The sequence below is a fragment of the Sus scrofa genome, chromosome 3 (assembly GCF_000003025.6).
Source record: "Sus scrofa isolate TJ Tabasco breed Duroc chromosome 3, Sscrofa11.1, whole genome shotgun sequence".
NCBI classification, from domain to species: domain Eukaryota; kingdom Metazoa; phylum Chordata; class Mammalia; order Artiodactyla; family Suidae; genus Sus; species Sus scrofa.
Window position 1 is genome coordinate 51,798,797 of NC_010445.4, and position 144,179 is coordinate 51,942,975.

At 39.2% G+C, this 144,179-nt stretch overlaps 2 protein-coding genes across 6 annotated transcripts; both read right to left on the reverse strand.

Annotated features, from left to right (window-relative positions):
- On the reverse strand, nucleotides 4,587-45,962 carry IL18R1 (interleukin 18 receptor 1). Of its 5 annotated transcripts, none has more exons than XM_021085849.1 (12): nucleotides 45,872-45,962; nucleotides 45,254-45,423; nucleotides 38,784-38,869; nucleotides 35,223-35,466; nucleotides 32,373-32,538; nucleotides 29,692-29,842; nucleotides 28,399-28,461; nucleotides 22,782-22,902; nucleotides 18,534-18,673; nucleotides 17,053-17,214; nucleotides 10,193-10,351; nucleotides 4,587-7,210 (listed from the first exon to the last, which is right to left on the reverse strand). In XM_021085849.1, the coding sequence occupies exons 3-12, from the start codon at nucleotides 38,839-38,841 to the stop codon at nucleotides 6,855-6,857; spliced, it is 1,620 nt and encodes a 539-aa protein (XP_020941508.1). In that variant the 5' UTR covers nucleotides 38,842-38,869; nucleotides 45,254-45,423; nucleotides 45,872-45,962; the 3' UTR covers nucleotides 4,587-6,854.
- On the reverse strand, nucleotides 69,753-103,658 carry IL1RL1 (interleukin 1 receptor like 1). The gene is made up of 8 exons (XM_013995915.2): nucleotides 103,100-103,658; nucleotides 78,956-79,162; nucleotides 77,922-78,129; nucleotides 76,555-76,729; nucleotides 76,296-76,458; nucleotides 72,539-72,610; nucleotides 71,033-71,174; nucleotides 69,753-70,941 (listed from the first exon to the last, which is right to left on the reverse strand). Exons 2-8 carry the CDS (start codon nucleotides 79,014-79,016, stop codon nucleotides 70,779-70,781), a joined length of 984 nt encoding a protein of 327 aa, XP_013851369.1. The 5' UTR covers nucleotides 79,017-79,162; nucleotides 103,100-103,658; the 3' UTR covers nucleotides 69,753-70,778.

A 144,179-nucleotide genomic window follows, 5' to 3' on the forward strand; every position in this document is an offset into this window, starting at 1 on the left:
ACATTAGGAATCCATCCTCCCAAATGTGAAAAGATGCATGTATAAGGCAATTCTTTACACCGTAATTTATAATAGCAAAAGACTGGATTTGAGATTGGTCAAATAAACTATGGTATAATCAAGCCACGCAGTGGTATACCACGTAACTGTAAGAATGAGAAATAGCTCCATAGGCAATTTTAGAGCGATCTCTGGAATCTATTATTAAGTGGGAAATGCAAGGTGGGAAAATTGCGGTAAATACACTGCCATTTATCTGTAAGAGGTGGGGGATTAAATATGTATGCATGTTTCTACTAAAAATATACAGGCAGATCAACATGACTGTTCTAAGTTTTGCCTGTGGGGGAGGAGTGAACAAGCAGCAGAGAGATGGGGAGGAGATGGACCTCTCTCTACATACCTCATTTTGCAAGTTTTCTTTTAGAAGACTGTAAATATTCTGCATTATTATAAAACAAAATAATAAGCAGCAACACCTAAAAATCATGATAAAAGAAAACAATCTCATTGTGTATGGAGTTAATAAAACTATATCAAGAGGAATCATTTCACATGACTTTGGAACACAACCAACTTGACTTTATGTTTTTTTTTTTTTCTTTCGTCTTTTTAGGGCTGCACCCACAGCATATGGAGGTTCAACCCATATAAGGGTTGCATCAGAGCTGTAGCTGCCGGTCTATGCCACAGCCACAGCAACTTGAGATCTGAGCTGTCTGTGACCTACACCACGGCTCATGGCAACGCCGGATCCTTAACCCACTGATCAAGGCCAGGGATCGAACCCGCATCCTCATGAATACTAGTTGGGTTTGTTAACCACTGAGCCATGACAGGAACTCCTTGACTTTACATTATAAAGTGATGTTCTCAAGGGATAAAACAGTCCAAAAAATCTTGAACTGCTTTCAGTAAACTACATATTGATGGTGGTGTTAGTACTATAATCATTCAGAGGCTATTGCATATATTGTAGGATTAAATCAAGGCCGTAGAAACATCCTAAATGTCTAGTGACAGAGGACTGGATAAAGAAGATGACATATATATATACAATGGAATATTATTCAGCCATTAGAAAGAACAAAATAATGCCATTTGCAATAACATGAATGGACCTAGAGATTATCATATTAAGTGAAGAAAGCCAGACAGAGAAAGGCAAATATGTGATATCACTTATATGTGGAATCTAATAAAAATTATTCAAAAGAACATATTTATAAAACGGAAAAAAAAAGATTTCAAAATCAACCTTAGGGTTACCAAAGGGGAGACGGTGGTTGGGGGTGGGGTAAATTGGGAGGATGGGATTAACATATACATACTTAGTGTATGTAAAATAGATAACAAACAAGGACCTACTGTATAGCAACAGAGTTAGTAATATCCCTACTCACGGTTCTGTAATAACCTATATGGGAAAAAAAAGAATGGATATATGTAAATGTATAAAGGATTCACTTTGCTGTAAACCTGAAGCTAATACAATATTGTAAATCAACTATACTCCACTAAAATACAATTTTAAACAATTATAAGTTGCTCCTGGTAGACTCAGTGTGCCGAAACATTCGGCCTTTCCAGCCGTCAACAGCTCCACAGTTTTCCTGCAGAATGGTTCTGAGATGGCATTGGAGCAGAACTTTTACAATGCCACAGATTTTTGCCTGTCTGTGGTGAGATCTGTAGCTCTTGGGCAGACCAGTTTTTGTGCATCTTTGGATGATATCCTTGGGAGATTAGCCTAGAGCGATTTCTTCCTCTTTCTAAACAATTCTGTAACCATTTCTCTTGACCCTAACTTCAGAGGATTAGCTTCATTACATCTAAACCATGGCCTATTCAGAGAATGTTTGATTTTGCCAAATAAAATTGTGTGGAATCTCAACATAAAAATAGGTAAAGGGAGTGCTGCTCTGGTTGAACTATTTAGAAGGAGTGGGAGGTGGGGAGTGGCCCAGGGCCACGTCTTTCTGTTCACTGTCCTGGATGGCCTCCAAGGCATCTCTGAGGAGCTCTGGGACCCCTGAAACACAACTTGAAGGTTGATTTTGACATGTTCGCCATTGATTCTTTTTTTTTTTTTTTTTTTTTGTCTTTTTGCCTTTTCTCGAGTTGCTCCCATGGCACATGGAGGTTCCCAGGCTGGGGTTCTAATTAGAGCCGTAGCCACCAGCCTACACCAGAGCCACAGCAACTCGGGATCCGAGCTGCATCTGTAACCCACACCACAGCTCATGGCAACACCAGATCCTTAACCCACTGAGCAAGGCCAGGGATCGAACCCACAACCTCATGGTTCCTAGTCGGATTCATTAACCACTGGGCCACGACGGGAACTCCTTGCCATTGATTCTTAAACTGGCACATCAAGCTGCAGCAACAGTATAAATGGGGTATTGGGTTCCCTGGATGCTATGTGCAACCACAAGGTAGGCTGTAAAGAGATAAAAGCTGGTTTTCACAAGCCTCTCAGAAATGTAGGTGTTGGCTTCAGTGCTTCCAGCCTGCACTGTGATCAATATCAGTGTGGCATGTCGGTGGGGCAGGAAGGGCCTCAGTGTCCTGCTTCCTGTTAGAGCTGTGGCTTGGCCACTCTTTGAAGAGCCCTTCGTGGCTCATGAGCCCCTTTCTCTGTGTAGCTTCTGTTTAGAATGATGGCTTCCCCCAAAGCCAGGGTGTCCTCCTTCAGAGCTGTATTCATGCCAGAGTAAGGAACTATTTCCTCTGAGAATTGATGTTTTTGTTTTTGCTTTTTAGGGCCACACCCGGGGCATATGGAAGTTGCCAGGCTAGGTGTCAAATCGGAGCTGCAGCTGCCGGCCTACACCACAACCAGAGCAACACCAGATCTGAGCCGCGTTTGCAACTTAAACCACAGCTCAGAGCACTGCTGGATCCTTAACCCACTGAACGAGGCCAGGGATCGAATCAGCATCCTCATGGATACTAGTGGGTTCATTACTGCTGAGCCACAATGGGAACTCCAATTTCCTCTGCGTATTTATAGCTGTGATTCAATTTGCCTTGGGCACTGGTTTTGACAGTATGTCTGGTTCAGAGAAGCATGCTGATGGTTGCAGGGAGGTTCATCCTCTCTGTGCCTTGCTGACCATCCTCCTAAGCCAGCTGGTTACCCACTCAGCATCAGCATAGGATAAGCTCCTAGGACCTGTCAGGCGTCTAACCCTCCATGTCTCAGCAGATGTCACAGTCAAGTTCACACTTACACCCAGTGGAGAACTGAAACACTATTCCCCTTCCATCCTTACTCTAGTAGTTTAGAAGTTTCCTCATACTCTTTTATCCTCCTCTGAGCCAGTCCCAAGGAGCACAGCCTCCTCTCTGCAGGCTGGTTCTAGACCCTCCCAGCATAAAGCACCTCACCAGAAAAGTGCCTGCAGCCTTCAAAAACTTACCTCAAGTCTCACAGTGCAACACGCAGTTTCAAAGAAAGGAGACAGTACCCTCTCTCCTCAGCCTTGTCACCCTAACTAATTGTGTGACTGGGTCAAGTCCTTGGACTTATAGTATTTCAGGTTTGGAATACGTGGGCAATAAGATCTTTCTCTGCTTTGTGGGAGTATAACTTTAAATTAATAAATGCTTCCAGTATATAATAGACATACATAGGGGGTCTCTTTAAAAATCTTGTAAAATTAGGAATTCCCCTCACGGCGCAGCAGAAACGAATCCGACTAGGAACCATGAGGTTGCAGGTTTGATCCCTGGCCTCGCTCAGTGGGTTAAGGATCTGGCGTTGCTGCGAACTATGGTGTAGGTCGCAGACTCGGCTCGGACCTGGCATTGCTGTGGCTGTTGTGTAGACTGGCGGCTACAGCTCCGATTAGACCCCTAGCCTGGGAACCTTCATATGCTGAGAGTGTGGCCTTAAAAAGAAAAAAAAAAAAAAAAAAAAAAAATCTTGGAGAATTAGGAGTTCACTGATTCTTTGAAATGGACTCCACAGTTTAAGGACAAAGGAAGTCATGGAAGAGAAGGATGTTATTCTATCAATAAAAGTTACTTATCAGTCCTTGTTGGAAATGTTGGCACTGAGATTTTAAAATATGCACATGAATTAATGTATGTGAAGACCTAATGCTTGTGCCTGGCATTGGGTGGCCTTGTGAGAAGGAAGGGGATTGTTTTGCTCTTAGATGGAAGGTAAAACTAAGAAGGGGGATACAAAGTAATTTGATATAAACAAATAGATATAAGCATACATTTTGCATGGCTCATGTCTTATTAAAACAGCTGGGAACCTATGTTGAAACTGAAGGATTGAAAACTTATAAAGTAAGTGAAAAAAATGCCAAGGGACATTTCAAAAATAAACACACTAGACCAATGGCTCACTAATGTATTTTATCTCATATATTTAATGGACACATTTAACACACTTAATATACAATACATTTAATGTTTTTTAAAGCATAGACAATAAAACAGAAAAGCAAATCATTCTATGTATTAGAGACTATGACAGCAATAAAATTTCTCTTGATCATATATTTTGCACATATAAAACTTCTTAGTAATTAATTCTTTTTTCTTTTCTTTCTTTTCTTCCTTCCTTCCTTTCTTTCTTTCCTTCTTTCTTCCTTCCTTCCTTCCTTTCTCTTTCTCTTTTCCTTCCTTCCTTTCTTCCTTTCCTTATTGCTTTTTAGGGCCGGAGTTGCAGCATATGGAAGTTACCAGGCTAGGGGTCCACTTGGAGTTGCATCTTCGACCTACACCCCAGCTCATGGCAATACCAGCCTCAACACACTGAGCAAGGCCAGGGATCGAACCCACATCCTCATGGATACTAATTGGGTTCATAACCTGCTGAGCCACAATGGGAACTTTCAGTAATTAAATTCTTTTACATTTTGTAGCCATCCAACTAGCCCTCAACATTGTAAGCTCTACAAAAATTAGATCATTTTCTTATACTGAAACTCTAATGAAAATCTCATTTTTCTTTGAGTAATATCTAGTAAGATCCACCATGGCTGTCCTAAACAGATCCTGCTTTACATTTTTTTCTGGACCATTCTTTTAACCAGCTTTCCAAACTTACCCAACTTTTTCCTTTCTCTATAAGGCTGATATGTATCACTTATTCAGTGATTTTTGTGGACAGCCATCAGGCTGAGGCTGTTAAGAAAACCCAGCGTGCTGGAATCACCATAAGGAGACAGATATGTGTCTTCCAACATCAAAAGTGGCACAAATCCACTGAAAAAATATCCTTTGACCAACCGACATGCTTCTCTCTGCTTCTCCATATGAATGAATTTCCTCAAGTCAACACTGCCGTCCTCTCCAGACCTTCTCCTCTTTTCCGCCCTCTGGCCTCCATTTTGGTCCATTACTAAACAACTGACCTAAGAAATAATTAATAACAACAAAAATAGAAATACCAACACTTACAGAGTGTGAAGTCTGTGCCAAGAGCTGTTGTAAGTGCTTCATTTATATTTGTTTAGTCCTCTTGTACAATTCTTATAAATTCTCATTTTACAGATGAGGAAATTGAGACACAGAGGAATTAGGAAAGTTTATGGAGGTCACAGAAGTAAGTTCTAAACTTGGGATTTCAGCTCAAGCCTTTCATCTGTATACCACCATGGCATGTTGCTTCCATCTGAAGAGCATTTTAAAACTGTAATCTTTTAAAATTCAGGCAAGTAACCATCATTGTTGGCTGTTTAATAGCTAATATGATCTAGCACCCATCCTGTATATAAACATTTGTGTAAAATCAACAGATGTTTTAGGCCAGTTTTGAAAGACCCGGAAAAATATTTGAATTAAAATTTGTGACTCGAATTTATTTAAATTAAAATCTGTGCCATGAAAGATAACAAGTTGTTCTGAGTTTCTTTTAAGAAGTTTTCACAAATAGGCCCAATGTAATAAGCCCTCTGCAGTGTCTTCATGGGGTTCCAAGAACTGTGGGCCTGCAACTGCAGGTGGAATACACTAAAAACATCCTGAGGCTGAAGCCCAGTTACGGCAGCTCACACCTCACTCCCCACACTGCACGCAGCTCTGCCAGCTCTCAACCACATAGCAGGCACTGTCTGTGGTGTTGAGACATAGGTAGCTACTGTGGGAAACTGAAGGCAATATTCTGTTTCCTATGTTACCTACTGGCTCACAGAAAATGCTACTTTGTGCTCTTAAAGTCCTCTAGTTCAATTGTTAGCATTAAAAACTTTTAAAGAGGAGTTCCCGTCGTGGCGCAGTGGTTAACGAATCCGACCAGGAACCATGAGGTTGCGGGTTCAGTCCCTGGCCTTGCTCAGTGGGTTAATGATCCAGCATTTCCGTGAGCTGTGGTGTAGGTTGCAGACACGGCTCGGATCCCGCGTTGCTGTGGCTCTGGCGTAGGCTGGCGGCTACAACTGTGATTGGACCCCTAGCCTAGGAACCTCCATATGCCGCAGGAGCGGCCCAAAGAAATAGCAAAAAGACAAAAAAAAAAAAAAAAAAAAAAAAAAAGACAAAAAAAACCTCTTAAAGATGTACCCTTATTATAAGGCATAAATTATCCTACATAGTGTCTAGCCTCACAGTTGCTTGGATGTGGGGTTGAGTAGACCACCTGCATCCAGTTAGGGAAGAGAGAGAAAGAAGGGATCCATTTCTGTTGAATTCCAGGGCCTTCTGGGAGTCCATGACCACAGCTCAGTGTTTAGTCTTATCCTCAGCAACCTAATGATATTTTCATCTTCAAGCTGTGAGTAAAATGTTCATAGAGTTAAATATTTGAATAATGCCCTTTGTTATAAACAGGTTCATACACTCAATCCCCAGAGTGTCAGGAGTTCTTTCTTCTGCTCAGATTTTTCTGAAGATCAGGCCTGTGAAAGAACAGGCAAGACTTCTGATTCATCTCCACATGGCTTGACTGTTTTTGCAGGCATAAGATAACGAAGATTCTTCCAGAACCTTGAATTATAAGACAGAGATTTCTCTGCTTTCCATTTCAGAACTCTGTGGGATTTCAAAAGCTTCAGTGATTGAGGCAAGAATGTGAAGTCACCCACAGGTGTAAATTCAATTAAGATGATTTTAATTTTCCTTTCCACTAGTGCTTCATGGAGTCCACTCTCAAGTTCATATCTGACTTCATTAGACATATAACTTTTACTGAGGACAATGATTAGTCTTCGGCTTTTCTCTATCAATGAATGGATTTCATCAACAACAGCTGAAAATACAAGAGGTGGCAGGTTAAGAAAACTGAAAGGGTGGGTGTGAGATAAAAGTCATGCTGCACAGTACTCTTTTAGATTATTATTATTATTATTATTAGTAGTAGTAGTAGTCTTTTGTCATTTTAGGGCCGCACCTGTGGCATATGGAGGTTCCCAGGCTAGGGGTCCAATCAGAGCTGTAGCCACTGGCCTATGCGAGAGTCACGGCAATGCCGGATCTGAGCCGCATCTGCAACCTACACCATAGCTCATGGCAATGCCAGATCCTTAACCTGCTGAGTGAGGTCAGGGATGGAACCCACAACCTAGTTGGATTCATTTCTGCTGTGCCACAATGGGAACTCCCTATTTTGGATTAAACTCAGCTTCACTAACAAGTTTTTCTTTAAGACAGATAATTAAATTTCAATTTTATATACCTATGAAAAGAAGCAACCTAATGTACATCAACAAAGGAATGGACAAAGAAGATGGGATACATGTATACAACGGAATACTACTCAGCCATGAAAAGAATGAAATAATGCCATTTGCAGCAGCATGGATGGACTTAGAAATTATCATACTACGTGAAGTAAGTCAGACAAAGACAAATATCATATGATATTACTTCTATGTGGAATCTAAAAAAATGACACTACAGAAACAGATTCAGAGACTTTGAAAACAAACTTATGGTTACCAAGAGGAAAGATGGAGAGGAAGGACAGACTGGGAGTCTGGGATGGGTGTATGCACACTATTGTATATGGAATGGATGGTCAATGGAGACTTTCTGTTTAGCACAGGGAACTTTACTCAACATGCTGTGATAATTTATATGGGAAAAGAATCTGAAAAAGAATAGATATGTGTATACATGTAACTAAGGCACTTTACTGCACAGCAGAAAATTAGCATAATGTTGTAAATCAACTCTACATCAATAAAATTTTTAAAAAATGAAAAAAGAAGCAATCATCTACACAATAATAATAAATACCTACTTAGTACTCACTCTGTGCCATGCCTTCTAAATATTTTGTAAATATTAACTCATTCAATCATCATAATGACCCTGTGAAAGTATTGTGATCACCCCCATTATACGGATGAGAAAGCCAAAACACAGAGTGGTGGAACAACTTGCCCAGAGTAATGGGGCTGGTAGACGGCAGGCCCAGAATCTGAACCCAAGTGGTCTGGTTCCAGAGTGTACACTATAATAATTATTATTAATAATTATAATTATTAATAATAACCATTATTATTATTATTATTATTATTAATAGTTCCTAACCATTACACTGTCTTGCCTCTTTACATACATGGTGGAATGTGCTAGAATTCAAATTTAAAGATTTTTTTTCTAAAATCCTGTCATTATTCTAGACCGTAGGTGGATAAACTTTTTCTGTAAAGAGTCAGAGGATAAATACTTTAGCTTTTACAGGTCATCCTGTCTTTGTCACAGATACTCAACTCTGCTGTTTTAGCTTAAAAACAGCCCAGACAACACAAGGACCTATGTGTGTGCCTGTTTCAATAGGCTGGCAGGTTGGACCTGACCCCTGAGTGGTAGACTGCTAACTTTTCTTCTAGACTTCTAGCTCTTCTCAAATAGAGTTTTTGACCAAAACTAATTACAATTGATTATACAAACATTCTTTTTTAATTTAAGAACTAAGGAAAACTCTATTTTTTAAACAACTCCTAGAAAATAATGGAAGTATAATAAAATTGACATAAAGCCAAGCAGAAATGCTTTCTAGGTGACAACACGTCTTATTAGATATGCAGAAGTGACATACAAATATACCACAATGGTGAATGCATTTGACAGTTTAGCATATTATTCCTTTTGAAAAGTTAGTTATTATTAAAAAAATAATGTACTTTCTCTTCCTAATTTGAAATATTTTCCCCTCCTAATTTGTAACCTAGGAGGGAAAAACACAACTGTTTCTTATTTACTGTGCTACTCTTAAGCCCAGCTCAGAATTTGGCACAAGGATGGTGCTCAGTAAATGTTGGATGGATGAATGAATGATGGTAATAACGAAAACATGTGTGTTGCATTATTTGTGATGCACCAGCATCCAAAATAATTTGATACCAGATTCTGGATCTCTGGAAAACTTCAAACCTCTGGAAGACTCTAGAGAAAGCATGGAAATGTTACTAAATTTCTTTGATTTTAACTGTCCTATACTTCAATATATGTGTTGCGGCCTTTTATGTTCATATATTAATTAAAAAATGAATTTCACAAAGAAAATACAGTATGAGCCACCAATCTCCTTTATTTATCCTTTGAAAATGCTCCTAATCTCTACTTTAATTTTCTCACTAGTGTCAACACAATAAATAAGATGTATTTTCTGGTAAGAATTTGGATAAGCAATGAGATCCTGCTGTATAGCACAGGGAACTATATCTAATCACTTGTGATGGAACATGATGGAGGATAATGTGAGAAAAAGAATGCATGTGTGTGTGTGTGTGTGTGTGTGTATGTATGACTGGGTCACTTTGCTATAGAGCAGAAATTGACAGAACATTGTAAATCAGCTATAATAAAAAATTTTAAAAAAGAATTAACCTGTGCATATAGTTCAAAGGACCAGGTATTAAATTAGGAACAAGTTCTGCTGTACAAAATATCATCGAAAGAGGTATTCTTACTGTGGGAGGCATTTCCAGATAAATGCCTCTTGGTAATAATTCTGGACTTGGTTCTGAAAATGGGATGCCCACCCTGTTTTCCCAGAGATTTGGAGATCTGTGAAGCCAGATGAAGAGACCCCAAAGGCCATTATAGGAAGCAGTGTAGTTTGCTTATCTCACTATTGATCGTGTTGATTTAGCCAGTCATTTCTGTTTTAAAGGACGACTTCATGTGCTTTTAAACAGGATAGCATTTTGTAAGCCTAAGCAATCCATGTTCTAAAAGAAAGTATCTCTACTAGTTTTCTATTTGCCATTTCTTTTCTCACCTCTTCCAGGCACCACATCCCTTTCAAATATGCATAACTTATACCCAAAATGTTTCTCCAACACCCTGGGCAGAATCTCCACAGCAAAGGTATACTCCTCTCCATTCTCTGGCCGACATTCTTTTAGGTAGGACACAAAAGCGTCATATGTTTTTCCATCTAGGAGATAAGATTGTCTCTTTTAAGTATGTAAATATGTGCAAATATGAGTGAAAGTCATGAAAAATGGGAATGGAATCACTGAAAAACAAAAGTTAAATATAGCATCCTCAAGTCAAGCTCATCAAACAGTACACATTACATATGTGTAGTTCTTTAGATTTTGATGACACCCCAATGAAGCTGTTAAATAAAATAATAAAATATTTTTGATAGAAAAAAATTAAAAGATAAAACAAGAATGGTTAACTAGGCAATTTCTAAAGTCCCTCAAATATTCTTTGGTTCCATATTTTTTAATGCATTATTCTTTATCTCTGACTTTATAAGTTGTCAAAAACAAGGAATAATTCAATTATTATTATAGATCAACAAAAAGAGCATCCTCAAACCTCATATTCTAATCAAACAACAAATGAGCACATTTTTTTAATGTACATGAAGAGTTCCACTGCTTGATACCAAAAATGGACAAAGAGAAATACAAGATATATTGCGTTTTGGGCTTTTGGCTAAGATGAAGTGTAGTATTTATTCTTATCAGAAATACAAGTATATAGATCAGGGGACTAAGAATTTAAAGACAATGGTAGGCCAAGGAGCCTGAATGTGCCCTCATTCCAGGATTGGAAAGCAAATATTACCTTGGTTTACTTTACCAGTATCATTTAATTCTTCCAAGAACCCAATGCTACCCTCAAAAACACCCCCTGGAAAGTGAGGATAGAAACAGAACTGAGTGTTTACACTGGACAGTGGGAAGCAATGATGGAAGTGATGGAAACTGTATGCTATGGGAACACATGCTATGATGTTTATAAATATTACATGATGTTTCAGTAAAGTAAGTATCATGTGAAGTAATGTAAGCAAAGTATTATGTAATACCTTCTTTACCAATAAGAAAACAGGTCTATTGAAAGGTTTTCATTGATCATAACATCTGCTCCAATTTAATTCCTGATAAAGAAGCAGTATTCAAGGGGATGGTGTTACCTAAATAGCAAAGGCCAGTCTACTAACTGGATAACTGAAAAATTATATAAATTTTTCTCTTCAACTTGCATCCAATCTATTTGAGAAGACAGAGCAAACTAATGCAACAACTTGAAAACATGTATAAATAACACAGTTCCAGAAGCAAGGCAGTGTAAACAAGACAGAAAAACTACCAAACACAAGAACTTGGTTGGAGAAGAAGGAGTGATCTCAATGGGATCTGATGCTACCTGGGGCTGGTGGAGGAAGGAGGGCAAGTGTTAAGGAAATAGTCTATCTTTATCCCATGACAACTGGTGAGATGGAAGAGGAGTTAGATTATGCTTGAGTATATTATTGGGATTAATGAATTTGCTACTGAGTTGAAGGCTAAACATAATCTGATCATTTGTTAATTGAATAGGATGAAACCACTCTCAGTACATGTTCTCTATGGTGTCATATCGTGTATGCTTGACAGCACAGCCCAATATCTTCAACAGCATCCAGGCTCACAAAATAACTCTTTCTAGGAAAAGCTTCTTCTGTTCTACCTATAGCATCCTGGTTCAGCAGTGCAAACTCTTGATGGTTTAAAGCAACTGCTTTGTAGAAGTGGATGCACATGAATAACGGAATATTTGGGTAAAAATTGCAGAATTAGGCATATCAAAGGTAAGAAATGTTGGCAAAAATAGAGCCATTCTTTTTAAAAATTTTTATTGGAATATAGTTGACTTACGATGTTGTATTAGTTTCAGGTGTAGAGCAAAGCAAATCAGTAATACATACAACTGTCCTGAGTTTAATCAGTAAGTGGATCCCCTGGATAATTCTTATGTTGTTATGAAATATAGCTATTTATTAGTATAAATAAGAGTCAGTGACTCTATTATCAGACACACCATGTCAGTGATTAAGACAGACACCAAGATGTAAGAAATAAATAAGTATACTTTTTAAGAAGATACATTTTTCTTATTATCAGGATGTAACTAATTGCAATAAACTGGGAAGACAATTCAGCCAAATTTATATTGTTCTATAAGCAGGACTTCAAGGCCTCTTCAAGGAGATAGAATGCAAAGGCTCTGGCCAAGACAGCAATTACCAGACCTGTGTCATCACCCCACCAATCTCATTGTAATGTCCTCTCCTCTGCTTTGAGCAATGTGTCCTACTCCTTCCTACCCCTGCTAGGAAAGATATGTGGCCCACGCCTCACACTGCCTCTATAGGGGCCTTATATGCCCCCAACCAACCAGAAAATGTATCTTAACACCCCTCTTTCCCCAACCAATCAGCATGTCAGCAGGTATATTGCAAGACCTCTCCTTTCCCTGGGCTATAAAAACAGACTTTTCCATGTGCTTGGAGTTGGTGCTCCCTAATTATCAGGAAGTTGTCCCACTGTGCTAACAGCATCTGTTATCTCAATAAACTCTTCTTTCCCTTTACCTCACTATGCTGGAAAAGTCTTTTTCCAACCCACATGCAGGAACAGGACAATATACATGTGATTTAGCTTTCCTCTTACCCATGAAAAATTAGTTTTTCAACTATTAATTAGCTTTGAATTTCTTATTTCAAGAAGTTCTCTTCTTGGTTTAGGAAATCTGCTAATTTATATTATAATTTATTTTAAACCCAGGTTATAAGAGATTTAGTGGCTTTGATAACTGACAAAATGAAGTGTTCAAATAAAGAATTTGAAAGCTAAAATAAAATTTTTGGCACTGCATAAAGGAAACCATCATGTGAATGGACATTTGAGATTACAGGGAGTCAGTTCTACTTGCATTTTTCAAATTCTGTGTGGGAAATTACAATGTTTTAATTTAATTTTAATTTCTTGGTTGGTTGGTTTCTTTCATTTCTAATCCTTCATAAACCCATACTGAGCACATTCTTGGATATTGCAGAAATACCAAATTGCTCTAAAAGTTTTTGTATTTATATTTTTATTTCTGCCTGTTTCAGGACTGATCTGTGTCCATGGGCCACACATGAGGCAGGGCTGGTTTTGAGCACATCTCTAAATGTCTCTATGTACTGACCGCAATGTTGACAGCTAAGAAATGTAAATGGAAAAACTTATCTGTGACTAGGGTCAAATGCAACTGGAGAAGAAAAAAGTCTTAATTGAAAATCAGAAAGAAATTGTACAGAGTATCCATTCTGAGATGCATACAGGTCTGCACAAGTAGAGATTAGTTCATAAAATATCAAAAAGAGTCTTCCCAATTTGTTGCAATATCTCTCTCCATAGCAAAAGTGCACACACATGCAGGCTCAAAGCTAATTAATTACCCTTGCTACTTTTATGTTAGTAAGAGTTGCAAATGTAAATAATGAATCTATAAAAACTCAAAGGAAATATGTGAAAATTATTTTATAATTTGAGGTTAGTAAAGCCTTTCCACTTATGACCACAAATCTAGAAACCGTGAAAAAAATAAGGTGAATTTAAGTTCAAGTCTATTTCATTTTATTATACTTAATTACACTTCAAAGATACTGATTTTTTTTGTTTTTTAATGAACTGAAGGTTTGTGGCAACCCTGTGTTGAACAAGTCTATCAGTGCTATTTTTCCAACATTTGCTCACTTTGTGTCTCTGTGGCACATTTTGGTAATTCTTGTAATACCCCAAACTCTATCATCATTATTATATTTGTTATGGTGATTTGTGATAGGTGATATTTGGTGTTGCCATTGTAACTATTTTGTGGTGCCATGAACCATGCCCAAGTCAGATTAACCAAGTTAGTACAGCAAATTTAATTGATAAAACTTGGACATGTTTTCACTGCTCCACTAACTGGTCACCCCATCTGTCTCCTTCTCCTTAGGCCTCCCTATTCTTAAAACACAGTGCTAAAATTAGGGCAATTAATGGCCTCTAACTGTTCAAATGAGAGGAAGAGTCAAACATCTCTCACTTTAGATATAAAAAAAACTAGAAATGATTAGTTTAGCGAAGAAGGCAGTTTGAAAGTCAAGATAGCCTGAAAGATAGGCTTCTTGCACCAACAGTTAATCAAGTTATAAATGCAAAGGGAACCTTCTTGAGGGAAATTAAAAGTGCTATTTCAGTGAACGTATAAATGGTAAGAAAGCAAAATAGCCTAATTGCTGATATGGACAAAGTTTTAATGGTCTGGATAGAAGATCAAACCAGCCAAAATATTCCCTTAAGCCAAAACCTCATCCAGAGCAAGGTCCTAACTCTTCAATTCTAAAATGCCGAGAGAGGCAAGTGAGCTGCAGAAGAAAAATCTGAAGCTCGCAGAAGTTGGTTCATGAGGTTTAAGGAAAGAAGTCATCTTTATAACATATAAATCCAAGCAAAAGCAGCGAGTGCTGATGTAGAAGCTGAACAAATTATCCAGAAAACCTAGTTAAGATCATACACAAGGGTAGTTACACTAAAAAATAGATTTTAGATGTACACAAAATACCCTTGTATTAGCAGGAGATGCCATCAAGGATTTTCAGAGTTAGAGAGAGAAGTCAGCACCTGGCTTCAAAGTTTCAAAGGAAAAAACAAATCTCTTGTTAGGGGCTAATGCTGCTGGTGACTTTAAGTTGAATCCATTGATCATTTACCATTTCAAAAATCCTAAGGCCCTTAAAATTGATGCTAAATCTATTCTGTCTGTACTCTATAAATGGAACAACAAAATCTAAATGATAGCACATCAGTTTACAACATGGTTTACTGAATATTTTTAAGCCCACTGTTGAGACCTACTGCTCAGAATAAAATTCCTTGCAAAATATTATTGCTCATCGGCACTGCACCTGGCCACCCAAGAGCTGTGGTGGAGATGGATATGGAGATTATATTGCTTTCATGTCTGCTTACACAATATCTATTCTGCAGCCCATTGCTCAGGAGTAATTTTGACTTTCAAGTCTCATTATTGAAGAAATACATTTCCTAAGACTAGAGCTGCCAGATAGAATGATTCCCTTGATGGAGCTGGGCAAAGTCTATTGAAAACCTTCTGGAAAGGATGAATCATTCTGGATAGCTTTTCAAAAGCCAAAAACCCAATAGAAAAATGAACAAAGGATATGAATGAGTAATTTGAGAAAAGAAATATAAATGTCTTTGAAATCTATAAGTTGCTTATATTCTTGCCTAGTAACTAAATGCATATGAAAATTACACTGCAATCATTCTCATATTTTATCTATCAGATTGGCAAACATCCAAAAGGTTGTGGGTAAGGCCGTGAGAAAAAAAATTTACTCTTGTCCTTTGAGGGTGGGAGGTAGTATAGGAATATGAAGGACAAATTTGTAATTTTTATTACAATAACAATTGTATCCACCTCTGCATTCCTAGTAAGTCCACTTTGGTGAATTTTTCCTTCAGTTACACTGCACACATATGAAGCAATAACTGTACAGAAACTATCCATAACATCCTTTCTGCAATAACAAAAGGTTGTAACTCAAACAGTGATGAAATAAGCAGTGACACATCCACAAAAATAAAACACTGTGAAAACCTAAAAATCCAGACAGTTTATAAACTACTACAGAAACATATTAGTGTGCATAACATGGAAACTTTTTATTTTGTTTTTTTTTAGGGATGTACCCACTGTAAATGGAGGTTCTCAGGCTAGGGGTTGAATTGGAGCTACAGCTGCCGGCCTACACCACAGCCACAGCAATGTGGGATCTGAGCTGCGTCTGCGACCTACACCACAGCTCATGGCAACACTGAATCTTTAACCCACTGAGTGAGGCTAGGGATGGAATCTGCAACCTCATGGATACTAGTCAGGTTCATTACTGCTGGGTCACGATGGGAACTCCAAGGTATGTTTTTAAAACAGGAGTGAAATACGATTATTCACATTTGTCTGGATACACTATCAATGGGGGATGAGGTAGGAAACACAGGCAGAAGACAAGTAGGCATGATTTCTAAGACTTTTGGTGTTTTGAGCCATATATGTCTCTCTCTCTCACACACACAGAGCAAGAGAGCAAGACCAATGGATGAGACTGGGTTTTTTAGTTTTTTAATTTTTAATTAAAGTATAGTTGATTTATATGAGATTTTTTTTTCAATTTGAATCTTGAGGATTTCTAGCCATCTTCAAAAATAGGGAGACTGAGACAAAGAGTCAGAAGATAGAAGTAGGAGCACACGACAAGTGGCAGATCTAAGGGACTGGGACTCAAGACATTTGGTAAGTAGTCCACTGTTCTTGCAAGTGCATCATGTAGCCTCTTTTTCCAGTTAAAATAATGAAACATCATTCAATTCAAGTCGATGTAAACGACCTTTATTGTCTTGCAAGTGCATCATGTAGCCTCTTTTTCCAGTTAAAATAATGAAACATCATTCAATTCAAACGAACTTTATTGAGTTTGCCCACTCTATAAGGTGCCAGATGGCATGCGAGCATCACACTCAGATACACAGTCCCTGCGCTCAAGCATCCCACAGGGCCTTTAGGAGGTTGTGGCACACATTCACGAAACAGTGAGAGAACAATTTTTGGCAACAAATAAGGAAGCACAAGAACGAGGGGCACAGACAACATTCATCATGGATGATTGGTTCAGATTAGTTTTTCTTATGGAAAACCCTTGACCCAACAATGTAACCCAAATGAGGTGAAGGATAATGTTTATATTTATATGGCTTTGTAATTAAAGCATAAAATAAGAGGCCCCAGCATGACGACATCTGTTACCTGTTAAGGTTTCATCTCGTCCTGTGAAATGTCTATAAAACAGAGCCAAGTCAACTCTGTAAATGACACCCATAATCACCAGGCACACAATGCTCACTGAGATCAAAGCAGCTACGATCATTCCTCTAGTGAAGACGTGGCCTGGGATGTCAGCCATGTCTTCTAGAAAGAAAAGGAAAATGGGAAAAATTAGAGAAATGTCACCAGGGTCTTCCACCATCACTCCGTGGTGGTCAGACTTTACATTTAACATGATCCCATCTGTCCACTCAACATACTCCATTGAGCTACTCTACCTTCCTGCCTTTCATCTCCAGTAGTGAACTTTCTGCTCTAGTTTTTTGGTTTTTTTTTTTTTTGCCTTTCTCTGGGGCCGCTCCCAGGGCATATGGAGGTTCCCAGGCTAGGGAGTTGTAGCTGCTGGCCTACGCCAGAGCCACAGCAACGCGGGATCCAAGCCGCATCTGCAACCTACACCACAGCTCACGGCAACGCCGGATCCTTAACCCACTGAGCGAGGCCAGAGACCGAATCGGCAACCTCATGGTTCCTAGTCAGATTCGTTAACCACTGAGCCACGACGGGAACTCCTCTCCTCTAATTTTTAAAGAATTAAAATGGGGGAGGGAGTGGGGAGGACTAGGAATCTGGGGTTAATCGATGCAAACTATTGCCTTTGGAATGGATAAGCAATGAAATCCTGCTATATAGCCCTGGGAACTATATGTAGTCCCTTATAATGGAACATGATGGAGGATAATGTGAGCAAAAGAATGTCTATATGTATGTGTGACTGGGTCACTTTGCTGTACAGTAGAAAATTGACAGAACACTGTAAACCAGCTAGAATGAAAAAATAAACATCATTAAAAAATTTAAAAAAATAAAATGTGTACAAGGATATTCAGAGACCTGAATTGAAAGCACTGCAACCAAGTCTATCTCTACCTGTGGAAGTCAATTCTCTAGGATGATAAGATAACAGGATGAAACTCAGAGAGACATAAATCTCAACTATGGGAGGGAACATAGATGGTGGCACAAGGGAGGGAAGCCTAAGTTAATCTTTATTGAGCAAATGACCATACCCAAGGGCCTCTGTGCCCAGTGCCCAGCTATGGTGGGGTGGAGGCAGTAATTACTCCCTGGACCACTGGCCTCATCCTACAGTACACTGGACACTCTCCTGCTATCGTTCAGGGTGGACCAGAGCCTCCCAACTGCCTCCCAATGATCTTCACCCACCAGCATCTTCCTCCCTGATTCCACTTACTTCCCTGCTCTGGGCCCGTGGTTTTTACATAGGACTGGAATACAATTGAAAGCAAAAGAATAAACCTGACATTTTAACACAGGGCAAATCCTTCACCTCTCAGGAGCTTGGCTCTTGGTGTAAAATGAGGAAGTGATTGTCTTTTATGGGTTTCCCAGCTGGGACATTCTAAGTGTCCATGACCTCCCAATAATACAATTTCTCACACCTTTTCTCAGCAAAATGAAGCTTTTGGTGTCTGTGCCTCCCTTGCTGGCTACAGTGCAATTATACAAAAAGTTAAGGTTTTTTTCATTAACGTTCTCAATTCTCAGTGTTTTTGAAGCGAGCCATTTGCCATCTGGAGTCCTGTAAGAGAGGAAAATGGTTTAGCAACAGGCTTTGTGTCACTGCCAATAGCATTACCCATGAGACAGGAATTCCTATGAACAAATCCATTGGAACAAAGTCAGTGCTCTATGGACTCCAGGGGAAAACGTCCATTTCTGGCAGGTTCTCTTCAAGTGTGGGCCTTGACGAACTGCCTGCTCCCTGGGGGTCTCAGCCCTCCTGAGACCATTTGGGGATGCCACTGTGAACCACCTAGAATTAAAATGCCTCAAAAGCAATGGTGCTAAGTGAAAACACAGGGAAACATTCTCTTAATTACAGGCATACCTCATTTTATTACGCTTTGAAGATAATGCACTTTTTTATTTTTGGCTGTACCTGTAGGATAGGGAAGTTGCCCAGCCAGAGATCCAACCCCCACCGCAGTTGCAACTTGTGCCGCAGCTGCAGCCATGCCAGATCCTTTAACTCGCTGAGCCACATGGGAATGTCCATGTACTTTGTTACAAACTGAAGGACTGTAGCAACCATGCACCAAGTAAGTCTTTCAGCACTATTTTTCCAACCGCACTTGCTCCCTTCATGTCTCTGTGTCACATTCTGGTAATACCCCAAATTTCAAATTTTTTTCATTATTATTATATTTGTGATGGGGATCTGTGATCAGTGATCTCTGATGTGACTATTGTAATTGTTTTGGTATTTCGTTAACAATAAAGTGTTTTAAACAAAGCTATGTACATTATTTTCGTCTTTTTATGGCGGCATCTGTGGCACGTGGAAGCTCCTGGGCTAGGGGTTGAATCAGAGCTATAGCTGCTGGCCTACACCACAGCCACAGCGACGAGGGATCTGAGTCGTGTCTGCGATTTACACCACAGCCACAGCAATGCTGGATCCTTAACCCACTGAGCAAGGCCAGAGATGGAACCCGCATCCTCATGGATACTAATCGGGCTCGTTACCACTGAGACACATGGGAACTCTTTCAGTTTGTACATTTTTAAGACATCATGTTCTTGCACACTTAATAGACTGCTGTATAGTGTAAACATAACATTCATATGCACTGGGAAAACAAACAAAAAATTGTATGACTTGCTTTATTGCAATGTTTGCTATATTGTGGTGTTCTGGAACTGAATCCACAATATCTCTGAGGTGTGCCTGTATTTTCCCTGATTCCTCCTGTCCTAGCTACTCAGCGTTCCTTTCATCCTGAAGTTTCTACCTTGGTGATAAGACTGCAAATTGTTCAGCACAGATGCAGATTCATGTCAAGTTTGCCCTTGCAATCTTAAAGATCACTCTGACCTTGCTCAGTATCTAAAATACATTAAAAAAACCCCATTATTCTCAGACATCCCCAAGCATATGAGAAATACCAATTAAGCTGTGAGGGAGTGTCAGAAAATGATGGGAGCCAGCCAGGAGCAACCAGCTCTCTTTCTCTTCTAAAAGGATTTCAGCTATCCTGTCCTGGATCAAAGGCAAATGCTTTTGATATCTGCCTCCTTCCAGTGACAAGCCCTGAAGGCACTGGGTCAGCTGGTACTCTCAGGTGTAGGCACTCACCTGCCAGGCCCCAGTTGCTGAGACACGGCATCCACTGTAGCCTCTAACTAGCTCAAATGCATTTTGGAACATACATATATTTTTTTTTTTGGCCACACTTATTGCATATAGAAGTTCCCAGGCTAGGGGTCAAATCAGAGCTACAGCTGCCAGCCTACACCACAGCCACAGCAATATCAGATTCTTAACCCACTGAACAAGGCCAGTGATTGAACCCATATCCTCATAGTTACTAGTTGGATTTGTTTCCACTGAGCCACCACAGGAACTCCCTAGAACATAATTCTGTACAGAAGTCACAGATTCAGAATTGTCAACCTTCTAACATCACTGAAAAATCCAGAAGTAAAGCACAAAAAACCACTGAGAAGCCAAAACAGATGACATGAGGACTTCATGCATCCATTATAAAGAAAGATTTAGCTTAGTTTAAGCTCCCTTTCTAATAAGTATGGGGAGTCAGTCTTCTATGCCTCCAGAGATTAACAACAGATGAAGATAAGGGGGAGGTGCAGAAATCTAGCCAGGGCCAGACACTGGGGATAAGATACAATGGCAGGATAGCCTCACAATCCAGCTGAAGCAACATTCCCTGAGTCCTAAGCACAAGGGCACAGACCCTGCACTGTGAGGAGCTTGTAGACAAGTGTTAAGTGAGAACTGAAAGCCAGTATGATGCCAAAGAATGTGTGTGTGTGTGTGTGTGTGTGTGTGTGTAAAACAGAAAAAAGCTCAAAAGCACAGTGAAGGTGATAGACACCTTAGGAATACTGCTCACTAGAACCTGAGTGACAGCAATTAATAATGACAGCAATGACCCAAAGCCAGTTAGAAACACTGAAATGTCCATAGGCTTAGCCTGTTTTGTTTTAATAAGCATAGCAATTCCTTAATAGAGGCTATTTAAGTAGTAATATACATGTCATTGGAATTTACTGCATTCATGTTGCTGCCTCTCAGGTATTTTATCTAACCATCGCTCTCTTTGTCTTTTCTACCTGTTCTAATTGTGTTTCTAATTTCCATTAATGGACTCGGAAAGAAAAAGGCTGCCATGAATTACTATCATCAGTGTCAATCTACTAACAACAAATGTCAAGGGACGGGCAACCAGTAATTTAAATTAGTATTTACTTGAGATGTCACTTACATCTGGCAATCTCTGAACTTGATAAAATTCCTCACCTCTCACCTTTAAGAGAAATAATTACTCTAAGGAATGTTTGGAGAAGAAGTCTGAACTATCTCTAAAGAGCAGGAGGCATTATCCATGTCAGCATGCCTCATACCCACTGAAGAAACCCCCAAACATACACCAATCTGTCTTCAAATGGCTATTTCCCTTTTCATGATCTGTAGTCATTCGCAAGTTTTTTTTTTTTTTTTTTTTTTTTTTTTTTTTTTTTTTTTGTCTTTCTGCTATTTCTTGGGCCGCTCCCGTGGCATATGGAGGTTCCCAGGCTAGGGGTCAAATCAGAGCTGCAGCCACCAGCCTACACCAGAGCCACAGCAACGCTGGATCCGAGCCACATCTGCAACCTACACCACAGCTCACGGCAATGCCGGATGCTTAACCCTCTGAGCAAGGGCAGGGACTGAACACGCAACCTCATGGTTCCTAGTCAGATGCGTTAACCACTGCACCATGACGGGAACTCCTAATGAATTATTTTCAACAACCAGAAAAAAGGAGAATGTGAGTGTAAGCAAAGTACAGGGTGGAGATCTGGAGAGGTGGCAGTAGATGGCCTGCCTGTGGCCAGGGCTATGCCAGGGCCCAGCAGGAAAAGGTATGGATGATGTGCTTTGCAGCCTATAGCCACCCAGCCGGCCCCACAGTGATGTGCAGGCAACATACCTAGCCACTCCTACCTATTGCACATGAGGGGCACAGAGTAGCCTGTGCATGTCCCAGTCTCCTAACCTCATCTTTTCTGTGGCATATTAGTGAGACAAAGCATTTAACATGATTTTCCAAGTTCGAATGACTATGGCCTAGGTGATCCTTTTTTTTTTTTTTTTTTTTTTTTTTTTTTTTGCTTTTTAGGGCTTCACCTGTGGCATATGGAGGTTCCCAGGCTAGCGGTCAAATCAGAGCTGCAGCTGCCAGCCTACACCACAGCTCACAGCAATACTGGATCCTTAACCCACTGAGTGAGGCCAGGGATTGAATCTGCATCCTTGAGGATACTAGTTGGGTTCATTTCCACAGCACCACAAGGGGAACTCCTGGTAATCACTCTTTTATAAGATGCTTAATCCTCATGCCTATCAGATCCTGGCTGACCAAAAGTGACTTCCGTAAGGTGATGCTAAAAACTCTCATTGACCTTCTTTTTCTAGTTTAGATCTTGGTGATAAATTTCTACATAATTTAACTTAGAAGTACGGAAATTATAACTATAAAATATGTAAATTATAATTACAAGTTAAATTCATCTCCAGAATCCTATCAGCCATTCATGAGTCTAGTGTTTTTATCTCAAGTGTATGTGATACAATGTGATTTTTATATATCATGATATGTATGATATATATCACATACTCGTACCTAATTCTCGTCCCTTCTTCTTCATGTACATTAGGATCACTTCCGTTTTCTCTCCAGGTGTTCCAATAAACCACATCCTTTTCATTCAGCAAAGCAGAACAGTTGAGTTGTGTGTCTTTTCCTAGGTAGAAGTTGACAACCAAGTTTTAGAATCTCAGGTTTTTCAAAGGTTAAAATTTATATAGTCAAAATATGTTAACCTATTATATATCTCTAACATAGTGACCCATTTCAGAAAAAAAAATGCCTTGTTTTTAAGCTTAAAAAAATTTATAAAGCAGCGAAATTAGGTTGTCATTACTAGTCATCACCAAACTATGACCTGGCTTCTCTTCAAATGTTTAGGTCTAAATCATTTATTAAGACTTAGGGTGGCCAGCAGACTCCCTTTTCAATGTATAGTTTGATAGGTAGTGTCAGGTCAACATACCTGCTGTAAATAATAAAAAAACAAAATGGACAAAAACCAAACAATTAGATGAGCTAAAAATTAAAGATACGTAGAAACAGCTGAACTGAAAATACAGTCAAGACAAAAGTCCTTCCAGGTTGAGCTGAAATAGTCACTATTTTATTACTTGGAGGAATTTGCTTTGGTTTTTACAACATAGAGGGACGCTCACAGAGAAAAGAGAGTACAGTGGAGATGTTGATGGCCACACAGGCTGGCAGGTTATTGCCAAGGGGTTGGGTAGCATAAGAGGCTGGAAAGGCTTTATGATTTCCCCTGCAGTCTCATGGTACTTAGCAAAGTCCCAGTGGAGAAAAAGGCCTGCAAAAAAACACATGACTGGGGTCTCCCCAAGATATCAGGATGAAATACAGGTTAAACCTAAAAAACTTGAATCCAGTGATGGAGAGGGCATGGAGAAAAGGGAACCTTCCTACAGTATTGGTGGGAATGTAAATTGGTACAACCACTGTGGAGCACAGTAAGGAGGTTCCTCAGAAAACTAAGTTATAGAACTACCACCTGACTCAGCAATTACACTTCTGGGCATATATGCAGACAAAACTTTCATTGAAAAAGATACATGCACCCCTATATTCATTGCAGCACTATTCACATAGCCACGACATGGAAACAACCTAAATGTCCATCGACAGATGAATGAATTAAGAAGTTGTGAGATATATATATAAACTTTATATTACTCAGCCATAAAAAAGAACAAAATAATGTCATTTGCAGCAACATGGATGGAATTAGAGACTCTCATACTAAGTGAAGTAAATCAGAAAGAGAAAGACAAATACCATATGATATTACTTATATCTAGAAACTGATAAATGGCACAAATGAAACTTTCTACAGAAAAGAAACAAACTTAGACTTGGAGAACAGTCCCGTGGTTGCTGAGGAGCGGGGGTGGGACAGATGGGGAGTTTGTGGTTAGTAGATGCCAACTATTGCCTATGGAGTAGATAAGCAATGAGATCCTGCTGTATAGCACAGGGAACTATATCTAGTCACTTGTGATTGAATGTGATGGAGGATAATATGAGAAAAAGAATGTGTGTGTGTATATATATGCGTGTGTGTATACACACACACACACACACACACACACACATGACTGGGTCACTTTGTTGTACAGTAGAAATGGACAGAACAATGTAAATCAACTATAATAGAAAAAGTATAAACCTAAAAAATTTTTTAAAAAACCACCTGAATCCTAATTCTGCTCAGGTCCATTCCTGACTGAATTGAGACTATCAAACCCTCACATCATCTGCCTAAGAGAGACAAGGCAAACAGTCTTAGGAGAAAGTAATACAAACTTCATTCATTTTGGTTGTTTTAGATATACAAAGATCAATAGCAATGAAAACAAGAGAGACAAAGGGCCAAAAATGGGGAAAATAATCAATAGAAAAAAATTAGATAATAGAAATAGACCCAAAGATGATCCAGATGCTTGACTTGGCAGATAAAGAGTTGGAAATAACTAATATAAATAAGCTAAAGGAAATAGAGGAAAAGATGGACGAGTAGATGTAAAGATGGACATTTGTAACAGAGAGTGTTCTATTCAAAGATAATCAAATGAGCATTAAAATAATCAAAAAAGCTCCATGAATTTAAGAACTCAAGGGTTTTAATAGTAGATAGGGCATAACAGAAGGCAGGATTGTTAAGCTTAAATACAGGCCAAGACCTAAACCAAAGCACATACGGAAAAAGGAGAACAATAGGACAGAGCATAAGAAACATGTGGAACAGCTAATACATGTAACTGGAGCTTTAGAAGGACAGGAGTGAAGAAAGGGGCAGAAGAAATACTCAGACATGAATGGCATCAGATTGCAGACAAATTAATTAAATGCATTCACTTGCAGCCTCAAGAAGCTCAGTGGAACCCAAAGCAGGATAAATGCCAAGAAAACCACACTGAGGTGCATCAAAATCAAAGAGAAAAGGACAATTTTGAAAGCTGCCAGATGAAGAAGATACATCAAAATAGCCACAATAAGACTAAAGGCAATAAGATTTTTCAGCAGAAACTGTGGAACCCAGTGAATAAGAGAAGAGCATCTTTTTTTCTTTTTAATATAATGATTTTTATTTTTTTCCATTTTAGCTGGTTTATAGTGATCTGTCAATTTTCTACTATATAGCATGGTGACCCAGTTTCACATACATGTATACATTCTTTTTTTTCACATTATCATGTTCCATCATAAGTGACTAGACATAGTTCCCTGTGCTACAAAGCAGGATCTCATTGCTTATCCATTCCAAAGGCAATAGCCTGAGAGAAGGGCATCTTTAAAGTGCATGGAAAAACCTGCCAACCTATAATGATTGATGTTATTGAAAAAAAATTTCAAAATTGAAGATAAAGATATTTTTAAGCAAACAAGAGTGGAGAGACTATACTGCCAACATAACCACACTACAAGAAACACCAAAGATTTTCACACTCAAGAAAAAGAATGCCAGATGAAAGTAGGAACATACATCAAGAAATGAATGGTGCAAAGAACAGACATTTAGGTAAATACAAAATGATTTTTGTTGTTTAAAGCCATAATAATGCCAAATTATTGTGAGTTTTATGACATAGGTAGGAGAGAAATACATCAAATAATAGAATAAAATGAAGGAAGAGGATGAATGAGGTTCTCATGCATCTATAAAATTGTCGAGTGTACTAATATGTGCATTTGTCTTAACTGTAGTAAGAGGAGGATAAAGATTGTAATCTCTAGGAGAATTGCTAATGAAGAATACAAAATGGTGTAACTAAGAGGGAAACAAAGCAGATTAAAAAAAAGAAAATATTTATCTAAAAGGAAAGGAGAATAAAAAGAACAAATCAAACATGAGACAACTGGAAAACAGCAAGATGAGAGGCTTCAAACCAACTGTGTCATAAATCATTAAGTGTAAATGGACTAAACACCATATCAAAAAACAATCCAGGAGTTCCCGTTGCAGCGCAGTGGTTAACGAGTCTGACTAGGAACCCTGAGGTTGCAGGTTCAGTCCCTGCCCTTGCTCAGTGCGTTAAGGATCTGGCGTTGCCGTGAGCTGTGGTGTAGGTTGCAGACGAGGCTCAGATCTGGCATTGCTGTGGCTCTGGCGTAGGCCAGTGGCTACAGCTCCGATTTGACCCCTAGCCTGGGAACCTCCATATGCCGTGGGAGTGGCCCAAAGAAATAGCAAAAAAAAAAAAAAAAAAAAAAAAACCAATCCAAATATATTCACTTTCTGTGAGACATATTTTATGTATGAAGACAAAAAAATGTTAAAAGTACAAAGATGTGAAAAATACAAAATGTGCCAATCCTAAACAAAAGAAAACTGGTGTGTCTAACATTAGAGCAAGTAGGTACTAGGGAAAGATGCAATAAATAAAGAGAGAAATGTCATAATATTTAAGTGTCACTTTAAGAGGCATCAATTAGTATATGCCCATAAGATAAACTTAACATATATAAAGCAAAAATAGAACCAAAAGATATATAGACAAATTGACCATCATAGCTGGAGATATTAACATCATTTGGCAGCACCCAGAGAAAGCATAAAAAGATTTTGATAATTTGAACAGAGCCATTAACCAACCTCACCTAACTGACATTTATAGAATGATGAAGCCCAAATCTGCAAAGTAAATATTTGTTTCAAATGCCCTTGGAACATTTATCAAGGTATGCAATTACCTGGTCCTTAAGCAAGTAACTACAAATTTCAAAAGATTAAAATGATACAGATTATAATGGGACTAAACTGGACATCAATAAGAGAGAAATTACTAGAGAACCCTTTAAATATCTGGATAATAAGACATATAAATAATTCATAGATGAAAGAATAAATCACAAGGGAATTTTTTGAATACTTTGAACTGAATAGTTCCAAAATAAGACATGCTAACATTGTTGGAAACAGCTAAAGTAAGTGATTAGAGAGAAATTCAGAGCTTAAAATACACATGCTACAAAAGCGGATAACTGAAATTATTCCACCTAAACAGAAGAAAAATGAGGTGCAAATTAAGCCCAAAATGAGAAGAAAAAAATAATAAAGTTCAGAAATCAATAAAAATAGAAAGCAGGCAAACCACAGATATAAATGGCAAAGTAATTTGAGCTACATTGGGCCTACGTGGTCATGTACGTGACTGTGACCAGCTATAGTTAAAAGGTGTGGGCTCTGGAAACAATCAAGAAGAACCACCACAACGAAAAAACAATGCAAGAAACTTGAATCCCAACTCTACCTCTTTCCAATGGTTTTTAAGCTCAGACAAATGACTTAAGCTTTCGAAACCTCAGCCACTTCATCCATACAATGGGAGCGATATCCCTCAGTATTGCTTGGAGGATTTAATTTAGTGACACCTTTTAGCCACCTAACATGATACTTGGCATAGCACAAGTGAATTTATTCTTTTCCTTCTTTCCTTTCTCTTTGGAAAGACATTACTCAACTGGATATACTGATTCATTAAGTCCTGCCTAGAAATAGCCTAAATGTGCAGTCAATTCAGCTCATTGATTCAAAGTGACACCATTAATCAAATATTCAAACCACATGATAAGTTTGAATCATTTATGGAGTTCTCATTGTGGCTCAGCAGTAACAAACCCAACTAGTGTCTATGAGGACGTGGATTTGATCCCTGGCCTTGCTCAGTGGGTTAAGGATCCAGTGTTGCTATGAGCTGTGGTGTACACCAGCAGCTGCAGCTCTGATTCAACCCCTAGCCTGGGAATTTCCATATGTCACAGGAGTAGTCCTGAAAAGCGAAAAAAAAAAAAAAGTTTGAATTATTTCTCCAGAGTAGTCTCACTGAGTTTTCATATTTAAAATGACCACAGGTAAATAGTATTAGAGAAAAGCCAGATAGGAAGTGACTTAAACTACAGGTCTGCAAATCATAGGTACTTCCATAATCTTCTGAACAGACTGCTAATTTTGATTATTGATAAAATGGCAATATTCAAACAATGACAAGGTTTTACTGCTTTTGCTATTCTTCAGTAAATATGGAATGTGTTAGGAATACAGAGTTGATCAAATAAAGATCGAGATTTAGCCTTGGAAGTCTCAATTATGCACCCCCCATTCATGAATGCAAAATATATGTATGTCAAAATATACCTAATTCCACTTTAACTTGAGTAAGCTTTGGTCCAAGAAGAGCTGGAATTATACTACTATGGTCTGCAAACAAAAAAAGAAAAAAACATTAGTGTTGCATTGAGCTTTGCTAAGGCAAATATTGTGGTAATAAATTTTTTCTTCCATGTAACCGAGATTCTAACAGTTGTTACATTTATTTATCATACTTTCATTAAATAATGGTTGCAGCAAATACTATTTGCTGTTTCAATTCACCTAGCTGGAAAAAGTGCATTGAATTTGGTCTCCTCTCCAACTATAGTCTGTGGCATCTGCTCACCACAGCTAAAAGCCAGAAGATGCTCATCCAGGGAGACAAACAAACTTGATGCAAAGTCACTGGGAAGCCCCCTTCTACTCTGCCTTTCTTCCTTCCACCTGCCCTCATGGGTGCAAGGTTAAGGTGCCCTCAATTCCTTATCATCAGGTGCAAGGTTAAGGAATGCAGGCACTTCTAGAAGCTGGAAAAGGCAAGGAATCTTTTCTCCTCCCGAACCTCTGGAAGGAAAGCAGCCTGACTGCAACCTTGATTTTAGCCCAGTGAACCCATCTCAGATTTCTGACCTCCAGAATGGTAACATAATACACTGTGCAAATAGGAACTTTGTGGTTCCTTAGCAATACATGGCTGTATAGCTAGAGAAGGAGATGCTTGGACGGAAGCGGGTCTCTACATAAAAGGCTCTAGTAACTGTAAGCCCACAGTCTTGTGGAATGAGTCACCCAGGAGTTTACGGCTTCCTGGATGATGGTAAATCACGTGAAGGGTGGATAAGCCATGTCTTCAGATATTCAAAAGAGCTGTTTTCAGAAAGGACCAGATTTAATCTGTGGAGTTACTGAAGACAAATACAAACCAGTGAGTGGAAGCTACAATCAAATTCCTGGAGAATAGGCATTATTCACTTCATTTCCTATTTCTCTGCTTCCCTTACCTCCCAATGCTCAGTACAGTTGATTCAACATAGACACCATGAATAAATATTTGTTGAGTGCAAACACATGCTTAAGAACAAAAGATGTCATGGTTTGCTCAAATAGCGAACTGATTCATGGGAGTTTCACCTACATAAGCTTTCATTACTCTGCCCTCCCCTTCAAAATGTTCAATGTGATGGATGATGCTAGAATGATTTTGACCCTTATACTTGAACTAGGGCTGTGGTCACAACAGCAAGTTGCTTCTGACTTCCCATACTGCTTTAGAAGAAATAAAACATTCCATTTTACTGAGATAAATTTGTTCCTTCCTGATTCTAAAATTTGTCTTACCTCCAATGATTGTAATATTGAAGGTTTTGGTGACGTTAAATAGTTTTCCAGCATGATGCAGGAAAAACACGCAGGTGTAATATCCCCCATCTTTAAACTCTGCAATCTTCTTTAAATTTAAATTAAAATTGAAATCTATCTTTTCACAGTCCTGTTTTTAAAAAAGCAAGTTAAAAATGTTTTAAGTAAAAGCAGTATCATGTCACAAGAATTCAGATTTCAAAGATGTTTAGAGAAAGAGGGAAGGAGAATGAAAACCAGTTATTTCTGAGTAAATGCCCCTGTGATTTGGCACCACCTCTATGGAACAATGAAATACAGTTCCATTCCTGGTATTATTCTTGTCATTATTAATGTATGCTTGGAAATAAGAGTATATCAGGCTCTTTAGCTCCTTTCATCATTTTCTTTTAGTCTCTCTCTTAAACACGCAAAGAAAGGGAAGAGGAGGAAAGAGGGGAGAGAGAGAACAACACCGCCAGTGCCATCACCACCACAACAAAAAATCCCTGCTCAGGTCAGAACTTTCCATGCAGATGTATTTCTTAACAAATCTAGCCTAATTCCATGTATTCGGGACTAACCATCCCAGCCATGGCTAGTGAGGGTGAAAGCAGAAGCACTCAGAGAACCAAGCACCTCGCTGACCACCCTGGATGTTCTCCACCAGAAGACACTGGATTGGTTAGATATGCAGCAACAATATTCAAAGGTGTAGGCACACACAAACATGGCTATCACAAATTTCCATATGCTCTAGGAATTAATAATAACAAAAAAGCTGCCTTCTTCCATTTAGCCCTCAGCCACCGACAGTTCAGTTCTGAGTTCAAAGGATGAGATGGGGAAAATGGGAATGATATTGCTGACCTTGACCATGTGACTTTGTTCCTGCAAATGCCAGTCAAGGAGCACTGATTGCCCAGAGACTCCTATCAAAGTTGCCAAAGCTGGTGCAACGGGGGCTTATCCCTGAGGGCACTTAGGATGGGCCTGTGAGGCACCCATATGTATGCCTCACATCAGTAAACTGTTTGTGTACACACCACATTTCTATGAACCCAAACTCATGTTTTCCAAGGCATATGAAATATTTCCAATCGTTTACGGATTTAGCTTCTTTGCCCTCTTCCTCTCAATTTTCTAACCAGAAATATTTCCAATCATTTACAGATTTAGCTTCTTTGCCTTATTCCTCTCAATATTCTAACTAAAAACATTGTCAATATATCTATGGTCTAAATTTAAATACCCACATCTAGGGATTTCTTAAAACCCAGTTTGATCCTCACAAATTTATACATACTGTAAAACATCAGTACATTTGACAGGAAGCAGAGTCAACTCAGGGTTTTGACACAGATGTTTGGAAAACATTTTGAATAAGAGCTCTCCTTAAAAAATCACAAATAAACAGTACAAAAGCAAAAAAAAAAAATAATCAAAAGGTATAAACAAAAGGTTTGAGGAAATTGTCATCAGAAGCTTGAACTTTCCCAAGGTCTTCTGTTCAGAACACCTTCCTTCAAAGTTTCCATGACAGAGTTACTATTTTCAGGTTTGTTCTTCTGCAGAAATAATACAATTTGTGTTATGTATGGGTATGTATATTATGTATGTACGTGTGACTGTATATACACTGTGTATATACCTTCCACAGTATTTTCTACATGAGCTCTGACAACTCAGCGAAAGTACATCACTGAAAAACATCGTTCACATGAGAAGTAATACTAAGATGCCATCAATACATCAAAATATTTAACAAGAAGAAAATAAATGGGAGAAATATACTAAGAGTTATGGAAATTTTGCATGTCAGATTTTTAAATGTTTTTAAAATATTTGTCCCCATGTTGCAGTGGTAAAAAAAAAAAAAAAAAGGTTTACACTGGTATAGCTCCTTAATATAGCAGATTGATAATGTCAGTAAAAGCTATAAACATGCTCATAGCCTTTGATCCAATAATTCTACTTTTGGGGATTTGGTTACAGGATAAAATCGTAATACACCCTATGACTGATGGCTGTGCTACTTCTTTTAGCTTTATAAATAATAGTGAAAAGTAGGAAACTAACAAATGTCCAATAACAGGGGATTAGTTAGATACAAATGTATACACAATGGAATGCCATGTTTGGGGTGATGTTTAAAGATGTGGGGTAACAATAAGAAAACCATTTTTTAGTGGAGAAAGGAAACAATACCACTTTGTCAAAGTAGATAGATGTTTACACAGAAAAAAACGGTCTCTGCTATCTTTACTACTCACTTTTCCAAATGCAAATTTTAATTGACAGAACACTGCAAATCAATCATAATAAAAATGTAAATCAAAAAAATAAAAATGAACTCATATTCAGAAAAGACATATACAACAGATTTTAAAATTTTAAGTAAATGTGACAGAAAAAAAATGAACTAGCATTCCTAAAATTTAAATTTTTTTGAAAGAGAAGGAAAATGAAGGAAAGAAAGCTATTATCATTTATCAAACGCTTACTGTGGGGCAGGAACTGTGCCACATGCAATATGTGGGAGCTCAAACAGGCCACCCAAGGTATGTGGGCTCACAGTCTCTATGTTCCCAGACCAAGACGGTCCACAGCCATTCAGACCCTCGTTTTGGAATTTTGCCTTTTCTATCAGGTCTTAAGTTAAAATATTTAAAAAGTGTTACCTTGTACAATGACGTTCTGTTGGCCAGGTTTTGAAAGTAATTATTTTCACAGGGCACCTGCAAAGTTTTTTTAACTTCCACAACTTTACTAATTACTTGTTTCTCAGTAAAACAACTATTTTTACTTCTTCTGATGACATTTAATTTCCAGGCTTGAGTATCATTTCTAGGAAATAAAGGTTTAGAGATATTTTATAATTAGTATGAAGACTTGGCAAATACCACTTTTTAGTAAAAAAATCCAGTGAAAAATTTCCCTTATTTTTGTGTAAAGAGACTCACTCATTGATGCCCAAATCCTGCTCTCTTTTCAGTTCAGCACAGTGAGAAATTTCACAACAGTCATGGGATGTGCGAAGGGGACAGTAAATGAGAAAAATTGGATGTCCTGAACACACACACACAAAAACCCCTACATACACCACACTATGTATATCACTGATGTTAGGACAGAAATGTTTAAAACTGTAAAGATCTTTGAAGATGGACAGGTTCAAAGATTCTTAACCCAGGATGGAAGAGTAGAGGTGGATTCATGAGGGTTTCCACATTTTCTGATGGTTTGTATATACACACTGGGCTTTATATTTCTCAGGGCATCTTGTTCTAGTCCTCCTCTCACTGTTGGGTAAACCAAGGCTGGAGTGGCTGCCCTCTCTGCAGCTGTATTATCATTTAAAGTGACTTATTGAGCAGTTTCTTTGGATTAGAAATTAGGAATCTAGGATTTCCCATTGTGGCTCAGCAGATCACGAGCCCAACTAAGATCCATGAGGATGTGGGTTTGATCCCTGGCCCTGCTCAGTGGTTTAAGGATCCAGCGTTGCCATGAGCTGTGGTGTAGGTCCCAGACATGGCTTGGGTCCCACGTGGCTGTGGCTGTAGTGCAGGCTGGCAGTTACAGCTCTGATTCGAACCCTAGCCTGGGAACTTCCATCTGCCTCAGGTATGGCCCAAAAAGACAACAAACCCACACCCTTTTTCAATCAGGATTAGGTAGCCATTGTTCTTTCTCTAACCCAACTCAAGTACACTTTCTACCTTAGTGTGAAAAGATCCAGTTGTGACCCATTTCTGGAATCGTCCCTCTTAAAAGGTCACATAAAATTCATCGCTTAAAAAAAAGTTAAAATTTTTTTTTTCTGACACCTGGGAGTTCCTACATATGAAAACAAACCCAAATGACCTCATTTTTTGCAAAACCACAGGAGGGATATCAAGGTTTCACTGTGGTATCTCACTCTGCACTCAACAGCGCTATTGATAATGATCAGGTCTCACTCCACAGGTGCTCAGGAAAGACACCCACTACATCTCACAGCACACTGTCACCACCCATCTGGCCCTGAACTAGTTTATACAGGTCAGTCTCAGATATCTATAAAAATACACACACGTGCGTGAGCATACACGTACCTACACAACATCGCAAAGGTACCTGATAAACACTAGGTCACCCATGTTCTCACTAACAGTCCATCACATAGGGGTCTTTTGGTCCCGTTATTCCTTCCCCATCTCACTGAATAAAGTATAAAGAGAACCAGATTCTGTAATGATCGCTGACACATTCAGTGCATTGCCATCATTTTCACAGAATTTAGGTCCCTTGACTATGAAAATCCTGAAAGACTCTAGGGTTAAACCCTGAGAAGGCTGTGTGTGCAAAGCCCTTTCTGTGCCCCCCCCCCCCGCCACTGCTCCTGGCTGTAGGTTTGTGACAGGCTGATACCCACATCTGTCACCAGCACTGCCACGTTGCTCTCAACAAACCTCTGAAAACTGGACTAGGATGTGTCTATACCAACTTCAACCTGTATCCCTAGCCAGAGGTTATCACCCAGGAAGCTGATGCTGCCCCCTTCACTACCTGCTTAAAGCATTGTGAAGTCCTAACCTTTTATTTCTTTCAACCAGTGGCTCTAGATAACAGAAACAGTTGGATTTTAAAATGAATGTCATTCAGTCCTCACTTATCTTTGGCAAGAATTTCCTGAAAGTAAATCATATTTTTCATTTATTTTTAAATTTTATTGGAGTTTTTTTTTTTTTTTTCATAGATAGGTATGGAGAACAGACCTGTGCTTGCCAAGGTAGGGGGGAAGTGGGATGGACCAGGAGTTTGGGGTTAGTAGATGCAAACTACTTCATTTGGAGTGGATAAGCAATGAGATCCTGCTGTGTAGCACAGGGAACTATATCTAGTCACTTGTGATGGAACATGATGGAGGATAATGTGAAAAAAAGAATATGTGTGTGTGTGTATATATGTGTATGTATATGAATGGGTCACTTTGCTATACAGCAGAAATTGATAGAATATTATAAATCAACTATAATAGAAATTAAAAAATAAAAAATGAAAAAATTTTGGAGTATAGTTGATTTACAATGTTGTATTAGTTTCAGGTGTACAGTAAAGTGAATCAGTCATATACATACTGATAGCCATTTTCTTCCATATAGGTTATCATAGAACACTGATAGATTTTATATGCAGTAGTGTGTACATGTTAATCCCATCCTCCCAATTTATCCCTCCCCCTACAGTTTCCCCTTTGGTAACAAGTTCAATTTCTAAATCTGTGAGTTTGTTTCTGTTTTATAAATAAGTTCTGAATGTCAATCATATCAAGGTAATCTCTTTTCATTAAGATCATTAAGATAAGAAACCCAAGGGCAGTCTTTAATTTTTAAACAGTATAATGTCAGTTCTTTCATGTTGTAGGAAGAGTAGGGAGAAGACAATGCATGGATTATCTGACCTTCCCAACGACTGTCTATCTGACTTGCTGAACAAAGTCCAAGAGTGCTATGAAGTATACCAGCACAAGGAGAAGGTGTACTCACCCCATTCGGCAAGAGTAAGATCCACTATCATCCATTTCAACAGGCCAAAACTCCAAAACATAATCATGCAAAATAATCCTGGGTGAACCACCAGAGCGCAGCTCAGTGGGTCCATGTGATTCATTTTTGTACCATTTTATGGTGGTGGTTTTGTTCTTATGCTCAGATGAAGATGGGCAACATTTCAGATAGAAAGGTTCCCCTTCAACTGCAGTAATGTGATGACGTGAGATGCAAATTTCTTCTAAAAATTAGTAAAGTAAAAGGAAAAAACCCAGAATGATAAAGGTAATTTTTTTCCCCTAATGCATTAGGTGGAAAAGTCTGGCTTTGTAAGAACATCCTGAAAAATCTCAACATCTCCATTCTGTGCGTTCTTTTATTTTAGGGTCCATCTTTCCAACCCTAAGCAACAGGAGGTTGATCTTTCTAGAGGGAAGGCACTTCTGAACATAAACAAAGACAGACCTTCCAACAGCTTCTTCCAAACAGGAAGATACCAGAACATAACCAACCAAAGCTAGAAGACAGATATATGCATTGTAATCTTTTTTTAAAAAAAATGTTATATAGTACAACTTCCTCTTAAGGAAAGCCACCAAAGTCACTGTTGCCACATCCACGCCCAAACACCCCTACCTAGCTGAGGAGTCTCTATGGAAAAAAAAAAAAAAAAAAAAAAGAGGAACCTAAAGACATCAGTTTTTTTTTTACCTGCATCTCCAGAAACCTCACAGGTCTTGTTCTTAATCAGTCTACCTAGCTAACCATTCCCCAGGGAGGTGAATGGTTAGGTAGCTAATATGTGTAAATCCATTACCTCTCTAGGTTACCATGTGGATAATCAAGACTTGATTCATATAATTCATATTGATAATTATTTCATGATTTATTCCAGATCTGGGTATTTGTCGCTTCCCCTTTCTGAGATCCATCTCTCTCTCTCTCTCTCTCTCTCTCTCTCTCTCTTGCCTTCTTGCCTTTTCTCTTTCTCAACTACCCCAGATACTCTGGCTTTAGAATCTGTCTGATTCTTCGGGCTACACAGGGTCATCTCTCTCCTTCATCTTTACTTCCAACAGTTCTTCTGGTGGCTCGCTTTGGCTGCATTTTGAAAATGAGAAGCCTTAAATTGATCGAGGGCACATGCCTTCTCTGAGGTTAGGGTTTATTTCTCAAAGTGACTGTCTGTTTTTAATTCAGTGTTGTTAACCACAAGGTATGGAAGAGGTGGCTCCAGCAGTAAAAGCAGTCTTTGAAAACATGGCTGTCAAATTTCCCTCGAAGAACAACACATAAGGAACATCAACTTTGTGACTGGTGGTGGTTACAGAGTCTTTATCTTAACAATTCAGGACTTCAACTTCAGAGGTGCGATGCATGTGTATGTATGGGTGTGAGATTTAATTGACACCTAAAAGGATGGTAGGTCATTAACAGCTTAATTTATTTTCCAGTTTTAGAGATGTAATAGGCATATAATGAAGAGCAAAAATCTTATATTTTGGGGAGTTCCCATTGTGGCTCAGCGGGTTACGAACCCAACGAGTATCCATGAAGATGTGGGTTCGACTTCTGCCTTTGCTCATGAGTTAAGGATCGGGCCTTGCCGTGAGCTGTGGTGTAGGTCACAGACACAGCTTGGATCTGGCATTGCTGTGGCTGTGGTGTAAGCCGGCAGCTGTAGTTCCAATTCAATCCCTAGCCTGGGAACCTCCATATGCCGCAGGAGCAACCTTAAAAAGCAAAAGAGAGAAAGAGGGAAAGAGAGAGAGAGAAGACAGAGAGAGGGGAAAGAAAGAACGAACAAAAGAATCATATATTTCCTGCTCTTTTGCATCTAGATACACCATCATGTCTGTGATAGGCATTCATACTGCTGCATGTAATGGTGGTTTGTTCTTTTTTTCATAGTTCTGTAGTATCTAATTGTGTTAATATTTGACAATTTATTTATGCATTCTATTGGTGTTGGACATTTGGGTGATTTCCAGGTTTTGGCCAATCTTAGAAAAGCTTTGATGAAGACCTGTGCCTATGTTTGTACAGATAGAGGCACCAGTTATCAGTTAGGGGCAGTTATCACCTAAAGAAATGCAGCCTAGAACACAGACTCTCCAGGGTGCATGGTTGGCAGTTGAAAGGTCACACTGCCCAGGCAGCGAATGGCTTCAGAAATCCAATCTGACATTTAACAGTGCATAAGAAATGCTTTTTATTGGAGAAATGAGTGGAGCAAGGCACCCTTTCATATGATGCACACTTTCCTGCACCTTAGTTTCACTCACTGATAGGTCCTTCCATATCAAGAAGAGAAGGTCTGTCTCCTCCCTTTAACCTCTGGGCACTAGTGCATTGTATGAATCTCCACATTATAAAGATTCAATGAAGTAAATGCACCCCAATATTGGAACTGACGTATCTGAAAGTATCAGTAACCTAACTACAATCCCTTCCTCAGTAATTCTCAAAGCAGGGGTATAGGCTCATGTCTTCCCACTCCTAAATAATTGATGTAAATCAGTAATTGTGCCCCTTCTTTCTTCTCCAAAGCCAATGGAGAGCCTTGTTAATCAATCATGGAACTCTTCTTTTGAGAACCCTGCTGAGGTCTCAGAACCCTTCTCAATGCAAGTCTCCAAGCTGTGACTGCTAATGAATTAAAATTGGTACCTGATGCCTGATACAAAGGCCACTTGCCTTCCTGGCCCAAGTAGTCTCCTTCTCCTGTATTCCAACCTCTAATAATTCTCTTTAAGATCTGTAAGGTACTCACTCACTTTCTTCATTTCCTAAACAATGGGCAAATCTTTGCCTTCATTTCTGGGAGGAGAGAATGCTTGTAAAATTTTCTAAAAATCAGTAATATGGATGGCTGTGATCTCTTTAGTTTCAAATAACACGAAAAAAATTTTCACGTCAGACAAATGTATTTCAGGATATAAGTTTTCACATCCCATTCTCTCTACATAAACTCATAGGGCTGAAACTTTTCTTTTGCAGTAACTCCATATGAGTCTTTATTTGATCCCATTCCTATGAATCTTTTATTTTCTATGCCAGGGACACCAGATGGTTGGCACCTTTCTAAAGTAAGATTTATTTGTGCCACATTTTCTATTCCACACATATGTGATATCATGTGGCATTTGTCTTTCTTTTTCTGACTTACTTCATTCAGTATGATAATTTCTAGTTGTATCCACATTGCTGCAAATGATATTCTTTCTTTCTTTTTTATGGCTGAGTAGTATTCCATTGGATTATTATATAGAACTACCTTATGACCCAGAAATACCATTCCTGGGCATATATCCAGACAAAATTATAATTAAATAATATATGCAGCCCTATGTTCAATTGCAGCGCTATTCACAATAGCCAAGACATGGAAACAACCTAAATGGCCATCAACAGATGAATGGATTAAAGTAGATTTTAAACCACAAATTTTCATAAACTCAACATTTTTGGTAGCCACCTCCACATAAGAAAGGAAAAATTTGATATTCCCTCTAGACTTTCAATTCATTGTGCTTTTGACTGATTATAATTACTTACCTGAGGTGCTTATAAACATAAGTATCAAAAGTGTCAAGGGTATTTCTCTATGATGCATGGTTAGGATTCTGCTTCAAATGGTTTCTCTGGAAAACAGAATAAGACAGGTTCAGCCAAGACTTTTAAACAAAAGTGGATCTGCCTTATGAAGATTTTAAAAAGTCTTCTGGCATACAGACTTTTAAAAATCAGCCCAGCAAACTTTCATATCCTTAATATAGTCACAACTTTCCCTCAGACCTTTCAGCCATGTAGAATTAATAAAACGTAAAGGCAATAAATTTGGGCATCCAGAGGAAATCCCTAATAATGCAATTTTCTAAGACAAGAGAATCTGCTATATTTTAGGCCAAGTCCATTAAATCTTTCCCCAAAGCTGAAGGTGAGAACAACAGTATTTCCAGAAAATCTACTATCCTTTGAATGGGCAGGGTGGGATATGCTGAGATATGTATGGCAGTTCTGCCCATGTAGAACTCATGTGTGTGTGTGTGTGTGTGTGTGTGTGTCGGTCTCAGCTGCTTTTTATTTTTCTTTCATCACACCAAAATATTCACCATGATTTTCACTTACGGGTTGGATTTTTAAATACTGATCTTCTTTCTTTAGAGTCAAGTGTTTCATAAGTTAGGAACGAAGTCTGTTTTGTTCACCGCCATATCACTAAAGCCAAGGCCTCACACATAGTAAGCGCTCATTAACACACTTGCAAAAGAGGAATGGTGTGGGCGTGCGGGCAGGTGTCTACACTCCCATACCCGTGGTGTTTGTTTTAGGAAATGTAGACACAAATCGGGCATTTTCTACAATCCAGATCCCTAACTGACATCGACTCAGTGAACTCAAATCTGCATTGAATTTCAATGTTACTCCAATTTGCCTTTTACTCTAATGACAAATTGAGAGAGACGTGAGGACGGGTGCACTGGTGCTCATACACCAAGGCTGAATCTTTCATGACCAAACTCATGTTCCTTGTATGCAGTCTAGGCCCACTGGGTGGAGAAAAGCACAGGATGACGAAAAGAGCTTGATTTCCAGGGCACACAAAACTGGGCTGGCATTCTTGCTGAAGTCTTAACAAGCTGTGCAACCTTAACCAAGTGATGTAGGAGTGGCAGAGCCTGTGTGCTCACTCCTCAAGTGAGGTGGATAAGAAAGGCCTATCTCCCACAAGTACTGAGTGATCCAATGAGCAAGTATTTATGTAGGCTTCCCAGGTGCACGGTAGCCTCTGAGCCCCCAATAATTCTCTCACCAACTGTCACTCACCCCTCCTACTAAAAATAGAGGACTGTTAATGACCAAATCCTTGATGAAGTTTAATGGCTAAACCGCCAAACCATTCACATAAATCCTTATGAGTAACATCACCAAGCATTTGCTGTAATTTCTGAGAGATAAGCATCAGTAATGTAAAGACAGAGGGATAGTATGTATGGAAAGTACCAATTGTTCATAACCAAATTAGGATATGCTTATGGTTTGAAATCAATCCCCCACCCACGCATGCACACACACATGCGCGCGTGTGCACACACACACACACGCACACTTATTAACTCTATCTAGCCTCTTAGAATGAAAAATGTTATTTCCTCTGGTCAACATAGCCTTGTGAAGGCCACTCTGGGTTTTGTTTGTTTGTTTTAATTTTCAAGGTCTACTCAGAGGTAAAATTATCATGAGATCATTCGGCATTCTGATTAGTAAACTCTGAGTTTCAATATGAAACATGTCAACATCCCAGTATACAAATTAGCTGATATTTGCACCACTCTATGTATATATGTATATATATATATATAGAATTGTGAATGTGCTTATGGATTTAAAAGATTGAGGTATTAAATAATGGTACTCCTTCCTGAGAGAAAAGCTATTCTGAGAAATGTCAAAGATTTTTCCTAGTAGGTACTAATAAAATGCATGTTTGATAATATAAACATTACATTTATTGCATGTAGGGATTTTTTTTTTTTAGTTTTACATTCGATGTTGATTTTTTTTGCTTTTTTATAATTTTAAAATTTCTTCTCCTGTTTCTTTTTTCTTTCTTTTTAAAAACACTTTTCTGATTTCTGAAGTTATATATGCCAATTATAGTAACATTTATAAGACAAAGATTGAAAAGAAGAAAATAATCTCAACATACATTAGACTTAGCATTTTTTGTACCTTTTCTATGTATTTGCAATTAAAGATGTTTAAATAATCTTATATCCTGCAGCTCCTACTTAACAAAATAGCATTTTCCTGCGTCAAAAAATTCTTTGTTAACGTCATTTTAATTGCCACACAAGATTCCTTCATAAGGATATATCATAATGCACAAGATACAGTTTTACTATGAAATAAACTCCTGACCAACTTCTCCTTCAAGGCAGAGTGGATGAGTTTTTGGCACACTGTGGCAAAAACTGGCTGGATCTGCATCCTCATTCTACTCTTCACTAGCTGAATAACACTGAGCCAGTCTCTCACCATCTCTGTTCCTCAATTTCTTTATCCATAAAAGGAAACGACACCACCACTTCCTTTAGCTGATGAGAAGTTTACCTGCATTGCAGCGGCAAAGAGTCTGGAGAATAATAAATGTCGCTGAGCTACTATTATGTATCTACATTTCTTATTATTTTCTTGGTGCTACTACCTGGCAGTAGAGACTCTGAGTCAAAGAATACATTTTCCATATGATAAATGCATACCGCCAAGCTGCACCCAGAAATATAATAAGGAACATCCCTCAGTAGTGCAGACAGCACTCCTCCACTACACTCACGTAAGCACTAAGCATCCTCATTCTTTAAATCGAATTAGCTACTCAAACGGGGAAAATGGTACCTCATAGATTATTAACCTGCATTTCTAATGGTACAAATGAAGCAAAATAGTAATCATTTTAAAGCTATTTTATTTCCATGCTGTTATGCTTTTTATCTAGTTCTTAAATTTTTAGTGCTTTTTTTTCCGTGTTGCTCAGTTTTCCCTTTCAATTCCTCTTTCGAAGTTTCAGCATACCGACGATTTTACATTGATGCAATCGAACCTATCATTATTTTGCTTTGTGATTTTTTTCCATAACTTTTTTTTTCTTTTTCAGCCACAGCATATGGAAGTTCAGGGGTCAGGGATCGAATATGAAATGCCACAAAGACAATGCTGGATCCTTAACCTGCTGTGATTTTTACCCAACTTTTACATTTAGAACATTCTTTTGCCCTCAGTAGTCAGATAGATACTTATCTATATTTTCTTACATTTTAATGGCTTAGTGGTATTTTTTTGCATTTAATTTTTATCCATTAACAATTAATTTTGTTGATTAGTATGAAGACAGGGTCTAACTTAACTTACTTTTCCCAAATGGCTACTAATTACTTTCCTATCATAGATTAAACAACCCTATCTTTCCTTTATAGTTGATTGACACCATTCATTATAATGTATAGGGCCTCCCTGAGTAATCTAGAAAAATCTAATGCCAAAAATCTAATGTTTGCTTAGGGCCGAATACACGCAAGTATGTGCACACACCACACACACACACACACACACACACACACACACACCACTCTCTGTCTCTCCTCTCCCACCTTGCTTTGTTTATCTATTCAGAGCACTTATCACTAACTGACATATAATCATTTTATGTTTGTTTGCTTATCTGTTATTTGCTGAATTAATGAATGCATTAAATTCACAAAATATAGAGAGTTTGGAGTTTTAGGTGATTATCTGATCCATTGTTAAAAGATTAAGATAATCTTCTACCTGTGACATGCTTCTTGAATAATAACATCTTGAAAAGTATGTTTTAACAACTGACGTTAATCTAGTCTAGGGTAGTCTTTCTTATGTGGAGCTTGAAAAAAAAACAGGAGTCCCCACTGTTGCACAACAGGTTAAGGATTTGGCATTGTGTCTGCAGTGGCTTGGGTTTAATCACCGGCCTGGCACGGCAGGTTAAGAATCTGGTGTTTCGGGTGTTCCCGTTGTGGTGCCGAGGAAACAAATCCAACTAACATCCACGAAGATTTGGGTTTGATCCCTGGCCTCCTCGGTGGGTTAGCAATACAGTGTTGCTGTGAGCTGTGGTGTAGGTCACAGACATGACTCAGATACTGAGTTGCTGTCGCTGTGGTGTAGGCTGTCAGCTGTAGCTCCGATTTGACCCCTAGCATGGGAATTTCCATATGCCACAGATGCAGCCTTAAAGAAAAAAAAAAAAAAAAAAAAGGAATCTGGTGTTGCCACAGCTGTGGCATAGGTTGCAGCTGTGGCTCAAATTTGATTCCACCCCCTACCCCAAAAAAGATAATGCCTAAGTTTCACCTACACGTCTGGAGGACCATGTGGGTATACTGAAATGTAAAAATCCTCCAGGTGATTCTAATACGTAGCTAAGGCAGGGAGATACTGATCTAGGGGAACTTATCTGTATACTTAAAAGTAAATTTAAAATACCTTATATATTTAATAATAATATCTAATAATTAAGATATAAATATTTGTGCATGTATATGTATGAATATATGCATGTGTATATATGAAGGTATGTATGTGTGTACACAACACACACAAAAAAAAAATACTCACAAACCTTCCCTAAATCACTAAGTGGCATGAAAGATTCTCTTGCAAAAATTGTGTGACCTTGGATGAAGGTCTGATATAAGCTGACGACTCCCTCTGCCCCCAAGGCAACACAGTCCAAGGCCCCTCAAGAGTGTCCAAAGGCCATCTCCCAAGCCCCCTCCATCTACCCAATTGCTCTGTTTATAGACCCCATCCTGAGCAAAGTGATAGTTATCTTGAAAAAAATAATTCACAGAAACTCAGAGATGTTAGGCCACTTCAAAGTTCTTTCTGGAGTTCCCACTGTGGTGCAGCAGAAACAAATCCAACTAGGAACTATGAGGTTGCAGGTTCAATCTCTGGCCTTGCTCAGTGGGTTGACTGGTGTTGCCGCGAGCCATGGCTTGGAACTTGCAGACATGGCTTGGAACTTGCGTTGCTGTGGCTGTGGTGTAGGCCGTCGGCTGTAGCTCTGATTCAACCCCTAGCCTGGGAACCTCCATATGCTGCAGGTGCGGCTCTAAAAAGCAAAAAAAAAAAAAAAAGTTCTGAGCCTCAACCAGAAGAAATGATCAAATCCAAATGACTGAGAGATACAAGGATAAAGTCATTGTGATAAGTTACATAAACAGATGGAGAGTGGCTCACGGTAAATCACTCTTATTAGCCAAACCTGTGACTGAGCGCCTCCCAAGAGAACCTACCCTGATGAGAATCACAACATCCGGCGATTGTAAACGTGGTTCTTTCTTTACATTCTTTGAGACAGAAGTGTTTCGCTCATTCTTTGAGATGACAAAACAATCAAATGCAAAGAGGCAAAAATGATCTTGGATATCACACACACAAACAAGCATGCACACGTGCACACACACTTCCACTCTAAAAAAGAATGTTTGTCCACTTAGGTTTCTCATCTGCCAGGCCAGGAGACTCACTCTTGTCTCCCAGTCTTTGTCACACAAACATCTGCTGTTAGAATTCTTAGGTTCCCCCTACCCCCACCTATGTCTGTACCAGTCCTACTGCCTGGACCACCCTCCTCAATTCTAGCAGCCCGGCCCTGCAATCCTTACAACTTGGTCCAAGGGTTGTCTGCTCACAGAAGCACTCCCCCCGTCCCAGAACCTGTACAAGCCCAGTTTCCCCCCCAATTTCCCGCATTCCCAGCCCATCCAAAGCTCCCAGATTGAGAAGTGGGCCCCAGATCCCAGTACTGCACAACACCAAATGGCTCTTGTGTACGCAGTCACCTCAGGGGCTGGTATCTCACTGGACTGCCCGGTTATCTGTTTGTCTGATAGCTGCCATGCAGCCTGCTGGCCTTCTGGACGTACCTCTGACAAAGACAAAGGTTTTGAAATCAGGAGCACTTGGGTGTGAAGCTGGGATCTGTTGCTTAGAAGCTCGAGGCCCTGGATATACTTCTGAACCTCTCTGCTTGGGTTCCCCTCCTTTTAAGAAACACACTTGGCCTGTAGGAGGCTTAAGCAAAAATAATGCAGCTAAAAGTTTTCTACAGTGTCAGACGCAAGTGCGTGCTTAATAAATGAAAAGTATCATTTATTTTAGCTGTTCTCACCTTTCCAGAAAAAAACAAAACAAAACACAAAAAACCCCAGCCTGTTTTAACCTCTAAAACTCTTCTATCAGGGAAAATTGATGATGCTGAATCACCAATTAAAAGTATATTATATATCATATACTTTTTAAATAATAAGAAAATTTATTTGACACTTTATATTTAAAGTTATATGTATCTAAAATGGCTATATGCATATTTAATTGACCTTTCGGGATCCCTGTTCCTGAGGCTGGGTTGCTCCTTGCCCCCTGCCTGCCGCAGAGGGCAGCGGGCCGGGTGCAGGTGGCAGAGGCAGGTCTGTCCTTACCTTCAGACGACGTCCCTGAGGCCGAGGCGGGGAGCCTGTCCCTCCTGGATGGCGGAGGCAGGTGAGAAAGCAGGTGAGAAACAGCAACTTCTGCCTCCCTAGCACCTCAAGACGAGAAGAAAGCAGAGGAGCCGCAAGTGTGATTAAACTGATAAGGTAACTAGAGAAGGCTGAAAAACAAAAAAGAGAAAGAGAAAAAGGAACAGAAAATACGAAGAAAGATAAAGCATCTGGCGAAACTCGGCTGGCGGAGGCTGCGGATGGGGCGCTGCTCCGGATCTAGGTGCTCTGAGCGGGGCGCTGCTCCCGGCCCGGCGGCCTGGGAGGGTTCTGGGTCTGAGATGCTCTTCCTTGGGGACGCTTCGATCGGGGATGCTCCTCCTGGAGGTTAGCGCCGGGTCAGGGGACGCTCCTCGGTGAGGGCGCTCCGGTTTGGGGCTCCCTGAGTTAAGGGCTCTCCCGGGCGGGGGTGTTCGCGCCTCACTGCGTGCTGGGTACCTACTCCTCTCGCCCAGAACCCCGCCCGTGGGGTCCGAGCGCGGCTCGAGAGCGGGGGCGAAGTCGCGTAGCTGGAAACTTAGGCACCTCTCCTGGGAGCCTGGGGCCGGGGCGGCGCACCTTGGTTCCGGAAGCTGCAAGGCGGAGGGCAGTGTAGGGCCCGGCGACCTGCTGGGCCGGGAGGGGGCGCGCGGGGCAACTCCTACGAACCCTGCCGGCCGCAGGCGGCCTGGACCAGAGCCAGGTGAAGAGTCAACATCTGCACTTGGCTGGGGCTGAGGCGGGCTGGGGTCAGGACCAAGGCGGAGGAGGAGTCCCAGCTCCACGGGGCGGCTCCCTGAGATAAAGCAAAGGTGCAGAGGTCGCCTTCGTTCAAGGATTCAGGTTCCAGGTCGCTCCTAAGGCTTTCTGCTTAGTTTGCAGGGTCGAGGTTCGCTCTTGGGAAGTAAGAGAGCGGTGCAGAGGTGTTGAATTGAGATTTTAAATAGTTTAGAAGAAAAGGAGGCCCTAGGAGATGTGTTTCTAAGTTTTTATGGTATGGTGGAACTCAGGAGAGACTACTGGTCTGTAGTTGGATCTTTCAAACAAAAATGAAAAGCAAAACCCACAGCTGACAGGGGAAATGTATAATGAGAGTGATTTTCATTCTTTTTATCCGATCAAAATGATTCACCATATAACAAAAGAGATAATCATACAATTATCTCAATAATTACAATTAAAAAGCATTTTGGAGTTCCTGTCATGGCTCAGCGGTTAACTGAACCTGACTAGGATCCATGAGGTTGTGGGTTCGATCCCTGGCCTTGCTCAGTGGGTTAAGGATCCAGCCTTACCCTGAGCTGTGGTGTAGGTTGCAGGCGCGGCTCAGATCCTACATTCCTGTGGCTGTGGTGTAGGCTGGCAGCTGTAGCTCTGATTAGACCCCTAGCCTGGGAACCTCCATATGCTGCCAGTGCAGTCCTAAAAAGCAACAAAAACAAAAAACAAAAAGCAATTAAAAACATCTAGCAATATTCAACATCCTTTGTTGATTAACGTTAGGGAAACTGTGAATAGAAGGGACCATTCTTAATCTGACAAGAACACCTACAAGAAAGGTATAGGTAACTTCATAATTAATAGTGAGATGCTTGGCATTTTCCTAAGATGGGGAACAAGATAAGGATGTCAGCTCTCACCTAGGACAATCATTTTTTTTTTTTTTTTTTGTCTTTTTGCTATTTCTTGGGCCGCTCCTGCGGCATATGGAGGTTCCCAGGCTAGGGGTCCAATCGGAGCTGTAGCCACTGGCCTACGCCAGAGCCACAGCAACACGGGATCCGAGCCGCGTCTACAACCTACACCACAGCTCACGGCAACGCCGGATCATTAACCCACTGAGCAAGGGCAGGGACCGAACCCGCAACTTCATGGTTCCTAGTCGGATTCGTTAACCACTGCGCCACGACGGGAACGCCAGGACAATCATTTTTATTTTCTTTTATTTTTTCCTGTGCTATCATGGGTTTACTAGTTACTTTAAAATGTTCTCTGATTTCATGGGATTTGGGATTGATGTTAGCTGATGTGCACTCAGTCTGTTCTCTCCTTAATTTATTTGGCTTTTTAAAAAATTTAAATTGTTATCTACTTTTTGGTGGTTCTTTAAAAAAAAATAATCCTACCATTTTCCCTCTTACATGTTTTTACACCTCTGCTATTATTTCTGAGATGGATTACTAGAAGTAGGATGGCTGATGTGGTGTATACATTAGAAATATGGGGGTAGTTCCCTGGGGGCCTAGTGGTCAAGAATCCTGCCTTGTCACTGCTGTGGCTCAGGTCCCTGCTGCTGCGTCTAATGTTCAGTCCTGGCCCAGGACCTTCCATATGCTGTGGGCAAGGCCAAAAAAAAAAAAAAAGATTTTTTGAGAATCTGGAAAATTTCCCTTTAAGAAAAGGCTGTAACAATTTATACTTTCCAGAACAGCAACTGAGACTAACAAGATCCACTGAAAGTTGTGGAAGTGTGGGGAAATGCACAATCTGTTAAATCTGAGACTAATGATTTCTCAGTTTTATTTGTGATGATGTTATTGAAGAATAACATACATAGAGTAAAGTGAACATATCTTTCTCTCTCTCTTTTTTTTTTTTTTTTGGCCGCACCCATAGGGGGACAATTGTTTTTACTAATTAGTAAAGAAATAAAAATAAAAGGCATAAAGATGGGAAAGGAAGAAATAAAACTATTGGTTTTGACAGAGGGCATGATTTTATGTAGATCACCCTTTGCAATCTTGCAAAAAAGCCTCCTGGAAACAATAAGTGAGTCTAGCAAGATCATGGAATACAAGGTGAATATACAAAAATCAATTGTAGTTCTAGCCACTAGTAAAGGAAATTTGTTTAAAGATATGACTTGTAATAGCATAAAAAATAAAATTCCAAAGTATAAATTTTTTGAAAGATGTACAAGATATCTAATATGAAATCTACAAAATACTACTGAGAAATCAAAGTCCTCAATGAATGGAAGGCTATAACATGTTCATGGATTGGGAGGCTCACTGTTTAAATAGCTCTTCTGCACAAACTGGAGACTCTATAGAGTCTGTACATTTTTAGGCTCTATGGGTTACAGAGTTTGTATATTCATGCAATCCCAATCCAAATCACAGAATGGCTTTTCAAAGGAATTGAGAAATAGTTTCTAAAGTTTACATGAAAATAAAAACTATCTAGAGTAATTAGAACCATCTTGAAAAGCAAAATATAAAATTAGAGGGATTACAACAACTTAAAGGTTTATAATAGGGCAATGGTAATATTGACAATGTGATATTTGCATGAACATATAAGTGTAAAATAATTAAGAGAATAATAATAGACCCACACGTATATAGCCTATAGATTTTTGACCAAGACACCACATCAGTTCAGCAGGGAATGTAAAATCTTTCACAAATGTTGCTAAAACAACTGGGTATCTCTCTGGGGAAAAAAAAGAGCCTTGACTTTTACCTCATTCTGAGTACAAATATTAATTCACAGTGGATCATAGACTTAAAAACTTGGAACCATAGACAGTTCATAAAAATACCTAAAAGAATATCCCAATGACCTTGGGACAAGTAAAACAATTAGGACACAGAAAGCACACATGTAAGGAAAATTGATACATTGAATGTTATCAAAAATTTAAATGTCTGCTAATCAATGATTAGCAAATTGAATAGGTAAGCCTGGAAAAATTCTCACTCTACATCTTTCTGAAAAGGAACTTACATTGAGACGATAGAAATAATTTCTACACATCAATAATGAAAGGAAACAGCACCAATTTTAAAATGTACAAAAGATTTACAATAACTGAGTGAGATATAAATGTTGTATTGTGTGGAAATAATGTCATGATTGATATGAATTTATTGATATGACTTCCAAGATCTGAAAAGACTAATCCTTTGAGAAATGAGAGGGATTGACTGAGAAATGGCAGGAGGAGTCTTTCCAGGGTGAAGGAAATATTTCTTTCTTGTTGGGGGTGGGTGATAACTACACAGGTATGATAACTACACAACTCATCACTCAGGCTCTGAGTTTTATCATAGGCAAGTTTGATTTGATTAAAAATAATTCTTGGTGATCTTATAATTCAGGGGAATTTTCACCATGATCATAAGTAGACACCCAACAAGTTTTAGCTGAAGTCATTTCATTCACTCGACTTGTGTGGAAGATGGAGCATCTCTTACTTTCACTGTACAGAGAAGAAACAGTGAGGAAGGTGGCCTCGCAACCACAAGAAGCTAGGTCTCCTGGCAGTTCCCCCACCTCTCTGTGAGGGTGCATCTTGGAAACACGGGCTGTCGGAGCTGAGAAAGCCCTCACAGCTCTTCTTCTCCATCCTCCCATTTCTCAGTTATAGAAACTGAGGTCCAGGGAGCTCAGGTGACTTGGGAGGTTGTGTGTAAGTTTGGAAAAAGAAACGATGGAGAAAAGAGCTGAGCAGTGTCAGAGTTCTTCCTGACACCAATCCTGTTTGTATTCTCTGAAGTGTTTCCTCTTCCAAGTTCCCACAAGGGGACTCCAAATTCCATAAAGTAAATAAGTATATGCCTTGCTCAACTGTATCCTTCCTCTCCCTACCCCTCCCAAAGAAATACTCAGCACAAGTTCAGAAAATGTAGATGTTTGTTGAATACTTGCAAAAGGAACTAATACCATAGACCAAAAAAAAAAAAAAAAATGAACCAACTTCAAAACAGAAACAGACTCACAGACAGAGAGAACAGACTTGGTTTTCCAGGGTAGGGGAGATGGAGTGGGATGGGGTTAGTAGATGCAAACTATTACATTTACAATGGATAAGCAATGAGGTCCTACTGTATAGCACAGAGAACTACATCCATTCTCTTGAGATAGACCTTGATGGAAGATAATGCAAGAAAGGGAATATATGTATGTGTATGATGAGGTCACTTTGCTGTTCAGCCAAAATTGACACAACATTGTAAATTAAATATACTCTAATAAAATTTTTAAATAAATTGGAGTTCCCATCATGGCACAGTGGGAACAAATCCAACTAGGAACCATGAGGTTGAAGGTTTGACCCCTGGCCTTGTTCAGTGGGTTAGGGATCCGGCGTTGCCATGAGCTGTGGTATAGGTTGCAGACACAGCTCAGATCTGGCTTTGCTGTGGCTGTGGTGTAGGCTGGTGGCTGCAGCTCCAATTCGACCCCTAACCTGGGAACCTCCATATGCCGCAGGTGCAGCCCAAGAAAAGACCAAAAGACAAATTTTTTTTTAATAAAATACATTTAAAAAAGAAATATGGGAGGGGCAAATTGAAGACAAAATTATTATGAGCTAGAGAAAAGATTATTATAAAACCCTTGTTTTGATAGCCTATATAGTTGCTGTAGAAAGATCTCAAATTTGGCTCTGTGCTTTTGAGTAGCTAATGTAAATAAGGAAATAAAATCAGTTCCAACATTTCTTATGTTCATAAGTCAAAAACACCTCTTTTAGGTGAGTGGAGAAGCAGGAATAAAGGCACATCTCTTCCTGATAGTAAGTCTGGACAGAATTTATTCTTGAGAGGTCCTCACTGAGAGAGAACATAGAATATAATCCATATTACAAGAAGCACAGTGAAATGTTTTAACAACTGTTGTCATTTATTGAATTCTCACATGGTTTAAATACTTTGTTTTTCCATTTGATTAGCATAGAAGTACAAAGTATTTGGAATTATTATTCTTATTTTGCCTAAGTTAACTCAGTTTTGGAGTAGATAAATAATTTTCTGTGGTCACACAGCTGGTTGATAGTAGAGAATGATATGTTTGTTTGTTTATTTTTAAATTTTATGGCTGCACCCTGGGCATATGGAAGTTCCCAGGGCAGGGACTGAATTTGAGCTGTGACTGCAACCTACAGTACCTCTGTGGCAAAGCCAGATCCTTTAATCCACTGCGCCTGGCCGGGGATCTAACTTGCACCTCTTCAGTGAACAGAGCTGCTGCAGTCAAGTTCTTAACCCACTATGCCACAGTGAGAACTCCATGACTTCTTGATTCCAAGTTCTATCATTTTAATCAATCAACTACATAGCATCATTTTCATTGGATAAATTTTTAGTATTTCAGTAAAATCAGATGTCACCACATAAAAGCACAATAAGACTAGGGAAGGTTAACTAGAAGTAGCCAAGAAAGATCTAAGACCCTCAGCCAAATTTGAATTTCGGATCCATTTCAGATGAAATTTCATCCTCTGAGTTCAACTTTAACTGATGTCTTATATTTTATCTGGCAATGCCAATCCTGGGTGTATAGATTTAGATTATAGTGTATCTAGAGGCATGGGTAACTATAGATCCTTCAGGCAACCTTCCAGAAATATGACTTCTTTTCAGGTGAGATTCTGCAAGGTGTTAAAAGACAGAGAGTTCAAGGTTATACTTCCTGCCAAGGGTCTGGAGCACAGTTTTCTTTCGCAGTTAAATACAAAAGCATACAATTTACTAGCAGCTCTGTTGAGGGTAAGATCTCCAGCCATGTGCAAAATCTGAGTTCCGACAGGACTCCCAGCCTGAGGCAGCTCTGTCTTAGCTATGGTGTGTTCTAAAGCCCCTGAAGGCCTGTGAACACTAAGGAATTGATGGTAGTGGCCTTGACTGTGCAAATTAACTTCCGTTTTACCAAAGCTGTTCTGCCAAAATGTGCTACTCATTTCATATAAAGGTTACAACAAACCAAGCTTCTCAAATTAAAAAAAAAAAGATGCTTTAATTGGGAGATAGAAGATGTACTGGTATGGTCATTAGAGAATGATTTATAAAGATGGCTATTTAAATTGGACATAACTTAGCTATCCAACAATAAATAATTAGGCATGTCATCAGTAGCATAACCATGAGATGGAATACTATGAATATTGTAAAATGTTAAACTTAAATGATAGGTCAAATGCTTTTATCATGAAAGCAGAAAAAAATGTGAAAACTACACACTGTGTAATCACAACAGTATAAATGATAAATTTAAATATGAATTAAAAAATTTTAAATGCAAATTTACCAAAATTTTAAATTAATAATCTTAAGGCAAGGCATTTATGAATATTCTATTACTTTTTCTTTCATATTTTCTGGTCCTTCTATAACTTTTATGGTGAGAAAATTTTTTTAAAGAGAATAAAAATATGTGAAAGAAATTCTAGAACTGAAAAAAAATTTTGATTATAATGTCAATTGGGTAATTGAGTAAGGTACTCCAACAAAACTGGCAATATTGGGATGATAAAGCTTAAGCCTCTGACCAAATAAAATCTAATACATTCTGGCATGTTGTGAACAAGGTTTAGTACCAATGTGGAGCTTGAGGGAATCTGAATGTTATTCAAGATTCCATGAAAATTGAAAACTTTCAGTGTGGTCAAAATGTAGAATATCAATGAGGGAAAACGAGCAGGAGAGAGAGAAGGAAGCAGTGAGAAGATGCTGGGCCACAATGGAGAAGGACTAGCCAAGGAAATGGGAAGGAGTGTGAGATGGGCAGAGGGGACTTCAGGATGAATGAGGATGCTTTTTGCATCCACCCAGAATCAGAGAAAGGGAAGTAAAGTTAGTACATGGAACCTGAGGTCTCAATACCCTCCACATTCCTATTTCTGGAGCCTCAGCTCCCAGTGTTTGGTATAGCAGCGAGACCCAGCTGGGAGGAGGTTGAAGCCACAAAACAGGGTGTGTTAGCTGTCAAAGCAAGCGGGGCTACTCCTGGGCACTCAGGGCCTTGGAGCTGGGAGTTTTTCTTGGAAGTCTGCTTGGCACAGGCATGTGGTACCGCACCTGCTTCCAGAACTTGGAATTCAGGGAGTGTTTGTTGGCCACATGGTCTTCCCTCCACTTGATGGTCCCCTGCACTTTGATGAGGTGCTGGAGGGACTCTTGGAGCTCCCCAAACTGTAGTCCACCAGGTGGGCACAGGGCCTCCATTTCGATGAGGATGGCCTTGGAGTCATTCTGGATGAGGGTGCTGTGCAAGGCAATCTCCTGCTCATAGGCTAGCTCCTTGCTGTGTATGATCTCAGGAGTCAGGACGAAAATGTGCCGCCTGCTCTTCTGGATGCTGGTTTCCACTGCAGTGACTGTATCTGGTAATAAAAGACATGATGAAAGGGCTAAGACAACACACACCCCTCTCACTAGGAGAATATCAGCCCCAAGCTCTCTCCGCTCCCAGGCAGGGCAGGCCTAACTGAATAGAGTCCATCAGTTCAATGGGCACATAGAGATATAGAACAGGGGACTTGGAATTCAGGGTCACTGGCTACACACTATATTCTTAGAAAATGTGCTAACATGTTGTAAATGGACTTAGAGTTTTAAATCTCTTATCAAGGAGTGCAAGCTCGGGACCTCTCTGAACTGATTAAAGCCTCTAGGCAGCCCTGGATCCACTTATAGTTCTATTTTAGAAGCCAATAGTTCTATTTTAGAAGCCTACTTGATCCAGACTGAAAAAAACCTTAAAGAAGATTGGATTCCTTTATCAAATCAGTGTTTATGGAGCATCAACTCCACTGTGATTTCACTGAACTTCTGGGTGGACATAGAACATGCAAAACACCTATTTCTCCCAGCAAGGGGGGAACGGCATGATTAAGGAAGTACAACCCCAAACATAACAACTCAAGATGTTCTTAGAGAGTGGGGGCTAAAGACCGCTAGTCCTCGTGGTCTGAAACAGGAAATAGATGTGAAATAGTGCCAGACAGAGACCTTGTGTCATCCGGAATCCTAACAGAAAGCTCGGTACACTCAAAGGCAATAACTAAAGAGAATTTAATGAAAAGACAGTTTATAGAGGATGTGAGCAGAACCATAAGAAATCAATGGGAGATTTTCAGGACCCCACAGCTGGAGATGAGACCACCCTCCAGGTATGAAGGGGAGAGAGAGATTGTGGAACCCAAGTTCGTGTACCAGGCTGAGGAGGGCCAGATGCCAGGATCTGGTGCTCCAGCAGAGGAGCACAGCTACCCAGGTGACCCCACCCAATGGGGACAGGGAGGTGCCCTGCCCTCTGAGTGTCTGCCAGTGCTTCCCATTGGCCAAGCCCAGTGTGGAACAGAGGGCAAGGCGGTGATGGCTTCCATAAGGACCAGCCACCTGGGCCACTGGATGGAGGGGGTGCAGAATGGATTTGAAGGAGCAAATGGAAGGTAACTTATGGGAAGAAATACCCTGCATGGGCCAGTCATAAACTTTTTCCAAGGGAAGAGTAAAGTTTGGTGTTGTTTTGTTGGATTTTATTTTACAGTTGAGGTAAGATCAGGGATACAGTTGCAAGACAGGAGGTTGGACATCTTTCCAAGTGAAAAACAGCAGAATAAAAACAACACAGGTTTGGGCACTCACGCTTGTCTGGGGAGAGTTGTAACTAGACACAGGATTGGAGGATCTAAGAAAGGACAGATGGAGAGCTTGCGGCCCAATGTAGCACCTGGTGTGACATCACAAAAAATTAGAATCTCCACAGACTCTTGAGCCAATCTGTAACATGCAAAGAGCATCTGAGTACCATGACATCACTCTCTACTCGCATGGGTACCCAGTGGGGAGAGCTGGAGGGAGAAGAGAGCCTCAGGAGAGATGTGAGTTACATTTTCCTGAACTGTGCACTTTGCCTGTCTCTCAAGCCAGTACTAGACCATTAACATTACCCAGATATTCCAGGAAAAACCAGATTCACCAGTCTTGTGTACTTTTAATTCCATAGGCAATTTAACCCCTCTTTTCTGTAGGCATGCCACTTTAAACTCACTGCCAGTTCAAACTCACATTATCTTCAGAGGACTTCACCTTCATCATGGCCCTGCCTCACACACACTCTGAATGCTTTCTGTTCCCTGAGAAATTCCAGAAAAGTCAGAAGGAGGGTTCATAGGTACTTATACATATGGAGGGAAAGAAGGAGGATGACTGAAATGCTGAAATTGTGACCCAACTCTCAAAAGCACATGATGTCAGTTACAGATATTAAGAAAAAGAAAAAATGCTCAACATCACTGATTATTAGAGAAATGCAAATCAAAACTACCATGAGATACCGTCGTACACCAGTCAGAATAGCCATCATTAATAAGTCCACAAATAACAATTGCTGGAGGGGTGCGGAGAAAAGGGAACCCTCCTGCACTGTTGGTGGGAATGTAAGCTGGTATGACCACTATAGAGAACAGTATGGAGGTACCTTAGAAAACTATACATAGAACTACCTTATGACCCTGCAATCCCACTCTTGGGCATATATCCAGACAAAACTCTCCTTAAAAAAGACACATGCACCTCTATTCACAATAGCCAAGACCTGGAAACAACCAAAATGTCTATTGCATGTTCACTGCAGCTCTATTCACAATAGCCAAGACATGGAAACAACCAAAATGTCTATTGACAGATGATTGCATTAGGAAGATGTGGTACATATACACAATGGAATACTACTCAGCCATAAAAAAGAATGAAATAATGCCATTTGCAGCAACATGGATGGAACTAGAGACTCTCATTCTGAGTGAAGTAAGTCAGAAAGAGAAAGACAAATACCATATGATACCACTTACATCTGGAATCTAATATAAGGCACAAATGAACCTTTCCAAAGAAAAGAAACTCATGGACTTGGAGAATAGACTTGTGGTTGCCAAGGGGGAGGGGGAGGGAGTGGGATGGATTTGGAGCTTGGGGTTAGTGGAAGCAAACTATTGCTTTTGGAATGGATTAGCAATGAGATCCTGCTGTGTAGCACTGAGAACTATGTCTAATAACTTATGATAGAGCATGATAATGTGTGAAAATAGAATGTATACATGTTATGTATAACTGGGTCATTATGCTGTACAGTAGAAAAAAAATTGTATTGGGGAAATAACAATAAAAAAATAAAACTCCAGGAACAGTGAAAAAAATTAAACAGAAGACACACTGCTATTTGTCCTCATGAGAATAGAAATTCATAAGGAAAATCATAAAGACTTTCTGAGTCCTCTCACATATTTTTGCCAATGCCTCTGAAGAGTAGAACAAAATTCTTTTTTGAAGTCCTCCTTCAAATTTTCTAGAGAGAATAGAGATGTCAGTTGTCCTAGTGGTGGATGTAAATTAACGTCAGGGCTCTGCTAAATCCACAAGTAAGGATGCCTCAGCTTGTCTTCACATCACTGACACAACTGTGAGGATCTTAAGATCCAGGTGGTGATGAAGGAAGGTCCAAAGAAGGAGATACCATCTCCTTCTGGAGACATTTTTTTTTTTTAATTTTTAGGGCCACACCCAAGGCATATGGATGTTTCCAGGCTAGGGATCGACTTGGAGCTGTAACTACTGGCCTACACCACAGCCACAGTAACGCAGGATCTGAACCACATCATCTGCAACCTTCACCACAGCTCACAGCAATGCCAGATCCTTAACCCACTGAGCGAGGCCAAGGATCGAACCTGCAACCTCATGGATGCTAGTCAGATTCAGTTTCGCTGAGTCACGATGGGAACTCCAGGAGAAATATTTAAAAGCTCTAGTCTTAAGATCTGAATAATGATTGAAGCTCCTGATCCAAAGTAGAGATAAGGCCACCTATCACTTAGCCTTCTGATGAATGTGAATTTCTGTTCCCTATGTATGTTGAGAGTTTTACCTTCTCCAGGGAGTAGATCTCTCCCATAAATGCATAAGTTGTAGCCACATTTATTTTCAAGAACGTCAGGCAGAATCTGGTGAACAAAGGACTCCACAGGGCTAACCCCCTCCTGACTGTTTCTGCAGTTCCGTGGATAGATTACATAAGCATCGTAGATCTTTCCATCTGAACATGAGAAAAAGAAACACAACTTTATTGCTTGGTCCTAAAATTTGGGCTCTCGGTAAACATTTTTTAGGGAGTTTTTTGGTTATTGGTGAATGCATCTCATTCCCCCAAATATCCTAGAATCCAGAAATGGTGACAACAATCTACTGCCACAAAATGTCATCAGAAACAAGTCTTAGTTCCAAAGGTCTCCTTTCTATTATCTCAGAGTGAATGATAGACAACAGGCAAGACCCTGACTAGTTTAGCTTATTGTCAAGTTTGACTAATAATCTATTAATAAGTATGGATTGCCATGGATAAGGGGCTCTCTGCTGTGCCAGGCAGATGTCAATATTATCATTTGTTTTCCGCATGGGGAAGTACAAATGCTAAAGGCTAATGTGATGAAAGAGTAGAAGTTTTTAACGGATCTGAATTTCCCACAGATCAAGCAATCAGCTCTAGCTGAATGACCCAGATGGAAGATCAAAAGTATGTCTGCCTTCAAATGAAAGAATGGCATCTACCGTCATGTGTGTACATATGTGCACAATTCTAGGTAAGGCGCTTTATGGAACAGGGTTTCTGGTAAAATGCACCTGCATTTTGATGGACCTTTCTAACCTGTTCATTTCTGGAGAACAGAAACAACTTTGTTAATGTTTTGACTTCCACAAAATTTTACCAATACACATTTCCCAAAATGCCTTTTCTGGGCTTGGAGAAGATTCTGTTATTGGGGATTCAGTATGAATAGCAATCTACTGGGAAGAAAATTAGGCTGTTGAGGTGAATCTCAGAATCCTGAGGAGCGACAAGGGTGGATGGAAAGCGTCCTGTGAGTGGGCTCAGAAAGATTTATTGATGATGTTCTAGCCAGTAAGAGAGAATCTGGGTTTAGTAGCATAACTGTTAAGAGATTATTCGAAAAGCAACCAACAGCCATTAGAGAAAATTCTTTGGAAGAAAACTTGAAACTTACCATTCCTAGTTTTGTAAGGTCTAGCTATGTCTCTCCAGAGCAGAATAATCTCAATCCAGAACACTTTCAGAATTATCATGAAGACATTGATTAGCAATAATAGTGTGCTAAATCCTGCAAGCATGTAGTAGGTGTTTTGCTTATCAGCTATTAAAAAGAGATGGGGAGAAGAAAAATGATCATTATTATTACTAAAACAAGGGGAAATAAACAAATACACAGATGCTGGCTTCCCTTGGGTGTACAAGAGATTCATATAGGGGATGTCTATGTGGAATTTTCATCACCATTTGGAGAGTCTGTAAATTAAAGTTTACTGAGCCCCTACTTTGGGTGAGGCACTGGATTAGGCATTATAAAGAATTTTCAGGGGGGAGGTGGAGCAAGATGGCAGAGGAGTAACAGGTCACACACACCTTCTCCCACAAACACATCAACAAAACACACCTACATGTAAAAAACTACTCGCACTGAACATCAACTGAATGCTGGCAGAAGAACTTAAACCTCCAAAAAGGGCAAGAAACTCTTGACATAACTGGGTAGAACAAAAGAGAAAAAGAGAGAGAAAAGGAATCAGGATGGGACTAGCATTCTCGAGAGGGAGCTGTGAAGGAGAAAAGGAACCCACCTCCTTGGAAGCGGCCTAACTGACGAAAGATTGGCTGAGTCAGCAGGACCTCAGAGTCACCAAGTAAAGCATACTAGCTGGACTGAGAACAGCAAAGCAGAGCGAGAGCCACACAGACCATCTGAACCACCTCCCAGATACCACAGCCTGATGCTTGGGCTGGGGCTGGGCTTTGAGACTCATGCTCGGGAGGTCAGTCCCAGGGAGAGAACTGGGGATGGTATGAGGGGCTAAGGAGCAGTGTTCCATGGGCTAAGGAGGGTAATGCCATGGCAGAGGGCACGGGAGAAGGTTTGGACCCGCAGGAGAGGCTAGGATCCATTGTTGGGGAGGGGAGAGGAGGAGGGGTGGGCCGACATAGGAAACTCCCTTTGTTGGAGCATGTGCATGCCTGTGGGCTTAGAGGGCAGGGCCACTCTGCAGAGGCTACAGGCTTCGAGAAGCCTCTTGCTCTTTTAAGGGAGATTAGGCACTTCTTGTGCAGGCTACCAGTGGCCCACCTATTGTGTGGGCTAAGGGCATAAGGGGGCTAAGCATGACGTGGTGCCTCTTGCATGATCCACAAGTGGCAGGGGCAAACTGCAGTGGTTGTCTCAGAGGCCAGAAGGAGGCGTGGCTTGCCACCACTGGGAGCCTGTGAATGGGATCCACCAGCGACCCCAGTCACCTCAGGGGTTGCCAAAAAAGAAAAAAAGAGGGCATTGCAACCAAGCACCATACACTGTTGCTCTCACTCCCCTGGGAACACACCCATCCTGCAGCTGTCACTGCCAAATGCTCTGGGTGACCCACAGACACTTGGTCACTGTCCTTTCCCAAGACCCTACAACTAGGAGCAACTGGTGCAGCACCCCCTGTGTGGCCTAAATGGGACAGGGTGCTTCTTGCATGGTCTGCAGGAGGCGGCAGGGGCAAACCACCTCAGCTATCCCTGATTCCAGAGGTGGGCATGGCCCACTGGCATTGGAGATACTTGAACAAAATCACTTGCAGCCCCATTCACCCAAAGGGAACCACAGAGGAGGGCATTGTGACCAAAAACCACCTGTTGGTGCTTTTGCACCTCTGAGAACATGCCTGCCCTGCTGTTGCCACTGCCAAATGTTCCAGGCAGTACCCACATGTCTGATCTCTGTCAATTCCCAGGATCCTGCACACTTTATAACACCTCATATGTGGGCTAAGTGTGATGGGTTTCTTCATGCATGGTCTACAGATGGTGGGGGCAAACCACTGCAGTTATCACTGACTATAGAGATGGTCATGGCCTGCTCCCAATAGGGGTCCCTGAACAGGCACCACCTGCTGTTCCAATCACCTCAGAGGAGGGCATTGCAATCAATATAAGCTGCTGTTGCTCTCACTTCTCTGGGCACTCAAGCACCATCCTGTTGCTATTGCCAAATGCTCTGGTGAACTTGAAGATCTGCTTAGAGCTTATTACCACTTCCCAGGGCCCTGCAACTGGGAGTAGCCTGTGCCACCTTCCTGCAGGTCCTTTCTTCTATTGAGAGCCCAACACAGGCACTGACTGCTGATCCTACCCATTGCCTCCTTTTCCCTGAAAACTCACTGAGCATCTTGGGAAAAACAGCCTTCCCACACAAAAGAAAGAGACAGCAAATATTCAAACTCCCACACCAAAAATAAATAGTAACCACCCCAAAATACAAAGGAACATTTTTGCATAGAAGTAGCCTTACAAGACTACAGTTTGGCTTCCCCAAACTCACAGAAAAAGAAAAACACAAGCAAGATGAATTAGGACAGAAACCATTCCCAGTTAAAGAAACAGGAGAATTCACCTAAAGCAGACAACAATAAAACAGACCTTTGTAGTCTGACAGACATTGAGTTCAAAAGGGAGGTACTGAAAATACTAATGGAATTAAGAGAGGATATTAACAGAAATGCACATTCCTTTAGAAATGAACTAGAAAATATAAGGAGGAGCCATAGAAAATTCATTTGCAGAGATACAAACTGAGCTTAAGGCAATAAAGACCAGAATGAATAATACAGAGGAATGAATTAGTGACATGGAAGATAGAATAATGGAAATCACCCAATCAGGACAGCAGACAGAAAACTAAATGATCAAAACATGAAAGCAATATAAGAGACATATGGGATAATATAAAGCAGGCCAATCTACACATAATAGGAATTCCAGAAGGAAAAGAAGAAGAAAAGGGGATTGAAAATATATTTGAAGAAATTATGGCTGAAAACTATCCAAATCTAAAGCATACTGATATCAAGATACAGGAAGCACAAAGGGTCCCAAGCAAGCTGAACCCAAACAGGCCCACACCAAGATATATTATAATAAAAATGGCAAAAGTTAAAGATAAAGAGAGGACTCTAAAGGCAGCAAAATAAAAACAAAGCATTAATTATAAGGGAACCCCCATAAGGCTATCAGCTTATTTCTTTACAGAAACACTACAGGCCAGAAGGGAGTGGCAAGATATATTTAAAGAGCTGAAAGGGGAGTTCCCGTCGTGGCGCAGTGGTTAACGAATCCGACTAGGAACCATGAGGTTGCGGGTTCGATCCCTGCCCTTGCTCAGTGGGTTAACGATCCGGCGTTGCCGTGAGCTGTGGTGTAGGTTGCAGACGTGGCTCGGATCCCGCGTTGCTGTGGCTCTGGCGTAGGCCGGTGGCTACAGCTCCGATTCAACCCCTAGCCTGGGAACCTCCATATGCCGCAGGAGCGGCCCAAGAAATAGCAACAACAACAACAACAAAGACAAAAAGACAAAAAAAAAAAAAAAAAAAAATAAAGAGCTGAAAGGAAAAAAATTTGCAACCTAGAATGCTGTATCCAGCAAGAATATCATTTAAATTAGAAAGGGAAATAAAGAATTTCTCCAATAAACAAAAGCTAAAAGAGTACAGCAATACTAAACCCATTCTAAAAGAAATACTTAAAGGGCTTCTCTAAATTAAAAAAGAGAGAGAGAGAAAAAAAGAAAAGAAGAATTAGGATGGAGGAGACCACAATTGGAAAGCAATCACTCTAATAAGCCAGCATATAGATCTAAACATGAAGATGTGTATATATAAAAAAAGATATCAAAATCATACAATGTGGGGAAGGAAAGTAAGAAAATATAGATTCTTTTTTTTTTATTTTAATGATGTATCTGAGCCTATATGACTATCAGGCAAAAGCAAGCAGATATAGGAAGGGCTTTACTTGCTTGAAAAACAGGGCAACCACAAATCAAAACCAAACATTACACTCACAAAAACTGGAAAAAAAAGTACTCAAGCATAAAATAAATGGAAACCATCCAACCCAAAAAAGAAAAGAAGAAAAGAGAAACATATAATCAACTGGAAAAAAAAAGGTTTAAAATGGCAACAAATACGTATCTATCAATAATCACCTCAAATGTCAATGGAATAAATATTCCAATCAAAAGACATAGAGTGGCATATTGGATAAAAAAGCAAAAACCGTCAATCTGCTGTCTACAAGAAACTCACTTTACAGCAAAGGACACATATAGATTGAAAGTGAGGGGATGGGAAAAGATATTTCGTGCCAATGGACAGACGGGAAAGCAGGAGTTGCAGTACTCCTATTAGACAAAACAGACTTTAAAACGAAGGCCACAAAGAAAGACAAAGAAGGACACTATTTAATGGTTAAAGGATCCATCTAAGAAGAGGATACTACAATCATCAATATATATGCCCCTAATATAGGATCACCTAGATACCTACAACAAATATAACAGACATAAAAGGAGAAATCGATGGGAATACAATCATAGGAGGAGACTTTAACACCCCACTCACATCAATGGACAGGTCCTCTAGACAGAAAATCAATAAGGCAACAGAGATCCTAAAGGACACAATAGAGAAGTTAGACTTAATTGACATTTTCAGTACATTCAAAAAAATCATAATACGCATTCTTCTCAAGTACACATGGAACATTCTCAAGAATTGCACATACTGGGGCACAAAGCTAACCTCAGTAAATTTAAGAATATAGAAATTATTTCAAGTATCTTCTCTGACCACAATGGCATGAAACTAGAAATCATCCACAGGAAAAGAAATGAGAAAAAACTTACTACATGGAGACTAAACAACATGCTACTAAAAAAACCAAGGATTCAATGAGGAAATCAAAAAGGAAATTAAAAAATACCTCGAGACAAATGATAATGAAGATACATCCACTCAAAATCTATGGGATGCTACAAAAGCAGTGCTCAGAGGGAAATTCATAGCAATACAGGCCTTCTTCAAAAAAGAAGAAAAATCTCAAATCAGCAACTTTAACCCACACCTAAATGAATTTAAAAAAGGAGAACAAACAAACCTAAATTCAGCAGAAGGAAGGAAATCATAAAATCAAAGAGGAAATCAATGAAACAGAGATTAAAAAAATCAAAGAAATCAATAAAACCAAGAGCTGGTTCTTTGAAAAGGTAAACAAAATTGACAAACGTTTGGCTAGACTCACTAAGAAGAAGAGAGAAAAAACCCAAATAAACAAAATAAGAAATGAGAAAGGAGAAGTCACAACAGATAATACAGAAATACAAAAAATCATGAAAGAATACTATGAACAATTGTATGCCAACAAATCTGACAACCTGGAAGAAATGGACAACTTTCTAGAGACTTATAGCCTGCAAAAACTGAATCAAGAAGAAATAGATCAACTGAACAGACCAATCACTAGAAATGAAATTGAATATGTCATAAAAACACTTCCTACAAATAAAAGTCCAGAACCAGATGGCTTCACAGGTGAATTCTACCAAACATATAAAGAAGAACTTATACCCATTCTCCTTAAACTTTTTCAAAAGACTGAAGAAGAAGGAACACTCCAAAAGACATTCTATGATGCCACCATTACCCTAATTCCAAAACCAGACAAAGATACCACCAAAAAAGAAAACTATAAGCCAATATCTTTTATGAATATAGATGCAAAAATTCTCAACAAAATTTTAGCCATCCAAATCCAAAAACATATAAAAAAGATCATACACTACAGCCAGGTGGGATTCATCCCAGGTGCACAAGAATGGCTCAATATACACGAATCAATCAATATCATACACCACATTAACAAGAGAAAAGTCAAAAACCACATGATCATCTCAATAGATGTAGAAGAAGCATTTGACAAAGTCAAAAACTCTCACCAAAGTGGTTATAGAGGGAACATACCTTAACATAATCAAAGCCATTTATGACAAACCCACAGCAAATATAATACTCAATGGAGAAAAACTGAAAGCCTTTCCACTAAAATCTGGAACAAGACAAAGTTGTCCACTTGCAGCACTATTATTCAACACAGTACTGGAAGTGCTAGCCACGGTGATCCGACATACAAAAGAAATAAAAGGCATCCAAATAGGAAGAGAAGAGGTAAAACTGTCACTGTATGCAGATGACATGATACTATATATAGAAAACCCTAAAGACTCAACCCCAAAACTACTAGAACTGATCAACAAATTCAGCAAAGTAGCAGATATAAGATTCACATTCAGAAATCAGGTGCAGTTCTGTATACTAGCAATGAAATATTAGAAAAGGAATGCAAAAATACAATACCTTTTAAATTTACACCCCCAAAAATCAAATACCTGGGAATACACCTGACCAAGGAGGTAAAGGACTTATATACTGAGAACTATAAAACATTTATCAAGGAAATTAAAGAAGATGTAAAGAAATGGAAAGATATTCCATGGTCCTGGGTTGGGAAAATTAATATTGTAAAAAACGGCCATACCACCCAAAGCAATATACAGATTCAATGCAATTCCTATCAAATGACCCATGACAGTTTTCACAGAGCTAGAACAAACAACCCAAAAATTTATATGGAACCACAAAAGACCCAGAATTGCCAAAGCAATTCTGAGGAACAAAAGCCAAGCAGGAAGCATAACTCTCCCAGACTTCAGACAATATTACAAAGCCACAGTCATCCAGACAATGTGGTACTGGTACCAAAACAAACATATAGACCAAAGGAACAGAATAGAGAACCCAGAAATAAACCCAGACCCCTATGGTCAATTAATCTTCAACAAAGGAGGCAAGAATATAAAATGGGAAAAAGACAGTCTTTCCAGCAAGCATTTCTGGGAAACCTGGACAGTCACATGTAAATCAATGAAACTAAGACACACCCTCACACCATGCATGAAAATAAACTCAAAATGGTTTCAAGACTTAAATATAAGACAAGACACTATCAAACTCTTGGAAGAGAACATAGGGAAAACATTCTCTGACATCAACCTTATGAATATTTTCTCAGGTCAGTATCCCAAAGTAACAGAAATAAAAGCAAAAATAAACCAGTGGGACCTAATCAAACTGAAAAGCTTTTACACAGTGAAGGAAAACAAAAAGAAAACAAAAAGACAACTTATGGAATGGGAGAAAATAGTTTCAAATGATGCAACTGACAAGGGCTTAATCTCTAGAATATGCAAGCAACTTATACAAGTCAACAGCATAAAAGCCAACAACCCAATGGAAAAATGGGCAAAAGACCTGGATAAACCTTTATCCAAGGAAGATATACAGATGGCCAATAAGCACATGAAAAAATGCTCAACATCCCTGATTATTAGAGAAACACAAATCAAAACTACCATGAGATACCACTTCACACCAATCAGAATGGCCATCATTAATAAGTCCACAAACAACAAATGCTGGAGGGGTGAGGAGAAAAGGGAACACTCCCTGTCCTGTTGGTGGGAATGTAAGCTGGTATTACCACTATGGAGATCAGTATGGAGATACCTTAGAAAACCATACATAGAACTACCATACGACCCAGCAATCCCACTCTTGGGCATATATCCAGACAAAACTCTCCTTAAAAAAGACACATGCACCCTCATGTTCATTGCAGCTCTATTCACAATAGCCAAGACATGGAAACAACCCAAATGTCCATCAACAGACGATTGGATTAAGATGTGGTACATATACACAATGGAATACTACTCAGCCATAAAAAAGAATGAAATAATGCCATTTGCAGCAACATGGATGGAACTAGAGACTCTCATCCTGAGTTAAGTAAGTCAGAAAGAGAAAGACAAATACCATATGATACCACTTATATCTGGAATCTAATATAAGGCACAAATGAACCTTTCCACAGAAAAGAAACTCATGGACTTGGAGAATAGACTTGTAGTTGCCAAGGGGAAGGGGGAGGGAGTGGAGTGGTTGGGGAGCTTGGAGTTAATAGATACAAACTATTGCCTTTGGAATGGATTAGCAATGAGATCCTGCTGTGTAACACTGGAAACTATGGCTAGTCACTTATGATGGAACATGATAATGTGTGAAAAGAGAATGTGTACATGTATGTGTAGCTGGTTCACCATGCTGTTCAGTAGAAAAAAAATTGTATTGGGAAATAACTACTAAAAATAATAATAAGTATTAATAAGTACAAAAAAGAATTTTCAAAGCATAAGGGGGTATAGAGACACATCTAAACTAAGATATGAAGTGAAATCATTCATTTTAGCTAGCAGAGGTTTTAGGAAGGAGTGCTCCCTCCATGCTGGGCTGGGCAATGAAGGCTTCCTGCAGGATGAGTTCCCTGGACGATAATTAGAATTCAGATTGCTACCCAAAAAAGAAAAGTATCTTGGTAAGAGAGGATACTGTGCAATGGGGGAGTTTTCTGAGGAAGGGGGATAATCCAATTTGGGGAATTACTGGAACATATCACTGGGGAGGTGGGTCTAAGGCTAGGTTCTGATCAGACTTGAGCCTCCAGCTAAAGAATTTTGTCTCTATTCCAGTCATGGGAGCCACTGAAGGATGTTGAGAGGTTTATTAACAATGAAAGTGGTTCTCAAGCAAGGTTAATCTCATGGTAGTGGAAGTTTCATTTCTGTGGAAAGAGACCACATTTATTCAGAGTAGAACAGGACGGGAAGTTCCCACTGTTTCAGAGTGAAAGATGAGGAGGCTCTAGACTCCTGTATTCCTGGAAAAGAGTGGATGAGCCTGGTGTTGGCAGCATTGAGGAGAAAGAATTATCAAGTCTTGGGGATGTATTTCATCTGGGGTTAGTGGCATAGGAATGCAGGAAAAAAAACCCGAGAGCTAAGTAAGTCTCTAATACATCTTTGGTGAGGTCAAATTACTGGGTTTTAGGTCCTAATCATGCTCTCTATTTTCCTTTTGGTGAACATCATTTAGCCATCACTGAACTTTTATCCTTACTCATTGCTTCACAACTTATGTGTGCAAGAAGTCTCTCATCTTCATGGTATCAGATGTATACAAACTGAATGAAAGAACTGTGCTCATCAGTAGTATTTTTGGCTGTTTTAAGTTTGCTTCCCTCTTTTTTTTAATTTTATGGCTGTACCCATGACATACGGATGTCCTGGACCAGGGGTTGAATTTGAGCCACAGCTAAGGTAACATCGGATCCTTTAACCCACTGTGCCAGGCATGGGATTGAACCTGCACTTCCACAGAGACCCAAGCCGCTGCAGTTGGATTCTTAACTCAGTGTACCACAGTGGGAACTCCACTTCTCTCTTTAAAATCATTACAGATACTATCTTACAAATAGTCCCACTTATGCAGAAACATGAAAAGACTCTCAAATGAGATTTGGCTGAAAAGTTTTCTTTCATTTTCATCTGATCTCAAAGCATGGGCTCCTGGTTTTGCCTTAGAAAATCACTGGCCCATGTTCACACATTCCTCTGTTAGTTCATCAGCTCCCTGAGTACCTAGCACTTGGAAATCAAGAATGACCAAGGTGAAGTGATTCAAAACTGGGGGTGGGGGAGGGACTGAAAATGTTCACTGAGTCTCGTTTCTGCACTGGTTTAAAAGAGAAATACTTTCTACTTAAATTATTTCAACAAGATTCCTCTCAAGTTTCCTCTTTCTCAAATCCTATCTGGAAGCACCCTGGGAATCCACATTTCTCATGGAAGTTGTTGTGAAATAGTTACAAATGTGACTAGCTGCTTTCAACTAGAAGAAAGACATTAATCCAGGACATGAAGGGAAGTCGTTCAATATCTTCCTAAATGTCAGTGACTTTATAAATGTATAAATAATTCTTGTATGTGATGACTAAACACTGAATACTTTCTGTAAGTGCTTATAAAGAGGAACCACTTCTTGCCTTTGGCTATGGGCTCTGTAACTGTGGTACCTGGCCAATTATCCAACTTCTCTTTGCCCCAGTTTTCTCATCTATAAATTATACAATAATAAAAGTCTCTTCATTGTGGTGTTTTTGATAAAACAATTGAAAAATTAAATGGGAAATAATGGCAAGTCCTGGTACATAGGGAACAATGAATGAATGTGTGCTACTCTTATTATGAGTATCAAATGTTTAACGATATTTAATAATATGGGGACATAGGGTTTTATGGTTTTGTTTTTAAAAATTTAAGACAATGCTATAATTTCTTTTATTCTATGATTAGGAATAAAGGAATTAGTTGTGACCATTAAGAGCAGTTATAACCATTTTTAATTTACACAGTTGTCAAAAGAGAGTATAACCATGTTTATTTGAAGAAAAACAGGTGAAAGATAGCAAATCCAGCTGAATTAGAAGGAACGAAATCACCAAGTACATGTAAGATGAAAACAGTTCTGATACACAGGTACCTGAGGGACATTCATAAAGTGACAACAGAAGCCAAGCATGGGGATAAGGACACCATGGCAGTTATGGGGGTGGGGCCTCCCCTTTCCTGCAGGATCTGTGGTGCCCACCAGCCCCACAAACATCACCCAAAGGTAACTTTGCAACATGGCCCACATGTGCTGGTCCTGTGGTGACACAGTTACAACTAGTATTATTCTGACAACCCACAGAACACGACAGCATTGAAAATCATCTATAGTTCTCATGATTCCACTGGTTTTAAAAAAATTACAAATCAGTGGTTAAAGTGTAGTTAAAACAAGAAAAATGCCAAGCACCACGTCAGGCAGAGACAAAATGACCATTATCCCATTGGTGGTCTGTTTTCTCTTTTCTCCCAATCACGCTGTACCTTTGTGGGTTTATCCAAGTTCATCTGGGATACTCCCCACTTGGGGGTATAAAGTGGGATTTTAACTCTCCCTGTTGTGGCTCAGAGTAAGGAACCAACTAGTACCCATGAGGACATAGGTTCAATAAGTGGGTTAAAGATCCTGTGCTGCTGTTACCATGAGCTTTGGTGTAGGTTGCAGATGCTGCTAGGATCTGGCATTGCTGTGGCTATGGCATAGTCTGGCAGCTGCAGCTCCAATTTGACCCCCGGCCTGGAAACTCTCATATGAGAAAGTGCAGCCCCCCCCGCCCCCCAAAAAACCTACATAGTTGTAAAGTACAGGTAAAAAAATACAGATATTTGCCAAAAATTTCTCCCTACTCTTTGTTACACTGGATGAAGTGTTTCATCTAACAAATGGAGTGTCTTTCCCTGGACATGCAAACAAGTAAGGGAACTGACAGATGCCTCGGAAGGAAATATTTGAACAGTTATTTTTGCTTTCATCATTGAGTACAGTAACATATGTGGGGAGTGAGAGGAAGATGTGCTTGCCCCAGAGGGAAGGAGTGTGGCCTCACTGACTTGTTAATGCTGTCTGAGCGTGTGGATGATGAAAAGCACAGTGACTGTTCCATGGCTTCTCTCTGTCTTGAATTCTCTACAGAGGATGTATCCCCTTGTTGCCTACACCCAAGACAGATCATTTCTCCACCTGCCTCCTCCTCTCACGGGAACATTTGTGAAAGAGAATGTTACCTTTTTCAGAGATGATGCATAGTGCCTGAAATCAATCCACTGAAGAGTAGTCAGTTTCACATTTTTATAACTATTTTATTGCATCAGGTTATGATGAAGTCAGTCAAAGCAGGCTAGATCGAGAGTAAACTACAAACTAACAAACTTCTAGGGAAACTGTAAATAATTCGGCCTCTCCAACTTATGAGGAAAGTTATTCAACCTAACCAATGTAAATGTGTTGTGTTTTTATGAGTGTAATTAAGGCTTATAGCAAGAGAAAGAGAAGTGTACAAACATAGTTTTCCTTGATAACTTTAGTGTGTGTTCATTTATTCATTCAACAAATAGTTACTGAGCATGCGCTGGGTGCCAGGCACTTGTACCACAGGATGCCAAGATGGGTAAGATGTCATTCCTGCCTTCATGAAGTTTACAGTCATGTGGGAAGAACCTTCAGACAGATCTCTGTAAGTGTAATGAGTGCAGTGACAGAGACAGAATGCCATAGGAATACAGTGAAGGATGTACTCCAAACTGCTGTTCAAAGAAGGCTCCTTGGAAGAGGTGACAATTGAATTGCGTGTTGAATAACAGATGCAATAAAGAAATTGTCTGAGCTACCAGACTCCCCATGAGTTCCACCTAAATTTAATATCTTATAAAGTTTAATAATTATAAGGCATGTCTTATTACAAAGTAGCAGCTAAATTTTTCCTACTGGACCAGGCAGTAATTAAATGCTTTACCTTTTCTTCCACTTTGCCAACCTCACTAAAAAAACAAATATGTGTTCTTTAGGACAAAAAATTACAAGTTATAAAAGGGAACATATTTGTTACAAAAATTATAAAAGGTAACAAAACAATGTGATCACTGTTTGCTGTTGTGTTTTCTTTCACATACAGTGAGATGGGGTTAATGGACTGGAACCGCCAAGGAAGCATTTGGATTTTGGAGAAGAATCAAGAGGAGGAGGAGAAGGAGGGAAAGGAGAAGAAGGGGGAAGAGGGGGACTGGGAATGGGGGAGGGGGAGGAGAGGAAGAGGAGGTTAAAGAAGTGAAGCAGTGGAGATGTGACCAGACAGCAGGAAATATTCTGAGAAGACCAGATTACAAATGGTCAGCGTTCTCTAGAGAAGGACAAATTATGAGATGGACCACTCTGTTGTCTTGATGGATTCCCCTGGAACCACACTCCAACACTCTGCTGTTCTCTAAGAAAGTGATTTTTGCTTAGAGTTGATACAGCCAATTCCGGTGACCTAAGTCTCAGGGACATGTCTTACTTGAATTTTTCCTCCTTAGTCTCATGGTGCGCTTGCTCAAACCATGCAAATTCAAGGCCGCACAGTTGTACTTCAGAGATAAATCCTCTTCCTTTACCTCCTTTATCATTAAAATGGTGTTTAAGCAAGTCAGCTCACTGCTGAAACTAAGAAGGCAATCTGTTACTTTTGGCGCCTACTTTGCAGTTGCAAACTGTGGGAAGGGAAGGGGGTGATTCAGCTACAGGTCAAAATTACCTTTGATTTTGCTCTTGTACCTCTTGTATCCTTGCTTCACTATTGTTCTCAACATTTTTTCCGTTAACCTGCCACAGCACGTCTGCCATGATCTGAGGGCCTTTCCCAAAGCAAGCAGAGCACGTTATGTTTGCTGGTTTTCCTAGATGAGAAGAAAAGGAATTCACCAATAAAACTAAGTTCTGCAAATAGGGCTTTGTTCAATGTAATGTGAACAAAACCTCACAGAACATCTAGCGTGAGCCATGAATTTCCCTTCCGTGTCTTCCCCACCTTCTCCTTTCTCCCATCTCCCTGACCTCCTCCTCTCCCTCACCATCTTCCTTGCACTCCCAGTTCAGGTTGAAGCTTAGCCCCCACTCCCCTGCAGCAGAAACTGAAGAGACTTCACTGACACCACACTACAATCTAAGATTTCCCTTTACTATATACATTATAATTTATTTTATTTTTTTCATTGTAATTTACTTTTAACTATCCTCTTTCACAACTTTCTCCCCCTACTGAATTCTCTTCAGGTCTCTGTAAACTATCTTTGCAGGTAAGGCAACTCTACCTGACTCAGCTATACTCCTAGTGTTTAATCCTTCAACGAGAGCACCCCCCATTCCCACTCCTGTAACTTGCAACTTCCTCCCTTCAAAACTGAAAGATTAAGGGCTGCTTCCTGCCTTGGGAGGTATATTCAGCCCTCCCTTTCTGCGTCCTTAGTTTCTATGTCAAGAATTAGGCATCTGAAGAGGGATGAGGAGCTCAAAGTCTCTTAGAAGGTGACAGTAGTAAAAACAAATGATCAGAACACAAGATATACTAGTGTCCTAATAGAAGGCTAGACAAAATTTTCTTTGGTGGCCCTGCACTTGATCAGATGGTGGTTCTAACCCTTCCCTCTAGAAGGTAAGGAGGCTGGCATGGAGGATTTCACAGAGAAGGGGATATTTGAGCTTAGCATCTAGGAGTGAGAAGGAGAGCATGGGAAAAAGCAGGGAAGAATGTGGAAATCCTGCAAATCAGTGGAATAACCATGAGGTGGTTAGTCAGTGTGGTCTTGTTTTACATGCTAAGAACTTTGAAGTGGATCCCATATCTAGAAGGGAACCAGGAAAGACAGAGATGGACAGAGGCAGAAAGTCTGGCTCATCCTTCTGCCATTGTTTATCCACACCCTTGGGTGTGTCACTGAGCATATCCAAGTCTAAGTATTCACAGGCATGCAGTGGGGACAATGTCAACTGCCAGATAGAAGTGAAAAGGAAATGAGGGTACATGCATGAAAGTACCATGAATTACAAAATGCAGTAGAAATGGACATGCTGTATATTGTTGTGACCACATGTTTCTAACACTAACAAGTCCCTGAGATTGGTGTTTCCAAATATGGCATCTCTTTTAAATCTTAAGATCCTCTAAGCTAATAACCCAACCTCCACTTGGGAAATTCAGAACAGGAATCATATGGAATGATTTTCCAGGCAACGTGTGCAAGTACTGTTAATGTTTTCTTACCAATTTCCACATCCTTTGTTTCATTTTGTGAAGGAGCTATAATTTCTGGAAACAAAGAAACACTTTGCTCATCTGAAATTAGAGATGAAAAGAGAATGGAAATATTAGGAGGGCATTGGGTGGGCATCAATATAAAGCTTGTATTTTCATACTTCTATCTTATTTCATAGTCACATTTCTCAAATTTTTTGGATAGTGACCAATGGCAACAAATACACATGCATGTACCCACACACAAATGAAACAAAAGCATTCTAGTGATACTTTCTCTTACTATCTACGGTGTTTTTTGACATCTTATATTTTCTTTTTTTATCATTGAGACAAATGCTATTTGATCCATGAAGTTAATTGCATGATTTAGCAATTTTCAGTAAACCACAATTCTATAGAAGAAGCATAATGCTACAGGGGAGATTTAAAAAGACTCACAAAAGTGATAAACCCAAGTCCACACTTCTGCCAACAACTTTCCTCCCAGGGGGCCCACCCTATCAGGAAGTTCTAATTCCTGTGGCACAAATGCCTAGAGACAGTGAAAGAAGGGGTCTTGTGGAACATGGCTGCATTCCTGCACTCCTTGAATCTCAATTATTTCAGGACCCTACAGGTTTTGATGTGAAACACCGAGATGCACTAACCCCAGTGTTGTCTGGTGATGATTATCCTACAGGAATGGAGCATTTGAAAACTCCAAACAAAAATGTCTCTCCACTGTTGCTTTCCCCTAAGAAATCTGCCACATATAAAAGTGCTGCTTCATCTACACCAATAAGTCCAGCTATGCTAAGGAGACCTCAACTCTTTGTAGATTTGATATTTTTGATTATAAAGTCTTGCCCTTGTGGGATTTTATAAAATTTAAAGTAAATTTGAAAAAAAAATAGAATTAAATGACCTCCTGAAGGTCATGGATGATGTTGAGAGCTTTAAAAACCACCCAACAACATCTATGTATCTTTTTATAAAGCTACAAACTAAAGGCTGAGCAATCTCCACCCAAATGGACCAGAAACCTTAAAAAAGATACTCTACTCCAGAAGAAAAAGAGGAGGCCCACATCAAGAGGTAGGAAGGGCGATTTCATGATATAAACAACCCCATACCTCTGGGGTGGGAAGCTCCACAGACTGAAAACTAACTGGTTCACAGAGACTCACCTACAGGAGTGAGAGTTCTGAGCCCCACATCAAACCCTCACCTGCAGGGATCTGGCACTGGGAGAAAGAGCCCCTGGAGCATCTGGCATTGAAGGCCAGTGGGGCTTGTGCACAGGAGCTCCACAGGACTGGAGGAAATGGAGACCCCATTCTTAAAAAGTGCACACGGAATTTCACATGCACTGGATCCCAGGGCAAAGCGAAGTCTCCATAGGAATCTGGGTCAAACCTGACTACAGTTCTTGGAGGACCTCCTGGGAAAATACAGGTGAATGTGGCTTGTTGTGAGGATGGACATTGAAAGCAAAGCTCTGGGGAATATTCAGCAACCGTGCCTTTCTCTGGAGGTGGCCATTTGGGGATAATCCGGCCCCACCCATCAGTCAGCACTGAAAAGCCCCAGGGCAAACAAAAATCTGTGGGATCACAGCCCCACCCCTCAGTAAACAGACTACCTAAAGACCCCTCAGGCACACAACTGCCTTTAATCCCATCCAGACTAAGCTCCATCCACCAGAGGGATTAGAATCAGCTCCACCTACCAGTGGGCAGGCGTCAGCCCCTCCTATCAGGAAGCCTACAGCAAGCCCCCATACTGACTTGAGCCACAAGGGGGGCAGACACCAGAAGAGAGGCTACAACTCTATTATCTGTAAAAAGGTCACCACACCACAAACCTATAAAAATGAAAAGACAGAGAACTATAACTCAGATGAGAGAGAAAGGAAAAACCCCAGAAAATCAGCTAAGGAGAGTCTCAGCCTCCAGGAAAAAGACTTTACGCTGTTGATGCTAAAGATGATGCAAGACGTTGGAAATAAACTGGAGGCAAAGATGGATAACTTACAGGAAACACTGACCAAAGAGATATGAGATATCAAACTTAAACAAGAAGAGATGCGAAATACAATAACTGAAATAAAAAATTCATTAGAAGCAGCTAACAGCAGAATACAGGAGGCAGAAGAACGAATAAGCAAGGTGGATGACAGATTAGTGGAAATTATGGATGCAGAACAGAAAAGAGAAAAAAGATTGAAAACAAATGTAGAGAGTCTCAGAGAACTCCGGGACAATGTGAAATGCACCAACATCTGTATTATAGGGGTGCCAGAAAGAGAAGAGAGAGAGAAGGGGACAGAAAAAATATTCCAAGAGATAATAGCTGAAAACTTCCCTAACATAGGAAAGGAACCACCCACTCAAATCCAGGAAGCATAATGAGTACCATATAAAATAAACCCAAGGAGGAACACACTGAGACACATATTAATCAAACTAACCAAAATTAAAGACAAAGAGAAAATCCTGAAAGCAGCTAGGGAAAAGAAACAAGTAACATACAAGGGAACCCCAATAAGGTTATCAGCAGATTTTTCAGCAGAAACTCTGCAGGCCAGAAGGGAGTGGCATGATATATTTAACGTGATGAAAGGAAAAAACCTCCAACCAAGATTACTCTACCCAGCAAGGCTCTCATTCAGATTTGAAGGAGAAATAAAAACCTTCACAGATAAGCAAAAGTTGAGAGAATTCAGCAACACTAAACCAGCCTTACAACAAATACTAAAGGAACTTCTCTAGGCAGAAAAGAAAACACAGCAACAGGAAACAAAAATTCCACAAATGACAAGGCTCACCAGTAAAGGTACATATACAGTAAAGATATGAAATTATCCGTGCACAAATATACCATCAAAATCAGAAATCATGAGAAGAGGTAGGTACAAATGCATGACACTGGAGATGAATTTGCAATTAAGAGAACAATAACTTAAAACAATCTCATATACATATAGACTCTTATATCAAAACTTCAGAATAACTGCAAACCAAAAATCTACAACTGATACACAAACAAGGAATCTCTGGAGAAGTAAATAAGTGCATAATCCACCATAAATGGGGTCATTTGACATCATTCTTGGAATGCTGAAGTCTTCTTAGATCTGATTCTGATTTCCTCTCCATCAAAGAAGTTATGATAATTATAATTAAATAATGCAACCGTACAATTAAATTAAAAAAAGCTTCTTACAAAACTTCTAATCCAGTTAGTTGTATTAGAGATTAAATAGTTTTTTTTCCTACTCATAGAACCTCTGACAACAAATTGGGAGAGAGTTAATCCTGTTCTCCAGACAGTTGTTTTGCAGTTCAAAGTTAGTTTGGTTAGTGTTCAGATCACATTATCTTGTTGTTGTTATCTTGGGTTTTTTTGGCCATGCTTGGGGCATGTGAGAGTTCCCAGGCCAGGGACTGAATCCAAGCCACAGAAGTGACAACACCAGATCCTTAACCTACTAGGCCAGGAGGGAACTTTAAATGATATTACCTTTGAAAAATTAAGCCATAGGGGAGAGAACATGTGTGGCTTTGGATTAGTGACATAATTTCCTTCTAAAATATCTTAAATCTGATAGTGCATTTAGAAAATCTCTAAATCTGTGTTGTAGTAGAGAATGTGAAAGATAAGATGGGGGAGAAGGAAGTTCCAGGAGGAGGATGAAAGTACAGGCAAGCCAACAAGAAGGGCTCAACTTCACTCACGTTACCTTTTTTTCAAGTATTGCATTATGTTAAACTTAGGTGCTTACCAATAACTGTAAATGACCTGGTTGCTGACACACTATAATTGACTCCATTCTCATTGTGCAGAAATTTACATGTGTAATCACCAGTGTCCTTGCTGGTTGCATTGTCAATCAGCAAAAATGCCCTGTATGCTTGGTACCTTGATCCTTGAAGAACTTCACAGTTCTGAAATGAAAATGTCCAGTCCACTTTCAGTCATTCTTTACTAACGTCTATTTTCATAGTGTAATTTTCACTGACTTCCCACAAGTTTCCTATTACCTTAAACCACTCAACAGGTGCTGTCCAATTGTAGAGGTCAATTGTAGGACAAACTATTTTGGAATTTTTTTCTGATCCAGAAGTTGTTGTGTATACCAGATGATCTGGAATATGGCAACCTGGTTGTTTTTTGTGAATGGTGACATTCACATATCCAGTCTTATTGGAGGTAGGACTATTAAAACAAATCAAACAATTTTTTAAGTCACTGAACACTATGAAATATAACTTTCACTTAATTATGCTTTTCTTCTTAAAACAATTGATATATAGTGGTTCTTATTTTAAAATAATCATTAGACATATACACCCTCCTATATATAGAAGAGATGGGTAATGGGGACCTACTGTATAGCACAGAGAAACTTACTTAGTATCACTTATAGAACTGATTCACTTTGCTGGAAGCCTGAAATCAACACTACTTTGTAAGTCAACTATATTTCAATAAAATTTAAAAACTACATCAATAAAACTCAAAAAAATGAAAAATAAAATTAAAATCATAAAAATCTAGAGTTTTAAATGCTTTTTTTGTTACACTTTAGATAAAACATAAACCCTACAATAGCCCTAAAACTGACTCCTTCACTGTTTCTTTGTGTACTATATGTGCTATAATGCCAAGAACAGATATAATAAAGATAATTAACATGTGTTGAGTTTACTATGTACCACTCACAGTGGTAACATTACCTCATCTTATTCTCACACCACACTTTGAAGTAGGTTCTATTATCACATGTTTTACAGCTGAGGAGACAAGGATGGAGAAGTAACTTGCCAGCCACCCACAGCTACCTAGTGACAGACTGTGAATTTGAGACTGTTTGACCTCAGAACCTGTGCACCTAACTACACACATCTTGCCTTTTGATGTAGTTTATCAGACATCTTGTGTGTACAAAACAGGCACCAAATTATAGCACTTGACAGTTTATAAGTGGAGCAAGTGGTTTTCAGGCACCCAATCTCCCGTAATCCTCCTGGGCTTGCCCTGCAGTTGGAAGGCATAGGTGATCTTTCATATCCATCATAGACCACCGTGATGGCCCACATCTAGGTTACTGTTTTTTATGCTGGTTTGTTCTGATTTGGAGCCCAAAGTGAGCAGTTTCTCTTAGTTCACTGGTCCCTAGAAAAGCTAGGTCTTTTCCTATTTGGGCTACAAATTAACCCCTGAAATTGTATGTCCCAAAGGTCAGTTCACCACTGCCTAAACCCCAACCTGCAGGTGTACCTAGAAGTGCTTTCATTCAAACCATTTAATAAATTCAACCATTCCAGAAAGGTCTGGAAAGCAAAGGGAAGTGAGGGCAGCTCAGGATATCAACACTTAAAGACCAAGGAGCAGGCCTGGATGGTACCTTCTGATGATACAAGTATAAAATCCAGTGTCGCTGACTTTGGCTGGGAGAAACTTAAGGCGCTCGCCTGAGGCAACGATGTGGCTTCTTCCCTGGGTGCTGATACTCTTGTCATTTGAGTAATACCAGTCCACAGGGTATCGAGAGTGGTCTTGTCGGGGACATTTCACAATTAAAGCCTCATTTTCCAGGCCCCAAGATGATTTGACTGCAAATTAAAAAGAAAAAATATATATAATATGATCCTGATATGACCATATAAAAAGATTACAGTTTCTAGCTTCTAAATATCCCCTTCTAAGATTAAATTTAGAAATGGGTCACTCTTTGTGCACTTAAACAGAGAAAGAATAAGTAAATGATCTAAGAGTTTTGCTGAAACATTCTAATGGGTACCACAGATTAGTTGATTTAATTTAATTTAATTAGATGGGGAAACTAATCCCCCCATATCTCTCCAACAGAAAGCAATCACATCCATCTACACAAAGCATGTTGCTGTAGTTTAACAAATGCTGACAATAAATCCTATGTGCAGGCACCCTGTTAAATTATGATGTATGGAGTTACCATTGTGGCTCAGCAGGTTAAGAACCCGACTCATATCCATGAGATGTGGGTTTGATCCCTGGCCTCCTTCAGTGGGTTAAGGATCCATTGTTACGGCAAGCTGCAGCATAGGTTGCAAATATGGCTCAGATTCGGCGTTGCTGTGGCTGTGGTATAGGCCGGCAGCTGCAGCTCTAATGCAGCCCCTAGCCTGGTAACTTCCATATGCCATGGGTGTGCCTCTAAAAAAAAAAAAAGACAAGAAAAAAATTGTGATGTATTTGAATATGTATAATCAAAATGATATGTTGTGAAGAATTTGTCCTGATAGACTGGTGATGAAGATTGACTGTAGAACATAATTGAGTTTTCCAGGTTACCACTGAGCTGGAGCAACTGGCAAAAAGCACAGTAAAACAAGGTAAAGGTTCTTAGAATTACTTAATATAAAATTTAAAAAATTTCAGTTCATAGGAAATACTTACTAAACTTAGCTGATGTGGAAGGTAGAAGCATTGATAGAATTGTCAAGACCCAAAGTCTCATTCTCAGTCTCTCAATCCTGAGCAAGTGTTGGTGCCTGACTCTCAAGATGATTCAGGTTGAATCTGCAACACACGATGGTGATCCTTTTCCCTAGGAGATTGTTGGTGCTCCTTACAATTTCTAGCTAAAAAGCGTTGTCAGTATCTCTGCCAAAAAACAAATCGTACTAAATCACAAGCAAAATATTTATAGCTGTGACTTCTGCCAGCTCAATACTCTCCAGGAGAACTCGTCATTAACAGATCTTTAGTATATATACATATGTGTTTATGTGTAGCAGCAGACTTCAGACATGCATCATTGCATTTATTCCTACTGGACCTTTGGATCATGCAGGCCTTAGGATGACCGTGCTCTTTCACAGTCTCATGAGAAATGTACTGAAAGAAGCTAAAGTAAGAGGAAGGAAAATGAGTTTCTATTTTTGAAAGAAAATAATGCCATAACATTCAACAGACCCTAGAAAATACAATATAAATGCTTATACAAAACCACAGACATCCACACAGGCTGGGAGCTGCACGTACATACACACACACACACAGGACCCACAAGGACACAGGCAAAGTTTCATCTCAAAGCAACTAAGGAATATAGGAAAGTGATGGGTAAAACAGTCATCAAATAATTGCCCTCAACACTATGCCAACACCTCCCATTTGTCCTTGTTCCAATTTGTCCCCAAGATTCAACATAGGCTTTCTAAGAAGAGTTGAAAGTCTGAAAAATAATTACACTCTTTTTTCCTCTCAGAAGAAGAATAACAACTATACATATATATATATTTTTTTTTCTTAAAAAATCAAGGGAGGGATGGAAGTGACAGAGAAATACAGAATGAATACAACAACACTTGATGTATTTTAAGAAAGCACATTTCCCCTAAACATGAATTCTTGGTGCTTTACTTGTTACATGTATGGAAAAGCTTTTACCAGAAATTTTAGATAAGTAATCGATGCTTACCCAAACTGAAGGACAGAGGGAATGAACTCCAGGTCAATGACTGAGCTGCGAATAGTTTCCAGATCTTGTGGCTCCCTCCCTGAAGGCTCCTCACATGCATGCACTCTCTCTTTTATTTTAAAGGGGAGCTCTTCAAAGACATTCTTCAACTTACCACTCCACCCACTCCGAAATTTTTATTTTTAGCCACAAATAATGACTTGTTCAAACATGCTCATGCATCATGTACCAAGAATTCTTGACCTTGGTACATAAATATTTAAACATGAGGGCATTGAATAATCCTTTAGAAGGAGCAGTCAAATCATCTCCCTATTTTAGCTTCAGTCTCTCAAGCTGACTGATGCCTGTTGTTTATTGACCTGAAATTATTGCCCTTTGAGTTCCAAATGCTTTCAAAGTCTTGGGACTTTGAGACTGCTCTTTCAGATACTCATTGACACTTTGTCAGACACCAGTTAGGAAGGCTCAGTCAGTTATGGCTGCTTTGGTGCTGAGAGTTTGGAAAGCAAAGTAGAGGCAAGCAATGATAAGCAAGCAGGACTTTATGGGATCTTGAAAATGTTTGGTTTGGGGTCCAGAATATGACACTGTCTCATCCAAAAACAGATTCCAGCTCCTCAGATTTAAGTGCCCATGGGGCTCTCAAGTTTGGATAGGAAAAGGAAATTTTTCTAAAGAGTTCAGAGAAATAGCTGGGGGTTTGAGTAAGAAGGCTGCCTTAAGAGAAATGACAAGGAAAATTATATCCTTCAACCCTGGGGCTCCATGTGAAACAAATGCAAATTTCAAGATTTCCTTTTAAAAACACATAGCTAGTATGACTCAGTCATGAGTAACTTCAACTTAACTTTTACAACTCACCACATCCCAGAAGAATTCAGGGACCAATTCCAGACATGCACAATAATACAATGACAAAGCCAAGCCTTCTCTAGAACTCACTTTGTGCCAGATACAGTCCTAAACGATTTACGTGTATTAACTGCTTCATTCTCACAACCACCCAGTGAGGTGAACATCATCATCATCATCATTATTATTATTATTATTATTATTATTGCCATTTTACAAACAAGGACACTGAGTCACTGTCACCAAGGGGGTAAGCAAATCATGAAAGTCATATTCCTCTAAGAGGTGGAGCCAGAATTTGAACCCAAATGGGTTGGCTCCAAAGGCTAGATTCCTTGTCACTAAATTATCCTGCCCCCAGGTGAGAAAGGTTAAGAAAGGAGGCACAATCCAAAGAAAGTTCTGGTCTGTTGGGGGCCAGCTGACCACACCATCCACCCCCACAGATGGGGCCCCCCCCATATCTGCAAGGACATCAGTCATGTGCTGTCAGAGGAAGAGAGGCAAAGTGTCATCATTGGGAGATTCACCACAAGATGTTTGGCATACATTCTAGGAAGGAGATATGCTCATTGCTATTCTTGACTTAGTTGTCAAAGTTTTATATTTAAAATCATAGGAGTTTTGACATTAAGATGAGACCACAGAATCAGAATCTTGGAACAATGCCCAGGACACTGTCAGCGATAGATAATATTTTGACAAATAAAATAATACAAACTTGAATGTTATTATTATTTTTTTGTCTTTTTGTCTTTTTAGGGTTGCACAAATAGTATATGGAGGTTTTTAGGCTAGGGGTCTAATTGGAGCTGTTGCTGCAGGCCTACGCCACAGCCACAGCAACACCAGATCCAAGCTGTGTCTGTGACCTACACCATAGCTCATGGCAATGCTGGATCCTTAACCCACTGAGTGAGGCCAGAGATTGAACCCACAACTTCATGGTTCCTAGTCAGATTCGTTTCTGCTGAGCCACAATGGGAACTCCCCAACTTGAATATTCTTATACCTGACTACAATCTTACATTCTGTACCCAAAAACATGTTTTACTAAATCTAGGCATTTATTCATTTAGGCTAGGCCATAGTTACCTTGATTTCTTAGTTTTAATATGGTTTAAGTTAGAGTTTTACTATCATAATCATGGAATGTTGAAGAAACATTTAATAAAGTCTAGCTAGTATGATATGTAAAAGCTATTATTATAAAATAATTTAGGCAATTTTTCAACAACTATGTCCTTTCATTCAAAGTACATTTCTGGAGAATTTGATGGGAATACAACAACAGTAAGAGTTTTTAACACCCCATTCACCTCAATGGACAGATTCTCTAGACAGAAAATCAATAAGGCAATGGAGATCCTAAATGACACAGTAGAAAATTTGGATTTGTAAGGTTGATGTCAGAGAATGTTTTGCTTATGTTATCTTCCAGGAGATTGATGGTGTCTTGTCTTATATTTCAACCTTACAAATGTTTTCTCAGGTCAGTATCCCAAAGCAACAGAAATAAAAGTAAAAATAAACCAATGGGACCTAATCAAACTGAAAAGCTTTTGCACAGCAAAGGAAACCAAAAAGAAAACAAAAAGACAACTTACAGAATGGGAGAAAATAGTTTCTGATGATGCAACTGACAAGGGCTTAATCTCTAGAATATGCAAGCATCTTATACAGCTCAACAGCAGAAAAGCCAACAACCCAATGGAAAAATGGGCAAAAGACCTGAATAGATATTTCTCCAAAGAAAATACACAGATGGCCAACAAGCACATGAAAAAATGCTCAACATCCCTGATTATTAGAGAAACACAAATCAAAACTACCATGAGGTTCCACCTCACACCAGTCAGAATGGCCATCATCAATAAGTCCACAAACAACAAATGCTAGAGGGGCTGTGTAGAAAAGGTAACCCTCCTGCACCAGTGGTGGGAATGTAAGCTGGTATGACCACTATGGAGAACAGTATGGAGGTACCTTAGAAAACCATACATAGAACTACCATATGACCCAGCAATCCCACTCTTTGGCATATATCCAGACAAAACTCTCCTTAAAAAAGGCACATGCACCCACATGTTCATTGCAGCTCTATTCACAATAGCCAAGACATGGAACAACCCAAATGTCCATCAACAGATGATTGGATTAGGGAGATGTGGTATACATACACAAAGAAACACTATTCAGCCATAAAAAAGAATGAAATAATGCCATTTGCAGCAACATGGATGGAACTAGAGACTCTCATCCTGAGTTAAGTAAGTCAGAAAGAGAAAGACAAATACCGTATGATATCACTTATATCTGGAATCTGATATACGGCACAAATGAACCTTTCCACAGAAAAGAAAATCATGGACTTGGAGAATAGACTTGTGGTTGCCTAGGGGGAGGGGGAGGAAGTAGGGTGGATTGGGAGCTTGGGGTTAATAGACGCAAACTATTGCCTTTGGAATGGATTAGCAATGAGATCCTGCTGTGTAGCACTGGGAACTATGTCTAGTCACTTATGACAAAGCATGATAAAGTGAGAAAAAAAATGTATATATACATGTATGTATAACTGGGTCACCATGCTGTACAGTAGAAAAAAAATGTATTGGGGAAATAACAATTTAAAAAATTTGAAAAATAAAATAACTGCAATATAATCCCACTCAAGTTAAAATTTAATAAAAATAAAATCAATTGTACCAAAACCTAAAAAATAAAAGTTAGACTTAATTGACATTTTCAGGACATTACATCCAAAAAAATCATAATATATATTCTCCTCAAGTGCACATGGAATATTCTCAAGGATTGATCACGTACTGGGGCACAAAACTAACCTCAACAAATTTAAGATTATAGAAATTATTTCAAGTATCTTCTCAGACCATAGTGGCGTGAAACTAGAAAACAACCGCAGGAAAAGAAATGAGAAAGACCTAATTGCATGGAGACTCAACAACATTTTACTAAAAAACAAGGGGTCAATGAGAAAATGAAGAAGGAAATTAAGAAATACTTTAGGATGAATGGTAATGAGGACACAACCATTCCAAATCCATGGGATGCTGCAAAAGCATTGCTTAGAGGGAATTTCATAGTGATACAGGCTTTCCTCAAAAGAGAAGAAAAATCTCAAATCAAAAACTTAACCCACAATCTAAATGAATTAGCAAAAGAAGAACTAACAAAACCTAAAGGCAGCAGAAGGAAGGAAATCATAAAGATCAGAGAGGACATCAATAAAATAGAGATTCAAAAAACAATAGAAAAAAATAAGTAAAACCAAGATCTGTTTATTTGAAAAGTTAAACAAAATTGACAAACCTCTGGCCAGACTCACCAAGAAGAGGAGAGAAAAAACCCAAATAAACAAAATAAGAAGTGAAAAAGGAGAAGTCTCAGTGGATACTGTAGAAATACAAAAAATTATAAGAGAATATTATGAACAATTATATGCCAAAAAATTGGACAACCTAGAAAGAAATGGACAACTTTCTGGAGACTTACAACCTGCCAAAACTGAATCAAGAAGAAATAGATCAACTGAACCGACCTATCACTAGAAGTGAAATTGATATGTAATAAAAACACTCCCTACAAACAAAAATTCAAGATCAGATGGCCCACAGGTGAATCAAACATACAAAGAAGAACTTATACCCATTCTCCTTAAACTTTTCCAAAAGTTTGAAGAAGAAGGAACACTCCCAAAGACATTCTATGATGCCGCCATCACCCTAATTCCAAAATCAGAAAAAGGTACTTCCAAAAAATAAAATTATAGGCCAATACATTTGATGAATATAGATGCAGAAATTCTCGATAAAATTATAGCCAACAAAATCCAACAACATGTAAATAAGATCATACACCACAACCAAGTGGGATTCATCCCTGGTTCACAAGAATGGTTCAACATACGCAAATAAATCAACGTCATATATTACATTAACAAAAGAAAAATAAAAATACCACATGATCATCTCAAAAGGTACAGAAAAAGCATTTGATAAAGCCCAACATCCATTCATGATCAAAACTCTTACCAAGACGGTTATAGAGGGAACATAACATAATAAAGCCATTTATGACAAACCCACAGCAAATATAATACTCAGAGAAAAACTGAAAGCCTTTCCACTAAAATTTGGAACAAGGCAAGGATGCCCACCCTCACCACTTTTATTCAACATAGTACTGGAAGTCTTAGCCACAGCAATCAGACAAACAAAAGAAATAAAATGTATCCAGATTGGAAGAGAAGAGGTAAAATTGTCACTCTATGCAGATGGCATGATGCTATATATAGAAAACCTTAAGGACTCAACTTGAAAACTACTCAAACTGATCAACAAATTCAGCAAAGTGGCAGAATATAAGATTAACATTCAGAAATCAGTCGCAGTTCTGTATACTAACAATGAAATATTAGAAAAGGAATACAAAAATACAATACATTTTAAATTTACACCCCCAAAAATCAAATAACTGGGAATAAACCCAACCAAGAGGTGACTTATATGCTGAGAACAATAAAACATTAATCAATGAAATTACAGAGGATTAAAAGAAACGGAAAGATACATCATGCTCCTGGGTTTGAAGAACTAATATTGTAAAAATGGCCATACCACCCAAAACAATATACAGATTCAATGCAATTCCTATCAAATGACCCATGACAGTTTTCACAGAACTAGAGCAAACAACCCAAAAATTTATATGGAACCACAAAAGACCCAGAATTGCCAAAGCAATCCTGAGGAACAAAAGCCAAGCAGGAGGCATAACTCTCCCAGACTTCAGACAATATCACAAAGCCACAGTCATCAAGACAGTGTGGTACTGGTACCAAAGCAGACATAGAGACCAAAGGAACAGAATATAGAACCCTGAAATAAACCCAGACACCTAGGGTCAATTAATCTTTGATAAAGGAGGCAAGAATATAAAATGGGGAAAAGACAGTCTTTTCAGAAAATTGTGCTGGGAAAACTGGACAGTCACATGTAAATCAATGAAACTGGAACATACCCTCACATCACACACAAAAATAAACTCAAAATGGCTTAAAGACTTAAATATAAGACAAGACACCATCGAACTCCTAGAAGAGAACATAGGCAAAACATTCTTTGACATCAACTGTACAAATGTTTTCTCAGGTCAGTCCCCCAGGGAAATAGAAAAAAAAGCAAAAGTAAACCAATGGGACCTAATCAGACTGACAAGCTTTTGCACAGCAAAGGAAACCATTAAAAAACCCAAAAAGGCAACTTACAGAATGGGAGAAAATAGTTTCAAATGATGCAATGGACAAGGGGTTAATCTCTAAAATATATAAACAACTTATACAACTCAACAGCAAAAAAGCCAACAACCCAAGTGAAAAATGTGCAAAAAACCTGAATAAATGTTTCTCCAAAGTAGATACAGAAGGCCAAGAAGCACATGAAAAAATCCACAACATCATTGATTGTTAGAGAAATACAAATCAAGACAACTATGAGGTACCACCTCACACCAGTCAGAATGGCCATAATTAACAAGTCCACAAATAACAGATGCTGGGGAGGGTGTGAAGAAAAGGGAACCCTCTTGCACTGTTGATGGGAATGTAAATTGGTACAACCACTATGGAAAACAGTATGGAGATACCTTGGAAAACTATACATAGAAGTACCATATGACCCAGCAATCCCACTCGTGGATATATATCCGGACAAAACTTTCTTTGAAAAAGACACACGCACCTGCATATTCATTGCAGCACTATTCACAACAGCCAAGACATAGAAACAACCTAAATGTCCACTGACAGATGAATGGATTAAGAAGAGGTCATATATATACACAATGGAATATGACTACTCATCCGTAAAAAAGAACAAAATAATTCCATTTGCAGCAACACGGATGGAACTATAAACTCTCATCCTGAGTTAAGTAAGTCAGAAAGAGAAAGACAAATACCATATGACATCAATTATATCTGGAATCTAATATATAGCACAAATAGACCTTTCCACAAAAAAGAAACTCATGGACTTGGAGAATAGACTTGTGGTTGCCAAAGGGGAGAGGGAGAGAGTGGGATGGACTGGGAATCTGGGGTTAAGAGATGCAAACCATTGCTTTTGGAATGGATAAACAATGAGATCCTGCTGTGTGGCACTGGGAACTATATCTAGTCACTTGCAATGGAGCATGATGGAGGATACCATGAGAAAAATAATGTATATATGTATGTGTGACTGGGTCACATTGCTGTACAGTAGAAAATTGACAGAACACTGTAAACCAGCTATAATGCAAAAAATAAAAATCATTAAAAACAAAATAAAAAAAACCAAACTACATTCCAAAGGCAATAGTCTGCATCTATTAACCTCAAGCTTCCAATCCATCCCACTCCCTCCCTCTCCCCCTTGGCAACCACAAGTCTATTCTCCAAGTCCATGAGTTTCTTTTCTGTGGAAAGGTTCATTTGTGCTGTATATTAGATTCCAGATATAAGTGATAGCATATGGTATTTGTCTTTCTCTTTCTGACTTACTTAACTCAGGATGAGAGTCTCTAGTTCCATCCATGTTGCTGCAAATGGTGTTATATTGTTCTTTTTTTACAGCTGAGTAGTATTCCATTGTGTATATATATCACATCATCCTAATCACCATGCTGTACAGTAGAAAAAAAATGTACTGGGGAAATAACAATTGATTACAATTTAAAAAATAAAAAGAACAAAGTTAGAGGGAAAATACCTACAATTCTGCGTGGTTCTTATTTTCAGCATTATTTAAATTTTACAGATTAAAATAAAACTAAAGGACCAGACTGGCTAAATAATTTAACCAATTTTTAAACCAGACTTGTTGAACCTCAAAGACAAGGCTTTTTTTCCCCCCAACATCAACTAAAAAAAGAAAGAGAAGATAGTGATAAAGCCTTCCTTATGATTGTGACTGGGTGATTAAATAAAGTCACCTAATTTACTTAAGGTTCCTCTCTATAAAGAACTAATCATTTTGGCTTCTAACCACTATGACACTATAAAACTAGAAATGTAGTAGTTTATAATAATTTAGCAAGACAAAATGTGAAAGACAAACCTTCTAATAAATAACTAAACCCAAGGTGTTGAGCAGTCATGAATTCTGCCAAGTTAAGCAGAAATCTTCCAGTGCTTTTTTGTTTCAACCCTCTTTCTAAGAATCCTCAAAACTACTCTTCATTTTAATCTAATTAAAATTAACCTAACCTAATTTGGCCATAAATTTATTCTGCTTTTCAAGTTCCAGTTTTGAAATCTGGCATGCCCCTATTTATAATCTAACTCTTTGACAGTTCCACTAAAAAACCCCAAAGACAAATCTTTTTTTTTTTTTTTTTTGGTCTTTTTGTCTTTGTTGTTGTTGCTATTTCTTGGGCCGCTCCCGCAGCACATGGAGGTTCCCAGGCTAGGGGTCGAATCGGAGCTGTAGCCACCGGCCTACGCCAGAGCCGCAGCAACAGCTCACGGCAACGCCGGATCATTAACCCACTGAGCAAGGGCAGGGACCAAACCCGCAACCTCATGGTTCCTAGTTGGATTCGTTAACCACTGCGCCACAACAGGAACTCCCCACCAAAGACAAATCTTTATCATCAGAATAACACCTAGCTGCTTGCATTTGGAACGTGAAATTCCAATTTTTCATAACTTAGAAGATATTCTGTGAGGTTCATTTGTCTTGGCTAGAGTCATAGCTAATTTGAGATAGAAAGTCATAACTCACTGCAGAGCCACGTGAAAACCGGGAAATATTTGCCTTATTAAACTTACGTCAGGTTCTTACTCAGTAATTCTTACAAGAATGAGCAAGGAGAAAATTTTCCTCATTTCATTAGAGGGCATTTTAGATGCCCCTTTACTTCTATTTTTCCTCATGAAAATGTAGAGCCTGCAATGGATGGGGACAGATTTTTTGTGTGGTACTTGACAGCCTGTCCTTCATCTCTGGAAAAGGCTCTGGGCCCAGTCCATCCACTGCATCTCCTTGGGCTAAACACTAATTTCTGATTCTTCTTTGCTACATTCCAAATTCTGGGGCCACTCAGTGCTCACATCCTCCCCTCCATCCTTCTTCTGTCCTCACCCAATTCTCCTCTTCAAAAACTAGAAGCAACTGGTATATATTCAAGGACAAGCTGGAATTAACAATGACTTCTCAAGAACTAAATGATTGTATCTTCCAACTCTCCTCCCTCTCTCACTCCTAAAACCTTTTGCAGCTTTTCCCACAGTCTTCTTATCTTAATGATGATGACTCCACACTCCCAGCTGCTTACCTGGAATCTGCTCATATCTGATTGACCCCCTTCTTCCTCATGTATCTGACAAGCAATCCATCAGGACATCCTACCAGTTTCATCTTCAAAGTACATCCTTCCTACCTCTTCTGCCACCTCCCTTGTTCAAGCCACCCTTCTCTCTCATCTGGAATTTTAAAAAATGTTATTGGAGTATAGTTGACTTACAACGTTGTGTTAGTTTCAGATGTACAGCAAAGCGAATCAGTTCTACATACAAACTTATCCACTCTTTTTTCCCATGTAAGTTATTACAAACAGAGAAAGACAAATATCATATGATGTCACATATATGTGTAATCTAATAAAAATGATACAAAATGACTTATTTATAAGGGGGGATGGAGGAATTGAGATGGTGGGAATAACATATACACACTGTACAGCACAGGGAACTATATCCAATCTCTTGGTATAGGACCAGATAGAGGATAATATGAGAAAAAGAATGTATACACACACACACACACACACACATGCACACACACACATGACTGGGTCACTTTGCTGTACAGCAGAAATTGACACAACACTGTAAATCGATTATATGCTAATAAAAAACCCAAGCATTTATACACTACTGTATGAAATAGAGGATTAACAAGAACCTAGTATACAGCACAGGAAAATATCTCACCTGGATTTAAGCGATGGCTTCTAATTGTTCTCTCTGCTTCCAGTAGTGTCCATCTTCAGACTATTCCTAAGACAGAGGCTCCAGAGAGCTCGTTAAAACCTAAGTCAAATCATATGGGGCTCCAATGTCTTTCCATTTTACCCATAATAAAAGCCAGCAACCTTACAGCAGCTATAGTGCACACAATTGGAGGCCACCTGGATCCTCCTTTCCAGGCCTGTGTCCTCCTTGATTGTACAACCAGTTCCTATTCTGCACTCGCTCTTCCTTCTATCCAGATATCTCCTTCCAGGTACCCACAAGGTTAATCTCACCTTCTCAAAGTTATTGACCCTACAGCATCTTCTCAATAAGACTTAGCTTTACTACTCAATTTTCTTTCCTTTCTTTTTTTTTTTTTGCTTCTGAATAACTTTTTAAATTGAGGTTAAATGATTACAACAAAAATTAATCATTTTAAAGTGACAATTCAATGTCCTTCAGTACATTGACAGTGTTGTTCAATGAACACCTCTATGTAGTCCTAAAACAGTCTCATCCCCTCAGATAAATAAAACCCTGTACCATTAGTACCACCCACCCCTTCTTTCCTCCCCCCAGCCCATAGCAAACACCAATCTCTTTTCTGTCTCTATGGATTTGTCTATTCTGAATAGTTCATATAAACAGAATCATACAATAAGTGCATTTTGTATCTGGCTTCTTTCATTTGGCATAGTGTATTCAAGGTGCATGCATCTGAAGCATGTATCAGCACTTCACTCCTTTTAATGGTTGAGTAATATTTCACGGTTTGTTTATCTGTCCATCCATTGATGAACATGGGGGCTGCTTCTACCTTTGACTATTGTGAATGGTGCTGCTCTGAATGTTGGTGTCCAAGTGTGTGTTTAATATCTGATCTATTGATTTTAAAGTTCAGTGCCTTCTCCCCCATTCCCTGTCTCCTTTCCCTACTCTGGTCTTTTTCTAGGACTCTTATCAACATCTAACTTTCTACTTACACACTGTGTTTATTGTTTATGTTTTTGTCCCCCTCTAGAATTTGAGTGCCAGAAGGAAAGTTATTTTTGTCAATTTTGTCCACTGATATGTTCACAGGCCTGGGACAGAGCCCAGTACAAAGTAGGTGCTCAAAAATATTTGTTGAACAAACGTGTACCCCCAACTAGGGGCTGGAGTTTTCAGTCTGAAAAAAAAGATGTATTATATATGAATCTGATTAGAAGCAACAAACTTTCTACCATGCTTTTATATTTCTTCCTTGAAACTCTGTCTCTCCTGCCCTATCTCATAGTAAGATGAGTCCCAAATCACCTTGGAAATCTCTGTGGAAACTCCTGGGGTAGGAAGAGAGTGTGCAATTGAGTAAATAAGGAGGAACTCTGCTGATTGAGGACAGAGAGCAGGGGATGGAAGTGTGGGGAGGTGCTGGCTAAAAGAAAACCAGCCAGCTGTCTTAAGTGTTTGCACCTGTGAAGTGACTGAAGTACAACCAGGATACTTGGAAACTAATAATTTATGATCACTGCATAGTCTCTCCTATACTAATTACATAATCCACTGCTATGATCTGCATTTGTCATCCTTTATTTGGTTTGAATACATTTTCTTCTGTCTTGGGGACAGTATGGTCTTTATTTTCCTGGCATTAGAATCATCATCTCTAAATTCTGTGAGAATTCTAAAATTCATATGGAAAATTAGAGTACTTAGAATAGCCAAAATATTGTTTTTTAAAAAAGAAGAATAAAATTGGTGGACTTATATAATTTGATCATAAGATTTAATAGAAATCTACAATAATGAAAACAGTGTAGTATTGGTGTAAAGATAGATATAGAAATAAAAAGATCAGAAGAGTCTAGAAATAGACTCAAACATACAGTATGTTGATTTTTAATAAGAGCACCAACATAAGTCTATGGGGAAATCATAATATTTCCAACAAATGATGATGGATAAACTTGCCGTCTACATGGAAGAAAAATATTTATCTTACATTATACAGGGAAATAAAATAAAAATGGATTATATATATGGAAAACTACATAGCAGAAAATCCTAACTTGGAGTAGGACAAATATTTCTTAGATTAGATAGAAAAACCATCAACCATTAAAGAAAAATCAATGACTTGAACTTCCAAATTAAGAACACCTGTTCTTTAAAAGACATCATTAAAATTAGAATGAACCAAGCCACAAACTCAACCCCAAAAATTCACACTTTATACATCTGATGAAAGATTTGTACCAATTATTCATAAATAAGTTTTACAAATCCATATGAAGACAAAATAGCCCCATTTAAAAAAGATTTGAACTGAGAATTCACAAAAGAAAATGTATCAAAGCCCAAAATGCTCAAAGTTATTAGTTATTAGAGAAATGTAAATTATTAAGATCACAATGAGATTCTACTTCAAGTTACTATTACAAGACTGAAAATATCAAGTGTTGGTGAGGATGTGGTGCAATCAGAGCTTCCACAGATTACTGAGGGAACGTAAGGTGACTTTGGAAAATAGTTTCTGATAAATACCATGTAACTCAGGAATTCTTTCCCTAAGGATTTAAACAAAAGAAAATTTAAAAGATATGCTCACATATAGACTCTTACATGAATGTTCATAGAATCTTGGTGACCATTAACATGTAAATGGACATTTATATGATGGAATATGGAATATTATTCAGCAATAAAAAGGAGATACTGATTTGTGCAATATGAATGAAGGTGTAAAAGAGTGCACATTATGTGATCCCATGTATATAATGTTATAAGACTATAAAGCTAATGAGTGTTAACTGGAATGAGAAATGAAGGGGTTCAATTAACTGTAAAGGAGTATGGCATACTGAAGTGGTTTCTGCAATACTTCCATCAGATAAAATAGACATTAATACATAGATAGTAACAAGAGACCAAGAAGGGCATTGTATAACGATAAAGATATCAACCCAACAAGAGAACATACCAGTTGTAAATATCTAAGCACCCAACACAGGAACACCTAAATATATAAAGTGAATATTAACAGATAAAAAAGGGAGGCATTGATAGTAATAAAATGATAGTAGGGGACTTTAACACCTCACATTGACAGATAGATCATCCAAACAAACTATAAATAAGAAAACATTGACTTTAAGTGACACATTAGACAAGATGAACTTAATAAATATACACAGAATATTATACATCAAAACAACAGAATAAAATTTTTGGATTTTTAGGGCCACACCCACACCCCCAGCAATATGAAAGTTCCCATGCTGGGGTTGAACTGAAACAGCACCTGCCAACCTATGTCACAGCCACAGCAACACCAAATCCAAGCTGTGTCTGCAATTTACACCACAGCTCACAGCAACTCTGGATCTTTAACCCACTGAGTGGGGCCAGGGATTGAACCTGCTTCCTCATGGATACTAGTTGGGTTCATTACCACTGAACCACAATGGGAACTCTGAGAATACACATTTTTAATTGTATATGGAATATTCTTCAGGATAGATTGCATGCCACAAACAAGTCTCAATAAATTTAAGAAGACTGAAAATATATCAAATATCTTTTCTGACCACAAAAGTATGAACCTAGAAATTAATTAGAAGAAGAAAACTGAAAAAAAGAAACATTTGATACCTAAGCAATTTTTTTTCAAAACAACCAATGGGTCAGTGAAGAAATCAAAGAGGAAATCAAAAAATATAAGACAGATGAAAAGAAAAACACAATGATCCAAAATCTATAGGATAAAACAAAAGCAGTTCTGAAAGGGAAGTTTATAGTGAGGCAAACTTTCCTCAGCAAACAATAAAATTACCAAAAAATCCAATTTTACATCTAAGGAATCTAGAAAAAGAATAAACAAAGCCCAAACCTTGTAAAAGGAAGGAAATAATAAAAATCAGAGTGGAAATAAATGAAATAGAAATTAATAAAGAAAAATAAGAAGAAAATGGAAATGAAAATAGGAGTTGGTTCTTTGAAAAGATAAATAAGGTTGATAAGCCTTTATCCATATTTATCAAGAAAAACAGAGGACAAACAAATAAAATCAGAAATTAAAGAAAAGTAACAACTGACACCACAGAAATACAAAGCATCATAAAAGATTACTATGAATAATCATACATCAATAAAATGGACAACCTAGAAAAAATGGGTAAATTCCTAGAAACGTACAATACCCTGAGAACAAATAAGGAAGAAAAGAAATTTTGAACAGAAAAATTACTAGTAATGTAATTTAGTTATTAATCAAAAAGCTCCCCACAAACAAAAGTCCAGAGGGCTTCAACAAGAGAAAAATCTACTCCAAAAAAAAAAAAACCCAAAACAAAACAAAACAAAAAAACAGAAGAGGAAGAAACACTTCCAAACTTATTCTATGAAGCCAGCATTCCCTGATAGAAAAACCAGATAAAGACACTACCAAAAAATAGAATTCAAGGCCAGTTTCTTTGATGAACATCGATACAAAACTCCTCAATAAAATATTAGCAAGTCAAATTCAACAATGCATGAAAAAGACCATACGCATAATTAGAGGAATTTATTCCAGATGTGTAAGGATAGTTCAATATTCACAAATCAATAAATGTGATATACCACATAAATAAAACAAAGGATAAAAATCATATGATTAATTCAATAGATGTAGAAAAAGCTTTTTTATTAAATTCAGTATGCATTTGTGATTAAAAAAAAACTGTCAGCAAAGTGGGCATAGAAGGAATATACCTCAACATAATAAAAGGCATATATGACAAACTCTGTTAACATAATACTCAATGGTGATAACCTGAAAGCTTTCTTAGGATCAAGAACAAGAGAACGATTCCATTCCCACCACTATTATTCAACATTGTATTGGAAGTACTAGCTACAGCAATCAGATAAGAAAAAGAGATAAAACATATACAAATTGGAAAGGATGAAGCAAAATGTCACTATTCCCAGATACCATGGTATTGCATAGAGAAAACCCTAAAGACTCTATTGAAATTATTAGAATTAATAAATGAATTCAGTAAAGTTGCAGGATACAAAAAAATCACAAAATCAATATTTGAAATTTGTTGCATTTTTATGCATTAATAACAAATTATCAGAAAGAGAAATGAAGAAAATAATCCCATTTATGACTATATCAAAAAGAATAAAATACTTAAATAAATTTAACCAAGGAGATGAAAGACACATATGCTGAAAACTAAAAGCCATTGATGAAAGAAAATAAAGACAACACAAATAAATGGAAAGATGCCATGCTCATGGATTGGAAGAATTAATATTGTTAAAATGTTCATATGCCCGAAGCCATCTAAAGATGTAATGCAATCCCTGTCAAACCACCCACAGCATTTGTCACAGAACTGAACAAATAATCCTAAAATTTGTATGGAGTCACAAAAGACCTTGACAAAGCAATCCTAAAAAAAGAAGAACTAATTTGGAGGTATTACACTTCCTCATTTCAAATTATAATACAAAGCTACAGTAACTAAAACTCTAAGGTACTAGTATAAAAACATAGATCAATGGACACATAGATCAATGGGACAGAGTAGACAGTCCAGAAATAGACTACTGGTTATGCAGTCAATTTATGACAAAGGAGGCAAGAATGTACAGTGGGGAAAAGGCACCATAAATGGTGTTGGTAAAACTAGACAGCTACATGCAAAAGGATGAAACTGGACCCATTTTCTTACATATAAATAAAAACAAACTCAAAATGGATTAAAGATTTAAATGTAAGATCTGAAACCATAAAATTCCTAGAAGAAAACATAGGCAGTATGCTCTTTGACATCAGTCTTAGCAATATATATTTTTTTAATCTGTCTCCTCAGGCAAGGGCAACAAAAGAAAAAATAAACAAACATGTCTACATAAAATTAAAAAACTTTTGAATGGTCAAGGAAATTATGAACAAGATGAAGAGCAACCTACTGAATAGGAGAATATGTTTGCAAATGGTATGATCTATAAGTGGTTAATATCCAAAACACATAAAGAACTCACACAACATGATATAAAAAAATAAGAGTATAAAATGGTCAGAGGACCTAAAGAAACATTTTTCCAAAGACATGTAGATAGACAAAAGATAGACACATGTAATGATGCTCAGCATTACACTTGTCAGAATGGCTATTATCAAAGTGAAATAAATAACAAGTGTTTGCAAGGATGTGGAGAAAAGGGGATCCCTTATCCTTTGTTGATAGGAATATAAATTGATGTGACCATTATGGAAATCAGTATGGATGTTACTCAAAAAATTAAAAACAGAACTACCACACAATCCAGAAATTCCATTTCTGGGTATTTATACATGCCCCCCTCCCCCACTAACTTGAAAGATACAGTATTTACAATAACCAAGATATGGAAGCAACCAATGTGTCCATTGATAGATGAATGGATAAAGAAGATTTATTATATATACAACAAAATATTACTCAACCAAAAAAATTACTCAACCATAAAAAGAATGAAATCTTGCCATTTGCAACAACATGGATAGACCTATGTGGTTTCATGATAAGTGAAATAAGTCAGAGAAATAATGAATACTATATGATTTCACTTATATATGGAATCTAAAAAGCAAAACAAATGACAAGTAAGACAAAATGGAAACAGACTGATAGATACAGGAACAATCTGGTGGTTGCCAGAAGGAAGGAGAGTGGGGGATTGGGGAAGAAGAGGTGAAGGGTATTAAGAAGTACCAACTTCCAGTTATAAACTAGATTAAGTCACAGGAATGTAATTTACAGCATAGGGAATGTAGTTGATAATATTGTAACAACTTTGTGTACTGAGAGGAGGTTACTAGACCTATCTTGGGCCAATTCATAACATATATAATTGTTGAATCAATATGTCGTGCACCTGAATCTAATATATGCCAATTATACTTCAATAAAAAAGGCAAAAAAATAAAGGAGTTATCAGAGCAATCTATGAGACGATATCTTAATTGTGATGATGGTTTCACAGGATGTACACTTGTCAAAACTTACTGAACTTTATACTTAAAATATATTCATTTTATTGCATGTATATTCATATCTCATTCAAAACAAAACAAAAAGTTGAAGAACTACTCTGTGATACAACAGTTTCATTTCTACTATTTACCTGAGAACATTAAAAGTACATGTCCACAAATCATTTATTCATTTAAAGAATATTCATAAATGCCATAAAATAAAATGCCACAAATAATAATACATGAATAAATGCCATAAAATAAAGGAGTATTAATACATGCCATATTTATAATACCAAAAAATGAAAAGAATCCAAATGCTTATCAACAGGAAAATGGTTAAAGAAAAGGGAATGAAAATTACTCGGCAATAAAAAGGTAGAACTTACTGATATAACACTACAACAAATCTCAAAAATACCACATTTTGTAAGTTCAAGTTGTTGCAAAATAAAACAAGATGTTGCCCCTCTCCCCAAAATATGCTAAGCAAAAGAAACCAGACACAGAAGAGTACCTATTGCATTTTATACTTATGAAGTCTATTACAGGCAAATTGATTTATCATGCTGGAAATCATAAAATTTGTGAGCTTGAGATTGTGGAAATTTGGAAAGGGGTAGGGAAGAACTTCTGGGAAGAAAAGGTATTTTCTCTGGTGTTTGAAATGGTGATTCAATGAGTGAATATAATGGCCAAATCTCATTCAACTTTTAAGATCTACGCTTTTAACTGAATGCTAATTATCTGTCAATATGACAAGTAAAATAAAACCATAATCTTCCATGTATGTAATGGGAACAGCACTGGACTTCAGTCAAGAGACCAAGATTCATTTCTGGGATGCTATGCAAAAGCTCCACTTAAAGGCCTTTCCAGAATTTAATCATCAAAATTCCCATAATAAATGACCTGTAGAGGAAATTGTTAAATATTTTAGAGAATGATTTAGGGAATGATTCCAAGAACAAATTGTCCAAAACGAAGTCTGTGGTCTGCATTTTTTCCAAAAGAGTACTAGATAAGTTTCAGTTCTGACTTCATTTCATTGTTTTCCAGCTAAGGCTGAGATTAATCAGCCAGGATTATTTGTATGTTCTTGGGTAAAACAAAGATGACACGTGAGATATTTGATAGAAACAACAGCGCATATGCACTGACAACTTACAAAGACACCAGCCACTGCCAGGGAACTGGGCCTGACCACATGGTTTGTGGATTGTGAGAGTCCCAAGGGAGCTTGGTGGAGGGTGTGGTGAGGGTCTCAGGGCCTGTTGACTTATCAATAAGGAAATACTTCAGGGTGTTAAGAACTAGTATGGTCACACTAATTCTGCATTAACTCTGCTTATAAGAATGAAGTACAGAACCCAGACAACCAATGAGGGCCTCTTGGGTGTCCATCATTGTTTTAGATCCTGGTGATACAGCAATGCACCACACAGAGAAAAGGAAGACAGAAATCCCTGCCTATGTGGAACTTGCAGCCTAGCAGAGAAGGAGGACAATGTTTATACAAATAAGTAAAAAGGTTTATAAAACATTCTAGAGGGTGATAAATTTAGGGAGAAAGAGAAAGCTTATTGTAGATCACATTTCAAAAAGAGTCATCACTTTGCATGGGGGCTCGTTGACTGAAAAATTCCTCTAGCGAGTTATTTCTCTGAAGTCTTTTGAAGGTCGGCATTCATGTTGGCAGTGATCTAACACAGACTTGTGGAGGGGTGGGGAATGCTCCAATTTTCAGCAAACAGTGCTCAAAGTATTTTTTGAAATAAAAATAAGGCAATTTTGAATATTCCAACCCAGAATCTATCAGAGCCCTGCTTAAGAAGAGAAAAATGATGATGGATTCACAACCAGATGTCCTATCTCTGCCTCTCTTCTGTGCTAACCATTCCTACAAGGTAGTGAAACCCACAGAAACTTGTTCCTCCTGAATGTGGGAGTCAAGAGATGATGTGGTGTCCTTTAGAGTTTGAGGCCACTTCTCAGATGGTGAGCTGAATGAAGGACATTTGCATACCAGTGTGCAGCGTGGAGTCTTTTCAGCCAGGCGTCCAGCAGAAAGTGGCCGATATTTTCCGATACATTAAGACTGGGGAGTGAGAAGATGTTTATAAAGGGCTGACTGGTTGTGGAGGTGGGCAAGGAGAATGAGGAGCTGGAGGAGCGACCTCACATGCACTCACATCATCCCGTTCCCTCTCCTCAGGGATACAACCCCACCCTGGGAGCCTCGGCTAGGTGCAACGGGGTCAAGAAGGTCGAGGCTCCAGTGGGCAGTGATAGAGCTCTCAGTCCACAACGTTGACTCTAAGGCCTCCAAGAGGAAGGTCAGAAAAGTCTCAGTTCCTAGTTCAGAGTGGGCTGTCATGGGCACTTAACATCTGCATTTAAATCATGTTTGAGGAAGTTGTCAAAAGTGGTCTTGGGTAGGATCTTTGGTGTTGAAATTCAAAGCTATCCATCCACCTTGGAAATACGTCATAAACTCTTGTCTAAACCTCAGTTACATTCTACTGGACACCATCCGGGTTTCACACCTATTTTACAGAATCATCATGAGAACAACAGGATATGGTTTTTGGTGCATGGAAAATGTTTGGTTGAGGGTCTGGCACACAGTGGACTCCCAGTAAATAATTATCATTGCTGCTGCTGTTATGTTATTACAAGTGTGCTAAGGAGGCTTGTGTCCAAGACATGCTGGAGCCTCCCCACATTGCCCAAGTCCCTTTTTTAACCTCATTTCTCCATTCTCCCCTGTGTCTGATCCCAGTTCTCAGTAAGAAAACATAGGGTAAAAGCTTCGTGATGCTATCTTGGCAATGATTTCATGGAAATAAAACCAAAAGCATAGAAAAAGAGATAAAAAGCAAAAGAAAAGTAGGCAGTGAGACTATATCAAACTAAAACATTTCTGGGTGGCAGAGGAAACAATAACAGAATGAAAAGGCAATCTACAGAATGTAAAAAAATATACTTGCAAGTCATATATCTGATAAGGGATTGATTTCCAAAACACAAAGAATTCAAACAACTCAATAGTAAAAAAATAATAACCCCCCCTTTTTTTTGTCTTATTAGGGCTGCACCCACTGCGAATGGAAGTTCCAGGCTAGGGGTCAAATAGGAGCTATAGCTGCCAGCCTACACCACAGCCACAGCAACGCAGGATCCGAGCTGCATCTGTGGAAATGCTTATGGAAATGCTGGATCCTTAGTCCACTGAGCAAGGCCAAGGATTGAACCCACGTGCTCATGGATACTAGCCAGGTTCGTTAACCACTGAGCCTTGATGAGAACTCCAATAACGCAATTTTTAAATGGATAGAGGACTTGAATAGGCATACAAATGGAGAACAGGTACATAAAAAGATGCCCAACATCACTAATCATCAGGGAAATGTAAATCAAAACCACAGTGAGATATCACCTCACACCTGTCAGGATAGCTATTATCCAAAAATAAATAAATAAATAAATAACAAGTGCTGGCAAGGATGTAGAGAAATTGGAGCCCGTGTGCACTGTCATTGGGAATGCAAAATGATAGAGTTGCTGTGAAAAACATGATGTTTCCTGAAAAAGTTAAAAAGAGAAATACTGTCTGATCCAGCAGTCGAATTTCAGGGTACTTATCCAAAAGAACTGAACTCAGAACCTCAAAAAGACAGCTTGCATCCCTGTGTTTATTGCATGAGAGCCAAAACATGGAAACAACCTAAAAGTCCATTGAGAGGTGAGTGGAAAAAGAAAAAGCAGTCTATACATACAACAGAATAATATTCAGACTGCACCTAGAGGATATCGGGTTATGTAAAATAAGCCAGTCACAAAAGGACAAACACTGCATGGTTCCACTTATCTTAGGCACAGAGGTAGTCAAATACGTAGAGTCAAAGAGCAGAATGGTAGTTTCCAGGGGCTGGGGGAGGAGGAAATGGGAGGTAATCAACAGGCCTAAAGTTTCAGTTACGCAAAATGAGTAATTTCTAGAAACCTGCGGTACAATACTGTGGCTACAGTTAACAGGACTGGAGTGTACCCTTAAACATTTATTAAGATGGCAGATGTCATGTGAAGGGGTTCTACCACATTAAAACAAATGTAAGTCCCTGGTTAGAATCCAGACAACCTGCCTGGCCCCTTTCCTTCCTCTTTCTGAGAACAGGATTTGGTTGCCATGAAAGTTTTGTTCCAGACCAGGGGGAGCTTTCCTGCCACCCTGAGCCAGGACCCCACCCCCCCACACACATGCACTCATGTGCACACTCACACAAAGTTAGTATCATATTGCCACTGCTGGGAGAGTCCCGCATGCTGTCCATTCACTGGAGTGCCTTTGTCCTTGGATGTCAATGTCACCCAAATGGCTACAGACCCTCTCCTTTGCAGTTCTCTCTCTGCACTCAGAGAAAACTGCCAAGTGTGGAGAGGCAAGCAGAGAAATACAGACTCTCATAATCATAGGACCAACATTTTAAAGGACACAGGTGAAGAGTTCTCCTACTGTAAAAGCAGGAATTTGAAAAGCAAAACACATCCCAGATCTGTTTGAGCTAAATTGGTCCACCTCTCCAAACACAGAAGCATCCAGTTAAAAAAACACTTTGGGATCCATCTCCTCATCTATACAACCTGTTCAAGAGCAGAGAGAAGCCAACGTCCTGCTGGAGATTCTGTAATTCAAATCAATGAGGACCTGCTGCCCAGCACAGAGAGCTCAACTCAACATTTTGTGATCACCTATATGGGAAAGGAATCCGAGAATGAATGGATATGTGTATACATATAACCGAATCACTTTGCTGTTCACCTGAAATCAACACAAATTGTAAAGCAACTCTACTCCAATACAGTTTTAATTTAATTTAATTTAATTTAATTTAATTTTATTTTATTTTTGTCTTTTTGCCTTTTCTTGGGCCGCTCCTGTAGCACATGGAGGTTCCCAGGCTAGGGGTCGAATTGGAGCTGTAGCCGCCAGCCTTCGCCAGAGCCACAGAAACATGGGATCCCAGCCGCGTCCGCAACCTACACCACAGCTCACTGGCAACGCCGGATCCCCGACCCACTGAGCGAGGCCAGAGATTGTACCCACAACCCAATGGTTCCCAGTTGGACTCGTTAACCACTGCACCATGACAGGAACGCCCTCCAACACAGTTTTAAAATAAGACAAATTAGCAACCACAGGCAAAAGCTGCCAACAGGGTACAGAGATGACATTTTCCAGAAAAGGAAAGGTAGAAAATAATGACAATGATTAGGTCTGATCTTATTTTTTGCTGTCAGCTACATGCTCTGCTATGACCATACTTACGTTTAATCTTTAGAAACCACCCTCTGAGCTTGTTGTTATACTAAGATGCTGGTTTTATAGGTAAGGGACACAAGAATTAAAGAGGTTAGATGAGTGACCTAGAAGCACCACTGAGTAAGCAGAAGACCAGACATTAACTGCAGTTCCACCTAAGTCAGAGATTTTACACACTGTGCACAGAATAGCAGGAATGGGAAAATAAGGTCTATCTTGAGATTTGGGGTGGCAATGACATGCAAACAGTTTGGCCTCAAGAGCTAGTAAAGGAACTTCTGTGGCCAGAGGGAAGCCCACCTACCACTTCCCTGCTCCTGACATTCAGTGGGTAGGGCTGTGACTGCCAGCTCTGCCATGTCTGACTCTACAGCCTCTGTTGGGCAGCCCTCAGAGAAGAAAGGAATGGAGTCATCAACCAGAGGCACCAATGCCAAACATGAACTTAAATCAGTTATTCCTTCCTCACCAGCCACTCCCCTTGATAAGGCGGGTCCTCATAAGCCCTCATCCTCACCCCACTCCTCGCCTTTTCCATCCTGCATTCCCTTCACCCTGATGATCTGACACCTCTTCCCCCATCATTACCCCTCCCTTGCCCCCTTTGCTCAGGAGATCCTGGATTCCAGCAAGAATGATTCTGGAATAGGAGCCCTTCATACATACTGTATACAATAAGGCCCTCCCTCAAGCCCCCTTTCCCCCATTAAGTTTCTGATATACGCAGCCAAAATTTCACATTATAACAAACAGGACCTCAAGGTACTTCATCAATCTGTAGCTGGGTTTTCCCATTGGTAACACCACTTTTTTCAAAAAACAGAAAATTGAGAGCAATGATTATTTTTAACCTAAATTTTTGTTTTAGAATTCCATTCCCTTTGATATAAAAGTATTTTTTGGAAAACGGCCCAAAGAAAGGCACTTACCACCAGTCTGATGAACTTGTTCTTCCTCAGATTTCTACAAACAGAGTTTATTCGCTCTAAAAACCGGTTTCTCTAATAGTTCTATGCTAAATGCAATAACTAGCTATCTTTTAAAACCTCCCATTTTCCTTATCGGTTAAGACACAGGAACCAGGTTACTGATAAGCTGAAACTGATGAACTGTACTGTTAACAAGCGTCAGCTTCAGTTTGCTCTACTTCCAGTTGTGGCATTACCTCCATAAATGGCCACATCTAAAGTCTATTTTACTTCCCTTGCGGGTGACGTTCTCAGCAAAACGTCCTGGACTCCATCTAAGTGACAGCTCTCTCTGCCCTTATAGCTTTCCAGAACCACAGCTCTAAGAAAAATGGTGCACATTTCTGCAGCAAGTTTCACGGCCGATGCCTCAACACCAACGTCTTCAAAACTCTGATGTGACTTACTGTGTAAGTGCAATGTGTGTGGGGTTCTGTTGCACTGGCCGGGAAGAGGGGTAGTTTGCACACGCTCTCCCTTGTGCTCCTCAGGGGCCTACAGAGAGGCTGATGAATGACCTTACATAAGGCAAGAGCACATACACAGTAAAACCAGCACCCAAAGCCTCCAAAACTGGACTATTTCCACGTGCCTCCAGACGGCCTGTCTCAGATGGTTGTAATAACAGATTTTTGGACACATGTTGCAACTATCAGAATTCTGATGAATAAACCAACTTTAACCATCTATGTGATTTTCTTTTTCCAACTGCTAGTGACTTTCAAACGATCAGGATGTACCATCTGCCAAAGAACTCTAATATAGTAGAAAGGGCAGGATCTTTAGCTACAACTGGTTTTCCAGTTGTGGCTTTGGGCAAATTCCCCAACCTTTTCTAAATCGCTCTTGCAAAGGATATTGTTATCCATATTAAATGAATCATTTATGGAAGGGGTCATATTAATGAATACTGGTAGCTTTCTGCTCCTACCATACAACCAACCCACCTAACAAAAACAAATAAAAAACAAAAACAAATTAAACAAACAAAAAACTTCAAAATTTACTCTCTTTCATATTTGGCTCAAGATCCTAGTCTCTGTAAGAGAGCCAAATCACCTCTTCTCTTTACTTATGGTCATCGTACATACGAGATGAAAAACAAAAGCAGAATCCAAAGATCTACTACCCAGTCTTTAAATGGAGCCTACTTTTGCATGGGGTCATCTATCATTTCCTCTCCACTGCTAGAGAACTAGAGAAAAAGCCCTTGAGCTATAAACCAAGCAGTATTTTCGATGTGTCCAACATTGTTTAGGGCAGCATGAGAAATATAAGATAAGGATGAGACTCATTCCTCATCTCAAGGATCTTAAGCTTTACCAAAAATTTAAAAAAGGGAAAGGGCATACAGCATGTTACAAATCTGAAAATTTCAAGTTTAAGTTGGACCGAAATTTGAAGCCATATGAATATTAAAAAAAAAGTTAGAACAGATTATTGAGAAACTATAAAGGAACCTTTGTTAAAGATTGGAATTTTTTGTGTGTGTATCTTTTTGTCTTTTCTAGGGTCGCACCTGCAGCATATGGAGGTTCCCAGGCTAGGGGTTTAATTGGAGCTGTAGCCATTGGCCTACACCACAGCCACAGCAATGTAGGACCCGAGATGCATCTGTGACCTACACCATAGCTCACAGCAATGACAGTTCCTTAACCTACTGAGCAGGGCCAGGGATCAAACCTGAAACCTCATGGTTCCTGGTCAGATTCTCTAACCACTGAGCCAGGATGGGAACTCCAAGATTAGAATTTTTAAAATCTTTATTTCATGGTTAAGATTCTACCCTAAATATAGATCTCTTGATATGTTTCACCATCACATGAGTATTAAAACAGCAGGACAGTGTTTAGAGACTTGGGCCACTTCTGCTGTGGATTCTGTCTTTCAGAGTTCCTCAACATCAGCACTTTTGTACTTGACTGTTATCAAGATGATTAGTGGTATTGTCATTGCTTCCATGAACAGTTCAAGGCATTTCATGAAATCCAGGCAGGCCCATGTCTAAAGGTCCCTCAGGCTTTGTAATAAAGAAAATAACACTGGAAAAGATAGAGGGGCCTCAGCAGCTGTGTGTGGCTTCAGGAAGTTTCTCTTTGCCCCTCTATCTGCAAGGGCTCTACAAACTGTCGAATTCAGATATTCTTGCTGACGTACCCAACCGGTAGGAAGAGACAGGGCGAGTCTGGGAGGGACCATAGCTTGCCCCATCAAGGATCTCTCCCTAGGCCTGAAGACCTCTGATGGTGTACCCCAGGTATGATTTGCTCAGGCCATACCCACTAAAAATGACTCTCCCCTTTGGGGGGTGATTCTCCCAAACAAGAGTGCCCTGGAATTGATGTAAGACAATTCTTCTCCATGTGAGAGCAGAACATCAGTGAAAACTGATCATTCAATGACATGACAGAAAGATCAAAATGGTCCAAATTTCTTCTTTGGAAATGAGAACAGACTGGTGCAAAACTGTGTTTGTTGTGTGTGTGCAACACACACCTGAAACAGCTTATTTGTCTTTGCATGTGGGCTCTTGTCCACAGGGAGAGGACATCTTAGCTTTGTATCCAAACCAAAAGGAACTTTTAAATGTCAAGAATTTCACTGACTTGCCAAAACATGAAAATTGGATGGCCTTCCTTGCACCTTGGAGATGTAGCAATAACTGGTTCAGACCCACTTGAAAGTCCACAGCCATATGATGACAACCCTGTGAGGTCTACTTATTCTTGAGGCTCCTGATCTCAAGGTCTCTCCATCTCAGGCTTCTGTACCCAGGAATCCCATCTCTGTTCTGCTCAGCATTAGCCCAGGATTCTGTCCCTTTTCCAACTTGCATAAGAAGTCTATTTACATGGTGCTAAAATGCAGGGCTCCTAGCTAAAGATGTACACACAGCAGGAAAGATCTCATGGCCTCCTTGCCACTGGGATTTTCTTCTTCCTCCCTTATGCACCTGCTCATAACCACCCTGCCCCTCTCAAAGGTGCTCAGAAGATTTTCACTTTGCAGAACCTGTCCTAAAACGCCCCAATCCACCTACGTGCTAGGCTGCTCGGAAGGCTATACCTCTCTAGAAAGGAGCTGAGGCTTCAGATAAAAAATTCATTTCTGTCACATCTGCCTTTGTTCTCCTCCCCTCCACATAAGTGCTTTCCCACTTGCAGCACCTTCCCTCCTCTTATATGGCTGCTATAAGCCATCAAAACCCCAAGGAGTAAAGCATTTCTTGAAAAGTAGAAAAACCTTATAAATACAAGTGTCCCAACAGTGTATAAAAGAATCTCAGCATCTATGAAGAAAGGAACATTGTAGGATTAGTGTTTTAACCGAGAAAACTAGAATCAAGTCTAATACATAACCAGAAACTTACCTTCCTCATGACATTAGTCTTGTTATGTCCCTATCTCACCTTTCTTCTTGGTCTCTGTCCTCCTCTTCACCTTTTACAAGAAATAAAAACCCAACCTTATTCATAGTCACACTACAGAAAGTTCTTTCCAACCTTTTATGATCATATAAATAAATAATTTTTTTTCTATTTTTAGGAGCATCTATGTTCTTAACTTCATTGAAGCAGTTGTATTTAATAATTGGCTCCTCTTGTAGGAATTAATTTGTATAAGCAAGAGACTTTGGATTGCAATCATCTTTCTTTATCTCTTTAAGAAATTAAAACTTAAAACCAAGCACAAAAGCTAGTGTTTTCCCTCTTCATGCTTATCCTATCGCAAAGTTAAAAAAAAAAATTGTTGTTTAGCTGAGAGCTAACAAAGGTGCTTGATTTGGGAAATGAGGTATAGGAGTTATGTTGAAGTCATATATCAATTGGAAGAAAAAATAATTTTTATCTGAAAAAGTTAGATTTTTATGTTCTCCCCCCCATATACACCTCATCTTTCTCTGTTCTCTCTCCCCACCCCATACACGCCTCATCTTTCTTCAAAAAAACAAAGAATGAAAAATATCTAGTCGATGGCTTCTTAAAAATATGTTTAGCTCTCCAGATTTTAATGGTTTCAAGGTGCATGTGTTTCCTGCAAGACTTGAGTAGTTTAAACAAAAGGTTGAGCAATTGAGTTGCGAGACATTGTAAGCTCCCAATAAAAACCACGTTTAATAGGTGTGGCAACCAGGCTTACATGTGAACAATAAAACATGAAATAAGCAATCACATGCCACCTCCAAGATTAGGTTATAAAAGGCTTGTGGTTGTCATTTAGGGCTCTCTGGGATCACTCTGAGAGAAGCCATGGGGAGTACAGCCCCATGAATGCCCCATGTGGAGAGGTACTAAAGCTCTCTGCCAACAGCCCACATGAGTGAACCTGGGGAGAAGTCTTCATCTCTAGTCAAGTCTTCAGAGATGACCACTTTTGGCCAACAGATTGACCACAACTTCGAGACCCTGAAGGAGGACCACCCAGCTAAGGCACTCTTAGATTCCTGATTCTCAAAAGAAAAAACGTTGTAAGATAAGAAATGGGTATTGTTTATGCTACCAAATTCTAGAGTAACTTATTATATAGCAATATATAACTAATAATTGATAATAATATGTCTATCACTGGTTTCCTTGAGAATCTTTCAACAAGGAGGTAAGAGTCAGAGGTCCTTGCTTGTATGAAATGACTTTCCTTCAAAAATTCAACTTCTAGTCCTTCTTAATAGGCATTTTGTTATCTGTGTTGTCGGGAACCCACTCTGCTGTATCTATTGGGTTTCTGTTATCAGAGGTGACTTCCCATCTTAGAGATTTTTCCACAGTTCTTAAAAGTACTCTTTCCCTAGTTTGATCAGATACCGCATAGTCAACATGCTCATTCAACAAATTATTGCCCATATATCAGAAGGAAACACATGCGTTTTATCATACAAACAAGATTTCATCATGATTCCCTTGAAATCCTGGTCAGCAATGGCATCTGAGAGGCCTCATGGGAACAGGTCTCCATGGGTGGGGAGAGGACCCACATGTGGCTTTCAGGATCTCAGCCTGTGGGCAGTAGATGTCACAATAGGAAAGGCAATGGTTCAGGAGTGCAGTGGGGTAGGGAGCTGGGGCTGGGCATCGAGTTGGAGGGGGAGGGGGCGGTCCATGACTTTGGGCAGACAGTCTTTGCCTTGACCTGAAATGTTCTCATCTTAATGTGATGCCTGTTTGTAGTTGTCTTTGCTCCTTAGAATCTCATGCAAATGCTTTGGCTTCTAACACAGAGAGAATGTGCAGGTTATGGCCTCAGCACTTCCCTGTGTTTTGGCCTTTCTTCTCTGGAGTCTCAAGCACAGCCCCTGCCTTCTAACACTGTAAGAGTATTGAGGAAAAGCCCAACTATAGGTCCTGTTCTCATTCTTCTCACCTTTTTTTTGTTTTTGTTTTTTTTTGTGTGTGGTATATGGAGGTTCCCAGGCTAGGGGTTGAATCGGAGCTTCACTGTTGGCCTATACCACAGTCACAGAAATGCCAGACCTGAGCCATGTCTGCAACCTACACCACAGCTCATGGCAATGTCAGATCCTTAACCTACTGAGTGAGGCCAGGGATCAAACCTGCAACCTCATGGTTCCTAGTCGGATTCACTTCCACTGTGTCATGACAGGAATCCCCTTCTCTCCTTTTTAAATAGAATGGATAAGCAATGAAGTCCTACTTTATAGCACAAGGAACTATACCCAGTCTCTCTATATATGTTCTAGGTCACTGTGCTGTACAGCAGAAATTGACACACCACTGTAAATCAACTATACTCTAATAAAAGATAAATAATAAATAAAAAATAAAAGTACTTGAAATGTTAAAGTATGTCAACCTTTTCCTCATGATCCTATATCTTCTAAAACCTAGAAATCTGGAAGCGTTCATCTGGGCTTGGTAAAAATTTTCCTTAATACTGAGAGGTAGTCATTTCAAACACACGGACAGAGTAGTGGTCAGTGAAAAATATTTCAGTACTTCTGAGTAATTTCCTTAATACTGAGAGACAGTTATTTCAAACATGCCCTCATAGTAGCGGTCAGTGAAAAAATTTTAGTATTTTTGAGTATTTTCCTTAATACTGATAGTCATTTCAAACATGCCCACATATTTCCTGTCAGCCCTGTTTCTAAGAATGTGTATATTAATATAATTGTGCAAAATACATATATATATATAAAATCATGAATAAATGTTTTATGTATACACACACACACACACACACACCCAAAAGACATAAAAGAGACATAAAACAAGTTAAAGGAGAATCCTGTGATCTTTACAGAGGAGAATACTTCATAATAAAATTACAATGGACTTTGACAAAATAATTCTAAAATTAAATTTAAAAATAAAGAAAAAAGAAAAACTAACTTTTTATTAAGTGCTCATGTGTGCAAAGCACTGGTTCTATCCACCATCACCACCATCATCAATTTATAAAGTAGGGGCTATTATTACCCCCACTGTCCAGATAAGGAAACTGGGACATGGAGAAGAGAGTGCATTTGCTGGGTCACCTGCCAGTCACCTGGGGAACTGGGATCTGAACCCAAGTCCTATGAAAGTAAAGCTTTTTCTCTACCTGATGTCTATATGGCCTCTTGACTTCACAGGGATCTTGTGACCAGCCAGGGAATTGTTAAAAAAAATGAACAATTAAGGGAAGGGTGATTATACTTCCAGGTGTTTCCTCTTGATCCTCCTCTTGTCTATTAAGTTTTAGTAATTAAAATAATATGAAACAGCCACAGCAGGAGACAGATAGCTTAATAGAACAGAATAGAACATCTAGAAACAGATTTGAATATTCCTAAGAATTTATTACAAAATAATTTTAAAAACCCATCACATCAAGTCTGGGGAAAAGAATAGATTGTTTTGTTTTGTTGTTTGTTTTGTTTCTTTTCTTTTTAGGGCCATAACTGTGGCATATGGAATTTCCCTGGCTAGGGGTCTAATTGGAGCTATAGCCATAGGCCTACGCCATAGCCAGAGCAACTCAGAATCCAAGTGTCTGCAAACTATACCACAGCTCAAGGCAACACTGGATTCTTAATCCACTGAGTGAGGCCAGGGATCTAACCTGCATCCTCATGGATACTAGTCAGGTTCATTACAGCTGAGCCACGATGGGAACTCCAAGAATAGTTTTTAAATAAATGATGTTAAGACCACACATCTGAGACATATGGAATTTCTTAGGCTAGGGGTCGAATCAGAGTTGCAGCTGCTGGCCTACTCACAGCCACAGCAATGCAGGATCCAAGCTGCATCTACAACCAACACAGCTCATGGCAATGACAGATCCTTAACCCACTGAGCAAGGCCAGGGATCAAACCCGCATCCTCAGCAATACTAGTAGGTTTGTTACTACTGAGCCACAATGGGAACTCCCAAGACCATTTTAGATTTATTTAGGCATTGTAATGTTTTAATATAAGCTTTATAAAATATATTACAAGAAGTAGAAATATTAAGTTCAATTGATGAAAAAATTAAATTCCAAATAGATTAGAGTTTAAACATTAGAGCTGTAAACAAGTAGAATTAAACATTTATTTGATTTGTGGTTAGAGTAATATCAGCTTTCTAAGCACAATAATAAATACAGAAATGATAAAAACATAGATCACATCAATTTCATTATATCTGAACATATTCTAGATAGACAGCAAGCAAAAGGTTGGGACAATATTTGGTAATTTGAGCAATATCTAGGAAACAATAATGCCAAAGTCTTGGCACTGGTTATTTGCATGCATAGGATTGCAAATGTTCTTTGTTTTATTCTATTTGCCCTTCTGGAGTCTCAACTTTCCTATAACAAACTGTATTATTTGAACATATATTATAATACATATGATTCTGACTCTAATTTGTGAATATGTGTTTTATGACATTTATATTTCTATATATTATGTTTATATGATAGTGATAATGAACACTCTAGTCTCTAGCCTGGGAATACAGTCCTGTATTACTGTGAAGGCAGATTGAAGAACATATACAAATCCAAAAGCTTATGCTATTCCAAAGTCAAGGACGTAGCCCCAGGCCAAGGACATCATGAAAGTTAAAAGGTGATTCAAGAACAGATCCTCAAGCGAAAGATAACCCTCAAGTATTCCTATTTACACCAGGAGTGCTTGCCTTTCCTGCATTCACACACACACATTTCTAAGACATGCCCAAGGAGGGGGCACTGGCAAGTTTCTGAAATTTGGCTCTGAGATCTTTAAGGTCCAGAGAGGACATGTTTCAGATAAATGAAGTTATTCAAGCCTTCTTTTAATTCCAGGCAAAATTACAACCAACCTAATTCAGACAAAGAATCTCTTTGTTCTGAATACTCAATAGAAGGAAATTACAGGGAGTTTGGGGTTAGTAGATGCAAACTATTACATTTAGATTGGATAAGCAATGAGGTCCTACTGTAGAGCACAGGGACTATATCTAATCTCTTGGGTTAGAACATAATGGAAGATAGTACGAGAAAAACAATATATTTTTAATATATATATATATATGACCAAGTCACTATGCTGTGCTGCAGAAATTGACACAACACTATAAATCAACTATATTTTAATAATAAAAATTTTATAAAAGGAAATTATGATGCAAAGTATGCATCGGTGACATATGAGGGCTGTTGTTTCTCATGGGAAACTCACCCTCCAGTACCTTCTGTTATCATTTATAACGATTTTTACACTCTATTCTCCAGTCTTCTCATGCAATTTAACCTGATCGCCAGTGACCAACCACTTCCATTCTGGGTAGTCCAAGCCCACTCTGGCTGAGACCAGGGACAAACATAGATCCTATTTACTCAATTTGTGCTAAAATGAACCATGAGACAATACAAAAATGGGACAATTATTCTCATACAACTTCTATTTATTTACTAGAGAAACTTTTATTATGCTTGTTCTATATGCCAAGTCATATGTTAGGTATTAAAGAATAAGATGGAATAATAATTTCTATCTTCATGGAGACATGTAGACTATCTTCACGGAGACATGTCTACATGTAGACACGTAGGATAGTAGCCATGATAAAATACACAAGAAATCATTAAGAAAATAGTTCTCCCCACATAAAATTTGAAAATCTTATATGTCAATAAATCCTTAGGCATAGCAATATCCCTCAATACCTGAGATTTTCTGGGATGAAAGATGTTAACTGTCTCTCATCTATAGTCTAAATAAATAAATCCTTTAACAAATTAAAAAGGAAATGAAAGATGGAAGAAAAAAAAGCTCATCATATCTATAAGTCTTTAGTATCCTTAATTCATTAAGAAAGCTTATCAATCAGTATGAAAAAATATTTTTAAAAATCAACAAATCTCACAATTTACAAAAGAAATATGCAAGTGATCAATAAGCCCATATAGATACTTGCAGCAGTCATACACATGATAAGTGCATTTTAAACAATTATTATATTTTTTAACCAAACTGTGAGATAATAAAAAATATATAGTTTGACTTCTGGCTCTAATTCCTGGCACAGGGCTGTTAAAACCCTTGTCATTTCCAAAGTGATAAGGACACTAGGAGCATCTCTTGTTTGACTGAGGTGACTCTGGGGTGCGCTCCTGGATGGGGGCTGGTCACTGGGAAGACTAACCCAAGATTAGAAACTTGAACTTTTCAGCTCCACCCCCATCCTCCTGAAACGGGTGAGGGGTGAAAATGGAGTTAATGATTGGTTATGCCTATGAGAGGAAGCCACGATAAAGTCCCCATAATAGGGGATCAGAGAGTGTCCAGGTTGGTGAACACATGGAGATTTAGGGAGAGTGGTACATCCAGAAAGAACATAGAAGTTCTGTGCCCTTCCCCTATGCCTCACCCTATGCCTCTCTTTCATCTGGCTGTTGAGTTATATCCTTTTACAATAAACTGATAACCTAGAAAGTAAATGTTTCGCAGAGTTTTGTGAGCTGCTCTAGCAAATTAACCAACCCCAAGGAGATAGTTGCTGGAAGCTCTCATCTATAGCCAGGTTGGTCCCAAGCACAGGTGGTAATAACCTGGGCTTGCAATTGTCATCTGAAGTGGGGAGTGGGTGTCCCACGGGATAGAATCCCCCCCACACACACATATTGGGATTGGGTGCTGGATTCTGATTGGTACCAGAATATTTTATTACCAAACTGGTCAAGATCGGAAAAACTTTTAATGTTCAGCTTCCAAGTAAAGAAGCTAAGTTTCCAGGAACCCATGATTAGTGGGGGAGCCCAATCAGAGAAGTCTTATGTTTATTTCACCAAAGCCCTTATGAGCCTGGCGACATTAGGTAAGAGCCTGTAACTCCTCTTACAGTTGACACTGAAAATCCAGCTGTGAAAATGAAGCAGGAGATTCTGAACACTGTTCACTAAGCCTGCCAAAAAATGAATATTGTATTTTTAGAAACTCAGCTAAAGTGCCATCAGATAACCTTCTTGGTAATAGACTGTTTTGCTTAGCAATTCGCTCAGAATACTCAGGCGTCAACCTTGAGAAAACTGAATAGAAATCTCAAACAAAAGATAACTTTAGGAATATCTGCACCCAACGGCCTCATTTTACAATGAAGCCTGATGACGCAATGAGATACATTCAAGACGAGCTAATTTGTGACAAATTCAGTGACAGACCCAGTGGTGCTGCTAAGCCAGACAGAGGTCTTCACTCAAAGGAGGTGACACGTCTTGCTCCTACTTTTCCCCCAGGGACCACTGCTCTACCAGGAACCTCCTATCTAATCTGGAAGAAGTTATCCAAATTCTAAAATAAGTCACAGAGGCCCCATCTGTAAAAAATGGATAGTACCAAGTTCGTTGGATGGCATAAATAAATACAATAATGTGGGGAGGAAAAGCTAGCACAGTATCTGGCAGTAGTAGGTCCTTAATAACTGCTATTTTCCTTTCTAGCCCAAAGACATTATTCCTAAATGATTAACCACTTTGAAGCATAGATTATGCTAGTTAAGTTAATAATTGCATGAACTCCCTTTACAGAAGCAATAAGGAAAACTGGGAAAGTTAAATACAGTGTTAATGGCAGAAATTCATGTGGAGGTATTTTAAGAAAGAAATCACCTCTTGGTGTCCTCTCTAATCATGGCATACTTTACCTGAAGAGAGGACAATTCCTGCTTCTACAAATTAAGCCTTTTTCCTATGCTTTAACAGTAGTAGAATAAAATTGTAATCTAAACATTTCTATAAAGAGAGATGTTATATTATCTGTAAAAGAAATACCAAAGTTCTGGGCTAACATCTATGTGGCAGGTATCTATATCACAAGTTTGGTGAAAATAGTATACATTCTCCTCTAGAGGAGCCACCATACGTAATTAGCAGTGAGCCAGTTCTAATTATGAGGATGAGGACCACACCCCAGAGAATGATGGAGCAACACCTGGAAGGATCCTGGGATTCTGAATGGCTTCAGGAACCCCATCCATCCACTATCCCCAGAGCACCTTGCTACCCAAGCCCTGTTACGTGAGAGAGGAATAAATGTATGTCTTGTTTGTTTGAGCAGTTCTATTTTCAGTCTCTTTTCTTCCACGGTGACTAATGCAGAAGACATCCTGTATACAGAGTCACTAGGGATGTTGATGGTGACTAAGAGTGTTCAGTATACCCTGTCCAGGGAATGTTTATGGTCTCTACCGCATTTTACCCCTGCAAGGCTAAAGGTAAGGGTAGAGAGGAAGGAGATGATGGTAACAGGGAATTAAAGCTACTTTTAAATCTTTGAGTTTCTCTTCAATCTATTCCTTTTCCAACTAGATTTTTGAACATCTGTTATTTCCCGGAACCCCTGCTAGGAGACTTTGATCCCATCTAATCCTCACCACAAAACCCTGAATGCCTCTTTGACTTCTAACACCATGGACATCACTCTGCAAAGGAGGCTGCTTTCCTCATTTTGTTTGTTCCGGGCACCAGCATCTTGTCTCTAAGATGTGAAGATGACAGAATTAAGTACTGAGACGCTAAGGCTCCAGGGTCCGTGTTGAGCTCATTGGTATTTAGACCTGGGCAGGAAGATGTGTACACGTCTGTGTAATGAGAATCATAACATAGTATACTTTTTTATGTTAAAGAATCTGCATGTTTGAAATTACACACTTGTAATGTCTAAGAAATTATTAGAATGGCAGTCCTAGAACTCTATTTGAAAAGGTGTAATTGAGTAACTGATTTAAACTTATAATTTTATGTAGACTAAATTTATATATAACATTTAAGTTAATTTGTATAAGAATTGATGCATTACTTAGGAAGGTTTTAGTCATAGTATTTAAGAAAGAAAATTAAATATATTAAATTTATAAATGCAGTTAAAAATTTAGATATTTAGTTTACTAAATTTTTTTTATATAATGATTTTTATTTTTTTCCATTATAGCCAGTTTACAGTGTTCTGTCAATTTTCTACTGTACAGCATGGTGACCCAGTTACACATACATGTATACATTCCTTTTTCTCACATTATCATGTTCTATCATAAGTGGCAAGACATAGTTCCCTATGCTACACAGCAGGATCTCATTGCTATTCCATTCCAAAGGCAATAGTCTACATCTATTAACCCTAAGCACCCCATCCATCCCACTACCTCCCCCTCCCCCTCCCCCTTGGCAACCACAAGTCTATTCTCCAAGTCCATGAGTTTCTTTTCTGTGGAAAGGTTCATTTGTGCCATATATTAGATTCCAGATATAAGTGATATCATATGGTATTTGCCTTTCTCTTCCTGACTTCCTTCACTCAGTATGGGAGTTTCTAGTTCTGTCCATTTTGCTGTAAATGGCATTATTTTGTTCTTTTTTATGGCTATGTATATATTTGTAAATGTGATGAGCTAGTGTTAGATTTTGTTAAAATGTGCTTATTTATAAATGGTGTAATGTGACTTTTAAGCTGAACTTCCCATAATAAACTAGATTTTTAAATCTCTGGTAACTTGAATATTATTTTAAGACCAAAATAAATGCATGAATAGGAGTTCCTGTTGTGTCTCAGTGGTTAATGAATCTGACTAGCATCCATGAGGATGCAGGTTTGATCCTTGGCTTCGCTCCATGGGTTAAGGATCTGGCATTGTCATGAGCTATGCTGTAGGTCACAGATGTAGCTTGGATTCTGTGTTGTCGTGGCTGTGGTGTAGGCCAGCAGCTACAGCTCTAGCCTGGGATACTCCATATGTCTCGAGCATGGTCCTAAAAAACAAGCAAACAAACAAACAAACAAACAAAATAAAATGCATGAATAGTATTTTCTGCCCATAAAACTGCCTTCAGGGCCTTAAAAAAAACCTCTGACAGAGCTGTAGAAGACATGCATGTAGCTTGGCCCCACTTTCCATCACTGGGAATATGAGATATACTTAAGTCACCAATACCTACAGTGGAGCTGTTTCACTGGCCTGAACACCTCATCATGAACACTTGTTACTTTAAAGCAATTGCTACTAGTCCTACTGGTGACTCTTTTACTGCTGACCCTGGGGAAATTTGCAGGCAGTGTATTTCGGAGTAGATACCATTTATGTTCAGGTTGTAGGGAACTGCTTTGACAATGCATTCCCCAAACACCACTACAAAGAGAGGTTTGAAAGCTCTTTTGACAAGAAATGCCTCTTTCTAATGATATCATGACTGCAAATGGGCAGCAAACCTATAACCTATAGAGATTATTAAAAAGCTTATGGAATTAGCAAAGATTTTAGTGACTATTTAAGGATCTTGTGCTTTTATTTTTTTTTAATTTTTTTTTTTTTTTTTGCTATTTCTTGGGCCACTCCCGTAGCATATGGAGGTTCCCAGGCTAGGGGTCGAATCGGAGCTGTAGCCACCGGCCTACGCCAGAGCCACAACAACGTGGGATCTGAGCCGAGTCTGCAACCTACACCACAGCTCACGGCAACGCCGGATCGTTAACCCACTGAGCAAGGGCAGGGACTGAACCCGCAACCTCATGGTTCCTAGTCGGATTCGTTAACCACTGCGCCACGACGGGAACTCCGGATCTTGTGCTTTTAATTTGCATTTCTCAGATGACAAATGGTCAACACTTTTATGATGATTATTGGCCATTAGTCTATCTTCTTTTGTGAAGTACCTGCTCAAGTATGTTGTCTAATTTTTAACTGAGTTGTAGAATCCGCTTGCCAATTTCTGCAAAAAATAGTCCTAGGAATTTTAATTGACACTACGACACTAAATCACTAGATCAATTTGAAGGGAGTTTAAATCTTATGATTAAGTAGACTTTCAATCCATTAACATATAATATGTCTTCATTTACTTATCTACTTAATGTATCTCAGCAATATTTCATAGTTTAAAGTGTAAAAGTTTTAAATATGTTGTAAATAATATTTTTTAAATTTTACTTTCTCTTTATTCACTAACTGGTGCACAGAAAAACAAACAGTTTTTTTCCTATGTGTTGATCTCATATCCTGTGACCTTGTAAATGTATTACCAGTCCTAAAAACTCTGATGTTTTAGATTCCTTTGGGTGATTTTTTTTTTAAATATACACACCCATTTCTTTGGAAAATAATGACAATTTTAATTTTCATTTTCAATATTTATGCACTTTATTATTGTCTTAATATATTGTCTAGGGTCTCTAGGATAATATTGAATAGAAATGGAAAGAACAGGCATCTTTCTTTTCTCAGTCTTAAAAAGAAAATATTCAGCTTTTTACCTTTAAGCAAAAAGTTTAGATTTAATTAGCTCTTTTCCTGCCTTCTTAATGTAGATGTTGAGGTCATTGATTTTAGTCTTTTTTTTTCTAATATAACCTTCCAGTGCTATAAATCAGAGCTATGTATTTCCCTCTAAGCACTACTTTAATTTTGTCATACAAGCATATGCCTATAAATGCACACACGCACACTCCACTCTCAATGCTGTGTAATTTCTCTTGCAAATTTTTCTTTGACCCATTGATTATATAAAATTGTTTTTAATATCCAAATAATTCAGGAATTTTCAAGATACCTTTTTAAATTTCTTTTTTGAAAATTTTTATTATGATTGATTTACAATGTCTATCAGTTTTTGCTGTATAACAAAGAGACCCAGTCACACACACACACACACACACACACACACACACACACACACACACACACACACACACACTTTCTTTTTCTCACATTATCCTCCATCATGTTGTTATTGAATTCTAATTTAATTCTTAGTCAGAAACTTGTTCTGTATGATTTTAATTTTTAAAAATATGTTGAGATTTGTTTTTTGATGCAGAGTATATCTTGGTGAATGGCCTAAATGTACTTCATGTATTCTACGGTTATTGGGTGAAGTGTTTTCTAAATTTTAATTAGTCTGGGTCAATTATTTTTGTTTATCAATTTTTTTATATTATACATAGGTTGGGAAGATTTCTGTCTATTTTATTGCTATGAGAATGTAACTGAAGAAAATTGAAGTAATTTCCATCTGTGATTGTAGATTTGCCTATTTCTCACTTCAGATCTGGCAAATTTTGCCTACTGCATTTTGAAACTCTGTTATTAGGTGCATGTACTTTTACAGTTTTTACTTTTTTGATAAATTACCCTTTTTAACATTATGAAATATCTTTCTTTTTCTCTGGTGGTGTTCCTTGTCCTAAAATCTGCACTGTTTGTTATTAACAGAATCACTAGCTTTCTAGTAAATAGAGTTTCCACTTATTTTACTTGTGTCTTTTATTGTGTGTGTGCCTTGTAAAGAGCATAGTTAGGCATCACTTTTATTATGCAGTCGGTCTGACAATTTCCATCTTTAATTGAGGTATTAGTCAATTTACTTTTTTTTACTGCTCTAAAAGTCTATGACTCTATAATATAATTTAATCTGAACCTTAAAAATACTTGATTTGCCTCGTGTTCATAGCTAATGTTAAGGATATCTTAAATACTCACATTTTCCATGTTGAATTTGCTTTATGCACACATGGAGCTGAATTCTCATCAGCTTCCCCTGCCCACATATGCCTATTCTCTATTCAGTTACTAGCTCTGTAATATTAAGTCAACCGGGAAAGGTGATGAAGTTTACTGGACAAAGATCCAGAATTCACAACATCCTGTAAATCCATGTTTGTTTCCTTAATGTTTCCAGAACCAAATACTATGTTTTGCACATTCTTATTACTCAAAAACATTACTTCAGAAGAGATGTGGTAGCTATATGGAATTATACATATTTATAACTTTTTAAATATTTATGGAATTGAATTATTGAAGTCTGGTCTTGAATTTGCAAGTAGAAGAAACAAAAAATTGGAGTTCCCATTGTGGCTCAGCAGTTAACAAATCTATGAGGACACAGGTTCGATCCCTGGCCTTGCTCAGTAAGTTAAGGATCCAGCATTGCTGTGAGCTGTGGTGTAGGTTGCAGACACAGCTTGGATCTGGCATTGCTATGACTGTGGTGTAGGCCGGCAGGTGCAGCTCCAATTAGACCCCTACCCTGGGAACCTCCATATGTTGTGTTGTGGCCCTAAAAAGCAAAAACAAACAAACAAAACCCAAAACAAAACAAAAAAACAACAAAAAAACAACAACAACAAAAAACCCCAAACAGAAAGTCCTTTATAGATGATATAAAAGGCATTCTTATCCCAGAGTACTTCCTTATTTGAGAGGCTCTGTGAGAGATGGCATGTGTCATCCATACCTTGACTTACAGTCGAGTCATTTATTCATTTAGTAGGTAGATAACTATCATCTGAAAGACTCCAGAAAATTGGTGTTATCAGCTTGGTATTATTTATTACCCAGTCTTACAAGTTATGTCTTGAATCGGGGACTTTAGACCATTTACTTTTAATGTAAATGTCAATATTGCTGTCTCTGTGGTCTTCCTATTTCTTTGCTGTCTCCTATTATTGTTCTTTAGTCATCACTTCCTGACTTAGGTTTGGATGAATTATTTTTATATGGCAATTTTCCTCTCAGCTTATTATCTCAGATTCTTTGTTTTATTTTTATTGTTGTTACTTGTTGCTAAAGTTTACATTATGCATTTTAACATCACAGCCTACCTTCAAATAATATTATACTATATAAATAAAATGAAACACTAAAATAATATATCTTATCCCCCTTTTGTGCTATTATTGTCATATATTTTACTCCTATGTATACTAAGAACCTACAGTACAGGGTTGGTTATTTTTTGCTTTAAACAGTCCTGTTTAAAACAGATATGTTTTAAATCCACTATCAAACAATAAATAGTATTTTATTCTCTCTGCATATTTACCATTTCTTACACTCTTATTCCTTCATGTGGAAAATGGCATAATTTTCCTTTACCCTGGATAACTTCTTTTAACCTCTCTTATCATGAATGTTCACTGGTAATAAATTTTCTCAGCTTTGACTTAGATAAAAAGAATTTTACTTCACCTTCACTTTTAAAAAATATTCTCTGTGGATATATAATCCTAGGTTACTTTTTAAAAAAGATTTTAAAGATGCACTCCCATTATCTTCTAGTTTGCATTATTTCAGAAAATAAAATTCTCATTTTTATCATTCTTCTGTTGTGGGTAATATATCTTCCTGCCCTTGGCTTAAATTTTCCCTGTGTAACTGGGTTTCAACTATTTTATTCTGCTGTGCCATTTGTATTTATTTATTTATTTATTGGCTTCACCCAGACCAGGGAACAAACCCATATCACAGCAGTGACCCAAACTGATTCAGTGACAACACCAGATCCTTAACCGGCTACACCACAAGGGAATTCCCCTCCCCTTTTTTTTGCATTTAATCTCTTTGTGGTTGTTGAGTCTCAAGGAACTGTGGATTTATCTTTTTCCATCAAATTTTGAAAATTTCCCATGATTGTTTCTTTATATATTTTGGTGCTTAAATCTCTCATATTTCTGGGAATTTAGTTTCATGTGTGCTTAATATTGTCCCACCAGACCCTGAATCTCTTGTTTCTTTTTGAACCTTTCCCCCCCTTTTTATACTATAGTCTCTTAGTTTGTATTACCCTGTCTTCAAGTCCACTGATTTTTTTTTCCTACATGGTTCAATTAACTGTTAAACCTACTGGGTGACTTTCTTAGGACAGATATTGTATTATTTTGTAGTTATAAGAGTTCCATTTGGTTCTTCTTCTTCTTCTTTTTTTTTTTTTTGGATGCTCCTGTAGTATGTGGAAGTTCCTGGGCCAAGGATCAAACACACACCACAGCAGTGACCAGAACCACTGCAGTGACCAGAACCACTGCAGTGACAACACTAGATCCTTAACTCACTGAACCACATCGGAACTCCTTTTTTATTTTAATTTGACATTTACTTATTTAGATTACCTATTTGATCCCTTACTATGGTCATATTTCTTTTTTTTTTCTTTTTCTTTTTCTTTTTTTTTTTTTTTTAGGGATGCACCTGTAACATATGGACGTTCCAGGCGAGGGGTCGAATTGGTGCTATAGCTGCTGGCCTACAACACAGCCACAGCAATGTGGGATCCGAGCCACATCTGTGAGCTACACCATAGCTCACAGCTACACCGGATCCTTAACCCACTGAGCTGGACCAGGGATCAAACCCACGTCCTCATGGATCCTAGTCAGGTTCATTAACTGCTGAGCCACCATGGGAACTCCTGGTCATATTTCTTTACAGCTATGAAAGTAATTTAAAAAGTTATTTTTAAAATCTTCGCTAATTCTATTATCTCTCTCATATGTTTCTCTTTCTATTGACTTGTTCTCTTGGTTTGGGGGTCACATTTTCCTTCTTTTTTGAATATCGCACAATTGTTTATTGTATGTTGGACATTTTGGATACTATGCTATTATTGTGTGCCTGAATTTGCTTATTGAATTTTTGAGTCTTGTTCTAGTAAGAATTAATGTACCTGTGGATCAGCTTCATCCTTTGAAAGCTTATTTAAAGCTTTAGTAAGGTGATTCTAGAATAGTCTTTTTATTTAAGATTTTATTTTTCTGTTATAGTTGATTTATAAAGTTCTTGACTCCTCATAGATGAGTTCTACTGCCATAGTACAATCCTTCTTAAGTATACTCAGAAATTAAACAAGTTCTCTCCACTCTTTCTGATTAGAACTGAAATATCTTCTACCACTGAGAGTGCTGGACTACTGTCAGCTCATAGGTTCGTGGTTGTTATTCTTTGCTTAATAGTGGGATTTTATCTATGATTGTAAAGCTCCCTCTGTGCATGTGCAATTTAGTATTTGGCCAAGTTCCCAAAAGGACTCCTATATAGACTCCTAGTGCTTCTTCTGTATTGTTTCTTTTTTTCTGGTATTCTTTCCCCCAAATTCAAGCCATCTCCAAATTCAGATCACTACCCTCCGAGCTTAGTTAGCATGAACCCAGTGATGTTTGTTCTCTTTGCCCTACACCGCGATTCAGAATGTATCTCCAAGCAAAAAGCTCAGGTGATGTTGGAGTCAACTTCTTTCAAGGTGTACAGTGCCTGCTGTCCAAGGTCTGGAAGATTTTTTTCTATAGGTATTGTCCACTTTTCTATTTGTTTATGGTAAGAGCGGTAGTCCAACATGACTTTCTTTGTCATGGTACTGAAATATCAGTTTTGACTACACCAGTCTTCTGCTAAAAATCATTTAGTAGATCATTACTGTTTATTGAATAAATGAGAAATTCCTTGGCCTTAAAATCTGGCCCAACCTACTTTATCTCCCACTTCTGTTATTACCAAAATATTCTTCCCAAGAAAAAATACAATGCTTTCAGCCCAGTAACTAGAATCAGAGTCTTTGGTTCAGATCTTGCCTAAGTTTTGGTTCTCTGATCCGCAAAATAAGAATAAAAACGACACATACCTCAAAGGAGTTGTGAAGACAAATAGCATGGATTATATAAAAACTATAAGCTCCTAGCACAGTTTCTTTCTCTTTCTTCCTTCCTTTCTTTTTTTTCTTTTTCTTTCTTTCCTTCCTTCCTTCCTTTCTTCTTTCTTCCTTCCTTCCTTCCTTCCTTCCTTCCTTCCTTCCTTCCCTTCCTTCCTTCCTTCCTTCCTTCCTTCCTTCCTTTCTTTCTTTCTTTCTTTCTTTCTTTCTTTCTTTCTTTCTTTCTTTCTTTCTTTCTTTCTTTCTTTCTTTCCTTCCTTCCTTCCTTCCTTCCTTCCTTCCTTCCTTCCTTCCTTCCATTCATCCGTCCATCTGTCTGTCTTTTACAGTCACATCCATGGCATACGAGGTTCCCAGGCTAGGGGTTGAATTGGAGCTGTAGCCACTGGCCTACGTCACAGCCACAATAATGAGGGATCTGAGCCCCGTCTATGACCTATGCCACAGCTCACAGCAATGCAGATCCTTAACCCACTGAGCAAGGCCAGGGGATTGAACCTGCATCCTCATGGATGTTAGTCGTGTTCCTTAACCACTGAGCCTCGACAGGAACTCCCAGTTTCTGTCTTATAATAGATGCTCAACCATTAGAGGTAGCAATGTGCCTATTCCATTTCCCAAACTAGACTATCATTTTCTCAAGAACAGATGTGTAACTAATTCCTTTCTCTCTCCCATAAACCAAAGCTAGTCAATAAATGGCTAAAAACACTGGCCTTGTAAATAAACCCTCGAGATTTGTTCATTCATCCAAAAACATCTACTGAATGTTATGTGAATTAAAGACCAAATCTCCATGCAAAACAGCAAGAATGATCCTGAAACCAAACCAAAACATGGTCTCTGCCCCAGTAGAGCTGACGGTCCACTGTGGGAAACAGATACCAATCAGACATTGACCAAAAGAAGGGAAGATATATCCTTATGTCTCATTTCAATATAGTTTATATCCTGTTGCCAGATTAGTATTTCCATTACTCTGCTAAAAACCATTCAGTGGCTCCCTATTGCCTTCAAATAAAGTCCAAGATTCCTGGCAGTGATAACTGTCATGCTTAGAGGTTCAGGGGTCTATGAAAGCATATGATAAGGAAATTTGATCTAGAGTTGTGTGATCAAAGGAGACTTTTCTGAGGAAATATCATTGATCTGTGACCAGCAGGATAAATGGCCATTAATAGGGTGAAGAGAGGAGGGGAAAGCATTGCAAACAATGGAAACACTGCAAAGCCCTATGGCAGGAAGAAGCACAGCAAATATGAGAACTGAAAGAAAGGCAGTATGACCAGAAAACAGAGCAAAGGTTGTGTGCAGCAGGATGAGGGTGGAGCACCTGGAAGAGTGCTCTAGGTCCTATGAAGGATTTAGATCTTTCACCTATGAGCAGTGGGACACCACTGGAAAGTTTTAAGTAGGGCGATTCTTTGGGCTCAGCAGTGTCAAGAAGAAATTAGAAACATGTGGAGATAAGTGGGATATGCCCAAGTTTCAGTTACTGTTGCAGCATAAATTATCACCAAGTTTATCAGCTTAGAACAACCTTTTGATCCTTCTATCTGATTCAGTGCTGCTGGCACTTAGTCAGGTCATGAGTGTGGGGTAAGTAGACACAGTGGACAGGGGTAGAAGGGTCTAGGGCTTTAGCTGTGAAGGCTCAAAAACTGGGAGTGAACTGACAGCCAGAAGTTGAAATTATCTAAAAGGTTGCTCACTCACTTGTCTGAGATAACTCAAAAGACTAGGTCTACCAACCCAAATGCTCAAAGGTGATCCCTCCACATTGCCTGCCTTCCTGACAACATCTCAGGGCTCCAACATGAGTGTTCCAGCAAGCAAGGTAAAGCCACATTCCTTTTATGACCCAGCTCCAAAGTTACACAGTGCTACTTTTTATGCTTCATCAGCAATGCTGTCCCAAGAATACTCAGATTTGAGGGTCCAGAACATAGACCTCACTTCACAATTTGGAAAGAGCAAAGAGCTTGAAGGCAATATTTAAATTAGAAGAATCAGTAATAAGTTTATTTCAGTAGAGATGGTGATAGATGAGGGTAGCTTAAACAAAGGTAGTGGCTGCAGAGGTGAAGAAAAGTAATTAAGAAGTAAAAATTAGCAGGACTTGGTGATTAAATTGATATGAAGGAAACAGTGAGCTTTCTAGATTGTGCAACAGAGTAGATGGTGATGCCACTGACTTAGCTACGGGACAGAGGAAGAGGATCAGGGCTTACTCGCTTTGTGTGGTAGGGAGGATGACTTGAATTTGGTTTTGGAAATGTAGGACTGGGACAGAGTTTGAGACTTTCAAGTGAAAGTCAGGCAAACAGCTAAGTACATGGACTCAAAAGAGAAACTGTGGCTGGATATATAAAGACGCGAGTTATTATTTCTGTGGTAATTTAAGGTTAGATGAAGTGGGGTCGAAGAGAGCATACAAAGTGAGGAGAAAAGAGAGAAATCTTGGAGCAACTTGAACACATAATAGCCATGGGGAGGAGAAGGAGGTTAGAGATGCCTGGAAGAATAGTCAAGAAGCTAACAGAAAACTAAGAGTGGCTTGCTCACCAAACTCCCCCCAAAAAGAGGGGTTAAAGAAAGGAGAGGGTCAACCGTGTCAAATGCTGAAGACAGGCTAGGTAAGAAGAGGTCTGAACACCTAGTGAAGGGAGATGACTGTTGTCCATAATGGGATTTGTTTACATAGAATTATGGGTGCATAACAAAAAATGGGAAGAAGCTTGTCTAAAAGGGAGGCTTTCACCCCATTGTTACTGATAACCTCACAACAGTCAAACTCAGTGAGTGGTGTCTTCCCCTGATTTTACTGCTATTGGTGCTTTTGATTACTCTGCCTCTATCATCTCTCTGAACTAAAAAAGGTAGCTATGTTTACATTTTATATTTGTCAGCAACCATATACTTCCCATAAGCTTTCCTCTGTGTTTTATTTTGCCGACTGTCTTCCTTTCCCCACCATTTACCTGTGGGCACCTCTCCTACTCAGTCCAAGCCCCATATCTACTTCCTTCATCTCAGTTCTCTTCCTCACAGGCTTGCTGTCCCCACTTACAGCCTTGCTTACCTGGAGCTTTCACACCTGTCTGGTAGATGACTTCCCAGATCCTCATCTTCACCCCACATGTTTCTTCCTACGCTCAAGTTTTATTTCTATTTTGAAGGCCAAATGCAGATGAATTTGTGGCTGAAGCACAAAATTACCACATCCAAAGTTAAACTGAATCATTCCTATAAGCTCTCCTTGCCATTGTTCTTCTCTATTTCTAGTGTCCTATATCTCACAGTCTGATGTCATCTGCTTCATGCTAATGCCCTGCTTCCTGCACGCATCCTTGCAACTTGCACAAACATCCAGAGCAGTCTCTTGCACTCTCCAGATTTCCATGAATCTCCATCTTCACAACCATAACCAGACCCGTGTTATACATGTAGGACTCTGATTGCCACAGGTCAACATCCCTGATAATATTTTCTCAGCATCATCTCCTTAACATGTTATTGTACTATAATGTGGTCAGCTAATTAAAACAGAAAGGGGAAAACCACTGAAAATTAAGAATGACTAATAGAGTCCAACTCTTATCCTTCAGCAAATGTTCCCTGGAGTAATGAAACTCAGTCCAAATTCAGTGCAAGTGTTACATGATTGAGGAGTTGCCTCATGGTGCATCATGTTAAGGATCCATCATTGTCACTGCAGAGGTTCAGGTCACTGCTGTGACATGTGTTTGATTCCTGGCCCAGGAACTTCAACATGGCACAGGCACATGGAAAAAAAAAAAGAGAGAGAGAGAGAGAGAGAGAGAGAGAGAGAGAGAGATCCATGATTGATTGATTGATTGGTACTAGTGGCTATTAGAGGGTAGAATTAGCAGCCCAAATTGCAGGTCAAATGCAATTTTTGTTAAGAGTATTGGAGTAAGTTCATAAGTAGATCTGTATTTTAATGTCAATGAAAACATTTGGCTATTTCATACAAAGTCCAAGACTTGGAAACAACCTAAATGTCCATTGACAGATGAGTGAATTAAGAAGATGTGGTACATACACACAATGGAATACTACTTGGCCATAAAAAATGAAATAATGCCATTTGCAGCAACATGGATGGAACTAGAGATTCTCATACTAAGTGAAGTAAATCAGAAAGAGAAAGTTAAATACCATATGATATCACTTATACGTGGAATCTAAAACATGGTACAAGTGAATCTATCTACAGAACGGAAACAGACTCACAGACAGAGAACAGACTTGTGGCTGCCAAGGGGACAGGGGTAAATAGTGGAATGGACGGGTAGTTTGCCATTGATAGATGCAAACTATTACATTTAGAATGGATAAGCAATGCGGTCCTACTGTATAGCACTGGGAACTATGCCCAGTCTCTTGGGATAGATCATGATGGAAGATAATATGAGAAAAAGTAGGAGTTCCCGTCGTGGCGCAGTGGTTAACGAATCCGACTAGGAACCATGAGGTTGCGGGTTCGGTCCCTGCCCTTGCTCAGTGGGTTAACGATCCGGCATTGCCGTGAGCTGTGGTGTAGGTTGCAGACGCGGCTCGGATCCCGAGTTGCTGTGGCTCTGGCGTAGGCCGGTGGCTACAGCTCCGATTCAACCCCTAGCCTGGGAACCTCCATATGCCGTGGGAGCGGCCCAAGAAATAGCAACAACAACAACAACAAAAGACAAAAAGCCAAAAAAAAATAAAAAAAATAATAAAAAAAGAAAAAGTATACATATGTTCTGGGTCATGGAAGCACTAGTCACAATAGCCAAGACATGGAAACGTTATATATATTTTTTCAAATCAGCCCTTTGAGGTAGGCACTGGAACTGAATTATTGGCAGTGGAAACTGAAACACAGACAGGTTAGTAAAGAGTGGAGCTGAAATATGAAATATGAAATATATGAAATGTGAAATATATGAAATATGAACCCAGGAAGCCTAGCTCCAGCATTTCACTTGAACCACTTAATATTGCCTCAGAATATCCCCATCCACCCAGTGGTTTGCACAGACCGTCTCAGTGAACTACCCAAAGTAGTAAAACAACACAGAAACATAAGGTTGAGGATAATTGAGCAGAAAAAGATGTTTTGGTGAGAAAGTAAAGTGAGGTCTTCAGAATTACAGTGGTGACCATTTGTGTGTCTTCTTTAGAAAAATACCTATTCGGCTCTCTGACCATGTTAAACTACATTGTTATTTTTCTATTGAGTTATATATGTTACAGCGTTTGGATATTAATTTCTTATCAGATAAATGGCTTGCAAATATTTCCTCCCATTCTGTAGGTTGCCTTTTCATTTTGTCCCTATCTTCTTTTGCTGTGCCTAAGCTTTTTAGTTTGATGTAGTCCCACTTGTTTTATTTTTGTCTTTGTTGCTTGTGCCACTGATATCATGGCCAAAAAATCCCCGCTGAGACCAAGGTTATCGAGTTTTTCTGTATGTTTTCTTCTGGGAGATTTACAGTCTTAAATCCATTTTAAGTTAATTTTTTGAGTAGTGTAAAATGATAATCCAATTTCATTCTTTTGCATGTGAATATTGAGTTTTCCAAACATCATTTATTTATTTATTAATTTTTATTTATTTTTTGTCTGCACCCATGACATATGGAAGTTCCTGGGCCAGGGATCAAATCTGAGCTGCAGCTGTGACCTATACCACAGCTGCAGTAACACCAGATCCTTAACCTACTGTGCCAGGCTGAGGATCAAATCCATACCTCTGCAGTGACCCTAGCCACTGTGGTCAGATCCTTAACCCACTGTAACACAGTGGAAACTCCCCAAACACTATTTATTGAAGAAACTATTATTTCCTTATTGATTTATTTCTCACTCGCTTATCAAATATTAGTTAACTATACATGCATAGGTTTATTTCTGGCTCCTTAATTCTGTTTCATTGATGTAGATTTGTTTTAGCTATTACCATACTGTTTTGATTACTATAATTTTGTAATATAGTTTGAAATCAGGAAGCTTAATGCCTCTAGCTTTGTTCTTTTTAAAAATTATTTTGGCTATTCAGGTTCTTTTATGGTTCCATATGAATTTTTGGATTGTTTATTCTATTTCTGTGGAAGTGCCATTGGAATTTTGAAAGGGATTTTATTAAATATATAGATAATTAGGGGTAGTATAAACATTTTAACAATGTTTTTTCTTCTGATCCATAAACAAAGACCATCTTTGCATTTATTCATATTTTCAATTTCTTTCTTCAATGACTTATAGTTTTCAGTGTACAGATTTTTCATATCCTTGGTTAAATCTATTCCTAAGTATTTTTTTTGATGCTATTATAAATCAGGTTGTTGCCTTTATTTCTTTTTCAGATAGTTTGTAATTTGCATATAGAAATGAAAGTGATTTTTGCATGTTGATTTTGTATTCTGCAACCTTACTGAATTTGTTTAATTCTGGCATATTTTTAGTAGAGTATCAGGGTCTTCCATATATAAGATCATATCATTTGCAAACAGAAAATTTTACTTCTTCCTTCCCAATTTGTATGCCTTTTATTTCTTTATCTTGCTGAATTGCTCTGGCTAAGACTTCCAGTGCTCTATTAAATAGAAGTGATGAAAGTGGAAACCCTTGTCTTGTTCCTGATCTTAAAGGAAAAGAGTTCAGCCTTTTATTGTTGAATATGTTGTTAGCTATAGACTTGTTTTATATGACTCTTATTATGTCAAAATACATTCCTTTCATTCACAATTTATTGGGGGTTTTTTATAATGGAAGAATCTTGGATTTTATCAAATGTTTTATCTGTATCTATTGAGATCATATAATTTTTATCTTTTATTCTATTAATGTAGTATATCACATTTATTGATTTGTATATGTTGAACCATTATTGCACCCCTGAGATAAATCCCACTTGATCATACTGCATGATGCCTTTAATATGCTGTTGGTTTCAGTTTGCTGATTTTTGTCGGGAGCCATAAGGCTGCTCCAGTAAGGAAAGCAAAGCCACAGTCAGCACCTGCATGAGGCTTGTCTGGTTAGCAGAGCTACAGACAAGCTGAAGAAAGAAGAAGGACTGCAGAGCAATCCCTTGAAAGACATCGGCTCCAGGAAAATAAAAATGATATCCCCTAAAAAATATGTTAATCTATTTTTCTGTGTTTATCCTTCTTTTTCTATCTCCTATTCACAGCTTTCTTACAGCTAAAGATTTGCCCTGGGTACGTAAAACACTTGAACCAAAACAGAGTGAAGTTATTTAAACAATGTAATGGAAAAAGCCTTTGTTTTGGAGTAACAATTTATGGCACCTATTTTGTGAGAGTATACAGGGGAAACTTATGATTTCAGTCCCTTTACTTAAAAAGAAGTTTGGGGCTGGGAAAAATGTTGTTTGGCCTATAAATTGCTATTTTCTATAATAGATATATTTTTTATCAAATAACAGTGTCACCTGTAACTTTTATCCCTTGTGGGGGCATTTGTTAATTTTTGGGTATAGTACTCCTTTCTATTGAAATTGGTGGTTTGGAACTTACGTAAATCAGCACAATAGGTTAAATGCTTAGTTGGCTGGTGCCAAATAAATCGCAGTTTTAAGAATGTCACGAGCCCAAGGCTTTCATGCGTTTTTGTTAACTACATACGCCTTTAGTTAAAGAATGTTAGGTATCATAGTTTATTACTTATTAAAGCTTTGTTCTTAATATAAAATAGAATAGCTACTGTTGTTGACCTTTTAAGAAAAATACAGTGTGAAACTTTGAGTTTGTAATCTTGAAGGAAAATCTAAAGTTGAAAGGAACATGTTTTAACTAACCTTTTTTTTGTATCTCAGGTGGAGGGAACAGAAAGGGCTTTAAATCAAATGTTAATGTCAAATCTTACACGCAACCTCATTGTGATATGGTATAAAAACTGATGCTTTTGATTTAATAAATTGGGTCATCTGCAGCATGCAGCTGAGGAGTTGGCTCCAATTCTTTCCGCGCCGTTTGTAGCCCATCCTCTCCTTCGGCACTCCCTGGCTACTGGGGCTGGACCTCGGCAGATTTTGATTTTTTTTTGTTCATGCCTGTGGCTTGTGGAAGTTCCTGGGTGAAGGATCAAATCTGTGCCACAGCAGCAACCTGAGCCACTGCAGTGACAATACCAGATCCTTAAAACACTACACCACAAGGGAAATCTGATTTGCTAATATTTTGTTGAGACTTTTTGCATCCATATTCTTCAGGGATGGTGTCCTACAGATTTTTTTTTTTTCTTATAGCATTCTTCTCTGGCTTTGCTTTCTGGGTATTTACTAGCTTTATTAAATGAGTTTGGGAGTGATACCACCTCTGCAATTTTTTGGAAGAGTTTGAGAAGAATTGGTGTTAATTCTTCATTTAATGGTTGGTAGAATTCACGAGTGAAACCATCTGCCCCCAGGCTTTTTGGGGGGTGGGGTAGGGGGTGGAAGAATTCAGATTATTGGCTCAATTTCCTTAATTTCTATCAGTCTGTTCAGATTGTCTACTTTCTCATGATTCAGTCCTGGGAGGTTGTATATTTCTAGAAATCTCTCCCTTTCTTCTGGATTATCCAATTTGTTAGCACAAAATTTTTCACACTAGTCTCTTACAATCCTTTTGTATTTCCATATTAACATTTGCAAAGTTTCCTCTTTTATTTCTGATTTTATTTGAGTGTTCTCTTTTTTTTTCTTGCTTAGTTAAATATTGGTCAGTTTTGTTTATCTTTTGAAAAAATCATGACAGTATTTATGTTCTATAGTCACTGAGAATACTGATTTGCAAATACTGGTACTTTGCTCCTGGGGGATATTTGAATTAAATGTGAGTCATTGGTCATAACATTTTCATTAATCAATCAATGTATAATCTTGTTTTCTGTATGTTTCTACTTAAAGACACCTTAATTAACATAGATCTTTGATTCGGTAACATTAAACTCATAGTCAACAGCCCACTATCTCGTTCCTGAACAAAACTGATCTAATACACATATTTTTTTTCATGAAGAACATCACAGCCTTCTTGCACTTTGGAACATTAGACAGCATTTCAGCATTAGGCTTGGGAGCTAATTCAAACAGTAAAGGTGACAACAAAAAGCACAAAAAATGCAAAAAAAAAAAAAATGGCACCAAAGAGACTGTGAAAAAGACCAGCAATAAGAACAGAAAGAATCACCAGTTCCATATTAACTGAAAACACATGCTCAATTTTCTGCTGTCTTGGGTGTGCCTTTTAATAACTGAAAAAAGCATCATCAGTACTGACTATTGGTTCCTACAATTGCAAATAAATTTTAGTGAGTAGGTAAGTTCACAAACACAGAGTCAATGAATAAAGGGGATGGACTATCTGTTCTCAGAGCCCAGAATCCAGTGTATTCTAGATCCATATGGTATATCCATCCAAAGACCACAGGAAATATTTAATTTGTCTGGAGGAAGGAGATTAAACAAGGAAATGCAAAAGAAAAGCATATCTTTTATTACCTTTGCCAAAGCATATCTTTTACTACCTTTGCCAAGATGCCTACTAGTTTGTGGCTTTTTCTCAGTATCTTCAGCCTCTGAACTTCCTCAGATCTGTATGAAATCTTTCCCTCAGTGGTAACTGTGGCCCTGTGCTCACCATGTCTCTGGAGGAAAAAAAAAAATCCCTCTCTGTATCCAACCTACTTACTCAGGGAGCATTGGGTCTTTTAGGGTCTTCTTATCAACAACATAGAACCTACTTAGGAGGAGGACTCTGGGAAACATTCCCAAATGTCCAATACACATCGTGCTATTCAGGAAACTGCCAGGCTGATGACAACTGGGACAGCTGAGGGGCAAAGTCCAACATGAAGAAATCAAGCCCTTTAACTAATGCTGGGAGCAGCCGCTTGGGTTCAGTAGTCAGCTAAACTGCAATATAGGGCTCTCTTTCGGTAGAGTCCTGGGAATCAAATTCTCTAGTAAAACCTCACCTCTAAAAACAGCATAATAAGCATATCTTTAAGTGACTAAAGACTAAAGAGGCTGGAAAGCAAAGACTGAAGGGTCACCAGTGTGTGAGATTTTAGGCAGAAGTCCACCTAATTTCTCCCCCTTCATTCTGGTTCTCACTTAGGAGTATAAATTGCAAAAGCCCCAAGGCATGTGTCCCTGGGATCTTTTGTTCTAGTATCATCACCAGGATGGGAAGAGGTAGGGATGGCAGCACTACGTTGGCTGCCTCAAAGTATCAGGACATTAAATGCAGTGCCAGCCACTAGGGCTGATAACAGTGCTTCTGTTACTGTTTCAGGGACCAAGAAATTCCAGGATGGCAGTTTTACACATATACATTAAAGTTTCTTTTAGACTTCCTTGGCTTTTTCTTTTCATATATTTTTTTAATCTGCTCACCACCTATGCAAATTATATTACATCATATCCCCTGGACATTCAGCTACCTGACCCACCTCGTCAACCACCACAAAAGACAGAATCCCCCCACAGAAGCTGCCGGGAAACATCTCAAGGCCCCGGCTAGCCACGTAAGACCATGGAAGGCAGACAAACTTGGTGGTTAAGAGCAGTGGCTTTGAGGCCAGACCACCTATGCACGAACCTCCTCCACTGCTTACCAGCAATATGATCTTGGGCAAATTACTTAGCATCTCTAAACCTCAATTTCCTTATCACTAAAACGGAGGTAACTATTACAACTTCCCGAGATTATTGCAATGATAGGTGAGGAAATATGAGTAAAGTACTTGGACCATAATGAAAGTATTGCAAATAGGAGCTGCTCTTTTATGTAATAATGTAAGTGCTGTTTTTTATGTGTTTATTTTAATTAATTAATTTATTTATTTTGTCTCTTTTTAGGACTGCACCTTTGGCATATGGAGGTTCCCAGGCTAGGAGTCGAATCAGAGCTGTAGCCAATGGCCTACACCACAGCTACAGCAACATCAGATCTAAGCTATGTCTGCAATCTACACCACAGCTCACAGCAATGCCAGATCCTTAACCCACTGAGTGAGGCCAGGGATCAAACCTGCATCCTCATGGATGCTAGTCAGATTCATTTCCGCTGAGCCATGATGGGACTCCTATGTGTTTATTTTTTAATCCAGTGAAGTTTGCAGCCCCAGGTCTCCTGGAAGAGCAAAGGTTATCTTGAAAGACCTTTGTTTTCTTTAAGTAAGGTCAATTGATGCCCTCTTAGGGAGGTGATATCGTTTAGCTGGCAATCATTGTCCTCACAGAAGAATATAATGTTCAGTCAAAGTTGGTTTCTATTTTGAGGTTAGCAAAGCTGCCTCTATGGGGTGATACGCTTTGCTGCACAGAAACCTAAAGGTTTCTGGAGTGGAGGAAAATTTTTTCCAAGGCTTCTAAGGTAAGGGAGGCATAGCAGTGGGCAGCAGGGGGGCCCTGCATAAGACTCTCAAGTTGTGAGTGTAGATTAGTGACCAGAGTCTTCAGCATGGTGGTTATACCTGGGAAGCAATGAACACTGAGCCTAGAAGTGCAAACCAGAAAAGGGCATCTGGCAGCATTTGACCTTTCCCAACAGTGACTGGGTGGTGGAGGATGGTAGCATCCACATGCCCCTGAACTGATAAAACAGGTGGTACCTGTAATCATTGGTAAGGGTGTTTAATGGAGAAAAGTGTACTATTATTTAAGGATCAAATTTGACCAAAAAGCAAAATTCCATATTGATCTGCAGGGCCATTCGTGTGGCTGTCCATGGTGGAGAATTCCCCCTCAGAAAGGCTCACTCTGCTCTCAATCTTTTAGGCAACAGTCTCAGTCTTGCACCTGAGTCACTTGTCAGATGACTGGAATGGTTCTCCACCTGCACCTGGAGTACAGTCGGCAGACAGGTATCTGCCCCAAGTCAAGCCACTTTGCTCAGTGGCCTGAGAGAGACTCTTCAGGCTGGAAGCATCAAGATCACCACTGCAGAGCTCCAAACAGAAAGCTGCTGCAGTATGAAGGGAAAGACTGTCCCATTTCTTACTTTTTTTTTTTTTTTTTGTCTTTTGTCTTTTTGTTGTTGTTGCTATTTCTTGAGCCGCTCCCACGGCATATGGAGGTTCCCAGGCTAGGGGTCTAATCGGAGCTGTAGCCACCGGCCTACGCCAGAGCCACAGCAACGCGGGATCCGAGCCGCGTCTGCAACCTACACCACAGCTCACGGCAATGCCGGATCGTTAACCCACTGAGTAAGGGCAGGGACCGAACCTGCAACCTCATGGTTCCTAGTCGGATTCGTTAACCACTGCGCCACGACGGGAACTCCCCATTTCTTACTTTTTAATGTATTGCTTCATGTTCAACAAGAGATGGCAGGCCTAGAGACTTATGAATAGGTCAGTCTTTCAACTGATTCAAACTCAGCTGACCACATATAGAAAAGAAAGGTTAGGAGTTCCCGTCATAGCTTAGTGGTTAACGACTCCGACTAGGAACCATGAGGTTGCAGGTTCAATCCCTGGCCTTGCTCAGTGGGTTAACAATCCAGCGTTGCCATGAGCTGTGGTGTAGGTTGCAGACACAGCTTGGATCCCGCGTTGCTGTGGCTCTGGCGTAGGCCAGCAGCTACAGCTCTGATTGGATCCTAGCCTGGGAACCTCCATATGCCGCGGGAGTAGCCCAAGAAATGGCAAAAAGCCAAAAAAAAAAAAAAAAAAAAAAAGAAAGAAAAAGAAAAAGAAAGGTCAGAGTGTAGATTTCTTTCATGTCCCTTTTTCAATCTTTACACCCTGGGAAGTAGTCTTTCTAGAACCTGAGGAATTGGACAACAGACTTCCTGCCACCTTTTCTAGGGTCAGAAAGCCTGTCATATTAGGACAGGTGTTCAGCTGATATACTGTGACAGTAGCACATTGGCAGCCACGCCATGTACCTTCCAGGGAAAGTTGAGAAGATCTACAACCCTTGGGAGCATCTCCTATAGAACCAAAGATGTCATTGCTTCAGCTGCACCTGAATGTCCAGCTTTGCTGAGGGTGGAACTCACATTCCCTCTGGGATCACAGCAGCTGCAGAGATCAACGCCCTCAGTGTTCCCACATACACTAGTTTAACACAAAGATAGTGCCAAATTTCTTACCCAAAAAGTGGTGGGGAAAGAGGGTGTTATACCACAGGGAGCACTGTGGTTCAAATCAAAGTGTGTGGACAGAAAAATCTTGCTTGTCATTCTAGTGAACAATGAATGTTGCTCACCATGAAGCTGTCAGCTGCTGCATCCACCCTCTGACCATGCACCCCAAGAGGACTTCAGGATGAAGGGAAACAGGAGCCTGGATAGTTAAGGTGCATATAAAAGGGGCCCAGACTTTTGCCTCTTCCAATACATAGAAAAGAGCTAAAATCATTAACTTGAGATGTCTCATTTGTGTGTGTGCATGTGTATGATTAGGAGTAATCTTTTGATGTCTGACTAGGTTTTGAGTTCTCTAGGTTAGCATTCTCTGAATTTTCTTGAACAAGGACATGCTAAATTTTAATGCATATTTGTTGTTTGTTTGTTTTTAGCAAAAACTTGTATATATCCTGGCTCCCCCCTTACCTCCCTGGAACAGCTCCTCAGAGCTGTCTGAGAGGTGGTCTCCCAAGCAATAGGCCTCAGTAAGTAATTAAATGTAATTCTCAATGTCAGAGCTGTGCGACTTTTCCCCATCAACAGTAGCTGCCATTTACTGAGAAATTGCTATGTGCTAACCCCTTTACATATGTCACATATTATATATCACATTTGCATGCTAAAAACAACTCTGAGCTTAAGGTAGTATTAGCACCCTTGTGGTTTAGAAAACTGAGGTATAGAGAATAGCATTCACAGGGTCAATAAGTAGGGAAGCCAGGGTCCAACATTCAACCAAGTGAACCCCAACACCTGCTTTTACCATTCTGTCTACCAGAATGGTAGCTTGTCCACTTCCCTTCTGTCTTTTAGGTGGGAGCCTTTGGCTAAGGGTAAGGGCATAGGGTGTGGTCTACTCAGTAACATCAGCAGCAACAAATGCTAGTGCTGCATTTCATAGTGATGCCCAGGAGCCGTTAAGAGATCATTGATCCAGACATGATATGAGAATAGACACAGAAGCTTCCTGCTTTCTAGAACTTTCTGTGCCCAGAGATATATGTTGACAGCATTTGCAGAGATAGATAAGATATCTCAAAATAAATGCACTTGCTCAGAGAAGTAGAAATACCACATGCCCTTCCCTTGAGAATAGATTAAGACTATTCAAAAATGTTTTTAGAAGCAAAAAGTCAGCATGTTTCTGGAAATGACAGAGAACCTCAGAATTCTCTAGATTAGCATTCTCTGAGTGTTCTTGAATAAAATCACTTAAAAGTATTAATGCATTGACCCAATACTATAAGAGATTATGAGCTATTTTATATACCTAAAATAAAGTACAAAGCAAAGACGATGTTACGGATGAATTCATTACTTAAGAAATTTTGAAAAATTAATTTGTAGTTTTTCCTTTATGACAAAAATATTTTAAAGCTAAATGAATTGTCATATTTTTTATTAAAAGGACAAAATACCACAACAACATATTTTAAAAGTGCAGGAAGAAAGGAGTATGTTGGGAAATAGCAGATGGAAATCTGAGCATTTATACATGACAGGATCTCCCATAAGAAACCCTAGCCTTTCAGGTATGGCTTACCCTTCTTTAAAGGGAGATTATTTAAAATTAAGAGAAATATAAAATGAAAGGTAAAATATTTTCTTTTAATTTCATTTTAACTATAGTTCAGAAAATATCTACCCATGGCAATGTTTGTTTGTGGAAGAACTCAAGAATATCTCAGGAATAAAATAGTGATCCAAGAATTATGGTTGATGGGAAGGATTGTGTCAAGAGAAGAGATATAGATGAAGAAAGGAGAAAGAGGGAAGCATCCTCATTTTACCCCAACCTTCAATGAAACTCAATCTTCAATATCATTAAATACAAGACTCACTTTAGGTTTTAAATTCTTCTGGTAAAAGCATAGGGGACCAGAGGTAACCAGTAAGAATGAGGAATAGCAGTTTGGAGGCTCTTGAAAGAATCCCACCAAGAAGCAGTAAAGGCTTGAATTTAGAGAACAGATATAGAATGAATTAGGAAGATCAAACAAATCATATTCTTGTTTAAGGGTAGAATTAATCAGCTTTATCAAGTTATTTTGCATTGAGAGGGAAGGAGTTTTGGGGACCCCTCTCCAGCAAGGCGGAAGGCTGACAACCACTCACAGAGACACCAAGTATTGGAGGAGGAAGAATTAGTATGAATGGAATGGTGGGTACGACGTTGGAGAAGCTAACCATGAGGTGCTGTCCCGACATCAAGCTGTTAGAATCATGTCAGTCAAATTATGGGTGAGACCTGTTGATGTGGGAAATGTTAGTATACAGATTCTAGTCAAGACATGGGAATGATTGAGGTCACCTGGAAAGAAGGAACAGCGCAAAGACGACAAGTGACAAGAATGGAGTCCTGGGAAGCATGACTCCTGGCAGGCAGGAGGGGCGTGGCACCCACACACGAAAGTCAAAGACAAGGACAGAGACCTTCCCATAAGCAGCCAGTGCAGTCATTAGTGACATCCTTTAAAGTGACTTCAGAGATGTTGTGGGTGACAAGGGCAGGACACAGTGAGTTGGAAGGAAAGGCTAGGAGAAGGGAGAACACTAAGTTCAGTGTGTGGTGGTTTGGAAATGACAATGAATGCAAAGGACTACTGCTTTCTCCTCTCAGAGGCATTTTTTTTTTTTTTTTTTTTTTTTTTTTTTTTTTTTTTTTAATTTTATTTTCCCACTGTACAGCAAGGGGGTCAGGTTATCCTTACATGTATACATTACAATTACAGTTTTTCCCCCACCATTTCTTCTGTTGCAACATGAGTATCTAGACATAGTTCTCAATGCTATTCAGCGGGATCTCCTTGTAAATCTATTCTAAGTTGTGTCTGATAAGCCCAAGCTCCCGATCCCTCCCACTCCCTCCCCCTCCCATCAGGCAACCACAAGTCTCTTCTCCAAGTCCATGATTGATTTTCTTTTCTGAGGAGATGTTCATTTGTGCTGGATATTAGATTCCAGTTATAAGTGATGTCATATGGTATTTGTCTTTGTCTTTCTGGCTCATTTCACTCAGTATGAGATTCTCTAGTTCCATCCATGTTGCTCTCAGAGGCATTGAGAGGGGAGATGAAGCAAACCCCATGGGGGCTTGGTGGCCTCAGAGAGAATCTGGTCTCACTTAAGCCCAGAAGCTACAAAGTATTTTCTCTGAAGAATTTAGAGTGAGGCATGTCTGGTAACAATGGGACAGTAACCGCTGGAGCTCCTTATGTATTTTGGATATTAGCTCCTTATCAGATATGCGGTTTTCAAATAGTTTCTCCCACTTCATAGGTTGCCTTTTCATTCCCTTAATTGTTTCTTTTTTCTTTTTCTTTTTTGTCTTTTTAGGGCTGCATCCACAGCACATGGAAGTTCCCAGCCTAGGGGTCGAATCAGCTGCCAGCCTACACCGCCACCACAGCAATGCAGGATCTGAGCCACATCTGTGACCTACACCACAGCTCGTGGCAATGCCGGGTCCTTAACCTACTGAGCGAGTCCAGTGGGATCAAACTTGCATCCTCATGGACACTAGTCAGGTTTGTTACTGCTGAGCCATGATGGCAACTCCATTGATGGTTTCTTTTGTTGCACCAAAGGCTTTAACTTGATGTAGTCCCACTTGTCTACATTTGATCCACAAATGGCCCTTTGGAGCATATATTCAAAAAGAACTGGAATCAGGATATTAAAGAGACATCTACACTGCCATGCTCATTGCAGCATTGTTCATAAAAACCAAGATGTCCACCAACAAATTAATTGATGAAGAAAATGTGGTTTCTACCTGCAATGGAATAGTGTTCAGCTTCGAAACAACAAGGAGATCCTGTCATATGTGACAACACGAAGGGATTTGGAGGGCACTATGCTAAGTGAAATAAACTGGTTGCAGAAGAATAAATACTGCATGATTCCACTTTCTAAAATAGTCAAACTCATAGAAAGTAGAATTGTGGTTGCCAGGGGCTGGGGAGAGGGGGGAATGGGAGGTTGTTTTTCAATGGGTCTAAATTTTCAATTACGGAAAATGGATGAATAAGTTCTAGAGATCTGCTGTGTCTATATTCTGCCTGTAGTTCACAATACTGTATTGTGCACTGAAAACTTACAGTGAGAGGGTAGATCTTCTGTTAACTGTGCTTCCCTCCAGAAGGAGAAAGAGTGAGAGAGAGGAGGGGGGCGGGGATAGAAAAGTAAGTCTTGAAACTAGATATCACCCAGAAGGAGAAAAAGGTAGCATGAGCCCTGGGTCCCTCCTATGTTGAGAATCTGGGTAGAAGAAGAGAAAGCAGCAATGGAGAGAAAGAGGCCAGTTAGACAGGACAAAAACCACAGGTGGCCATAGTCTAAAAGCCATGTGAGAAATATTTCCAAGAGGAAGGAATGATTCATCATGCCAATGCCATGGGCAGTTCCAATAGGCGGAGAACTGGGGGAAAAAACCACTGGCTTAACAAACATAGATACCATGGTAACATTGAGAAGCTGATGTCTGTAGAATAGTAGGCATGAAAGCCAATTTAGAATAGCTTAGGAAAGAGTGGGAGAAAAGGAGTTAAAGGTAATGAGCATGTAGAACTACTTCAGGGAATTTTGCTATAAAGAAGAAAAAAAGAGATGGAGCCCAAAATGGACAGGAAATGGAGACAGAGGACAAGTGTTACATGCTGTGTGAGGACTGCCAGGGCCACAGGTGTGGCGTTCAGGATCAGAACCAAATGCTGCCTCCTCTTGTGTCCCCAGCAGGGTCATGCTGTTGGTCCCAGACAGCTTTTTCAGTTCAAGAGGATAACAAGTTAAAAAAGCAGCAGAGTCAGGAGGCATAAAGTTGATGAATGAGACATGGCAGGATAAGAAGGTGGAAGGAGAAAACTGGAGGTTCTGCTAGACCAACAAACATGCAAACTAGTAGGCCAAGCACAGCACACCTCTGGTTGGAGTCTGGAAGTTGGGATGGGCAGGAACACTCTCAGAAGGGGGTTCTCACAGGGGTTGCAGCCTCTGCCGAGATAAGCATGTTATGAAGAGGGCTGGGGATGGCCTGACCACAGGTAGGGGCCAGTGCTCACCTGGACTTCTGGTGGTGGTGCCTTGATCCAGAAGCTACCCCACAGCAATGTGGACCTCACGGAAGCCCAGCTCTGCAATCCAGCCCTGCTGTCTTCCCCAGGAAGATCTCCCCCTGGAAGCTCTCCCCCCAGGGCAATAATCCTTAAGCTTTGGTGCAGGTCAGGATCTACCAGATCCCCAACAGCAGAGCCTGAAGAGGGGAAGGATGAAAAAGCCCTACATGTGCTTAATTCTGCTCAACACTCAAATTTGGGAATCACTCCTCTAGCATCTCCTGGAAGCTCTGGGTTGTATTCTTTTATTTATTTATTTTTTTAACTGCTGCACTTGTGACATGCAGAAGTTACTGGGCTAGGAGTTGAATCAGAAGGTACCAGCCTATGCCATAGCCACAGCAACATCAGATTACCAGATCTGAGCTGCATCTGCAGTTTACGCTGCAGCATGCCACAATGCCGGATCCCTAACCCACTGAGAGAGCCTGGGGCTTAAACCCACATCCTCACAGATACTATGTTGGGTTCTTAACTTGCTGAGCCACAGTGGGAACTTCTTAGGTTGTATTCTCATTAAGGGCAATTAAACATTTTTCCACTGTGCCACTCTGCTACCAAGGCCCACACTCTTTTTTTTTTTTTTTTTTTTTTAAGGGAAAAGTTGCTCATTTGTTTTTTTCTTTTTTTCTCTTTTTTAAAGGCCTCACCTGTGTCATATGGAAGTTCCCAGGCTAAGGGTTCAAATCATAGCTGTAGCTGAAGCCACAGCAACTCAGAAATGAGCTGCATCTGCAATCTATGCTGCAGCTCATTGAAGGCCGGATCCATAAACCACTGAGCAAGGCCGGGGATTGAACCTGCATCCTCACTGATACCATTTGGGTTCTTAACCCACTGAGCCACAATGGGGACTCCTAAACTGAGCTCCTTTGAAAAGTCCAGGTTCAGCTGGCTGGGCCAAGGTTTCTAGATATTAAATTTAATGACTGACAGCTTTTCCCAATTTATAGGGGGAAAACCAGTTAATTTCTTAGGACTATTATCTCTGATCATGCTGGACTCGATAATGTAAACTAAATTCCCAACTGAGGACAACTAAAAGCTTCTCGACAATAATTTTTTTAGACTTTAAGTGGGGGTGTCAGGGAGTAAACGAGGGAGTTAAAAAAAACCATAGGGCCAAGATCTGGGGAAAGAAGGAAACCCAAAGACACATGCCCAGCATCTGGGGTGACTTTCTCCCTCGGGGGCCTGCCGATCCCAGAAGGCACTGCAAAGATGCTGAGCAGAGCTCTTAACTGCCTCTGGGACTAAGTAGGTAAAAACTAGGCCCACCAAGACAAGGGGTACCTGGAAAATCTTTCATGTTTTGGGTTGAGACCCCAGAGGGTTAAGGATCTGGCATTGTCACTGCTGTGGTATGCCTGAAATCCCTAGCCACAAATGGACTGGTGGCCTTAAACAACAGAAATTATAATTTTCCCACAGTTTTAGAGGCTAGAAGTCAACGATCAAAATTTCAGCAGTTTGGTTTCTGCTGAGGCCTCCCTCCTCAGCGGGCAAATGGCAGAAGTCCTGGCTGTGTCCACACATAGCCTTTCCCTGGGGCCTGTATCCCTAAGGGGGATTGATTTCCCTATGAGTCCTGCTCTTGGTTTCACTATGGATGTTATTCTGGATGAATTGTGTAAACCTCTAAATCTGGAGGTTGGATTGCTCACCCCTGGGTACCTTGGAATATGACTCTATTAGGAGATGTGTGACTCTTTACAGGGTGTGTAAGGTTACATGAGGTCACATGGCTGGGCCATAATCCAACAGGACTGGGGACTCTGCTAGAAGAGAGATGCCAGGGATGGGTGCCCACAGAGGAAAGGCCACTTGAAGACATGGGGGAAGACAGCCTCCTGCAAGCCATGGAGAGAAGCCTCAGGAGACACCAACCCTGCCAGCACCTTCATCTTGGATTTGCAAGCCTCCAGAATGGTGAGAAAATAAACTCCTGTTGTCTGAATCCCCTGATCTGCAGTATTGTTTTATGGAGCCTGAGCTGACGAATACAGAGGTGGCCTATGCTATCGGATGTGGCTGAAGTCCATCTCCAGTCTGATTTGTGGGCCCAGAGGTGGGTGGTGGTTACTGGATTCCACATTTACATCTCATTCAGAGAAGGATGTGGTTTCTAAGCCTGCCGAGGGGTCAGCCATGGATGACCTTTCAAAGCTCTGGTTTCCATGAAGGCAGCCCTGCTGCTGGCCCCCATAGTGGCAGTTTCACTAGCACAAGCTGCCTTATTTTCACCTGTGCCAGCAGCCCTGCAGAGACGTCACAAATTCAACAGCCATATGAATCATTCCTCCACCGCCTTTCTGTTCAGGGAGGGGAAAAAGCTCATAGAGAAAGTAGCATGGCCCAAGAAATGTGCCACCAACCCTGCAAGGAAAGTCACCAGTCTCCCTGACACAATGACAAGACTCTTTGACCTCAGATTCAGAGTGACTTCCCTATACTTTTCAGTACATCACATTTGACATTGTCTCTTGCTGGTACCATAATGTATGTATGATGTTTGCTTTTCAGCCAAACAAGTAGGAAACCCCCCCCTTTTCTTGCCTATTCTAAGACATGTAAATTCCAAAACACAACCTTCAGAGGGGCCTGAGAAGCCCATGGCCTTGAGCGAAGTTCAGAAGGGTAGAGAGGGCTGAGGGTGGACATGTGGGTTGAGAGAGCTGGAGAGAAAGCCAGACCCCTCATCCAGAGTAGATGCTGAGAGGAGCAGACAAGTACTAGAAGACTCTCCATGGGGACCACTCAGGACATGCAACTGGGAGGATAACATCCTGAAGGGGACCTTGGAAACGTGTAATCCGGCACAGGGAAACTGAGTAAGAGCGAAAATACTCATTCCTGGAAATGAGATTCAAGAATTTTGATGTAGGAGTTCCCATC

What these genes read in the sequence shown, in the direction of transcription:
- IL18R1 (XM_021085849.1), bottom strand. Translation starts at nt 38,841, where the DNA reads ATGCATCATAGAGAAATACCCTTGACACTTTTGATACTTATGTTTATA. An exon ending in TCAAGTTAAAGTGGAATTAG is followed by an intron (nt 22,903 to 28,398) that starts GTATATTTTGAC and finishes ACTTCTACCTAG; the next exon opens with GAAAAGACACACAACTCAAC. An exon ending in GGATGTGGTGCCTGGAAGAG is followed by an intron (nt 7,211 to 10,192) that starts GTGAGAAAAGAA and finishes TTGTATTTTCAG; the next exon opens with CTGTTGTTGATGAAATCCAT.
- IL1RL1 (XM_013995915.2), bottom strand. Translation starts at nt 79,016, where the DNA reads ATGAGACTTTGGGTCTTGACAATTCTATCAATGCTTCTACCTTCCACA. An exon ending in TTCCACATCAGCTAAGTTTA is followed by an intron (nt 78,130 to 78,955) that starts GTAAGTATTTCC and finishes TTTAATTTGCAG; the next exon opens with TCAAATCATCTTGGGGCCTG. An exon ending in AACAAAGGATGTGGAAATTG is followed by an intron (nt 71,175 to 72,538) that starts GTAAGAAAACAT and finishes CTTCTCATCTAG; the next exon opens with GAAAACCAGCAAACATAACG.